At 35.6% G+C, this 117,226-nt stretch overlaps 5 protein-coding genes across 21 annotated transcripts; 2 read left to right on the forward strand and 3 right to left on the reverse strand.

Moving 5' to 3' along the window:
- Nucleotides 1-17,338: 17,338 nt before the first annotated feature.
- LOC122009184 (mitochondrial import inner membrane translocase subunit TIM44-2-like) lies at nucleotides 17,339-27,241 on the reverse strand. Of its 2 annotated transcripts, none has more exons than XM_042565236.1 (14): nucleotides 27,016-27,241; nucleotides 26,755-26,858; nucleotides 25,758-25,832; nucleotides 25,544-25,619; nucleotides 24,704-24,748; nucleotides 23,911-24,345; nucleotides 23,735-23,803; nucleotides 23,568-23,632; nucleotides 21,223-21,291; nucleotides 21,068-21,140; nucleotides 20,795-20,899; nucleotides 18,248-18,319; nucleotides 18,067-18,129; nucleotides 17,339-17,799 (listed from the first exon to the last, which is right to left on the reverse strand). In XM_042565236.1, the coding sequence occupies exons 1-14, from the start codon at nucleotides 27,076-27,078 to the stop codon at nucleotides 17,668-17,670; spliced, it is 1,446 nt and encodes a 481-aa protein (XP_042421170.1). In that variant the 5' UTR covers nucleotides 27,079-27,241; the 3' UTR covers nucleotides 17,339-17,667. The 2 variants fall into 2 exon arrangements, with proteins under 2 accessions (XP_042421170.1, XP_042421171.1); XM_042565237.1 differs by having other exon boundaries at nucleotides 25,758-25,836; nucleotides 27,016-27,031.
- A 1,377-nt stretch (nucleotides 27,242-28,618) lies between these two features.
- On the forward strand, nucleotides 28,619-59,738 carry LOC122009185 (phospholipase ABHD3-like). Of its 3 annotated transcripts, XM_042565240.1 has the most exons (15): nucleotides 28,619-28,778; nucleotides 28,862-28,966; nucleotides 29,057-29,146; nucleotides 29,606-29,667; nucleotides 30,556-30,656; nucleotides 31,859-31,948; nucleotides 50,696-50,818; nucleotides 52,084-52,176; nucleotides 56,442-56,527; nucleotides 56,672-56,720; nucleotides 58,293-58,349; nucleotides 58,418-58,548; nucleotides 58,634-58,717; nucleotides 58,946-59,015; nucleotides 59,124-59,738. In XM_042565240.1, the coding sequence occupies exons 1-15, from the start codon at nucleotides 28,735-28,737 to the stop codon at nucleotides 59,592-59,594; spliced, it is 1,656 nt and encodes a 551-aa protein (XP_042421174.1). In that variant the 5' UTR covers nucleotides 28,619-28,734; the 3' UTR covers nucleotides 59,595-59,738. The 3 variants fall into 3 exon arrangements, with proteins under 3 accessions (XP_042421174.1, XP_042421172.1, XP_042421173.1); XM_042565238.1 differs by having other exon boundaries at nucleotides 28,619-28,966; XM_042565239.1 differs by having other exon boundaries at nucleotides 28,619-28,966; nucleotides 52,084-52,161.
- A 5,110-nt stretch (nucleotides 59,739-64,848) lies between these two features.
- On the reverse strand, nucleotides 64,849-73,512 carry LOC122009186 (F-box/kelch-repeat protein At5g43190-like). Of its 13 annotated transcripts, none has more exons than XM_042565254.1 (4): nucleotides 72,889-73,512; nucleotides 72,418-72,591; nucleotides 65,654-72,295; nucleotides 64,849-65,139 (listed from the first exon to the last, which is right to left on the reverse strand). In XM_042565254.1, the coding sequence occupies exons 1-2, from the start codon at nucleotides 73,493-73,495 to the stop codon at nucleotides 72,428-72,430; spliced, it is 771 nt and encodes a 256-aa protein (XP_042421188.1). In that variant the 5' UTR covers nucleotides 73,496-73,512; the 3' UTR covers nucleotides 64,849-65,139; nucleotides 65,654-72,295; nucleotides 72,418-72,427. The 13 variants fall into 13 exon arrangements, with proteins under 13 accessions (XP_042421188.1, XP_042421185.1, XP_042421186.1 ...); XM_042565251.1 differs by adding an exon at nucleotides 65,242-65,279 and having other exon boundaries at nucleotides 65,654-65,744; nucleotides 72,418-73,512; XM_042565252.1 differs by adding an exon at nucleotides 65,242-65,378 and having other exon boundaries at nucleotides 65,654-65,744; nucleotides 72,418-73,512.
- A 943-nt stretch (nucleotides 73,513-74,455) lies between these two features.
- On the reverse strand, nucleotides 74,456-91,917 carry LOC122009188 (protein PSK SIMULATOR 1-like). Of its 2 annotated transcripts, none has more exons than XM_042565256.1 (13): nucleotides 91,501-91,917; nucleotides 90,910-91,319; nucleotides 89,979-90,304; nucleotides 89,720-89,812; nucleotides 89,544-89,634; nucleotides 88,483-88,576; nucleotides 87,074-87,171; nucleotides 86,582-86,651; nucleotides 78,984-79,087; nucleotides 75,779-75,895; nucleotides 75,574-75,650; nucleotides 75,433-75,477; nucleotides 74,456-75,302 (listed from the first exon to the last, which is right to left on the reverse strand). In XM_042565256.1, exons 2-13 carry the CDS (start codon nucleotides 91,195-91,197, stop codon nucleotides 74,780-74,782), a joined length of 1,926 nt encoding a protein of 641 aa, XP_042421190.1. In that variant the 5' UTR covers nucleotides 91,198-91,319; nucleotides 91,501-91,917; the 3' UTR covers nucleotides 74,456-74,779. The 2 variants fall into 2 exon arrangements, with proteins under 2 accessions (XP_042421190.1, XP_042421189.1); XM_042565255.1 differs by having other exon boundaries at nucleotides 90,910-91,395.
- Nucleotides 91,918-106,584: 14,667 nt separating this feature from the next.
- LOC122009190 (proteinaceous RNase P 1, chloroplastic/mitochondrial-like) lies at nucleotides 106,585-113,310 on the forward strand. The gene is made up of 6 exons (XM_042565257.1): nucleotides 106,585-107,811; nucleotides 108,194-108,283; nucleotides 108,385-108,566; nucleotides 110,765-110,885; nucleotides 112,838-112,906; nucleotides 112,989-113,310. Exons 1-6 carry the CDS (start codon nucleotides 106,657-106,659, stop codon nucleotides 113,139-113,141), a joined length of 1,770 nt encoding a protein of 589 aa, XP_042421191.1. The 5' UTR covers nucleotides 106,585-106,656; the 3' UTR covers nucleotides 113,142-113,310.
- The last annotated feature ends 3,916 nt before the right edge of the window (nucleotides 113,311-117,226 follow it).

Raw genomic sequence — 117,226 nt, forward strand, 5'->3', positions numbered from 1 at the left:
GATGATGGTGCAATCTGAGCGCAGGCAGAATGATAGTATAACACTGCTTTAAGATAAATTTACCCCTCAGACGGTGTTCACAGAACACGACAATCGTCTCCTAAGATACAACGACTATCTTACGATATCAGCACTGCAAATCGAAGACCTTCGAACCGAATAAGCTTTATGAACTCTCCAAATGCAAGTATAGAATGCAATGCTTGCTTTGCTTTAAATTGGAATGAAAAATGAGAATGTGAGGGTTCTATTTATATCAAATGAAAGGGTATAAGAACATCTTGGTTCAATTTGATCTCATCCATTCAACTTGAATTGGATGGTCTAGATTGTATCCCTTCTCAAGAGACACAATATCTCATCATTAGATGCCTTCTTTTTTTAAATCAATGGTTCAGATTGAACCAATGAAAAAGCGTTTAAACCTTTTAAGTTGGATGAACAAGATTTGTCAATCTTAATCCAACGATCTAAATTTAATTTCTCATTCACATTAAATTTCCAACATGTTTCTCCTTAGAGGATTAGTTCTTGTAATAATGAAATCCTCTTATAAGGCAAATTTTTGGTAAGGTAACTTAAAATTGTTAATTTAAACAATTGGTTTGCATGTGTTCAATTATATGCATGTTAGATACATGATGTGCTCCACAGCATTGATTAATATACATGGTAAGTTATAGATAACATTTTATGTTCTATAGTTACAGATATTATTTATATAGAATTGTTAATTTGATAGATTGATTAGTATGGACGTTATACAAATGCTAAGCATTTTCATCAACATAAATAATTTTATATATTTTTAGTATGGGTCAAGCATACGCACTTGCGCACTGTATTTGTGTTGTTCAGTGGATTAATCAAATAACATCTGCCTATGCTTGCCTTTAAAAGCCGGGTCTTTACAAATATATGTTTTATTAATTAAAAAACTGATATAGATGGCAATAATCTCCTAGGCTGAACAATATGATTTTTTTTTGGCACAATTTGCACTCCGCACAGAGTCATCATCGTGAGTCGCATTAAGGTGCATATTTAATTTATTGTCATCTAGGACAAAATGCACCAACTACATTTCCATGCAAGATGACTAACTTATAATTTCCACTTGCAAAAGTGTAATTTTGGCCCATGTTGCGACCCAATAATTTAACAAGTATGAGTAAACCAATATCTTGGATCGATTTGATCTAAATTATCCAAGTAATCCAAGTCCTAAAGCCTATATCAAACCAAGATGAGTGTGCCCCAAGAGACATAACCCATTCAAGTGTTATGAATTGGTCTATATAAGGTGGAGAAAACGGATGATTAAATTCAAGGATTCTAACAACTTTTCAATTCCTCTAAAGCAACTCCAGCCATCAATTTAAACAATCCAGTGGGTGGATTCTAACAACCTTATTTTCAACTCCAGAGGACCATGAGCTCTTTCTCACTAATAAAAATTGCAAATTATCTAAATATATCCTAGAGTTATTTCATCGATTTTCAGTTACACACTATTTTTGGGGGCAAATTAAGCCTTAAGAAAAACCGATGTGCACTTCAGGACCATTGTTTGCAATAAATTGACAAACCACCATTGCAACCCATTACTAACCAAAATTCCATTAATGATTTGGTAGAATGGTCAAAATTTGACCTTCTTATGATTATTCAGTATAAAGTAATCTTGAAGAAGGATTTTAATCATGTAAAAGCACAAGCCCTTCAATTCTCCTTCACCTCCGAATGCTGCAAACAATATTAGCTATTAAATGTTAGTGTGAACTACAAAAGAAAATAGGTCAATGAATCTGAATTCAGCTCATCCAAATGCAACAATCTCAAGGCATGGTCATCCTCCTTGAGGTCTAATCTACCTCACCTATAGGTCTATAACCAGCTCCAATGAATTTGGGAAATAATGAGACTAATCACTTTCCTGTCCCATGCATTAGATTGTCGACTAGCGTTCATTGAATGGATCCATTAAATTATTTTGCTAATATTAGATTGTTCCTCAAAAAGAACACGTTGCAGGATCCGACTATAACGTCTCAGCAAGAACCGCTACATCTCCATAACTCGGATATAGTACTAAATATACAAGAGTTTGTATTACAAGATTCGACTGTAACGTATTAGCAATGATTGCTCACACTATAAGTTAAATAAGAACAAATATGATCGAAAAACTAATAGTCTAAGATTTGGACATGAAACATAGAAATCCTTACTAAATCAATAAAGATAGCAGATACAATGATTAAAAGAAAATTAATATTTTGTGTGTACAAGAAACAAAATAGATAGACGAGAAGACAAAAATGATAGAGAACTCAGGTTTTAAATTATGGTACACAAGAAAGAGTAAAACAAGAAATAGAATAGGTATTGCTATAGATAGTTCATTAAAGAATAAAGTTGTAGAAATATTTAGAAAAGGGGCTAGAATTATAGCCTTTAAGAGAATAGTGACGACAAAACTATAAACATAATTAGCATATATGCATCGCAAGTAGGATTAGATGAAACTATCAAATCAAGATTTTCTGACAACTTAGATGAAGTATTACAAAACATTCCACCAAATGAAATAATTTTAATAGAAAATAGTCTAAATAAGCATGTCGGAGCAAAAATTGAGGAACATGAGAGGGATTATGGTTTGGAACGAGAAATAAAAAAAGCAAAATTATATTAGATTTTGTGATAGCATATGATCTTATATATTAACTAATGCATTTTTTAAGAAAAGAAAAAAACACTTGGTCACTTTCAAAATTAAGAATAATAAATCGCAAATTGTCTTTCTTATGGTTAGAAAGAATAGAAAAATTTGTAAAAATTACAAAATCATCTTTAGAAAAAGCTTAACTATCTAGCATAAGTTAGTAGTTTTAAGTGATGGAAGTTAAAAGATGGGAAACAAAATATATTTAAGGAGAATGTAAAGTACAAACATTAGGTGAAAGATACGATGACTCTAATACGACATGGAATAAGATGGTATCAAAGTTGAAAATAGTAACTAAGAGATACTCGATGAGTAAAAGGACATGCATCACTAAGTAAGAAATCTTAGTGGTGTAATGAAAAAGTACGAGAGAAAGTGAAGAAAAAACGACCAACTTATAAGGAATTATATATTTGTAAGAACGAAGAAAATTTAAAAAATATACAATAGCTAAAAAAGAGATTAACAAAGTAATAAATAAAACAAAGAATAAAACTTTTGAACAATTATATTAAAAATTGGATACAAAAGAAGAGAAAAGAGGCATGTATAGAATAACTAAAGTGAAAGAAAGAAAGACAAAAGATCTTATCCAAATAAAATATATTAAAAATAAATGTAACGGGATACTAGTAAACGATGGAGAATTAAAAAAACAATGGAAGAGGTATTTTCATTAAGTTTTTAATAAAACTTTAGGTAACCAACTTAACTTAGGTAATTTAAGTAGATCAAATGAGTATATAAATTTAAATTTTTATTGTAAAATTCAAACTTTAAAAGTAGAACAAATTTTAAATGGGATGCATAATGAAAAAGTTATTGGACCACATGATATTCCAATAAAACTATGAAAATGACTAAGGAAACAAAGTATTGAATAACTTATAAAATTATTAAACATGATATTGAAAACAAAAAATACTTGATCAATGAAAGTTAAGCACTCTATTTTCCTTATATAAGAATAAGTGAGACATACAAAATTGTGCAAACTATAAAGGTGTTAAAATAATAAGTCATACCATGAAACTTTGGAAAAAAGTAAAAATAAAAAGATTAAGAAAGAAGATCACGATGACTGAAAATCAATTTAGATTCATACTTGGAATGTCAATAATAGAAGTTGTACATATTCTTAGACAACTAATTAAAAAATATCAGAAAGAAAAATAATATTTACACATAATATTCATCGACTTAGAAAAACCATATGATAGAGTCCAAGAGAAATTATATGAAAAATTCTAAAAAAGAGAGATGTTAGCGTAACATATATTGAATTAATTAAAAATATGTACCAGGATATAATGACAAGAGTAAAGACTTCAAACGAAATAACTAAAATATTTCCAATAAAGATAGAGTTGCATCAAGGATCAACTCTAAATCTCTATCTTTTTAAACTAATTATGGACGAACTCACTACGCATATTCAAGATACAATATCATGGTGCATGTTGTTTACAGATAATATTATTTTGGTAAATGAAATATATGAAGAAGTAAATGCTAAACTAAAATTTTGACAGAAAACACTATAAGAGAAAAAATTTTAATTTATTAAAATAAAGACAGAATATATAAAATTTAAATTTAATAATATTAGACGTAATAAAGCATTGTTAAGATAGGAGATGACGAGTTGCTCAAAATTGAGAACTTTAAATATTTAGGATCATTTTGCAAAATGATAGACGGATTGAAAGAGATATCTTATATAGAAAACAAGTAAGATGATTGAAATAAAGAAGAGCATTAAGTGTTTTATGTGACCGTAAAATATATTTAAAATTTAAAGGAAACTTCTACAAAACCACAGTTAGACATGCTATGTTATATAGAGTTGAATGTTGGACTATGACTCAAGCACATGAACAGAAGATGAGAATTATAGGCATGAAGATGTTAAAGTGAACGTGTGAACATACAAGAATGGATAAAATAAGAAATGAAATCATTAAAGAGAAAATTAGAATTGCATCTATTGAAAGAAAACTCTGAGAGATAAGTTTAAGATGGTACAGGCATGTACTTAAACAACCAATAAATGCTCCAGTTAGGCGATGTGAAACTATAACAAACACACATATCAAATAAGGAAGAGGAAGACCAAAAAAGACTTGGTTAGCAACAATAAAACAAGATAAAATTTATTTAAATATGGATGGAGATATAATAGGAGATAGAGCTCAATGACGTAAAAAGATCCATATAGCCGACCTCGCCTAATGGGATAAGGCTTAGTTGTTGTATAGGTCCTGGCATCTTTCAAGGGTTCAAAGCATGCCAACACAAGTGTTAGTTCACCCAAACATATTGCATAACAACAATTCAAATATTAGTTTGCATAAATTTGTAGAACCACTCTTTGTCTCAACATGGTGTCCTAAATGACATAAAACAAGCTAGCAATCCAATGCAACTCAAGTCAAGGTGTATAGTTGAATAGCAAGTGTGCTTAGCATAATGATAGTTTGTACCACATGCACCAAAAGTGTCGCATGTGCCAAGCATTTGTATGTACATATTTGTTAGCTTCTTCCTCTCCATGTCCTTTGGAAAACTATTATACAATTTTTATGTTGAAAAAATCTAACAAGAACTAAATGAATAAACAAGGAAGATATGTGATCCTGTCTCGTTACGATAGAGAGTGGACTGCCGATAATGTGGCGTGAGAGTTGACTTGCTCAAAGAACTCCAAGAATCGACTAGCTGTAGAACTCTAGTGATCTCCTGCGAACAGCCAACAAAGAGGGAAAGAAATCGTAATAAGCAGGCCAAGGAGGAGTCCCTGGAACAGCTACTTCAACGATCAAGTCAGAAAGCAGTGGTGGCGCAAAAATAGAAAGAAATGAAGGTAAGTATGTCAATGTGCGCACGCATACCTGCACCAGCGGAGAAGGACCCCCTTTTATAATGTCCCTCACAACCCCCATATTTAATGAGGCACTATCATCAAACAACGTGTCCCATACCATGCTTATACTACACATTGCAGATATACGGACAATGTATTGCATATGTTGTGTATCTGTACATTGATATGATTTTCTGACTTTCTAATAAACTGGCATGTTATATTAATGGTGAAAATGGGCTCTTGGACTAGAGACCATTTGGGTTGTTAGCTAGAAGATAAGTCTCTCAGAGAGCTCATTCCTTTATGTAGCCTAAATGGGATGTGGTGATATCCCAAAGAGAGTAGAGGTTTTATGGACGGTTTAGTAAGTCAATGTCAACTCTTTTACGACTTGTCCGATCGACTTGATCCGATCAAGAATGAACTGGGAGTAGAGCCTCGAACGAGTTCGATCAGAGCCAGGAGTGAGGACCATAAAGAGCTTGTCCAATCGGGGAGTCGATCGAAAAAGAGCAGAGACCAAAGACCAGAGCCCCGAACAAATCCGATCCAAGCCAAGAGTGAGGCCCATAAAGAGTATGTCCGATCGGGGGGAGTCAACGGGGAAAGAGCGGGAAGCAAAACCCCGAGCAAGTTCGGTCCGAGCCGAAGTGAGGCTTATAGAGAGAGCTTGTCTGATCGGCGAGGAGCCAATCGGGAAAGAACGGGAAGCATAGCACCGTGCGAGTCTAGTCCAAGCCGGGAGTGAGGCCTGTAGAGAGCTTATCCGATCAACAAGGCCGATCAGGAGAGTGGGGCCCTGCTAGGCTAGTTACTCGGCCTTTTGACCCATCTTGGACTTTGACCGACACCTATGCTGGTCTGTTAACCCCCTGGGACCCACTGAAGGGTCCTTTCCTCGTCATATCAATATGGCATCTACCATTGAGGATCATTTCAGTTTGTTTATCACTATTTTCCAAATCAAGACTCTTTTCCACCAAAAGTTTGACTTTGATCAGTTAGAAATTTTGCATTTACTGTCTTAGGAACTAGGTGCTAGCTTGTTGCAGCACTTAAATTTTCAGTATCCATCCTACTGGAAGTGGTACAATTCAACTCTCTTTAGTTTCTTGAAGAGTGAAGATGGTCATATACAAACCAACCATAAAGAAATGAGAAATACTAATTGTGTGGCATGTAATGAATCTGTTATATTTGTTTCAACTATTAACTAATATACATGTGTAGGCTTCTCCACTTTCCCTCTCATATGTAATCTTCAAAATAGGTCTCATTACCTTTTTGCGCGATTATTAATTATTAAATGTAATTACTCTTTTGGTACAGTATCCAAAACAGTTGTCTACTAATGATGGGATAATTGCCTAGGTGCATTAAGTGAGATGACAAAAACTAGAACCAAAAAAGAATTGAATGGGATAAACTAGCTTACTTTTCCAAATAAATTTATAATACCAGAATTACCACCAGATGTTTCCTCGTGTACATCGATTATGAAAAATGGAAGTGATCCATCAGCTTCCAGGGTAAACTCAGACTCCTCGTCTGAGTCAAAAATGGCCTCTGTTTCAGTAACTTCACCTTCAGGCCCAACACCCCCTTCATGACATCCTGCCCTCCAGTCAGCAGTTGCACGTATCATGGAAGCATCATTTTCCACCTTGATTGTAGCATTCAGAGATGACCTTTTTGGATCCTCCATTTTTGCATGCAAATTGGCTTCATTATTTGCCTCATTTAAACTCTCATTACTACCTGATTCGGCTATGCTAGCCAAATCCTTCCCATGTGTTTCCATGTCTACATCTTTCACTTGTCCTTTGTCATCGTTTGCTTGGCACTCCCCTGATTTGACCAACGGTTCCTCATCACTGGGCTTAAATTCAACATTATGATTGTTGATGGCAAGACGTTGTTGCATTTCAGCCTTAATCTGGGCCACCGGCAGTGTCGTAATAGTAGTTGGAGCCACATTATTGACAGCACTCCGCCTCCTTTTCTCTCTATCTGTCTCATCAGGCGCAAATTCAGCTATTACATCGTCCACAATGCTTTCGGAACTCATAGAAGACCCTTTAACACGATCGTTTTTCTTGAATATTGAGGACGTAAACATCGAAGTGAGTCGCTGCTTGCCCATCATAGCGGCAGCCGCCGTAAGCGAGGAAGGAGGAGGCTTCTTTAGCGCAGGATCTTTCTTCGGCGACTTTCTCCTCTTGGGCTGTTCTTCCTCGCCGCACGATGGCTCTTCCTCGTCGCCGGAAGAATAAACGAGGTTGGGATTGGACCAATCCTCCTCCTGGCCGTCATCGGCGTAGCCGAGCCCATCATCATCTACAATAAAGCCACTGGCCTTCTCACGCCGGCTGGCGACGAGAGCGGCGTAGTCATCCTCTTCGACCACGTCGTAGATGGGGGCCTCTATTTTGACCTGTAGGGCGGCGCCAGCATCGGATCTGCGACCCCCGGAGCTACGGAGGGCTTTGAGGCGTTCGAGGGCGGCGGAACGGACGGAAGCATCTGAGCCGCGGCCTCGGGCCCGGAGGCCGGCCACCTTGGGTTCCTCCATCTCTCTTGCTTGCGGTGGTCAAGCGACCGATTTCGAAACCGATCAGTACCCCTTTCGACTATTTGGGCGGGAATTTGCCGGGTACAGTTGATTTTTGGCGCCAAGAGACCGCCAAATCTAGGGTTTACGCTCGCTAATTAGGGATTAAGTACGAACTAAGGAACAGCGAATCAAAGTAAAAGCTAACCACTTAATGCCACGTGGCAAGTATCCATTTTAAAATTTAGCTCTCCCACAATGCTCCACTGAGCATTATTAGAGATCGCTAGTGTCTTTCACTTACAATAAATATATAAAAACCCTATTGTGGAATGTTTTTTTTTTTTTTTGTATTGCTTCGGTCTTTCCTTCTCATACAGATTTCTATCTATCCATTGTAAGATTTCCTTATATAAAAATAAATTATATATGTATTTCACTATTTAATTAGGGAGGGTAATTTTACCTAAATATGAGATAGGATTCGATATTTGATTTGAATGAAGAAAGGTAGGAAGGGACTATCAATACCTTACCTAATATCCGATCTATTAAATAATATATTATAGATGTTTAACTTATTTTTTTAATTACATATATATCAAGAACATTATAACTATAGAAAATATTCGATCATTTAATAGGTATTTAATAAATATGGATTAGATATATATACTCAATGGATATAAAGATAGAAGATATAAAATTAAATCTTATCTGAACCTAATTTATTATCATCCCTATATGTAATTATAAAATTTTAGTTTAATTAAGTTTGTTAGATCACAATTAGAGGATAGACATGGCCTCCTTAGTTGTTAATTATGTCCCTCTTACGTTCAACGGACTTCCTTATGAAAAAAATTAATTTAATTTAATATTATACTTATCTTAGTAAAAACAACTAAGAAAAGTATATTTTTTAACATTGTCGGCCTAAAATATTTATAGAAGCTTCTTTGATCATAGTGTTGTCAATTCTAAGATGTGGGACTAAAGAGAACTATATTTTTTTATATAAAACAATCAGAGAAAATTAATGATGAGAAAATTCATAATAATACGCCGCGATTGAGTCTCGAACTCTAGATCACTGATTGTTTCGTTTGTAGAATTACTAATAAATCTTGGAATTATTTTTAGTGTGAATAGAAAAAAGGATATTAACGTAAATTCATTTTATGTTTCACCAAAGTTTAACAGTTAGTAAAGGGGGGGGGGGGGGGATTTTTAATAACATAGTAAGATGGATTAGATATATATACTTGATGGATATAAAGATAGAAGATATAAAATCTGACCCGAACCTAATTTATTATCATCCCTATATGTAATTATAAAATTTTAGTTTAATTAAGTTTGTTAGATCACAATTAGAGGATAGACATGGCCTCCTTAGTTGTTAATTATGTCCCCCTTACGTTCAGAATCAAGAATTCACCCAGAGAATTAGAGGTGGAATCGGGTAGGGACCCGTCCCATAACCATCTTACCCAATTCCCGTACCGATAAAAAAATGGAAATCAATTTTTCCCTCGATCCCGTACCCGACAAGTGTCGGGACCCGAATGTTCGGGAACCCGTCGGGTAGGGAGATAATATCCCAAATGTTCAAATATTTTTATTATACAGCAGTATTTTGAGACTATCTAACCATATACACAATAGAACAGTGAAAATACTTGTCAAGCATTTGGAGTTCTTGATATGTACGCTGAGAAGTTCGAAAGCATTCCAATGCCAATCTCACTAGATTGTTATCGTTTATGCTATAACACCTATTTATAGGTTCAAAAAAAATAGTAGCATAATGCAGAAAGCTGAAGTAATCATTTTTGCCTTTACCACACATCATATTCAAATCTTACTCATAGGAAGTTTTGAGTATTTGTAAATTGTCAATAGTGAAGTTCTCAATGGTATTTTTATGCTCTAAACGTTCCAAACTGGACTAAATCGAAAACTTTAGATCATAATCCACCTGAAACATAAAAGACTAGATTCAGAAAATAAATTCCAAATCTATGAATGTTCATACACTTTTTCCCCTAAATAATCAGCTTCAAGCTTTGCAAGTATCAACTTTGTATCAACAGCAGGTGATCAACGATTTACCTCTTGTAAACCAATCTGGTGTCCCAGATTTTGGCTGGTGATTAATGCTTCTTTAAGAAACATTCTTGACCAAGAGGCTAATTTATCTAAACCTTGCTCATAGGGATATATTTTGATTTGTGATGCCTTGTACAATTTTAATACAGTGTTCACGTCCTTCAGATGCCCTTGCAATGTATTGCTAAAATAGTGTACATCACCAAGCCGACTTAAGCAATCTACACACAAACTATCATCACTGTCACCAATAAGTGTCATACATTTGATTCGTTATAGACATATAACAATCACCTGAAGATACATCGTATCCATTCAATCGAAGGAGGCGAAAAGCCATGGCACATGTGGCTATATCTGAATGGATTTCTTCCTCTTCAAGTAACCAACTTCTGCATATGTTAAAAGAAAGCTTTGTTTAAACAGAATCACAATCAATTGCGAGAATTAATATTTAGCAGTGCACCTATATGTTTTATCCAAAATGTTTTTTTATCTCATGTCTGAAGTGGTCAGCGATTCCCAACTTTTCAATAATGTCAATCAGATGAAGATGTGTATACACATCAGCACTTCAGCAGGATATAATGTAGGAACTCTATAACTGTGAAGAAGCAACAAGAAGAATTAAATTAATAAATATGTAATATTAGTAAACTCACCTTGCATCTTTCATAAGATATGAGAATTCAATTTCAATCACCTGAACTGTCAAACTTCAAAAGAAGAGAATGCAAGTACTCATGTGCCTTAAATTACAATAGATTACAATGCATCATTGCAACAGCAGTTGTGGTAGGTGAGTTGAACAATGATCCATTTTCCTCTGATATTTCATAGTTTCCTTCCAGTCATGTAAATTCCCTAATCCTTCGGCAACATATGTTAAATAGGTTTCTTAGGAGATCATTGGTCCAATGAAGTCCAAGACAACTTACTATCAAATCCACAGAACTAGAAAATCAAAAATAAACAAATAGATAAACCTCCAAAATAAGAATAACTACAAGCAACAACATAAGTTTTATGACAACACTGCAACCGTCAGAAATAAAAAGATACAATGTTCATAAATGCAACTAAGTAGATGTCTTAAAGATCATCATTCACAAAACACTAGTGCTGATGATATTCATATTGTTCAATATTTGCTGCCTTTATCTGGTAAGCAGGAGCATCCACAATTAAGCAATGACGGTACCTACAAACAACAAATATCATATAAGCATAATCTATATTCTATAGTATATACCAAGATAAACAAGTTAAATATTAACTTACTTGTGACCACTTCTTCACAATCCTTATAAAAGTTGAATTCATCTTCTGTCGGCTCCTTGTATAAGTTAATTTCTTCACCTCTAAGCCAATCACTAGTGCACACTAGTGCCTCCACCATTTTGGGATGCAATGATGCCCTAAATGGATCTACAACCCTCCTCCCAAGGCTAAAAGCATTCTCACTAGCAACAGTAGATGAAGGGATTGAAAAAATATCCTTGGCAATCTTAGACAACACTGGAAATGTCGTTGTATTTCCTTTCCACCATTCCAAAATATCGAAGTTTGAGCTCCATTTCACAAAAGGATCCGAGAAGTACTTGTCCACCTCATTGGTTATTTCTGCTTGTTTTTGAGCTTTTCTTAGTTGAGCCATTTTCAAATGATAGTTTAGTTTAATGGGATCATTCTTATACATTCCCATCAAATCTTTATCTACATCGCCATCATCAATCCCATTAATATGATCCAAAGGTGAATTCCCTTTATATGCATGATACAACTCCATTAGACAATTCTTTAAACTGTCAACAAAGGAATGTATTTTACTAGCATCCAATTTCATATCTCCCAAATGGATCCCAATCATTTGAAGTTTATAACGAGGATCTATAATGTGACCTAGGAAAACAAGCTTGTTCACCTTCTCAAGATTACCCCAATACTTATTGAACTTACTCTCTATTCTCTTAGCAACTTCTTGTAATGAAGGATCAGTAGTGTCAAGTATTGTCTCATCAATGATCATCCTCATTGCAACTATTTCCTCCCAAATCAAGGGTGATATAGTTTTCTTGGTAGCACTAAGTTGTAATGTAGTATCATGAAACCTTTTGAGAAAATTCACAAAGACTTGTGCCTTCTCCCAATCTTTTTCCATAGGAGGTCCCACTCTCTTTTTCTTCTCTGAACCGTCTACCTCTTCAAAGTATTCAACAAATTGAACATTCTCTGCCATCCTACCAAACACTTTTTTAAACTTGTATGCAACAAAAAGCATTGTATAGGTGGAATTCCATCTCGTAGGCACATCCATTGGAACCGTTGACATTTTATCCATCTTCAATAGGATAGCACACTCTCTAAATTGGTCCAACCGTGCCCCAGAAGAGTGAATATATTTCACACAGTTTCTAATGGACTCAACTGACTCATTAAGAAACTTCAACCCATTCTTGACAATTAAATTTATAATATGGCAACAACATCTCAAATGCAAGTATTTACCATCAAATAATAGAGTGCCCATTTCCTTTAGCCTTTTTCCCATGTACTCCACCGCTTTATCATTTGTGCTAGCATTATCAACTGTGATAGTGAAAACTTTATCTATCCCCCAATCGCTCAAGCACGTTTATAAAACTTTGCCAATGTCATCTCCTTAGTGAGAGATAATCTTGGTGAAATTTATTATTCGCTTATGCAACTTCCAATCATTGTCCAAGAAATGAGTTGTGATTACCATGTAATTGATATTCTGAATTGAGGTCCAAGTATCGGTCGTGATACTTACCCTTTGAGCACCAATGACGCTCTTTATCTTAGCCATCTCCAGTGCATATAAATCCCATACAAGAGATGCAATTTTCTTTCTGTTGGGAATCTTGAATTGAGGTTGAGCTTCCTTCATCATCTCTACAAACCCTGCCCCTTCCACTACCCTAAATGGCATCTCATCTTTAACAACAAATGCAACAACCTTATCTTCAAGCTTTTTTTGGCAAAAGATGTGGGGTGTCAAAGCATTATTCATGGACGACTGTGTTAAGATTGGTTGAGAATAACCTGACTTCACCGTATTATGAGGATTCTTTTTGCATTTCTTCACATGTCCATCAATGTCATTATTCCCATGTGTTTTGCTATGGGCAGGAACTTCAGTTTTGCAATAATTGAAATAGCAACAACAACAGTGATCTCATTTTTGTCATTTCTCCTTATAATTTTCTTGGCGTGTGACCATACATCCGCTACTTTTTTCCTTTTGCCTCCAATATCTACTACTTCCTCATGAATGATCGATGCTTTGGATGGAGATACTGTGTGAGGTTGAGTGATGGAAGGAGAGCTACCACTTCCGCTAGATGCATCCATGAATGAACTTATGAACGACTACAATATAACAATAATATGAATATCGTTCAGAATCAGATAGCTGCATAGTTAGAAACATTCAAATATTACTAAAAAGAGAATGCTAGTTGAGTAAGATTTAAGAACAATAGAAATACAATAACATCAAACATAAGTTATTACAGTAATACTCATGCTAGTAACTTGAACACTAGTCATACAATAACAAAAAAAAATTGACCGAGATATTTCCATAAACTACCATAACCATACAAAATTCAACATGATCTAGGACCAAAATCCACAGGCAATCTGATAACTATAAGAAAAAATTACCCCATAATCCATTTATACTTATTGGACATATCACAATGAACAACTAGAAATTACATTCCTATTCACTATATCTTGGATTCATTTTAAAGGAAGAAAGGTTACCAAGAATACATTTTAACCACATCAAACTAAAAACATTAAAATGATCAGACTCCAATATAAAAAGAAACTAGAGAATCCAAAATTTGTCCATTTATGATCTTCATATGGGAAACAAAATGGACAAAAAGACAGATGAAAACTGAAAAGGAACTTAAACGGCGAGTAGTATTTGAACATTTTTCAGACAACAAGGAACTGTGATAACTAGTAAAATTATTCCAAAGATGTCAATGGTTTCAGGAAGACGGGTTCCATCAAAAATTGAATGTCCAATTTGTATCAAAGTATTTTTTTCTTATGTGCCGTTGTTGACTCCATAGCCGCAACAGCTTGGTATAACTCTAGTACTCTACTGATGCATGACGTTTCATAATATCTTCTACAATAACATCCACTTCTATGTCTACCTTCACTTTGGCTTAAACATTTCTAATTCCAGAATTCAGATACATAACCAAAAAGGGGTTCAGATACATAACCTGATAACCATCATGAGTTTTGACAAATACCTTTATAGATTAATGTAGCTCTTTGCTGCCTTGGCTTACTGGCAAATAGAGCACAGACTAAGAGAGGGAGGGTCCGGAGGGAAACGTCAGCCGTGAAGACCCGTTACAGGAACGGAGGAGGCAGCGCGGCTTGCACTGTTGTTAGGGGCGCTGTAGCCGAACACGCGGAGAAATGGAAGAGATAAGAGAGCTCTCGAATGGACAAGCAGAAGCAGCGGATCGATCGAAAAGGAGGTGTGGGTGTGTGGCGGTGTGGGCGTGGGCTAGGGTTCCAGTGGAATAAGTCGGCGAACGGCGAAGGGCGAGACCGCGAGGGTGAGGGGTGAACGATGAAAGACGAAGGGCGAACGACGAAGGGAGAAGGGCGAACGACGAACAGAGAAGGGAGAAGGCCGAAGGCCGAACGACGTGTCGCGTGTGGCGTGAAGTGAACGAGGAGTGAATATGTGAATGAGATTTGAGAATTTGAGACGTGTAAACAATTAACAACCCTAGTTTACTGTTACTACTTTACTTACTTTTTTTTTTGTGTTTTTCAAAATCATATTCATACTTCCGTGTTTAATTTTCTATATTATTTTTTTTAAAAAAATTGAATTAAAAATTATTATTAATATATTCGGGTCGGGTCGGGAATCCCGTCGGGTAGAACTTGTGTACCCGATTCCTTTCCCGAATTTGAGTCGGGTCGGGAAAAATCCCGACCACACGGGTCGGGAAAGATTCGGGTCGGGAACAATTCGGGATGAGAACGGGTTGGGAGTCGGGAAGGGTCGGGAATTTTGTAAAAAATTCCAGCCCTACAGAGAATCCCAGCAACAAAGAGAATCCCAGCAACAATCTACTGCAACGGACTTCTTTATGAAAAAAAATAATTTAATTTAATATTATACTTATCTTAGTAAAAACAACTAAGAAAAGTATATTTTTTAACATTGTCGGCCTAAAATATTTATAGAAGCTTCTTTGATCATAGTGTTGTCAATTCTAAGATGTGGGACTAAAGAGAACTATATTTTTTTATATAAAACAATCAGAGAAAATTAATGATGAGAAAAATTCATAATAATACACCGCAATTGAGTCACTCTAGATCACTGATTGTTTCGCTTGTGGAATTACTAATAAATCTTAGAATTATTTTTTGTGTGAATAGAAAAAAGGATATTAACGTAAATTCATTTTATGTTTCACCAAAGTTAGTTAGTAAAGGGGTTAACGTAAATTCATTTTAGGTTTCACCAAAGTTAGTTAGTAAATGAGAGAGATTTTTAATAAAATAGTAAGATAGTAAGATAGTAAGATGATTAGGAATATTTTATTTTATATTATATCCTATGATTATCCGTAAGTCTCTTTATGTTTTTTTTTCCAACTTCTTTTCAAAGATAGAAATACCTGTTATAATATTTTATCTGCCGTTTGAATGTGTCTTCCTAAGTTTTTCATGATTTATTTTGATGTTTGATAATAAATTGTCATAAAACTATAAAACTGAGTCAATCATTCCAAAAATTAATCAATTCAAAAAATTAAATACCTCCCTAAAAAAATAATAGAAGTGAAAGATCATCTCGTGTAAAAATATAGAACCTCCCTAAGAACATAGAAATGTTATTCAAATTGTAGCGTCCTACTCTCCCTTAAGATTAACTTTTGATCTATAACTTCATTAAACAAATAATTAAAATTATCAAGAGCTACTACTCCACTAACTAGAAATTTATGAATTTATATCAAAGAAGTGATAATCTTACTATTTTTCTTAGATAGTTGACCCTTTGTTAACTAAGTAGCGACTATTTACCATAGTTAATTGTTTTAATGAAGTAGTCAACTATCAACGATATCAATTAATTGCATTTCTATTTCAATTGAATTCTTAAAGTTATAGTTGGATTTTAGAAATTAGCTGTGAAAATCTTTAGAAATATGAAAAAATATACAAAGGAAAAAAAATATTATTACTTTGAAAAACATATTATTTTTTTAAAAAAATCTTAATACTTATAGAAATTGATACAATTATGGCAAAAGACAAATACGCTCGCCCCCAGCGTCCCCGCCAACCCGTCCCAAGACCAACATGGATGAGGTAAATAGAAATTGATACAAGAATAGAAGGGTACTAAAAACTTATCTTTTTTTCAAAGGTAAGTATTACAATGTTTTTCGAAGAGAAAATATGTCATTCATGTTATTTCAAAACTATTTAAAAAATAAATTTAAGAAAGAACATTCAATCATGATAATGTGAATTTAATATACATAAATTGTACATAAGTTTTCTCCATAAAAGATCATTTTTTATGTTTTATATATTAATTATAGGTGCCCTAAAAGATGCATCATAGTAGTGAGACAAAGAACTAAGAAAAATAGGAAATCAACCCATCCACCAATAATGACTTTCTTTACAACTCTCATCTAATTATGTCAACCAGATAGGATTGAGTTATCTATCTTTGGGAACTCAATACAAATTGGGTCAAACTTGGATTACCGAGAACCTTTTGTGCACCCATAGATTGTTCTTAGGATCTTCTATACATTTGAGGGGTGGTCAAACTTCTTACAGAGGTCCACGATTTATATAAGAGGGTTGCAGTAAAGGCATTAAAATTTATAATAAAATTTAGGTAAAAATCAAAAGAACATGTTTTTTCCAAATAGCGCCCTTTATTTGATAGATGCTAAAATGTGAATGTTTGATGAGTATGTCAAATATGCATCGTAACAGTATGTCAAAGAGTCTTTGACATTTAAAAAAAACACGCTCGTTCAAAATTTATCCTTATCCATCATAATGTTCTGAATGAGCTGTTCAACGTGCATGAGTTTCCGCGTTCCACCAACATTATACATCGCCTCAAATGCATTGATGATCAAATTATTTGACGTATACATTATAAAAAGAATAGAATAGCCTTTCCTCGCTGGGTTACATCAGAGGTTGGCCTCGATTGTGAATATTAGAACGAGAAACCACATGATCATCCGCTACAAAACGATCACATCTTCACTTGCTCATGCACTGCCTATGCGCGATAAAGCAGCATCTTCTAAATCATCTTTGGTTCCAACAAAACCAGTATAAAGGTGAATTCTAGATAAGTGCCTGAAAGCCCAGTTGTTGCATTTCTCGGAGCTTCCACTGTGGGAAATATGCTCCTTCGCCTAGCTCCTCGATATCGATCAGCTGCATAGCCCATGCATACAGTACCGTCTGAATTGAATCCTGAAAATCAGAATTATCATAAATAACAAATTTTTCTACAGCCGAACCGAAATACTTGGGACTTTGGCCTTTTTAGTCGAACTATTTAGAATTATTCTGATAAGAATTTTGGCTTAATAAATTTTTGAGAAATTTATCATCAACAGATGAACGGAAGGATTGCCCTTCCGATACAAATTAAGAAAAATAATCCAATTTGTATTGAAAAAAAAAACATTAAACACAATACAATTTTATAATTAATTACAATTGGAACGAGAAAATTACCTTCCCTCCGGCTGTTATCGAGCCCTCTCTATCGCGCACACAGTAGATCTGTTGGGTTTGAAACTACAAAAATTTCAAACAGAAATGTCAATTAGGTATGTAAAACCATTCTGTATGGCTATTAACCTATTCGAACAATGTTTCAACAAAGTAATATTGAATGTTCAGTCGAAGTTCTCACAGCTACTATTATTAGCGGGGAAGAACCCATCATTTTAGTTTCCCGGACATCAACTTCAGAGATATGGAGAATCTGCAACGACAGAGAAAAGGAAAAAAGAAATTAAACCAATGTGTTGCTGAATACATCAATATAATAAATGAATTAAGCAGACTTGAATGCATTAGGAGCCATGAGATCACCAAACAATATGCTAATTGATGATAAGACAAAGTTTGGAAAACTTGTTGAAAGTGTACGCAGGATGTCATAAAGGGAAATTGCAAAGCATTCTTCATTACACGTAACTCCAGGGGAAACCAAATTAACTATGTCTTTAGTATTTATATTTAGGATCCTTGGCCTGTAACACGAGCTGCTTCAAATATATACCGTAGAACCTCAATTTGTTGTAGGAAGACATAATTCTAGGCCCTTCAAGGATTTGATAAGTAAATTGACTTGCTAATAATTGGAGTTGGCAAATGAGGTGTTCAACTGACTACGCTTTGATGGAGCGGCCTCGATATTTATGTACTTTCTTCTCTCATGAAATATTAGATTAGAGACTATGTGCGTGATGTTTGAATAGTCACAATTGAGCTTCATTGGCTCTATGAAAGCATGTCCAAGATAATTCACATACTGCTAATATCATATTCTATACTAACCTTTGGAATAGACCTAGCTGCGATAGTCTACTTCTCACCACAACAACCTGCTTCTTGCTTCTCCATAAAATTAGATTACTTCCTACAAGGATATAATCGTATGTCGTTTGTAGGAGAATTTGCCTATTTGCATCAATATATATCCACAACTTGAAGATGTCCTAGATCTTAGAATAAGAGAGCTTTTACAAAGGAATTCTTGAGGTAACACATAAAATTCTTATAGTTGCTCCTCATACATCGAACTTCTAGAAACTAACAATCACATTAACTGCAAATGGTGTGCTGTCTCATAACTACAAGGTAATTTAATTTCCACGCCAATCTTTTATACTTTCTTCGAGATCAGTTAATGACTCCGCTATCTAAATATGAATCTAACATTAAGATTCATGAGAGTGTCAATGTGTTTGGTCTCTAACATCCCTACTTCAAGCGTATCAAGTGCATACTTCTATCGAAGGATGGAATCATCACTCGTGATGATGATGGCATCCACATAAGCAATAAAAAATATAATTTATCAAAACATAATTTAAAATATGCATCATGGTCATGGAATACTGAAAAAGTCCTACTGAAAAAGACTAGAAATAAAATTTCCAAACCACAGCTGATTCAGTGATTTATTCAACTTCACAAGCTCAATCCCTCCTACACAATTAACCTTAGAGGTTGCTTCACATAAAATAAGATTGCGACAAATTTGATGTGGAGCTAATGAAGGGGTTAGTGAAAGGCCAAGGTAGGTGAATTGAAGTAATCTTAAGCACCAAATAAAATGTATCAAGATAGCTACACTATAAATCTGAGTATATAGCGTAGCTAATAAGTGAGTTTTCAACTGCTCTACAATACCATTAGGATAGCATTTAACAATTGCAATCCACTGTAAGCTTCCCTACAAAGAGAGAAACCATCTTCAAAATACTATTAGAGTGGAGATGATCTATCTTATCAATCATAACCATCGGTTGCAGCTAATTGAGATCCAATAGAGCCTCTAAGATATTTGAGGAATTGGATGTTAAGTTAAAAAGGACGAAAGCAAAGCATTTAGGTGATACTAAAGTATGTGTAAATAGCGAGAAAATGAGTGTGAAACAGAACTGTTTCTAGTACATTTGCAATAGGCAATGGCGGATCCATATTAAAGATAGGATCTAGAACGATAGTTGGCAACTTGAGGGTCAAAGTCTCTAGAACTACTAGAGTATACTGACGCTTAGGTTTAGTGTTTTGCAATGACAATTTTATCAAGAACAAAGATCATGGTAGCAAAAGGCGTTAGAAGTAACAAGGTAGGAATACGAAGCACCACCTACACTAACTCAAATACAGAGAATGAAAAGTTGAATAATGAAGTCAAGTCAAAAAAACAAAAAAGTTGCATCGGTAGAGATAGACACACTGTGATTTTAGAGAAGCAATGTTAGCCTATCTTGAGATAAAAAGGCAAGAAATACAAACTTGATGGCCAATGGGAAAAACTTATCTCATCTAAGAGGATCAAATGGCAAATAAAACTGAATACTCACTTGAGGAAAAGAATATAGAACATTCTATGGAAAGAGAAATGTTAAAACACTTTAGAATTATTATTACAAAGACCCTTGATAGTATGTTTTCCTAATTGAGATGCTTGACATTCAAGAGAGGAAAGACTAGATGGAAAGGGAACCATTTGTTTTAAATGATGGATGCTAGGATGACCAAGATGATTTTGTGTTTAAAAAGGTAATGGAGCTGCAAAATGAGCAAGACACGAGGATGACACGTCTAACTGGTATAGTAATTATACAATACTAACATGCAGCCAGAGCCTGAAATAATAGATGCAGCATGGAGTCAGGCCTTCAGAGCACAGGTGCAAAATAAATTTACGCCACTTCCATACCTTGTTATCAAAAAACATGCCTTGACTTTCATATGCATTTCGTTCTCCTTTACATCGCTCAATGACTTCAGGAGTACAATACTTCTTCAATGTTTCTAGATCAGCCTGTATGTCACAGCACATTATCCACATCATTGTGATTGATGAAAAAATAATTATACAAGAAAAAATTGTTTCAGGTCCCACAAAAAACTAAAGCCAAGAAAGAAATTAAAGATATTTTCTATTTTCCAAAAAAGCAAATCACATTTATCAAGAAGATAAAGAAATTACTTTGAAGTAAGCAGTTAGAACAGGCCTGACCATCTCCTGAACTTCAGCCACAAAATCTGGCAGAGAAAAAGACCTTGCCCACACAAATTCCATAAAGAACTAAGGCGATTAGTCAAACAAAAAGATGCTCTAAAACTATGAAAGTTGTGGCTTACGGGTCTCGCCGTCTAATTTCCTTGAAAGACAAAGCAGTTGCAGTTTCTCCAAAGACAGTTTCATTTAAACTGAAGTAGATAATTAAACCATCAAGCCAAATATGAAATAAAAAAAGGAGAGAACAACTAGAATTAGAAAATAAAATAAGGGAGAGACAGCTAGAATTAAAAGAAAGATTTTGTGCATATAATTTTAGAGATCCTGCCAATGAATGCAAATGAACTTTGGTAACATAATGAAAATCCTGCCAATGATTGTCAATTAACCTTGGTAAGCTACTTAACAATCTGAATCAACAAATCTACCCCTAGGAACCTATATTCATTAGTTTATTGGATGCAGATTTTCATTCAGGATAAAAAATGTTTCAATTGTTCCATCCATTTCCAAAACCTAGGCCAATAATGCATCAATGAAGCTGCGCTTATAATATATACTTAGGATTAATGGACATGCTGACGGTGATAAAGAGCAATATCCATTTTAAAATAGAGTGCCCCAAATTGAAAGAGAAGACTAAAAAAAGCTTAATCCAGCAATTCAAAAGTGCAAAATTTTCAACAGTTGAAACAAATTTCAACATAGTTCTATGGTCCAAAATAATGTCATCCTCCAAAGAAGCATAACTTCAACAATTGTGTGTCCCATAGCACCAATTGAAACAAATGAGAAAAAGAATGCATGGATTTCAAGAAGTACCATATACAACTATATGAATAGAAAAAAGAATGGGGAAAAAAAAGAAATGTAATGATGTCCAGGGCACAATCACTCATGTTAAAAGCTTAAAAGAAGAATATTTAACTAGTTATAATTTGAAAACAAATGGATATCAAGCAAATGAAAAGTCAGATATATTAGTTCAAAAGAATCACTGATTGTAACAATGCTCAAACAACTGGATTTCCATTCAATTTGCATACAAATTACAGATGAACAAGAGAATAATCACCTAAAGCTAGTTAGACCACAAGCACATACGCAAGTCAAACAAACTATCAAAAAAGTCAGCATCAACACAATGTACATTGAAGTTCAAACCACAGTTTAAAATCTTAACACATTCAAAAGTTTCTGACAAAAACCAAAACAATATGGTTTCAGTATTGTACCATTCTATTTTGTTTAGGTGTTAGTAACTCCAATGATGAGGGCAATGAAGAAGAGGAAGGAGGAAGAAGAAGAGGGACTTATTCAATGTTTTAGTCCTTGGAAGTAAATCACTGCAAGCTCGCAGCTCGAAAGCAAGTCCTTTGATGCTTCGGCTCGGGTGGAGAGTCATAGAAAAAGCTCACAGCTTACTATATCTTGCAACGAAGGCAAAAAAACACCCAATGGAGCTTGTGATGGAGGAAGCTCTGGTGAAGCTCGCGATAAAGGGGAAAGGCTCGAGACAAAAACAAAAGGATCACAATGGGTATCAGAAGCTATTCATGAGCACAACGAGATTTTGCGCTCATGTCAATCGACATGGAACAATATTTAAAACTATGGTTCAGAGCATGGTTTATAACCTCATTTTGAGTCAGTCGGCACAATACAAACTTTTTGTTCCCCCAACCAGTCGATATGTGAGAAGCCTCAAAATCTTGAATAGGTGAGCAAACAAGGAAAGAATCTTTCATGAGGACCGGAATTGATTAAACGGCACCTTTGATGCCTTCTGTGACGACTACAATGAAGTGTCTAAGGCTTATATTTCCACCCCAAGATCTGCAAGGTTAGAGTGAGGACTCTTCGGGGCTAGAAAGGTGCAACGTTTGTGCCAGCATCACTAGGTACATTAGATGCTTCTCTCTGCTCTCTAAGACCGCAGAATTGACGTGTGGGATCCACGAGGTCTGTAAACTTTGTATAATGTTTGCACCAGTGACACTATGTTCACTTCAAGTCTTCCTTCTCTTCCCCTAGACCCGCGAGGTTGACGCAAGGCAATGAAGGCCCCGTTTTATTCTCCATAATCGATGCAAGGTACACCCAACTACATGAAACTTCCTTCAAAATTTGATCCAAGAATTCTTGCTTCTCCTCATCATTTTGATGTTTCCTCAACAGTTCCCATTCCACCTCTCTTTCCCCCTTCTCTTCTAGTGTTTGACACAGATTTGGTACCAACACTCAGCACAAGCAGTAAATCTCGAGCTAGCTAGGGACCAAAACCTTAGTTGGGCTTGAGTTTTTAAACCTTTGTTTAAACATAGTTATGGTGTAAAACATTCAGTGGTCAATCCCACCTTGGATTGTGATAAGAAAAAAATCAATAAAAAATAAAATTAAAAAGTGGGAATTACTAGATTCCACCAAAAAAACATATAAAATTTTGAAAGGCAAACGGATAAAGTACTCTTGAATCTTGTGAACGACAGGATTGTCACTTGTCTCCCACCGCTCTCTCATGTCCTCTGCTAACTGCCAGCATAAAATAATCCTTATGAATACTATAACAGTCTTAGCTTTTACTTCCGAACCACAGTTCACTAATAATAGTAATAGATATTCAGAAAGGTTTACCTCTTGTCCCTTTGTTACAACTGGTTGGCTATAGCCACTTAATCGCTTAAAGATAGGATGACTATGCATCTGAAAAGAACAAGTGACTCTTAAAAACAGAATGCAAAAGATTAGGGCTTCTTAGAAACAGATGATTCTGTCAAATGAAAAGGATCACAAGAATGCTCTCTTTTTACCTTCTTCTTGAATGCTTCCCATTTCTCACCTAATATAGATTTCTTGGAAGGAACAACAGTAATGTCCGTTCTCATACTTCTTGGTTCCGATGAAACAGATGCAGATGCATACTGCATGCGTTTTCTGCTGTTTGGATTAGCCGTAAGCTCATCTTTCACCAAATTGTATCCTCTCATAGCTAAGTTGGAGATCTTTGTTTCCTTTATTTTCTGAAAAGCTTGAGAGACTTTAGGAGAAGCTGAAGAAACTCTGTCCTTGAATTTCCCAAAGAGTGACTCTGTTTGCCCCATAGATTCTTTGTTTTCTTTGTCTTTACCCTCAGAGTTTTCTGCTTCTGTCTCTGTTTTATTTTCACCATTCAATCTGGAAGTGCTTGTTGAACTGGAAGAAGATTTAGAAGGTTCTTCCTTATTAAGCCCAAAGGTTTCTTCAACCTGAACAGGATACGCTTGGACAAGTAAAAAAAATAGAAGAAAGATGAATATTGTATAAGAAGATTTCATGTGTTACTTTTACAATATTATATAACTGTTCTTCTCTTTTTGATAGGTTTTGAAGAGCTGTTATTTACTGGGTAACATTCTACTGATTTGGAAGATCCAAATTATTATGTTGTCACATTTTCTTCCTGTTAGAACAGATATTTACAATTACCGTGTTTGTAACTTCATCAAACCATGATGACTCATATTTAAGTCTGAATGTAGTTTCTTTTACACTACAAAGTACAGATCTCTTCTGTTTCTAATGTTAGAATAACTAGCACCATAAAGATAAACAGTTTTTGATTACCTCTTCTTTAGCAGAAGATAGTTGCTCTTTCACATTTTCAGAAACCTGATAAGCAAATGAATGCAGAAAGGAATGACAAACAATAACATACTTAAGAAAACAATAACCAAGAACAGAAGATATGCCTAATCATTGAACTTGTGGGAACAACCACATGAGAAATGAGAAATATATGTGGATCCTAATCAAATCATAACCAACACAACAACAATCCATGTTTTCCTCACTATTTGGGATTAGTTGTATGGATCTTATTTCTCTATCAAACCTGATGAAAGGCTATATTACTTAATAAAAATCATGATGAGAGAAGATAAGGAGGACAATTAAACTGTGCTAATAGAAGCTTGGATTATAATTTAGAATACATAGAAATATACTAAAACATTAGTGTAACAATGCAAATAGATGATCAATGAATCATCACAAAAATTAACATCTAAAATCTCAGGATAGATTCTCCAAAAACAGTGGTTAATGATCTTTCAAGATGGACAAGGAAAGACATGTCATATTACAAATTATGATTTGAGGGCTAGAATCCACCATTATTCTACAAGAGATACTTTAACTTCATGGACTGCACAAATAGTTTGTCAAAGTTATGAGGATGAACCATTTACATAATTTTGCTAAAGTAATGGGAATGAACCATTCATATGAACGTTGCACATAAATATATGTGTACAAGTAGGAAGTCATTTCCTTCATAATGATGGGAAAAATTTCAACTACCAAAACTAACCAAAATTTATATATGAATATGCAAAAATGAAGTGGCAATAAGATAACAGTCATCATCTATAGTTGAGGAATAAGAACTGGAACCATGGAACCAACCTTCTTGGATACTGTTTCTGCTTCTTCCCAGATATCATCGACTTTCCTATATAATTTTTCTGTGGTTTTCTGTGTTCTGCAGTCAATAGTCTAGTCAGATCCATATAAACAGCCAAACCGTTTTCTGGTAAAAGGAATGCCTTAACCAAGTAGTCCGTGACCACAGTAAGCAAATTAACAAAAAAACATTAAAGATCTTTTGCTGAAAGATTACCTTGCTTTGAGATCTTCCTTCATCACCCCAATTTTCTCACTTAATTCGCTCATAGATTGTTGAAATTCCGTATTACTGTCTTCAATAAAAAGAAATATACAATTCAAAATACAGCACATAGTAGGTGTTATAGCTTTTATCTAGCAAGCTTTAGCATCAAAAGATATAAGTGGGTTTTCATCTATATTTCAACAGAAAAATGCATGAAGATTCCTCATATTTATTCTACCATTGAAGAGCAGAAGAAACCTGTAAAAAACATACTCTAAGAGGAAATGGAAAAAGATAAAGGTTAAAACTGAAATACTAACACATTAGTAAAAGAAGCAAATCCAAAGAAACAGAACACCTTCCGCAGTGTAAGTAAATGTGGCTTTGAGATTTGAGAGTTCAATTGTAATAGGTTTTCCTTGTTGCCATTTCTCCAAGAAAACTTTTGGTTGTATGAGCAACCCACTACTTATTCTTGCTCTAATATTTAATGATTTCTTCTTCCCATTTTTCAACCAAAACTTGCACAACATTTCTTTTACAAAAGATTATATTTCACTTAAATCAGACACCTCCTTGCCATTTACTGCCATTGCTACTCTCTAATTGCTAACCTAATAAACATTCCTTACAAAAAAGCTAGTATTTGATATTTTGGTTACAGGTTACGAGAAAAGGAACATTCACAAATAGAAATTGGAATGAGTATAGCAATCAATTAATATGATAAAACGTCTGTATCATGTTGATTTTTTTTAAAAAAAAACATAGTTGGCATTGACATATTGTTTTAAAAGGAAATTCTCCTTGAAGACTAACTATTGAAATCACAAAGATTTATGCTAAATCAGCAATAGTCCAACACAGCTAAATTATATACATTTTTCTCCATTGGTTAAAATCAGGTACCATTTTTTCTGCAAGGGACTCAGTAGTCGCACCATGTGAGGCCAGTACCATAAGTTGAACAATAGCAAATCAAAAGAGAAAAAAAAAATCATGTTACCCTTTAGCTTCCCCTTTCAACTGCTTGGAGAACTCATTGAATACACCAAACTGCCGATAATTTGAGTGCCTTGGCTTAATCACTTGAAAATGAATATTCAATGCCTAACCAAGATAGAACATTCAAATTCATGACTTACAAAAACAAATGAACCCTGTCATCAACTTTGTAAAGAGCAAAGAATGCGGAGAAACTGCTTTGTGGAAGTCGTGTTAGCGCTAGCGCATGCTATCGTCGCCAATAACGAAAGACGGAGCGTACCTGTCTCGATGCCAAGAGTATGGGCCGTTTCCTCAAGGCTCTCGGTAACCAGGCGGACGCCATTTAGAAATCGGAAACTGAGACGGGATACAGCGAATTCGAGAGCAGGGATTTGAGGGGGGCGGCGGCGGCGGGAGGCTAATTGGATTCGCGAATCGACTTGGACTCAGAGCAGAAGAGCTGAGACGCCAAGATTAATTTTAGGGTTTAGGCAGGGAACGCGCCCTGTGCGGTAAAACATATCAGAATTTCTTTTTATTATTATTTTTCGATTTTGAATTAAAAAAATTAATATTCCCTTACATAAATCTTAATACATGAATATATCCCCTAAATATACTATAATACTCCATAAATATTAAAATTTATTTTATTTTAAATATTTTTTACTAAATATTATAATTCAATTGAGAAGTTAACCCTAGAGATAAAATGAAATCTTATATAAATATTTTAATTATTTTTTAATTCAAAATAAAAATAAAAGTCATGCACTGTACGTGTGACGCAGGATATCAAAATTCATATAATTTGTAAGTTATATAAATTCGCCCAGTTAGAGCACTGTGCATGTCGCGCAACCTAAAAGCCCAAATTATATGAATTTTGATATCCCGCGCAACACACACAGTTGGTGTTTTTTATTTTTTTTAAGACCGTCAAATGTTAGATTGTAAATGAAAATTATTCATGTTTTTAATAAAAAAATAAAGACAACGAAAAAAAAAGCAATACTAATAAAAAGGTTTATCATGCTTTGAACTGTCCTACTCTACTTGCCACTCATTAGATAAATCACCATGAAAATTCTCCTATATTAAAGTTATTTCTTTGATACAATATAAGAGATGAAACCTACAAAAGCAAAAAAAAAAAAAAAAAAAATATATATATATCTCACACAAGAAGAAGTTAAGAAAATCATCAAAAGCCCTTAGGACATTGCTTGTTGATTGTGATTGTGCCCTGGACATAACTAAATTAGTATTTAAGTAATAGACTTGTATTAATGGACAAGAGTTCGAATTATAAGTGCGACAAATAATCTTCTCATTTAAGTGGTCATTCAGTACCTGATTTATTTTCCTTATCTCATCGTGGGATCGACGATGAAGAACATTTGATGTGAGCATTATTATTTTTTTTTACATCAATTGTTGATTGTGATAGTTGTTTTTTGAGTTCCCTTTCCCTTGAATCCAAGGGTAAATAAGCCTCGATAAATGTTTTTGTTTGAATCTAGTTGACTCAGTTTTCCTCCAATTGATTGAAATCTAGATATAAAACCTTATTTACCAATGACTATCATTCTAGCATCTTAAATATTTGCTTAGTGGACAATTTTAACTATTTCAAACTTATTCAACGACATTAATTGGATTTATTTATTTTTTAAGTCTGACGATCTAGCCTTCAGTTGTTTGTATTCAATTTCAACCATATATTCTAATAGCTAGCTTTCTAATCAATTAAACATATCTTACGAGTCTACCCACTCGTTGATTGGCTAGAGACACGTGGCTTATCGGCAGGGCCGCTTGGCAGATTCTCGATGTGTAAGTTAAAACAATTTCAGGTATTTCGAAAACCCCACAAACTTGCCGGCGGCTATACCCCATCGTTTATGAAAACGGGACGTCGTCGCCGTAGCCGTCGCTCTCGGGAATCCTCCTCGCTCCGCCATGTCGCCGGAATCCATGGCGTCCGACTGCCGCACCGATGAGGTCTCCGCCTCAGAGCTCGTTTTCCGCGCCGCCTCCATGGTGCCGGCTGCCCATTACCTTCTTGCCTGCCTCATCGTCCTCCTCGTCTTCGTCTATAACTTATTGGAGTTCCACTTCTTCAGGGATCTTCTCCGTGGATTCAGGGGAGATCCAGTAGTTCTGACCTTCAATCCGAATTCGTATATCTACGAAGGAATCGTCGCCAAATGCCGAATGCTTCGAGGGAGGTGAATCATGCTCAACCCTGATTCCCTTTGGTTTATTTCAGTGTCGATTTTGGTTGCAGGGTCAGGTGATGACTAGTGTCTTTTGTTCAGGTATGTTCCCACTCCGTGGCTTCCGAGTCCCCATCTTCAGACGGCATTCTTGCATTTTTATGGAAGGCCTCCTAACGTTTCCTACAGAAGGTTCTTAGAACTCACTTCATTGCTTTTTTGCCTTGATTTTTCCATGGAATCATATAGTGACCTGGATTTTGTAAACAATCATACTGAGTCGTCTTTGTTCAACCCCATTCAGTAAAATTTTATGGGTTGGCCTCTACTAGTCAAAGACTATCCGTTTCTAAAGATCTCTTTATAGGGGGTCTGAAGATGCTCTCTTTGTTGTTCCTAGATGGGTACTGTTCTTATGTCCTGCAAAATTAGATCCACATTTTTTTTCTGCCAAAAGAATTTCAACAAGGAACAATATAGCTTCATACTCCTACTTTGTCTATGAATGTTTTCTCTTTTCATTCTCTCTCAGATGCTTCTATAATATAATGTTCTGTAATTGAGATAGATCGTGTTTTTTTTTTTTTTTATGTTCATCTATTGATTTTTTAAGTATCAAAAGCTTTGATGAATACTAGGTTTATGTTTCAGGCAATTATTCTGCACACATGATGGTGGAACCATTGCTTTGGATTGGTTGCTTGCATCTGATGGTAAGATTAATATTTTCAGTGTGTTTGAATGCCAGATTGCTATTCTAGGGTTATTGATGCGTGTCACACTGATACAAAACTTCAAACATGACAATTAATCTTCCAAAGCCCTTGTTAAATAAATTTATTTTTGCTAACTTTTTCAGCATTTTGCTAATGAACCAAGGGTTGACATATGTGTGTCTCAACTGTAGAGTGGCAGAAACTGATTCCATCCTCTTCAGCATTTCATGAGTACTACTAAAAGTTCAAATTATTTACAACATAATTTATGGTGTGAAAAATTTTCCTTAATACTTCACTTGAGTTCTAGTTGTAGATGCTAATTGTTAGCTTTGGTAGTTACATTTCTGAAGTAAATTCCCTTTTGTTGATTTATGCTTCTAAAGATTATTGATCAGATCATTCTGAACAAGTTCTGTCTTGCATTATGTGTTTTATATAAATCTGTAGCTAAACAGGTTATACATAAATTCTTTGTAAACTATTTTATTATTAACTTTTTATCAAATCTTGCACAAGTTTGCGGGTTGCCATCCATCACATATTCTTCCTTTAGGAATTTCAGTTGTAACTTGTAGTGATATAAGATTCTAAGCAAAAAGGCCCTAAAGGAGTAAGGAAAGATAGATAGTTGCCTCTGTGGATAAAGTAATAACAATACTTGCAAAATAGAATCTCTTTTTTCTATGATCCATGCAAACTGTTGAAGTATTAGCAGAGTTTTCTTCACTTTGTCAGCATCTCCTATTGAGTATTCTCGAAAACACATTTTCTATAAGGTAGGAAAAAATTAATTTCTATTCTAGTTTCATTTGTAATCCATTGCAAATGACAATTTCTTTCATGTCAAGTTTGATATGACTAAAGTTCATTTGTGTTTTGCAGTTGCAGGAGATTCCTATTACAAGGACAAGTCCATAACACAAGATGATACTACTCCTATCGTAGTTGTAATCCCTGGACTAACAAGTGATTCTGATTCTCCTGTATGTTTCCTTCTACAAGACTGATAGTTGCTACTTCTTGAAAGATATTCATAGATATATTTAATATAAGTAACTATGAGATTAGAATCCTAATCTACTGTAGTAAAGTTACAATAAGTGAATGATGAGGGAAAAGAATCACCAAATTTGTTCTGTCATTAAAAAGACATTTTCAGCGTTTAGTGCCTTGGAATCTGTGAGGTTTCTTGATAATCTTGATGAATTGAAAGGGAGCTCAAAAAATTAGGAATCTTTTACCTAAATATTGAATTTTTTTCTGCCAAACCACAGAGTTGGAGAAGCCTTTTTTATGTTGGTAGAATTTCTGTTTAACTGAAGGCACACCAAAGATCATTTGTTTATCACCAATGTTATCAATTTATAGGGTATATATAATAATTTTGTGAAGGAAGCTTTGAGAATGCTTGTGCGCCATGAATTATTATTTTTCTCTTATTCATAATTAAGAAGAAGTTTTGTATGTGATCCAAAATATGAAATCCTTTTCGACAATTAATTGTTATTGGTTTTCTTTTGGACAAACCAGATATTTTTGAGAAGGATTATGTATTTTTGGGAGCTAAATGAGACTAATATCAGTGACTTAGCTTTAAGATTTTTTTTTCGGCACATTATTAATAGGAGTATTGTTTCTCAAGTCCCGTTGGGTCATATCATGATGATCAAGAAGCAGACAAGGGATTATCCATGGAATGTAGCCTAACACAAGACACCTACCAGTAAGCTGAACCTTACATATTCTTCTTAGGAATCGAAGACCTGCTTTGGGTTGTGAATTGGAACCTTGATTGAAGTGAAGGCTTAGTTATGTGAGATTGATAACACCCTGTTAGCTCACTTATGACACCAGGAAGCAAATGAAGCCTTTCGTTCCTAGATGATGCTACCATTTTATCACATGACTTAAGTTCATCAAGTTATTGTTCGAAGTGCAGTTTCTCCTAGTTTTATTTTTCTACACACCCATCTTTTTTATTCATGAATTCAGGCCAGATGTTGAAGACCACAAACACTTTGTTGCTCCTTCTATTTTGTTGTTATATCTAGTTGGACCCGACTAATTCTGTGCCCTTGTGGAGTTTTCACTTTAAAAAACATTTCAAGTTGAGATCTAGTATTTGCCAAGCAGTACCTCAAGCATTTCAAATTATTGACATCTTAGCATCAACACAAATCTGCAGTACCTCAAGCATTTGACATATAGTTTGGCAAAGCAAGGGCAGAACATTGTGGTGAGCAACCATCGTGGATTGGCTGGCATTTCCATTACAGTAAGATTGACTTTAATTTTTATTTGCTTGTTTGACTTAGTAGGTAATTTTCCCTGTGAATTCATGTGGCAAGTGTGATAACTAGTATGTATTCTTTATCCCTCACTCTACTTTTTTTTCTTCATTCACTATGCTTTCACTACAATCCTTTATGGATCACTAGTATATATGAACCTTGCTAAACAAATATAATTGTTGTTCTTATTTTAGTTATTCTATCTAAACTCTATTTTAGTATGAGACAATATAAGCTACGTGGAATACATTGTAAATTCATCAGTTACTTTTTTGTTTCCCTCATTAAAGAAGTGCATGTGTCAATCATAGATTTGATAATGCAAATTGGAAATTCAATTTTAAAATTTTAAACTTTGTAAAATTTTATTTTGGTAATTTTATTTAGGAAAATAAGTTAATAAAGGTAGAATTTAATTTTGTTACTCCCTTATCCATAAAATAGGAGATTATTCCAATTTTGATCCATTTTTTTAGGTACAGAATTCCTTTTTCATATCTTTAAAAGACACCCCAACCTCTCTATATTAATCATTTTCTTTATAATAATTGTTGAATTTTGAAAGATTGAGTTTGGTATTACATCATTGATTGTATTAGGAACTCTTCGTTGGCTTGTGTCATTCTTATTTTACGGCTGTTTTAGACTCCTAAAGAAGTTGACTCCTAAACCATCTCTTAGTGTAACATATATCTTTCCTCTTCCCATGCTACTTTTGTAGCCTCCACTAGTATGTTGCCCTTCTTTGAAGTTCCTCATTGACAAATCGAGTTGAGGATCTCTCATTCTCTAGCCTATCAATCCCACTTGAATTCTTCAGACAAGCCTACTAAGATACGTTTGTCCTCCCCTCAAGTTTACAAACTAGAAACTCTTGCTAAAGTCCTCTATTAGATTTGAGAGTTGCACACCCATGCTTCTCAACAAGGTTTGATAAACCATTCTCGATACCTTTACACTAGGGGAGAAGGCTACGATCCCCCAGGGAGGATAAGGTCACGTGATGCTGTCACAAATCAAAGGGTTTTATCCTTATACAATCAATAAGCACCTCACTCGTAATAATATCCACTGTTGCATTATAACTACAAAATAACCATCAATTGAAGACAACTATAATAACAATAAATGCTAGAAATTTTATTAACTTAAAAATATCTTGACATAATGTTATAACTCATTCTGACAATTGGACCATGCTCACATTAACAATACAACAAAGGAAAATGCATAAAGAAAATAAAAAAAGACATAAATAAACCCATATCTAATGAGGTCCTCAGGTCTATTTGAGCACGATCAATATCTAACAAAAATTAAATCTCGAAAGGTCGCCTCTAATCTATAAATCCAGAGGTTAAAGGAAAAATGATGCATGAGCTACAAGTGCAAAGTAGGGGTAAGAGGGGATGTGCATGATATAATATCTCATATAAATAAAATATTTAGCAACTTAAAATGTATTTTATATCCTTTTAACATCAAATAATCATAAGAGTGCTTGTTATTTCTCTTTAATTCTTCCTAAGCAATTTCATCATTATCGTTATAAGTTGCTTTCCATCTTATTTTGTATGAAAATTAATATATATCATATAGAGAATGGATGACTCTCAATTCACATAGTAACGGATGCATCATATATAATATATAAGGGTAAATGATCCACAATCTACCGAATAAGGAATGTGTCATATATTTATAGATATAGAAGGGGAGCTTGGGCGTAGCCGTAAAGTTGTTGCTGTGTGACTTGGAAGTTACAGGTTCTAGTCTCAGAAACAACTTTTTACAAAGTAGGATAAGACTGCGTACAATAGACCCTTCCCGGGACCCCACATTGGCAGGAGCTTCGTGCACCAGTTGCCCTTTTAGAGGGTAAACAACCCATAATCCATACAGCAAAGGATGCATTGTATATAGAGGTTAATAATATGAAATTCACCTAGCACAAATTGTGTTATCACTAATAACAAAGGTATACAATAATTAAGCAATAAAAAACTATAAGCATTATAAAAGGACAAACAAATAAAAGACAAGTATAAGGCAAGAGTGTAGAGTATTTGTGAGATAAAATTCCCCATGCTTATCACCCACATATATCCATCAATGTGTACAACAAGAAACAAGTACAATGAAATATTTATTTATTTTATTTTAATTACCCCTAATAGATTTATCTGTACACTTATTTCATCATGCAAGAACTTCCTTTAATTTCTCCCCTTCTAAAATAATATATTCTGTATATCTTGTAATTTTACTTAATCAATTTAATCGTGTTCAAGGAAAATATCAAATGGAATTGAGCAAAAATAAGAAAAACCAACTTAAACAAGACTTAGGTAGTTAGGTTGCACTAGCTGACCCATGCAACTCTAAGCTCCTTTGGCATTAAAAAGAAACTCAAAAGCAAGGGCCTTAAACAAAACTTTTTCATCTATGCACATAGGGCTAAACTCTTCCTCAAGAAGCATTGATTACCTTTTGATGCAACAATATAAAGACTAAATTTTAATTCAATTATAGATTAGAAGTAGCATACCAAAAGTGACAAATATAGCATACCCGAAAGGCTTTTAATCTTGTTGTGGCTAAAGGAGAACAAGAACTATAACTATAAACAACTGGGATCTAAACACTAATTGAACAAAATGAGACACATGTTGAAATTGATTCAAGAGAGTAATAGAAAGGAAACAAAATAATTTGAGACTAGTCTCTTGCCATGAAGATTCACTCCAAACTATTTCCCCATAAAGCTTGGTAGGAGATTCATAGATGATGACACAAGTTGTTCCAATTGAATGAATAAGTTTCAAGTTCGAGTTTCAAAGGACCAAGATGAAAGTGAGACAAATAAAAGGATCTCATTATCAACAAAGCAAGGTGAGGAGGGGGCTTTCTATACCCTTGCTCTTTGGTGATTGGAATATACATGACACCAAGTAGAGTCGTTGGACACTAAAGGAAACAACCCCACTTCATGTCTTGTTGCTTGTGCTAAAGAAACAAAGGAGGGGGTTTCATTGTCTGTGCTGAAGGAAAAAGCAAAGAAGAGGGATCAACAACAATGACAACATGGTGGTCGTGGTGTCGTAGGTGAGGCAATGATTATAAGGCTATGTGTGAGTAGAGGGGAAGATGACGCCGAGCAGAATATGTATATTATTTTGGGGCATGAAGGCGCAAAGGAATTAACAAGAAAACAAGAGAGAGTAACACAAAAAAAAGGAGTAGCCGAAATTAGGCTTAAACCTATTATGAAATCAAGAGCGCAAAGAAAAAGAGATCTAGCCATAACGTGGCTTAAGCGAAACCAATTGATTCAATATCAAAATAACTTGTCCTAAACATCATCTAAGCATAGGTTTATATAGTTTTCAAAATCATCAAAAAAATTTAAATTGAAAATTAACCAACGAGACTTAGTCCCCTAAGATTAAGGAACTTAAACCGAAAAAATCTATTTAAAGGGACGACTAGGGTTAAGGACAATGCTAGCTATAATCAAGGTTCTAAAATTGGCTAAGTGCTAATCGGGCGGTAGATCAGCGCCTAGCCCTTGATTTATGTGGATTGTGGACAATGTCATATGTAAATCTGAATGTTGTCTTAAACAATTTCATAGCAATAGAGATCGAACTATGTATGCTGAAATAAATGCATACTTTCCCAAAAAATGAAAAACTAGAAAAGAAAACTAACAATTTTGTGCAAAAAAATATAATAAACTCAGTAAATACGAGCAAAAGAAACAGTTGAACAGTAAAACATGTAGTAAGTCATCATAATCATGTAGTAAACAATAGAACATTTATCCAACTCGAATTTTAAAACCTTGTTATAAGCTAAAACAACTTTAGTGGTGGAAAACATTAGAAAATAGTAGCAAGAGTTCAATTCAAGATTACATCATTGTGAACCACTAAGCAAAATATAATTGTTGAATAACATAAGTCATGCCTTAACAAAATGAGTTCAAAATTACACAACTAATAATATCTTATAGACTTAGATTTATTCTACTTCTTCTTCTCTATAATTTCAATAACTTGTTCTTCATCGAACAAACTTAATATCATTATTGTGATCCTCCTCTTTTTCTTCGGATGTAAAATTATCTTCATGAAGTTCTCTCACACTAGAACTTCTTCGGGATTGTAGATTTTCATCTTCTCCACTTGCTTCATCAACATTTGCCAAGTGAGCTCGGAACCTAGTTCAATTTCATCATCTTCCCCACCATCCACAATCCAACCTTGTGCATTTGAAGCATCTTTTGCAAGAAGGACATCGACATTCCTTTTTTTTTTCTCTTTTTTTTATTTGTTCAACAATCTAGCATTAAATTGGACAAATACTAGATTTTCAACCTGTTGACATCCAAACTATTTCTTTTCTTTGTATGAATCTAAAAAAAAAGAGAAAGTAAATATTATAGTTAGTACATGAATATAAACTTTAAAAATTATAGCTACTTTAAGTAAAGACTGAAAGTTTAAAACTTACTCCTTTAAATGTACTCTAATTTCTTTTACACCCAGATGAACTTATAGTTAATGAAAGTATCCTTAATGCCACCCTTAGCAAGTTGGGTGTATGAGCACCGCATGTACTCCACCAGACACATGGATCAAATGTATCATCATTTTTTTCACATGCTTTTGGTGCCAATGCTTTTCTAAATAACCTAGTCTTATCTCTATATTTTGCAAATTCCTTATTAATAATTGCATCTTGTAGATCTAACTCATTGGCATGCAAAATTTCCATGCATTCAAAAATCCTCGTTGCAACCTCCTCATAAAGAGCAATAGAACTATCTTTATAGTAAAAATAGGGATTCAACAAAAAGGCAGTGGTATGCAATGATGTATCAAGTCTGTCCTTCATTTTTGACTCAATAATGACTATGATAGGCTGATAATTTGAGTCCACGTTGTTCAGGGCCAACTTGATATCATTTTTAGCTTGAAGAAGCTCCCCATATAGAAATCCCATCGATGACTTTCTATCTCCATCTACCAATCAAAGAACTCTTACCAAAGGAGCAAATATTTTCAAACAAAGTGTCACACTAGTCCAAAAACCCATGCTTATCACTGTAGAGTAAGCCAATTTTCCTTTATTTGTTTTTGACCATTTACATTTCTCCCACGGATCACTTGTAAACATGACCTTAAACTAGCTTTTTCTTAATCAAACTTTGTAATGTGAGGAAATTTGATGTAAACTTGGTAACTCCTGGTCGGACTATGTCTCTTTTCTTCGTGAAACTTGTCATCAATGACAAAGTCTTATGGTGAGCAATAGATGAAAATGGTAAAAGACTTGGCTTGCTTAATAACCTTTTTATATTGTGGAAGCTTGCCAATACTTTCAAGCATGAGATTAATGGTGTGAGTTGCACATGAACTTCAAAAGATCCTAGGTCGCTTTTCCCTCATCAATTTAGCTGCAGCCATATTATTGGTGGCATAGTCTGTTATAATCTGAACAATATTCTGAGCTCCAACTTGTTCAACACACTTGTCAACATATTCAAAAAAAAAAGTTCTGCTGTTTGTGCCTCGTCTGAAGACTCCTTAGACTCTAAAAATGTAGTACCCAGCTTGCAATTAACACACATATTTAAGATGCTTCTTCTTTTTCTATCACTCCATGCATTTGTCATGATCGAGCACCCATTCTTTGCCCATTCTTCTTCATGTTTGTTTAGCAGTTGCTTTGTTCTTTCAACTTCGGCTTTCAAGCTCCTTAAGTTGATATTGAGTTGGAGGCTTAAATCCTGGTCCAAATTGACTCATTGCCTCCATTAGTTGTTTTAAGCTATCATTATCAACAACATTAAATGGGATTCCATTTTCATAAACCCATCTCACAACATATTGTTGAACTTGTTGAGTTCTCTCTTTGAAAAAAGCCTCATTTATATTTTTTTAGCGAAGCACTTTACTCCCACTAGAGCCTGCATTTTTGGGAGTAATTGCTGATGCATATCTATCCATGGGGCCAAGTAGAAAAGGTTTTTTAATTCCATCTATCCCTTTAATTTCAAGACCTTCTTCATCAAGAGAAATAGTCACCTCTGCTCTGCAATTTTGTTCTTCCATTATTTTGTTTTTCTTTCTGTTCCTTCCTTCTAAAATAACCTTTTTGCACTTATTTTTATGTTCTTGAGATTCTTTTCGACAACTAGATACATTTCCAGGTATATTTACTATGTGCTCCTTGATCCTACACTCCCCCCGACATCGTTTTTTTCACACAACTTGCATTTAATTTTGTCGAGGTTCTTAGGATCAATCAATATCCTAAACTCCTATCCAATATCATTTGACTTTCTCCTAATTCAAGTTGAGTGACAGATGCCGTGAAAGATGGATTGCTTACTATTATGATAACCTGAGAAAATTATATATAACATAACAAAATTTAATTATACAAAGCAAAATATAGCATTAACAAGTCTGAGAATATTTTTTTATATATCTTAATCTAATTAATAAAATTGAATATATATATATAAATCTGATTTATATAAATTAATAATATTTATTGGATTTTTTAAATTTTAATATAATTTTAAATATGATTAATATAAATTAATAATATATAAAATTTATAAATCTGATTTATATAAAATTATAAATTAATAATATTTATTGGAATTTTTAAATTTTAAATATAATTTTTATATTTTTAAATCTGATTTATATAAATTAATAATATTTATTAGAATTTTCTAAATTTTAAATATAATTTTTAAATCTGTTATATAAATTAATAATATTTATTAAAAATAAATTTTAAATATATTATTTATATATTTAAATCTGATTATATAAATTAATTATGTTTATTAGAATTTTAAATATAATCTTTATATATTTAAATTTGTTTTATATAAATTAATAATATTTATTAAAAAAGTAAATTTTAAATATATTTAATTGAGATAATTTAATTAGACTTTATGAAATCCTATTATTAAAATTATATCCCAGTTGGGAGTTATTTTATTTCATTAAATCCTAAAACAAATTATGCATAGTATTGAAAAAGCACGCGATGACTGTCGCCACCACCGCCTCGCGGGAGGCCTCCGACGCCACCGGACGCTTCCAACGCGTCTGGTGAAGTCTGACATTGTTTCTAGCGACGTCAGAAGTGTCACGGAAAGCTTCCGGCGCCATTGGAAGCATCCCGAGATGCCGCCGGCCATGTCCTGCGACGCTTCTGGTGGCTGTGGACGCGTCCCGCGACGCGTCCGACATCGCCGGAGACGTGCTGCGACGATGACTCATCAGGAAAAAAAAATAACAGAAACAAAGAAAAAAGTAAAAACTTACCGGAAGTAACTACCGCGGCGATGAGAGAAGACGAAGAGCCTCTTCACGCAAACGCAAAAGAGCAAATTAGGATTTTCGATTTACAAACATATTAAAACTTAAAAGCCTAAAATATCTGTGCCGCAACGCAGAGGCCCGTCGAGGGCCGCCTAGGCGGCTAGGCCGCCTAGGTTACCCACCTGTTAGGTTTTCGGCGCGGCCTGCCGCCGCACAACGCCTAAGCGGCCGCCTAGGGTTCGAACACTGGCTATAATTAAGGAAAAAATTAACAGAACTTAATAACAAAACCAAAAAGATGCGGATCCAAATCTCCCTCAGCCCATGCCGTGTTTGCCCACATGACCAAGCCATGTTGGGTTCGATTAGGTCTCGTTGTCATGCCTTGTCTTGTTTGGATCCCCTCCCGCATCAGTCGCTCGGAGTTGAAGAGAATTTGTCCTCGAGTTTAGGGTGGGTGTATCCGGCGCACAACACAAGGACTTGGGTGTTTCATAACTGATTCAAAAAAATGATACAATCCATTTATCTTGCCAAGGGAGGATAGCAGTCCCATGAATACGCTGAGAAGGCCGTGCTTTAAGAACGTCCATCGATAACATAATGAAGTGAGCCCTTTTCTGAACCAAGGACTGACTTTCGATTATGCAACAAGCCATAAGAAACTCCATTGTCACCGTAACCTGATCAAAAATATTCTGCACAGTTATATCACCGTTGAAAATAAATTCGTTTTCAAGTTGACTCCAAACAATGATGAAAAATCGAACTGCACAAAACACACTCTTTTCAACAGAAACCATAAAAGTGTTGGGGGGGGGCTCATTACTATACCGTGAGTATGATAAAGATCTATAGAGAAATTTCTGAATTCGAAATACCAGCTCTTGGATTCTGTAATAATCTCTGAATAACTCAGCATGCTTATTAGTGACTTCAACTTTGTTTCAATACCTAGATTAATACTCAAGTATAGAAAGGAATCTTGTTCAGAGGGATTGAAGCTTAAGAGAGATGTTCTCAAACAACTTAGAGCTTCCATTCCAATCTGATCATTCATTCGTTTACTCAAACCCAATCTGCCAAAAACGTTACTACCTTGGTTGCATCCTCAGCAGTTTCAGCAGTAGTTTTTAGAGTAATTAATAGAGTTCCTAGCCCTCTTGACTCTGAACTTCTATGGGATCTTGTGGCTATCACCGAACCTGTGGTAAGTGCTGAGAATACCGAACAAAATCCTTTTAAAGCGGGATCAACCTGCTGCATAGTCTTAACAGTAATTTGGATAGCAAATTGAAGAAGATGGCATGAAGCATTACTTGCTGAATACAAAGTTGTATCACTTTGTACATGTGTGTGTTCATCATCCCTATGCAATATATTTCTTTTAAAGAACAACGACAATGTTGGTAACAACAATCGTAAAGGTTTTAGTTGGCCAAAACCAGCAAACCCATGGCAATTTTCCAGCTGCAGTGTAAGCACAAAATTTTGTTGAGCTTCCCTTCCTTGAAGCAAACTGTTTGAAGTCGATCTACCAAAGGGACTAACTTCCTTGCTCTGGAACCTGAATCCCTTAGGATATAACCCAATAAGCTTCTGATGTGGATGTGCATGCCGAACATATGTTTGAATAAACGTTCCTGATATTTGTGGGAAAACCCAAGAACAATACACTGTCCACTCTGGATTTGCAATATTCTTCGTACTAGGTGGTGTAACTTGTGGACCAGTGCTAATGTCAAGCTTCTTTGATGCATCATTAGCTGTCAATAGAGTATAGAGAGGTCTTCTTTACCATGGCATAGTAGGGAACATGGTGTTGGAGCAATCCCAATGATCCGTGCGACCATGTGTTTTGATGTTTGGGCAAAGGGTTTAAGTTAGGTTCACCCTCGTATTTGATATGTATATATGAGTGTGTAGGTTTGCAGGATACACATATGACTCAGCTTGATGGTTTCGGGTCCGGTGAAGGATGAAACATCCGAAGGACCGTGGACAAGACAGCAAGGACAAGGGTTAAGGGAAGCTACTTCGAGGCATATGCAAAGGATGACATTGGAGACGAGCCATGGGCTTGAATGCATTTATAGGACGAGAGCCAAAGGAAGTAGACTTAAAGGCAAGAGATCAAAGCTGTGAAGAAGAGTCAAGTGAGTCGTGAGCGTCTGAGTGTGAGAGAAATGTACTCGGGAAGGGAAATCCTATATTTAGGGTTTTACCAGTCGATTGTTACTGGACCAGTCGACTGGGGTAGAGCACAGAGAGTTTTTGGGCCCAAACGGCAGGGATCAGTCGACTGGTGTAAGGACCACTAGTAAAGACCCGTTAGAGAAACGTTGGCCGGACACTAGTCGACTGGTGCAAAGACCAGTCGATTGATAACGGTAAAAATAGCAAGACTGTTTCTTCCAAGCTCTATATAAGGGAGCTTGGGATGGCTAGCCAAAGTTGACGAAATTAGATGTGGTTAACTCTAATTAGTAGTCACTAAGTACTCAAGGTTTTCTTTGTGTCCAAGAGGTCTTGGTTGGAGTTGTGGTGAGGTTTCTCCACCCACAAGGAGACTTGAGATAGCCGGAGTTTGCCGGGGGCTAATTCACCGAAGGATTGAGGGATCGTCCACCTTATGGACAGCCATGGAGTAGGAGCCCTAATCTCCGAACCACGTTAAAGGAAACGTGTTAGCGGTTTGCATTTCTTTCTTAGTCTTTAGTTTTCATATTTGTATTCGTATTCGTATTTGTTTGTTTTTCGCTGTGCACTAACGAATACGTAGGAAGCGATCAACTTGGGGTCAATGTCTATTCAATCCCCTTCTAGCCGGCCATACGATCCCCAACACATGGCTGTGCCTAGGGACACAATCAGACTGTGTTTGATTCTGCTTGTCTGCTATGTGCTCTTCTGCTAACACCAGTAGTTTTCCTTCTTCCGTAAAGGATGAATAAAGATGAAGAACAAGTACTTGATCATTTGGTGACTCCATGGTTATCTTTTAGAAGGAATGCAGGTCATTCAATGACTTCTTATAACTATAGATGATGATGGTATCTGCTGAAGACATGTTAATGCTAGTAAGCAATCATGGCTGTTAGTTAAGAACAAAGTTCTCCCACATGTCCTATCTTTGAAATTCCTGGCTCACACACTCATAAGACTTATCACCAATTATTGAATATGAATATATAATTCTCTGGATTGACGTGTGTTCATAGCTTGCAGCAAGATCAAATTGTCCTAATAATTTAGTGTCACTAGAAGTTCTATTTAAAGGGTCCCGCTTGCTGCTATCATAAGAAGAAGAATCTATACTAGATTTAATCTAAAAAATAAGATCATCGGAATGGTTTTTAATGTGTTTCACGGATCCATCTCCTCCAAGATAGAACCACAAAATGGAGAGGCCATATAACCGTAAAAAGGAGAGGTCGAAGCTAGGCATAAATGAAAGTCTAAAGGTCTTGTTGTCCTTTAGGTATGAGAGGGGTCTAACCATCTTGGAATTAATACAATATGCGGGCTAAGGAGGCAAATCGACCTCAAAACAAGGTCAATTTATTGCTGGGTATCTTCCATAGGTGGTAATCTAGGAGAAAGATCTTCTGGAATAAATTCAGCACAGTCTGAAAATAATTGTTGCACATTGTCAACTCCTTCATCATTGTATATCAGATCACAAATCTCTTCGGTCTTCCTCAAATGGTTTACAATCAGTTGCTTGATATAATTTTATAAGAAGTTCAGAATTACCTTGCTGGACAAAACATGAATCCGGAACGAATAAAGGATCATCTTCAAGCACTTCGTCCGCTCCATAATCATCATATACTAGTTCAATATTTTCCTTAGTTTTGTATAGATCATGCTGAGCAAACTCTTCCATATAATCAACGATCAATCTAGCATCTCGCCTCAACGTGTGAAGTCGTTGAGACAAAGGTTGTGGGAAACCAAACGGAAGGAATTGTCTCTCCATCTTCTTTTTCATTTTGTTCCAATCGGTGATCTTGATTTTGCCTCATCTTTTACGTGATTGCCTCAATTGTTCCCACTACGTCGATGCTCGACCCTTGAGTTTGGTGGAGACCAATTTTATTTTCATATGATCGGTCACTTCTTCATGGTAAAAAATTTGCTTCACTTCGTTGATCCAATCAACAAACTCTGTTGCTTGTTTTGTACCAAAAAACTCAGGTAGGTTAACTTGAAATCCGAGGTCTCCATGATGTTCCCGGATTTTGGCATAATTGAGATAGGAGTCTTTGAAAGAAGAAGAAAAAATCTTATGACAATGAACGTTGCAATCTTGGTGTTGGGCTTCCTCAATCGGAACCTGCCTGTTACAATCACCACAATGTTCTCGTGCCGTTAAACGTTGGGTTAACTCCGAGATTTGTAGATCTTCAAGTATCTCATCTTGGGTGCTACAATCACGGTGCGAGACTTCCTCATTTAAAACCTGCCTGTTGCGACCACGAACATATCCACGACAACCCTTCATTAGCTCTTGAGCTCTGATACCAACTGACGCCGAGCAGAATATGTATATTATTTCAGGGCGTGAAGTCGCAGAGGGATTAACAAGAAAACAAGAGAGAGTAATATAAAAATAAAGGAGTAGCTGAAATTAGGCTTAAACCTATTATGAAATCAAGAGCGCAAAGAAAAAGAGATGTAACCTTAACATGTCTTAAGCGAAACCAATTGATTCAATATCAAAATAACTTGTCCTAAACATCATCTAAGCATAGGTTTATATAGCTCTCAAAACCCTTAAAAATATCTAAATGGAAAATTAACCAACAAGGCTTAGTATTAAGGACAAATTAACCAACAAAAAATCTAAACGGAAAATTAACCAACGAGACTTAGTCCCCTAAGATTAAGGGACTTAACAGAAAAAGTCTGTTTAAAGGGTCGGCTAGGGTTAAGGACAAGGCTAGCTATAATTAAGGAAAGAATTAACTGAACTTAATAAACATAGATAACCAATTAAGTAAACCCAAAAAGATGCGAATCCAAATCTCCCTCAGCCCATGCCGTGTTTGCCCACACGACCAAGCCATATTGGGTTCGATTAGGCCTCATTGTCATGCCTTGTCTTGTTTGGATCCCCTCTTGCATTAGAAGAAAAGCAACAATGATGGTAGCATTGTGTGCAACAATGTCATATTGATGATAACATGAGAATTGTTGTGTGTGAATGACAAGGTGAGGGCGATGATGATGGTGGAGGTGTTGTGTGCCAATAAGGAGAGGGAGAGGGCAATGATCATGATGGAGGTACTAAGAGCAAATGAGGAGAGGGGGAGGGCGGTGATGATGGTAGATGTTGGTTGTTGTTTGTGCAGAAGAAAGGACAAAATTATATGGGTGGGGAGAAGGGTAGATTAGAGTATAATTGGTGTTTTTTAATATCAGACCATCATTTTTTAAAAATCATAGGTAGGTCCTTATTTAAAAAAAAAACAATGTGAATACTCTTAATAGATGTTATAGCAAATCCTCCTCTAGTGGCCTCCCAATACATGGGATTTCATTCTAGCAACCATCATGTTCCTTATTGTTGAAGATGTCACCCTACCATAATTTATTGCAACCCGCACTTAGACTACAATTGACCAACTCCGTGGCACCTATACGAGAAGTTAAACCATCCTTCTCACTATTATGTACTTCAAACCCCCTCATTTTATTTCAAGAGGGCGAGTTGTCGTGCCTCAATTAAGAACTATCCTAATTAAAGCCACTTGCCATGACATGTGAATGTGATGGGATGAAACAAAACATAAATTGCATATGTGGGGTAGGGCGGGTATGAAATTGAATTTTTTATACTCCTCCCCTTTTTCCCCACATGAAGTTTAGTTCACAATATAGTTTATTGGTAATTATGTGTATTTTTTATCGCCTATCTCAAACTTAACCCACATAAGAGGTTGATGGGAAAGAAAAATTCAACCCATAAATTGCCTCGCTTCCCATACGGGGTGGGGATAAGAAGTTAAACCCCCCCCCTCATGATCTCATCCCATGGCCATCCCTATATTTGTTTGGCTATCATTTAGCGCCAATGATAATCCCCTTAAGTCACTCCTTTAGAATCTTGTTCTTCTTGCAATCTAGCAACTCATTCTAACTAACCTTGTCACCTTATACTCGTAAGAAGTCCATGCTTGAAGGAAGAAGACCCAATACCAATAATAAGAAGGTTCATCACTTGGTAATGTGTTTATGACTTGACCCACCTTGATCTTCATTGTAGAGCCCCATGAGAATCTTGCAGTAACCTTTTTTGTGTTTACTTTAGCTAGAATATGCTCGACCATGGTTCAAAACCGACGGTTTGAAGACTCTTAACCTAAACCGTCCTAGACGGTTACGGTTCACGGTTCGCCACATTTCACCACGACTTAAGATTATTATTATTTTTAAAAAATATTTAAAAATTATAAATTTATTAAAAAAAATAAAAAAGAGCTTGCACTTATTTAAATTGCTTATATGTATCCCCTTAGTGTATAAGGGAATCAAAGTCCATATAGTTCGCTTACCTTTTTACCTTAGGAAGTGGCGTTATTATTCAGTTTCATTTCCCGTTCTCGTAGTGTTTGTTCCTTCGATATCAAAGTCTTCTACTTCGTCATCTGAAAATTGCATTCCTTGTGTTCTTTTTTCAGCTCTCGCCTAATCATCAAATAATGCATGCGATTCCAAACAGTCAGGAGATAAAGTAGATCGTCGTTCATCTAATATATTACCTTTGGAACTAAACGTCTGTTCTACTATAACGGTTGACAAGCTAAAATTTCTTTTATGATGATGGAGAGGATGGGAAAATTTTGAGCCTTTTGTGACCATCACGGTAGAATATCGAAATCTAATTTGCTATCTGCTTTACTAAAATCAATAGAAGTCATAAAATAATTCTCAAGTTGTTGTCTAGAACTTGAAGATCCTTGTGGATGTTTTGCTCATTGTTTGAATAAAAGTTGTGCTTTTGTAAGTTTTTAAAGTATTTGTGAGTACAAAAAAAATAAAAATACAACTTTTATTAAAAGAACGGATGAAATGTTCACGAGGATCCTCAAGTCTAGACTAGAACTTGAGAATTATTTTACGACTTCTTTTGATTTTGGTGAAACAGATAACAAGTCAGATTTCGATATTTTATTGTGGTGGTCATAGAAGGCTTAAAGTTTTCCCATCCTCTCCATCATCGCAAAGAAATTTTAGCTTGTCTAGTGTCAACCGTCGCAAAATAGACGTTTAATTCTAGAGGTAATATATTGGATGAACGACGATCTACTTAGTACTCTTTGGAAGCATAAACATTACTTGATGATTGCATGAGAGTAAAAAAAAATGAATACAAGGAATGCAATTTTCAGATGACAAAGTAGAAGACTTTGATACTGATGAACACTATGGGAATGAGAAATGGAAGCGAGTAATAATGTCACGTCCTAAGGTAAAAAGATAAGCAAATTACGTGAGTTTTGATTCCCCAATGTCTCGAGGGAATACGTAGGCAGCTTAAAGAAGTGCATGCTCTTTTTTATATATTTTTAATATAAATTTATAATTTTTAAATATTTTTTTAAATAATAATAATCTTGAACCGTGAACCGAATCGTAATCGTCTTGGATGGTTAAGATTAAGAGTCAACCTTCCGGGAACCGCCGAACCGGCGGTTCCGAACCATGGTCGGGTTTATTTTAATTCCTTCAATGCAATTTCTATTGCTTTTCCTTTTGCTGATATAATAGATGGTTCAAGTTTTGATTCCTTAATTGCAATTTGTTTTACTTCTCTTGAAAAGATAGATGATTTTTCAAATACTTTTTCATCCTAGGCATCCTTTTCAGGCTTAGGATTAGAAAACTCAACTTCTACTTGTTCTTCAGATATATTAATTGCTTCACCTTGTCCTTCTTAAGCTTACCCTTATTTTTATTTTTTATTATCCTCAATCTTCAGTACCATCCTCATTCCTGAATCGCTTGCATTCTGAAACCTAGTTGGTTCCTTACATTTTTTATGGCCACCACTTTTTCTTTTCTCCTCATCACCACACTTCATTTTCTCAACTGATCGTCCACACATCTATTGCCATCTCTACCTTTTACCGTTTTATTCCACTATCATCAATATTTCCTATTCCTATTCATCCTCAAATCCTAACCCCTCACCATTTTGGGTTTCCTACTTCTAGACTTCATCGTTTTTTCCCTCTATTTTACTCTGTTTTCTAAAGACAAAATAGAATATTTCTCATGTTCCTTTTACTGGCCTTTGTAGCTATATTTCTTTCTCTAGTCTTCAACATTGGCGGTTAATCTTTGTTGCTTGGTCTTCATTGGCAATGTTTTTCTATTTCCTTTTACCATCCTTATAGCTTGAATTTTCTCTATCGCTCGGCCTTCATTGACTTCCTTTTATAAGCTTGTTTAGCTGGATCCCTTTACCAACCTTTATAGTTAGATTTCTCCTTGTTTCTCAACTTTCATTACTGGTTTTTCCTATCTCACAAGTTTTTGTTGCATGTTTTGGCATAAAAATGATAGAATTAGAAGTTGAAAGGTCGAGATCTCTTATTAGTAACCTTGATAAGGTTTTAGGTACTCGGTGCACTCCGGACAAGGTTTTGTGGAAGATGATTGGGCACACTAAAGAACAACATAGGCTCTGTTATCTTAAAATGATGATTCATTTCCCAACTCAGAAAGGGTGCTAGTGTTATCATCCTCCATTAAGTTCTATATGTTAATGAATGTTGCTTTCAATGAACAAGTATCTTACTTCACTACACCTTATCTTCAGGGGGAGGGGCATTGGAAGATAAGAATGGAGATTTCTTGCTCTACTTGGAAATACTTCCAATGCTTAAATCTATGTCAAATATAAACCTTTGTTTGAACCTTGTGCATGAAAATCTCAACTTTGTTATCAAGAATTTGGGACTCGACAAGGCATACTCGAGGAAGAAGATGACTATAACTAACTAATGCAAGTTCAAGAATCCAACCCAAATCTCGAGGGTGAGTTTAATGTCAAGAATGCATTTCTGCATGGAGAACTAAAGGAAAAAATTTATATGGAGGTCCCATCATGATATGGAAAATTATTTGGATGCTCATACTGTATGTAGATTGAAAAAAAGTTTTATATGTACTTAAGCAATCGACATGAGCATGGTTTGACATTGTGAGAGTTATGATTGCCATGGGTTATAGACAAAGGAGTTTGAAATCTAATATTAGGAAAGTTGAAATAGTTTCTTCGGATTGAGGTGGCTTACTCTAAACAAACATTTTTATTTCCTAATAGAAATATGCTATAGATCTCCTTGAAGAAACAGGCAAGTCGACATGCAAGTCAACATAAGATATGCAATTAATGTGATTAGTCGATTCATGCATAACCTAAAAGAAGTTCATCTATAAGTAGCTCACCGAATATTACAGTATCTTAAAGGAACAACACTACTAGGAAGGAGGATTCCGTTTTAAAAAAATGGAGGTTTGGTGCAAGAGGCATATATGAATGTTGATTATGTTGGGTTAATAGTTGATAGGAGGTCAACCACCAGATGTGCACCTTTCTTGGTGGTAATCTTGTGACATGGAGGAACAAGAAACAATATATGGTAGCGCGATCTAGTGCAGAGGTTGAATTCCAAGCAATGACTCAAGGCATGTGTGAACTATTTTGGTTAAAGATTATCTTAGAGGACTTGAAGCTCAAGTGTGATGACCCATGAGACTTTTTTGTCATAATAACTCTGCGATTAACATAGTTACAATTGAGTAAAACATGATCGAACAAAGCACACTAGAAAAAGTCTGTTATTTCATAAGAATAAGCCGTGTTATTAATCTATAAAAGGGGTTAGGATCCTATCTATTGAAAAAGTTTTGATTAATATAATTTCAAATCTAGTCACTTATCAATTATCTAAATAGTAGTTCAATTTTTAAATTAGAGAGCTTGCTAATTTACTAGGAAACATTTGAGCCTTTGTCTTTGAATGCTGATTTTGTCGTAGGTCACACTCCTTTAGTTTTGGTCCTAGTATTCTCATATTTTGCATTATCATTTCCACACCCTATGACTACTTTGGGTTCTTGCCCGTTATCAGTTGTAACATTTTTTTTATTCATTGGAAAAGTAATTGAAAAGGAGGAAGATGTGAATGAAACTATGTTTGGCTTTCAAGAACCAAAAGGAGAAAAAAGATATACCTGTACCTCACTCATCGGAAGGGAAAACCAAAATAATAAATAGACCGTGTTAAATAAAGTTGGTGAAACAATTGTTCGGTATCTTAGAAATGATGACCCAAGAAAGATGCTGACAACTTTAAGTTTAGTTCTTCTTGGCTGGGATAATAATGTAAATTGAGAATTTTAATTCCTTTTGATTTTTGAAACTTTATATTTCAAGATCCTTTAGGAAAATAAGTTAATTAAAGTATTTTTTGATTTGATAATTATCCTATCAAAAGATTAGGAAATTATTTCAATTTTGGTCGAGTCCTTTTAGTTATATGATTTTTTTTGCTAGAATATTTTAATTTGTTTCAACTTTGTTTGATTGGAGACTTTAAAAGTGACCCTAGTTATGAGGGTTCAATTTTAGTGCTACATATGCCTTCTTCCTTGTCTTCACTAGGAAACTATTGTAAGATCTCCATAAATATAACAAATACTAATCAGTTTACAAAAATATGCCTTCTCCACCACTTGACTTGGTACATTTTAAATGCGTCACTTTTTTTCCTACTTGATGTTTCAACATCTTTCCATATGTGATGATCTTTCAGTGGCTACATTTTATTGAATCAGGTGCTAACCTTAACATCATTAGCAGCTTTTCACAGACTGTAGTAAAAGGGATTTTTAGTCACGTAAACAACCTCTTCATAATGGAGTGGGGGATGCACATTGTCAAAGTTTAGATCACTGGCTTCACCCTTTTCTACAAATTTATTTTAGAAATGTCAGGGGCATATTCCTATATCTAAGTTGGTCACTATCTCCTGAACTGAAATCATATACATGGCAATCTACATCTTGCATGGTATTTATCCTTTGTATCTTATATTGGATGCTCATGTGTTTATTAGGCATGTTGCTATTGTTGCTGATCTATACGCATTTAGTTTCCGTCTTGTCTTTTTTAAGTGCCTTTTCCACATTAGAATATTTCATTTTGTCCATCTGTCAGATGATCATTTTGAAGTGCTTGCTCAGAGTCCAAGCTCTGAGAGCCTAATGCCAGCATAGATACTTGAAATTGCTCAGCAAACTTGATAGAGATCCATTTTAGGTGATTATGATAGAAGCATTTTTCTTGATATTTGACAGTCTGATTGCTTTTACAATGCTGGATGGACTGAAGACATCCGAGAAGTTGTCAATTATCTTCATCAAAAATATCCGAAAGCTAATCTTTTTGCTGTTGGGACAAGTGTTGGTGCTAACATTCTGGTCAGCATACAACTCATTGTTTATTGTTGGAGATTCTGTCGTGATGTCTGCAAAATGACATTTGATTTGATTCAAGTACATATATTATGCGTGATTATCTTCTTTTGACTGTTGCTTCATAATGCATGAATAAGCTTGTATTCTAGAGGATAAATGTTGCCATCTTGGACTTTACTATGTTCTAGATTCAAAGGCTTACAGATCATTTAATGTGCAAAACACATTATTAGCATGCAAAACCATTTTATTACTTTTGAGTTTTGAGTACACTTCTCCTAAATCTTCTATAACATCTAATATTGGAGTCTAGTTTAGACTCTCGTGGCCAAGGTTACTTTCATATGGTTGTCTAAAATTTAAATATCACTTGAGATCAAATGAAAAATTTTATGATTAAAACCTTTTGAGGTCGATTTTCTTAATACTCCCCTTCATGTATGTATGTATCTATCTGCAGGTGTACAATTGATTGACCCAAACCCAATAACATGAATTGATAAGATAATGTATCATTTTAACACAGTTAGGATTTGAACCTTAAATCTACACCATGTTAAAGTTGCTTCACTAACACATTTCTGAAAAGTTCAATCTGGACTAATTTATATATTAATATTCTTGATAAAACCAAAGATATTCAAGAATACCAATTTTAATCATAAGCTTATAACTATTTTTATTTACATATTGAGCAAGTTATTATTGTTATTATTATTATTATAGTTCTTATGGAAACATATTGAGCAAGTTGATTGATCTAATTTCATGGTTCTAATTTGATATATATGCTATGTAAGCATAGGACAGTCTAATTTGGTATATGTAGGTAAGCATAGGGCAGTTCTATTTTTTTTGTTTTTTTTTTCCGACTAGGAGCACCAATAGTCTCCAGTAGAATGCATCATAGTCAGCTATGATTCAGTGGGCCCAATGGGCAACTTTGAATTTTTGAATTGCTATTCTGGAGCATGAATCAAAGCATAAATTATTATACATCTGAATATCATCTTTTTATACAATATTTTGGACCCATCATATTCTGTTACACTGACAATTCATCTCAGATTGTGATGCACTTACATTTTAGTCAACTAGATAGATGCTCTACCACAGTTCCACTAGATGTTATTCTGTGTTCTATTGGAAAATATATCCCTTTTTCAATTCCCTCAGTTATCAATTTCTTCAAGCAATCACTTCAACTTGTTTTTTTTTTCATGCAATGTGTTTTCTTATTTTACAATTTTCCTATGTTACATGTTTAGGTGAAGTATCTTGGAGAAGATGAAGGGAGCACACCTATTGTTGGTGCTGTATCTATTTGTTCTCCATGGGATTTAGTGGTCAGTTTAACATTGGTAAAAAAAATTATTATTTCTTAGGAATATTATTCTATATGTTTCTCAGGTTTGTGTTTCGAATAGCTTAATTGACTGCTATAGGTTTGGCCAATTTAAATTGCAATATATCCTTTTAAACTCATGAGATAATTGTTTTTTTCTAAGACTTTCTTCTCGTTTTTTTCTTTCTATTTTTGTTTCTTCTTGGAGATAGTCAAAATTAGTCTCTTTTTTTGTACCTTCTGTATTTTTTGTTTACAAGTTCTGGCTTCCAAGCTTGTGGATTTGTGTTGAAATTCAACTTTTTGATACATAAGCATAGTTATTGAGGTTTAACAGATGGATGCAAATTGCATTGATGTCACGATATCTTGCAGGAATATTACAGTTTTAGTAGTACTTTTTTTTGGGGGAAGGTAAATGTTTTATAAATGTCTCAAGAGAGTACCACTAAGAGCCTACAATCAAGAGCATACAATCATGATCACTAGAAATCCACAAGTCGATACACATGTATCTATAGTTTGTGGAACATCCTATCAACATTGGAAACAAGATCCTCAAAACGATATATATTACGAGCTTCCCACAATACATAAATCATGCTTGAAACAGCAAGGTGCCTTGCTTTCATGATGCGGCTTCCGCTTTTGTAGTGCTAGCTGAAAATCTGGAATAACTCTTCAATTGTTCGGATCTCATATATGATGTCTATCAATCTCTTTACCTTGTCCCATAGAGCCCAAGTGATAGGGCATTCAAAGAAGATGTACGCATTTGATTCATCTTGCAGCCGACATAGAACACAAATCTTATTCGGCTCATATGTCCGTAGCTTCCCATGTGCAAGCAGCCACACAAAAAACTGATGCTTTGGCATGAGTTTTGACCTCCAAACCGCCGATGTCCAAGCTGCCACAGGCCCCCTCGGCTTGAAAAACTCATAAGCATTGGTAGTCCCACTTTTTTTCCCAGCAAACCACTCCAGCAGTGCCATATTTGTTGTCCTTTGCTCGTGGAGCCTCTGAACTATTTGATCTCTAATGTCCACCAACCGCTTGATCAAAGGACCTTCCATGACAAAGGTTAACTCCCTTGATGTAATGTCGATGAACCCAACTTACCCATAGCGAATCCGTCTTGGATTGAATATTCCATAGAATCTTATTTAGTAGAGCATTATTCCAAAGTACTTTTTGAATAGATGAAACATTGTCTTCTTGTTAAAATTATCATTGCATGCATGTGTGTGTTTAAAATACCCAATGTGGGACTGAACTGGCAATACAATAACTCCAAAAAGTTATTTCACAAAAAAAAAAAAAAAATAACAAAGACATTTGACAATGATAAAGCCAAAGAAACAATACTAGAGCAAATTGAGTCTTCAAGATGTGATGCTTTGAATTGAAGGCTATATTGAAGTTAATGATATTTTATGAGGACTGGATCCTTTTTCTCTACTTCCTCTCGGGTTTAATTAGATTTTGAAAGAGATTGCAAAGTGAATTAAATAAATTAGGGCTCCAATTTCTACTCTTGAGATTATAAGTTAATATTTGAAGAAATTCAGTAAAATTTAATATTACTCCAACAGATGAGCATGTTAAAAAGATCCCAGTAAAATTTGGCAACTACTTGATAGAAAGAGGATACTAAAAGAGAAGAAAGATAACCGATACTTTGAAAGCAGCAACCTATGAAGAAATTGATATAAAATGAAACTATAAGTGAGATTAGGATTCCAATCATCTACCTTGAGGTGTATAAATGTTAGAAGGTGACTAAGTTGCCAACTATTTTATCCAGGAGAGGAGAGGTCGGAAACTACGAACAATAACTATTTTTGTCAAAATTGCAAACAACTAAGATAAGGGTTTGCAAATATAAGTGAGTCAAATACTAATCATTTACTCAAGAGTGAAATGTCAGAGGAAATTGAGTTGTTAATCATATTTTACTTTGAGAGAAAATGATATTAAAACCAACAATACTAACTACCCAATGTTCAATCATGCACACGAAACAAGGAAAAAATAAATGGATGATGAGTAAAGAGTTAGAGTTAGTGGTCCTAGCATGCGATAAAAAGGAATTACAAAACTGAAAAATTGTGAATAATAAATTCTTTAAATTTTCATTTTTTTTGTTCTCCCTAAATCTTGTAGGATCAGTGGCGCAACTAGAAGGTGTGAATAGTCAAAAATCTTAAAATAAAAACAATGAACTACTCTTATATAAAATACAAGGCTTACATAAAGTTAGAGATATACAATGGAAATATAACATAAATAAAAATTTGTTAATGTGGTTTGGATCTTGGTTTTATTTCACGCTTGTTAGGTGAGTCACTTCTCAAAATCCCACTAAAATTGTTCTCCTTCAAAATGTGGAGAAACCTCATACAAAAACTTTTCTATGAAAAAACACTTGTAAGAAAGCAACAACTTTGCATAAGTTTGAATATAAACAAGCTGGTCGAGCTCAACCTTTAACATGATTATACCAACAATCTTTCTCCCCATTTAATGGATTTTATACTACTTTTTCTTTTAATGAATTTAATGATTGTTTCATCCTTTTCTTATTATGCCTTCCTTTTTTATTTATTGTCACCGACTTCTTTTCCTCATATGTCATTTTGTTACTTATTTTTCTTTTTAAAAGAACTTGTTGGGTTTGGATTGACTGTCCCATGCATGCTTCATCTTGTATGATGTAGATGAGGAAATAAAAACTGTTGGTGCATGAGATGTAGACAACCATGCTTTTGTTGCATACAACAGCGAGACAAAATGAGGAGATGGAGCACAAAGGACAAGGAAAGGATACACAACTAAAGAAACATTCGGGGATCTTCTTTTAAGGGAATAGGTTGCTGATCTTTTTACCTTTGACATTGAAAGATGAGAGTGGAGGGGATGCGGTCGAAGGAGCTGAGCAAAAATACCATGAGTGTGGACACTGCTCTTATAATCGAGCGAGGACATGGTTCTGGCAAGGAGCTATTATTGTGCGACGTCAGGTCTTGCAGCAAGTGTAACCCAGTGAATATCCTGGTTCGGCTCTTGCACAGTAGTAGTGGATTTTGGGTTTCTAATAGAGACAGGAGCAAGTACATTGCATACAAGGATGACTAACTGGACCTTTTAGCTTGGTTGAGGAAAGGGAGACATAGGAAGGAATTCGGATTTTGTTGACGATGGAGGTAGAGAAGGCTACCCCTTCATTTCAAACTCATAGTCTCCTCCTAAAGGGGATTGAGGAAGGGAGAAACCCTTACCTAACAGTCTAACACACAATCTCTCTGATACTAAAGTTGAGATAGATGAAATATTGTATATGTATTTGTTAAAAGAAAACTATTGCATCATATGTATAGAACTTGACATAATAAGCTATGATTAAAGTATCCAAAGCGAAACTAAACTCACAACACATTTGACTCCAATGACTTGATAACTAGAACAATGCATATAACAATTTGAAGGCCCTATAAATAACTTCGGCCGCCAATCATCCTTTCAATTGTATTTATCTTTTGGATGATTTAATTTTTAATTTGCTTGGAAGTTTCTAAAGCAAATGCCCTTTCTTTGTTTCCAACCCTGAAAAAAGTTTCTTGTGTCTACCAAAAGGTGATTTCTCTCCTAATTTTGCAAGGTTTTAATTATGTTTGTTGGTAAGAAAATAACTATTTTGTTTTTTCTATTTATGTACAGACTTGATGGAGAAAATTTTTCTAGACAAAATTTATACTTCTGTGTCATTTGATTTTGCAATTATTCTGTTTGTATATGTTTATTTTGTAGTAATAAGAAAATTAAAGACACTTTCACGAGTATCATTCTTCCAACTTGTAAGAGGTGGGATGGATTCCCTGGGCAACGAATATCACCCACGGCACATTACACAATTTGAAAAACTTGTGATGCTGGGTCATCCGCTAGAATCCATTTGCATTTTCCGATTTATGCTAATGATTGGTGGAAAACTTCCATGGGATGAGTCGGTTACCTCCATGATTAGTTGGATCATAAGGGTTGGATACCTCAATTATCAAAAAAAAAAAAAAATCTTCCAAATTGTTTCTTGCTGAACCTTCTTTTGATACAAAGGATTAATATGGTTTGACTAATAGGCACATTTCTCTTCCCTTAATAAATACATTCCATGTACCATATTTTTTTGTTGATAATCATGTAACCCAACTTGAACCTTTTTGTAGTACTAACTTTAGGTTTCATCTTGTTGATATATATGGTATTTTGTGAATTTTGTAGGTTTGTGACAGATTTCTTAATAGAAAGCCAATTCAACAATTTTATAACAGAGCCCTAACAATTGGTCTCAAGGATTATGCCAAATTGTATGTTCTGAAATCCTTGTAGTAAATGAATTTAGTCAATATGCAGATCCATTGACATTTAACCTAAGTGCTTAGTGTTTTATCAACTTTTTATTACATTAAATTAATTATCAATACATATTTCATTCTTCCAATATGATGCAGACATGAGCATGTCTTAACTAGGCTGGCAAACTGGGAAGGCATCAGACAGGTACACACTGATTATGTTAAACCATCTTAATAGAAAGTTAACCTTTGTGAATTAGTGAGTATTGGATTTACAAACCAATTCTCCAGCATCATTCTTCCTGAACATAAATTTAATGACTGCATACTTGGCTGTTAAGTAAATAGACAACAAAAGAAAAGAAATAACACAGATGTTAGCTAGGAGAATAAGATATTTCCAGGAAACTTCTTATGTGTTTTCTTAATCAAACCATACTACAACCTTATGTCCTAACTACCTATTCTAATTGACTATGTGGATCTCTGTTGGTAAGACAACCTGGCCTATAGTGGACATATCAACATCAATGCTTATAAGGTTTCACATTTTTCTCACATGGTCTGGCCTCACAATCATCAATCCTTTTTCATTAAGCCTACGAACAACATTGCCCGTTCCTACACAAGCAAAGTATCAATACAGATATAAGCAAACATGTGTCAAACTTCAAGTGTGTTTGGTATTGAATTCACAGACAAACAACAATAAAATCAATCATCTTGTAACTTCTTCTGCAAAGAAAAAGAAGAAAGAATCTTAGGTGCTGTATCCTATTGATGAATACAGAATTTTGTTTAGCGACTCAACATCAGTGGAATTACGTTGTGAAATTGGTAAGACTACGAGAATATGAAGCAATATACTAGCCTGCATCCCTCTATTTTAATGAAAAAATTAATGAGAATTCTTATGGACAAGAAACTAGCTATTTGTTCCAGTGGATTTTAATTGGTTAGGTAAAATTTGGATTAGTATGTACATGGGTGATAGAAGTGTGACACTGTGCACTATGGTTTTGCTGGACAATTTAGCTGGTGGGTTGGTGAACTTATAGCAACAAATGATAAGTATGTGGTCACTCTCCTTAAAGCTTAATTCGCTCCAACAATTGTTTAAGATTTGATGAATTTCCTCTCGGGCATGACTAGATCATTTGCTTTTCTATGATTTGTGCCAACAAAGAAGAACCCATAATTCACTCAACTTGGCGGTGAAGAAAGGGTATTTGTGTGTAATTTTGTGAGTGAAGAAAGAGTATTTGTATCATTGTATTTTCCATCCACTGCTTTCTGCCTGATTTGGTTGTGACCGATTTTGGATTCAAAATCATCCGCTGATTGATTAAGTTTTCCTTTCTGCTTAAAATTTTAATGAAATAAACAATGAAAAATTTTCTTAGTTTTCCTTTCCGCTCTCCCAAATAAACAGATCATAAGTGACTTTGCTTTGCATTGAACTCAATGGCAATGGAATGATGAATTTCACTGTAGCTGACCCCAGATAGTTAGAATGAACATATCTTGATGATGATTTTGACTTAGGATGAGCAGCTTCTTAGCCTGCATATTTAGGAGACAAATTTAAACTATCAATGGATAAATAAAAGACACTATAATCTTCATTCACATGGGAAATTTTAACATTTTTTTTTTAATATTTGGCTAATTTATGTATTTTATCAGTTTGCTATTTTTTTCCTAATATATTGTACTAATATTCTGTATTCTTTGTTATACTACCTAAATTTGCATTCTATACTCTTGCTCTTACTAGTCATGCTTGGTCCGGGAATTTGACAATCATGCCACTCGGGTTGTTGGGAAGTTTGAGGTAGTTTCTTCTCACTGTATTACTTGGATTGTGTTCCATTAGTTACTGAGATGCATTTATGTTCTCAGACTGTGGATACATTCTATCGCTGCTGTAGCAGTGTAAACTTTATTGGAAAGGTTGCCGTACCACTTTTATGCATCAGCGCATTGGACGATCCACTATGCACAAGGGAAGCAATTCCCTGGGATGAATGCAGGTATAAGCGCAAACAATTGACTCCAGTGAGATTGAGAGTATGTTTCTCCTGAATTCTTCTGCTCATGGCTTAGCCCGTTGTGTAGGGCAAATGTGAACGTTGTTTTGGCTACTACTGCTCATGGTGGACACCTTGCATATTTTAGAGGACTAACAGCACAAAGTTTGTGGTACTGCTCTGTTTTCCTTTTCTTTCTTTCTTTTTTCATCTTTGGTTTTAAGGTATGTGTATGGAACTTCATTTTGTTTAAATTTTGGATGGGTAATGACTATTGCCGCTAAAAGAAATATTTTCCTGATTAGAGTATTGATAAATTGTATGAACAGATGGCTCTTGAGCTAGCACATATGTAGATTTTCATAAGACTTGCGTCAACGACATGGTGTTTAAATTGCAGGTGGGTTGAAGCTGTTCGTGAGTTCCTTAACGTTGTTCAATCTAGTCCATACATGCATCAAAAGAAAAAGGTGCAGTGACATGCTCTTCTATACTACTCAATAATGAATTCGTGACCTTATTTATCATGATTAATACATGCTTCAATGTTCTGACATCAAACTTACTGCATAGTGCAGGCACCAACACAGGGATTACATTTGTATCATGAGCCATCAATTGACAAAGGCCCATTCATAAACATCAAGGAAGATGGAAATGTAGCTACAAGTAAGAAATATGAGGCACAGAACGATCATAAAGAGGAGTTACTTGATAGTCAAATAAATCAAAACACGAAATCTGAGGATATCGAGATTGTGAATATAGATCAGCGCAAAAATGTGGATGCTGAAGATGTTCAGCAAGTTGTTGTTTCGTCAGGACAAGAACTCGAGAACAAGAACGATGATAAAGTTATTCACGAAGTGGCTGCTTCTCTGAACAACTCTGTGAATAAACTCCTGCTAAAGCAGCAGATGTCGATATGGTTGCTGGTGTACATATCCGTAGTCAGGACATGGCCAATACTTGGTTCTGCGCTCTGCATTGTCTTTCGGAAACAGGTTCGGAGAATTTTATCACCACCATGGATTGGAAATAAAGGTTGAATCATCTGATTATTGTTTGTTGGGGGCAAAGTAATATTAAACATTTGGAATGCATCTTTTAATAAACTGCTGGGAAAACTTGTAAAACCATCTATGTGCGATATAATACACAATTATCGTTAATAGAAATTTCGTTTTTTATCCCGAACTTATATTATTGTTTTGCCCTCCCACTTTTATAAATGTCGTCGAAATATACTGAGTAGTTCCAATGTTTATCCCTACTGTTTTTTTAGAAGTAGTGTCCACATACCCCTCTATCATTCACTAATGGTAACTAAGAGTAGATTCACTACACTAAAAATGGTTTCTTGAGGAGGGGGAATGGCAAAGGTTAAACTACAAATGTTAGTTAAGTGACCAAGAAAATTAGATAAGTCATAATTATTATTTTTTGGTAATCTAGCTATCCAACTTTTATGAATAAATCGAGAAGAGTAGATGAGTTTTGACGGGCGACCCAATGTCATAAGTAATTCGAACTTTCCAAGTATAATATGCCTTAGATGAAATTTGAAACCTCATTGTTTAGGAAGCCCATCCCATCATTTATCATTACACCATAACCTTGCTTACAATAAGATAAAACTCTTCTTTGGGTCTTCTAAAGGTGGGATGAGCTTGCTTACCATTTAGGAAGCTCATCCCATCATTTATCATTCCTAAACCTCATTGTTTAGGAAGCTCATCCCATCATTTAATATACTTTTACAACCTTGCTTACAATAAGATAAAAAATAAAAGAAGGTAAAAAAGTAAAACAACAAAGAAATAATACAAGATTAAAACTCTTCTTTTGACTATGCTTTCTTCCATTTCACTCTGTCAATTGTTTATTGTTGCTGCCGAAAGTCCCTTTGTTTCCCTTCTTATAACTTTCTTATTCTGAATACTTACTTATTGTTTTGTGATCAATTAGTCAACTCTTTACTTACCCAATTGTCTATTTTTGTGATTACTCAAATCTTTGTCTGCCAATGGATTTGTAAGTCAACTACCTGATTTCTTAATGGACATTTGAATCCACTCATTTAATATAGCTCATAGATCATCTGACAACTCCTACCAATATCTATTAGGTCAACAATTTTCTTTCAACTTTTCTACTATGTCAGCAGTGGGCTACATTGTTACACTAATTAAATGAGTTTGCCCTAATTGATTGTCTAATCGACTAATTCATGAAAAAACAATATTTTGTTTACTGACAAACTAACCTAAGTTGACTGCATAGTCGATTCAACTATCAAACCTTGAGTCAACTAGATTGCTCACTATGACCAACTCTAAGCCTAAGTCCTTACCTTAGTCAAGCCTATCCAAAAGTTCAAAATATAGGTCACTTGTAGACTCTCAAATCACTTAAACTCCTCTGCCCAGAGGTCACACCTCCGGAATTTACTTGTCTTATGCTCAAACATCAAAAATATGTGCTTAAGAGCATATTACACTAATAATCCTTGGGCGATAGATACAACAGCGCATTGATAGATTAGATTTCAAATTCCATCCTTGGTGTGACCATCTCAGATTGGTGCATTTGAGGTATGCAGATGACTTATTATTGTTCAGTTGGAGGATTGGGTATTAGTAGGACATTATCTTTTTAATTACATATATTTGGGGCGACTCTAGGGCTTCAAGTTTGATACTGTCCGAGCGTTGAGCAGACGGACGCGGGAGACGTGGCACGCTCCGCTGTCTCCGACTGATGATGTGGTTCTCCGACGATCCTGCAAAGAAGCCGAGCCGGGAGGGATTCCCGGCGACGACCCTCCGATACTCAAGTCAGGCAACGAACGAGGCAGAGTAACGAGGCTATAGTAAATAGTTGCGCATACCTTCGTCGACGTCTGGGGTCTTTATATAGGACCCTGGGGAAGCGCGGGCACGTTTCCCAATGCGTGCACGCTTCCCCAAACATACCTTAACAATCCTGTGTCAGAAAAGTGCCTCTAGCGCCATTACGCAATCGTCCGAGCATATCCCGGATGTGACGGTGGAAGCTTCCACCTTACGATTCTGTGTACGGCTCAGCAGCCAACTCTGCTGTTTGTCGGCGGCAGGTGCCTCGAGGATGATGCTGTCTTGTCTCCTTTGTCCTCTTGCGGGTCCTGTCTGTTCCAGGGCTGAGCGTATAGGCCGCTCGGTAAGCATATTACTCCTGCATTGGTCATATGCTCGGCTGAGACTGCTCCTGCCCGTGTTGCCTTGCGCGTCAGCCGAACGATGAGCCCTCTTGACCCTTGAAACATCTTCATCTTGAGCATCGGAAACCCGACCCCTAGTCAGGTTGTCCTCCATTCAGCTCGGAGAATTCCCGGCCGATCGGGCTGCAGGGCCCTGTCGGTAGGCCTGCTATGTCCGGTCGGCCGATCTCCGGACTGACCGTGTTGCCCCCTCACCTCCACGTGCCATTGACCCCCCGCTGACGAGGATCCCCCGTCCTTACCACCGGATCAAGGTTAATAACCGGAAGTTGAACATTTATCTAGTTGGAGTAGATGACTCAATGTGGCTGCGACTTCTTTCTCTTACAGTCTTCCAGGAGGGAATTATTCCCTTTCAATATTTGGGGATACCACTTGCTATTGAGCGTATACAGATTTCAGATTACAACTCACTCCTTGATTCCTTAGCAGACAAATTAACTGCTAACCAAAGAAGACACTTTCTTATGAGGGAAAGGCACAACTCATCACTTCAGTGCTTCAACTTTTGGCTCTCTATATTACCTATTCTCCTTGGAATTATTGACCGCATTTACATCATCTGCAATTCTTTTATGTGGACATCCAAATATTCTCTGGCGTCTTGGGTGGATATATATAGGCCCAAAGAAGAAGGAGAACTGAGATTTCGTGATTTGAAGTTTGGAACCTTGCCTTATTGGCAAAGGTACTATGGCGAATACAGGCAAAGGAGGATGTTCTTTATATCAAGTGGGTGCATCATACCTACTTGAGGCGGGTAGACATATAGACTTGGGAGGTGGTGTACTTGGATTCCCCGCTAATCTAGTAGCTGTTGCAGATCTGTGACCTTATCCTTACGACTATTGGGTCGTTGACAGGGGCTATGCATAGGCCGACAGATTGGTTTGAGCAGGATAGAGGTGTGGCTAGGGCTTATGACTTCTTTAGATACCCCAGTCCTAAGAAGTTCTGAGTGTGGACAGTGTAGAAGCCCTACATTCAGTCTAGCCATGCAGTTACGCTTTAGATACTAGCTTAGAAGTAACTTTCCACTAGAGATAGACCAAACTATTTGGAGAATCAGTGTTGTACCTTTTGTAGGCGAGAGATGGAGACGTAGGAGTACTTGTTCTTTGGGTGTCCTCTTGTAGTGGTCTTATGGTAGAGGATCCAAGAGTGACTACATATGAGATAAGGGATGTCTACCTACTGGTGAATGCTACATGTCTTCAAGCATTTCTTCATAGGAGGTCGTTTCTGTAGGGGATCGGTAGTCGGCTTGAAGGGGGGTTGGATAGACGGCATCCCCAAATACTCGCTTCTTACTATGATGTTAGCTTGCGCAGCGAAATACAAACAAAATAAATATGAAAGCTAAACACTAAAAGAAATGCAAAGACTAATAAAGACAAGCAAACCAATTAACATGTCGATGTAACGTGGTTCGGATATATCTTGCTCCTACTCCGCGGCTATCCGTAAGGTGGGCGATCCCTATCCGTCGGTGGATTAGCCCCCGGCAAACTCCGGCTATCTCAAGTCGCTCCTTATGGGTGGAGAAACCTCACCACAACACCAACCAAGACTCTTGAGACTAGTAGACTACTAATTAGGGTTTACCACCACTAATTTCGTCAGGGATAACCAAGCTTCCAAGCCTTGGTTATATAGGCCGCGAGTTGAAAACTCCGCCTACCAGTCGACTGCTAAAACTAGCAGTCAACTGCCCTCTGTGGAAATTCAACCGTTATATCCCAACGGCTCAATAACAGTCGACTGCTCCACACAAACCGAGCAAACAAAAACATTATGTTCGCTGCCATTCGACTGCACCAGTCGATTACACCAGTCGACTGCTGAAAACAGCAGCTGACTACTACAGTAACTGCTACAGTGAACCCTAAACTTAAGATTTTACCCCGAGTACAATCTCTCAGCACTCGAACCCCCACCCTTATGACTCACTTGACGCTATTTTGCAGCCTTGGCCTCTTGCATTCAAGCCTATTTCCTTTGGCTCTCGTCCCTCGAATGCATCCAAGCCCGCGACTCGTCCCCAATGTCATCCTTCGCGTATGCCTCGAAGTCACTTCCCTTGGCCCTTGTCCTTGCTACCTTGCCCACGGTCTCTCGAATGCATACAAGCCCGCGGCTCGTCCCCAATGTCATCCTTCACCGGACCCGAATCATTAACTTGAGTCACATGTGTATCCTGCAGTCCTGCACAACTCAAATATACATATCAAATACAAGGGTGAATCTAACTTAAACCCTTTGCCCAACACCAAAATACATGGTCGCACGGACCATTGGGATTACTCCAACAGTTTCTTGACTAAAGCCAGACCCCTTGCGATGTCGACTTTGATATACTTTGTATGGAGTACTAGGAATAATTGTATTTTTGATGATGGACAATTAGAGAGTGAGAAAATTTTTTAAAAAAACACAAATTCATGTTTATTGAGAGTATTTTTTTGATTTGATGTTACATCATTAGACGCTACTAATTATCGGATTTTGTACTCTATACTTACTTTCGTATATACATTTTACTTATAAAAAAAAACTTAATTATATAAAAAGCATTTGGGTTCTTGTAGGCTTAAATGAAAATGCATATGGATTTAACACTACCTCAGTCGCTTCTCCTTGGCCTTTGGTTTCTTCTCGCTCTCTATCTTCTCCGACAAAGCCAGAAGAAAAACTCTACCTCCCACTTAGTTTTCTTCTAAACTCTCCACACCATCTTGAAAAAATTTGTTATTCAAATGGCTAATATTAAAAGAAAAATTGTCAACCATGAGTCTTAACATTCAACTGTAACATAAAACAAGACCTTTTCAGTATTAGCTCAAATTATCTGAGTAGATCTGTTGAGATTTACACCTTTAGATTATTAACAGTCGTAGCATATCTAAAAGGCATCTCTCAAGTCTTCTACGTGATTTTTTTTTTGAGTGGAGATCCAAATAATGAGAATTTGTGTTGTTAATTATCAATCCATATGATATAACTATAACTGTTTTACTATAAATGGTCATAGACAAGGATACGAGTAGCTGCAAAAAGAAAAAGAGCATAATTTATATCGACAATAACTTTTGTTTATTTTTGTCAGAATACTTAACAAAATATGCTTCCATATCCCAACACCAAGCAATCGCTTCATATACAAGGTGGGACATAAAACTGAAAGGGGCTTTCGATATCTTTAAGCCAAATATCAGATGATTGAGAATCTCAGTTTTGAGTTCTTCATGGAAACAAAACAAAATAGCACTGGATGACCTCGAGCACCTTCATACCTCCATGAAGGAATACACAAACAGCAACATCAGGTTAGGGTTCTGCAATCAAGAGTGAGGTGGTCAGAAAAACCAACAAAACCAATGACTTCTACACCAAGACATCAAAATCCATTACACAAGTAATACACGATAAGCAATTACCTAAATTTTATCGACCATAATCGAGTCACATGTGCATTCTGAGAAAATGCCCAAGAAGCACACACATAAGAATCATGTTGAGCATGGTATGCAATTTCAAAGATGAGGAGTATTATCAAGGATCAGCTTATGATTTCCTAGAACATTAAACAATGAGTTCATGTAAATAGAATAATGGAACATGAATTTGTTGCTACCGGGGAGACTGAACTTCCTAGGTTAGTCAACGAATTGGAGCAATGGTGTATATTACGAACCAATCACAATAAAAACGAATTTTCTCATGCAACTCCTAGTCAAGTATAAAAATAATCTATTCCCACCAGGTACCTGCTCTTATTGTTGACTATAATACATATTCTGATTACAGAAAATTGATATACTTAAAACAATAAGCTATGAAATACTCAACTGTGCCCCTGAATTATAATGGCGACTGAGGCAGCATAATGTTGCAGCAAAATGTGAACAGGCTCCAAAAAACCTAAGTCTTGTTAGTGCAGCTGACAAATATTCAGGGAGAGTATGCCATAGAGTCAATTTCCAAGAGACAAAAAGGAAATCTTCGTCAAATTAAAAATCCTGCAATATTGAACCACAACATTCCAGCTGAATCTCTGAGAACCTGTGAAGCCCATACAAGACCAGTGTAGAGGAAGAATACTTGCCCATAATTCATTCCATTTTATAAGTGTGTGAATTTGTTGAACATAGTACAATAGCAATTGAATCCGTCAGTCTCCTCTCCTCCAGTCTCTAGACTCCTTTTTTTCCACTCTGTATAAATCATATAAGTATTGCAAAGTGGATTGTATCGAACTAGATCATGGTTCATCTACCATCAATTATCTAACCCTCCTTCCATGTAATAAACACTATTAGTATTTGCATGTCCAATTAGATGTTTTTGAAGTGACAAATCTGGAGTTAAACGTCATCATTAACAAGTACTGGAATTTGTACTTGATCTTTGAGGTAGATTAGGTTTGCTGTTACACTTGGCTAAGAACTAGATATGACTTAGTTCGCATTGATAAATGTGTATGTTGACTAGTTGGTTATGCTGGATGGAGTGCTGTAAGTGTGTTCAGATGTGAAAGAATTTAAATCAATAAAAGAGAATAAAAGTCCACATAAGGGGAGCCTTGGCGCAACGGTAAAATTGTTGCCATGTGACCAAAAGGTCACGGGTTCGAATCCTGGAAACAACCTCTTGCAACAAGCAGGGTAAGGCTGCGTACAATGGATCCTTTCCCGGGACCCCGCATGGCGGGAGCTTTCATGCACCGGGCTGCCATAAAAGTTCTTTTGCTACCCTGCTCTACTCTTCTAATCCCTAATCTGTCCTCTTCATCATTCTGTACTCTCTTCTCCCATATAGTTTCTCTTCATCCTTTCTACTGTGCTCTCTGCTTCATCATTATATATTCTCCATCTTTCCTTACCCTACTTCTGTGTCACATTTCTTTTTTCTATTTCTGTTTTGTTTTCCTCTTCTGACCCCTTGTCTTTTTTTTTTCAGTTTTTCTTCTCATCACCACGGAAGATGATCTCTATTGCCCATTAAACTAAAATATAAATGTTTCATCTCCAATTTACAAATCCAAAATTAAATATATGATTTCATGGAATCAGCGCTGATCAACACGGGCAAAATTTATGATTTCGCTAGCCAACTTGCACTTACGAGCGTGGTGGCCTTGTAGAGGTCTCCACAAGATCATGAGGCCGCCACACCTCATGGTGGACTTGTGGAGGCCTCCACGAGGTCATGAGGCCATTATGACCTCGCAGACGCTTTTGCGACCTTGCGATGGCCTCACCTAGCCGTAATGTGGATCGACAACTCTAGTTTTTTGTAATTTATTTTTATTTATTTTCCTTCCTTTTTTTCTAATTTACATTTTTTTATTTTTTTATAGTTAATTCCTTTCCCTTCTATTTTCCTTGTTAATTTGTTTCCCTATTTTAAAGAGAGACTAAGTACTTCTTTGGAGATATAGAAGATGAATTGTTTAAAGATGAATAGAAGAAATTTATGCAATGCTAATGCACAAGGCAATGGAATAAGTATTCTTGTTAATCAGCATCAAAATCATAACCCTCTAAACTTATAACTTCAATGTGTCAATTCAATCGCTACTTCTAGCTTTCTCACTAAGTCATTAGTCAATATGAATTCTGACATTAATTGACTGAGTTCAATTTGTCAGTTACCTAATCAACTAGGCTTCAAATAGATAAATTATGTTTGTGAGTCACAAAGCCTGAATCAACTCCTTAGTCGAATGGAAACACCCTCCAATCAACAAGACACTCACTACAATCATTCCAATGATCAAATTTTTACCTAAGTTGAGAACCTCTCTCCAGGTTACAACTCACACAATTCACTCATGAGTTTGCTTACCTTCTACAACTTGCTAGATTTCTCATCCCTAGAATGCACCAAGCCCTCCATGTGTCATCCTTCACACTTCACCTCCTTCCGGCTACTGTCAACATTGAGCCTAGATGCTCCTTATCCTATAGTCCATCAGATATCCCATTAACGGATCTCAAGCTACCAAGCCAACCAACTTAGTGTGTCAATTTAAGCACCATGAGATACTCCAACACCACCTTCTCGTCCTACAATTCCTTGAATGACTCATGCAGCCTTCTCTTAACTTCATCAAACCTACAATCCCTTGAGCATGTTGTCATGGCCGCACTAAGTCATCATCCACACTCTTAACTCATCAAATCACAAGCACCACGAGCTCCATATCCTTCTTGCCAAGTTCCTGCACAACTTAACGCATATATCCACCTTAAACCTTGCCAAAACACTAAAACTCATGATCACGCTTGATCACTTAGGATATGATTACACCAACAATCATCCTTTTTGAGTTTGACAGTCTATTTTAGAAAAATAAATAAATGAAATGGGACCTAAAATTTAGCTTTCCTTATACCTAAGTTCGTCCTAGAGTTAGGAATTTTTCAAAGAGCACATGAGGTTTCCAAATACCTTTTCTTCTCCCAAAGGTGAGAATTCCAACTTCCTTTTACTCCCTTTTTGACATATATATAAAAAAAATGCATCAACAATGACTAAACATATAATTTAATCATTAATTGTATTCCAAACCCCCACATAGATTTAAATGAATACCCCAAGTTATCATGAATGTCCTATTTCTAAGCATTCCGCACAATAACTCCAATCGACTATCTACAAGTCACTAGTCAACCTTAATTTATATGAATGTGCTATTTTTGAGCATTTTGCAAAACTCCATTTGTCTATCTACGAGTCACCAGTCGACTCTCATTGTCACAGACGATTTTGCTGCTAAATTGTACAAACGTATTCACAGATCTCTAATAATTTCAAAATTTTACAAAGAGGTTCATTACAACTATATAGTGTTTTAAAGTTTGATGCATTTCTCAAAATTAGTTAAAAGTTTAATTTCCTCCTAGTTTTGTTTTGACACCTTATAATTTTATGTGTCAAAAAAATACTGAATTGCACTCATGCATTAGTTTATTTGACATCAAATACAATTGGTATCAATTTCATGCAAATTAAATATTAACTCCAATGTTTCTCTGTATGAAACTATTCTAATGCACTAATCTAGGATTTAGCTTTCCACTCATTCCCAAACCCATTGATATACCCTACCTTTTGAATGCTAAAGGTACATTTTTGGGGATTCAAAACCTATTACTCCTAATTGGCTTCACAAGTCATTCAATAGAGATGACCTCTCTAAGCATCTTTGTAGATTAAAATGCCTTACCAGCATTTTTAGACTTAAATGGTTCCCTTGTACCATAATCATAAGCTACTCTAGTATATGATAGTATGTTGACCTTATATGATTGTTTGTACTCTAAACCAGATTTAACATACTTTAGCCTTTGTTTCCCTAGAAATCATGTTCAAACCCTTGGATTCATTGGTAAATCTCTAGAATTATCATGCTTCCCTAGCATGCCTTAGCATATTTCTTTCCTCTTGATTTGAGCTTCCAATTTTCTTCAACTCTCTTGGACCTTTTCTTCTTCATCAGCCCCTTATTTGGACACTTAGTATAGTATTGGCCTCTTTCATTGGATGTGAAGCAAATGATAGTATCTTTCTTCTTTGCTTCTTTCTTCCTACAATTTAGATTAGTAAAATTATGAAATTCACTAAGTTTAGGAGATTTTACCTTCTCTACCTCCTTAGCATGTGGACATTTATTTTTATAATGTTCCTTCTCATTGCATCCAAAAAAGTGATGTGCTCTTTAGTCTTGATTTGGATGGAAGAGATTGAAGATTTACCTTCCAATTTTTATCCTCTATTAACTAAATTGGATTCATTCTCATCCCTTGACGAGGTGAATCTCTACTTATCCAACGATGAAGTCGTGTCTTCATTGATTTCCTCAATAAATGGACTTTAAATCTCTTCTTTAACTTCATCTTGTGAAATTTTAGAATTTTCTTACATCACTTCAGCTTCCTCTTCAAATTTTCTCATTGTCTTTGAGTTTTCTCTTCTTGTGTGGTTCTCATGAGCAAACAACTTTTTGGCAAAGTTCCTTGGCATCCTTATATTAGCCCAATCTTGCTCAAAACATAATTAGGTAAACTGAAATAATAGATTCTATAGCCTTAGTGTTACCTTCAAAAACACCAATTTGTTATAATGTTCATTTGCTCTCCTTGATATTTCTTCCCCTTTCTTGTCTTTTGGGACTTCAAACCTCTCTTCCTCTCTCCCCCTCCCCACTCCATGTCAAGGAACATTCCAAAAACAATTTTGAACCAAGTTTCCATCCTTTTTTTTCAGAAAACCATTTTCTTTTGCCATGTTGGAACTTCGTAGACCATCCTCTCCGTTTCTTGGCTTTCAACAACAATTCCACTTGTTAATATCTAACAATCTCCTCCTTAACTTGTAGCTCTCTTTGTAAACCATGCTCCTTAGTCCTTGAATAGCGCTCTTGTTCTAATTAATACCACTTGTTAGAACCAATGAGGTAATTGGTTGAATGACTAAAGAGGGAGAATATCAATTAACCTACGAATAAAATCTTTTACTCTTGCTAATGTCTTAGCAAATTGCTAAGACATAGATTATATGCAGCGGAAAAATATAAACAAAAACAAATCAATACACACTAATCGCTAACACAGTGGTGTAACATGATCTAGAGCCCTTATTTCTACTCCACGGTTAGGAGGTGGAGAAACCTTTTACACCAATCTTCTTATAGGATTTACATAAAGTAAGACTAAAAAGATCTAGGCCATGAGTATAGGAGAGAAAGACTCGAGATATTATACAATTAATGACATCCAAAAACTTCGCTCAGTCTGTCTTTTATAGCCTCCAACATCTTCAACTTTTACTTTATCTTCACTTTTTGTTTTGTCATCGATTAGTCGACTAGACCCACCTTCAGTCATTGACTGTTTTTCTTATGGCGATAGTCTTTCAATCAGCCAACAGCCAATCAACAAACTTCTAGCATCAGTCAGTTGATCTCCTATAGACCCTAGATCATCTGAGAATTACAACTTCAATGTGTCAGATCAGCAACTACTTCTCACTTGCTTGTTGAGTCAGTAGTTGACTAAACTCAATCACTTGACTACCCAATTGTCTAGGCTCCGTCTATTTGTGAGCCACCAAGCCTGAGTGAGTTGACTCATTTACCAATCAACTAGATTCTAGGAACACCTCTAGTCGACTAGTCTCACTTACGATCATTCTAATCGCCTAAGTTGAGAACTACCTTCTCCCAAGGTTACAAGTTTCTCAACCCTCACAACTCACTCATAAGCTTATCTTTCGCAACTTGACTTTGTCACCAAGGTCATCTCCGGTAGGTTAATCGTCCCTTATATAACACCAAGCCCTCAACTCGCTCCACACATTATCCTTCATGCTTCACCTACATAGTTCGTCTTTTTTTTTAGCAAATATCAACACACTGTCACAATGTTTCTCATCCTAAGGTCCCTCAGTTACCCCATAATATCCTTCTCAAATCTCCATCAGGTCTCGAGACACCGAACCAACCAACTTAATCACATGAAGTCAAGTTCTATGAGCTACTCCAACATCATCTCAATACTTCTCGTTTGCAAACCCTCACATGCCGCATGCTACATTCTCCAAACTCTATCGAACCTCCAAGCCATTGAGTGTGTTGCTTTAGTCATGCCAAATCATCACCCACACTTGACCTCGTCGAGTCATATGCTCCGTGAGCTCTATGTGCCAAATTCATGCATAATGCATATATCAAATACATATGCAAGTCTATCTTAAATCCTTTGCTCAACTATCAAATTTTGAACGATTGAGCCCAATCACTTAGTGCACAATTGCAACAATAAAGCGTTCTAGTAAAAGTGAAGATTTATAAAGATAAAATGGATGTTTGTTCAAATCTAAGTGGTAGGTACAGTATCTTGATCAAGTTGCATGAGACATAAGGACGGTTGTTTTTTATGTACCATTATGAGCGATCATCAATTAACAAACCTAAAGGCGAATAGCTCATGCCCTAAAAACAAGGAGTTAACTCTACTGATCAATCAGGTCATTAAAGCACTATGGCTAACAACATGCCATGTAAAGAATGCAAATATAGCAAAGACTCCTAAATGGTTGGGCTCTTGTTTATGGATCAATTAGATATAGAAGAATTCAAGCATGTGAAAATAGATAATTTAGAAGCTACATAGATCTTAAATCAGTAAAATTAACTTTGATGGTGAAAATACATATGGAGTGTATGAGAAATTGGTGTATATGAGCACAGAGATACACTTTCTATGTTTGTTTAAATTTTTGTTCACCAAAAAAAAAACTTACAAATTGAAAGTGGCTTCTTAGTGGAATAGTTAAGAAAATGTCCCTAGACATGAAAAGATAACTGCAAGTCTATCCTACATTGTTCAATTCACCTTCCCTATACTTTATAAGGCATGATATCTCTCTTGCAACATCAATCTAGAGTCCAGCAACCAAAACTGTCTAACATAGATATATTATATTCTGCAAAGAAACAAGAAAGGATTAACCTATTCATATTGATCAAGAAACAAATAGGCTTTAGCCCACAAGGTTCAGATCGACATATTAACATGGAGCAAGTACATCATTCTACTTTTGCTTACCTTCATATACTTATTTCAATAATTGCACTGAAGGAACCAAAGCATGCCCAATCCAAGATTTCCTGCTCTTAGGCTGTTCACAGTCAGGTGCCCGTGACCAAATCTTTGAGGACATGTCAAACATTATAATGCTGAACTCTCTGGTATTGCAGAACAAAACAATCCCCAATTGATCTATTGTATCAAAATTAAAAAGACCGTTACCACAAAATTGCAGAAAGATTTCATCAGGCATAAAACAAAACATCCCCCATTGCTTTTCCACTAAATCATACTCCCAAATTTCAATTCTTGTGATTGTCAATTCTTCTCCATCCAAACCACCAACTAAGAATAACCTCTCCTCGAAAACCAACAAATGAAAGCACAATAGAGAAAGTGGAAGCTCCTCATCTACCACGCTCCACATTCTTGTTTTCAGATCGAATGCAAGTAGATGATCGGGATCTCTTCCAAGAACAAACAGCATACCATTCAACAAGATCGCATTGCCTAACATCGCATAGTGATGCGGAAACTGCCCTGAAGACTCCCATCGGCGAGAAGCAGAATTATAGACCTGGCAATAGGAGGGTCGAAGAATCCCACCATCGATAACGTTCTTGCTGGAAGACACAATCTTAAAATCCGTGGAGGCCTCGTCTTCAACCAGTGAGAGGATATAGGAATGAAACGACATCGGGGCGATGGGGGTGACTGTCCTACAGAGGAGATCGGAGACGAATTGCCCACCTTCAAATTTCTCGGCGACGACCAGACAGCCGCTGGAGGTGTGGATGTGGCACAGCGAAATTGGGAGGGGGAGGTGGATCCAGGAGGCGCGGATGGGCAGGAAGGCAATGGCGCTGGGGCGGCGAGCGCCGATGCCGTCGATGAAGAGAAGAAAGATGAGGTCGTCGAGGTGGCGGGAGCGGCGGAGGGAGTAGGCGGAGAGGAAGGAGGGGGAACGGATGGTGTGGAGGAAGGAACGGGAGAGGGACTTGCAGACGAGTAGGGTGGAGATGGGGAGGAGGAGGAGGATGGATTCTTGCAGGTTGAGAGGAAGCCTCTCCCAGTCGGAGTCAGAGGAGGACGCCATGGCAGACCTCGTTTGTGTTTTTAGAGCTTGCGCTCCTTTTATTTCTCTAATTTTTAGGGTTAGATTGAATAATAATAATAATAATAATAATAATAATTGAGACAAGAATGTTCTTCCTGCCTTCGATGTTTCTAGTAATGTTTAATAAATGTAGTCAAACGAGTTATTCGAAGCTCGATTTGATAAAAAATTCGTTCGAATTTATTCGTTTATCTTATCAAGCCGAACTCGAGCTTGATTTCGAGCTCGACAATTTTATCGAGTCGAGCTCGAACTTAAGGATATTCGGCTTGTGAGCTCGCGAACATATTCGTTTGTAGGCTCATGAGCCAAAAAAACGAACCTTAAAACGAGCTCTAAAATGAGCAAAAAAAAAAGTTCTAATACGAACCTTAAAACGAGTTCTAAAATAAGCCCGAAACGATCCCGAGCTCGTTTAATGAATTATGCTCGTTAAGTATGATAATCAATCTAATAATGAGTCGAGCTCGAACCGTTCGTGAACTTGATAACTCCAAAACGAGCCAAGCTCGAACCTTGTAATAAAAATTCAATTCGAGCTCGAGCCGAGCTTGAACCAGAATATAACTTAAACGAACTGAACTCGAACCTAATACTGTTCAACTCGATTCAACTCATCTACATCTCTAATTTGAACCATCGTTGCAGAATCCATTTTTACCTCTGACCATCGTACTATGTCCGGTGAGGCATCCTGCCTTCGATTTTTTAGTTACACATGGCTGAAAAATGATTGTGTTAGTCAACTATCATCCTGTCTATTCAACTAAACATTCAAAACTTGGCATACATGAACACATTTACTCAAAAGAAAATCCAAAAGTATTAACGTTAAAACACATCATATAAACATGTGCGTTTTTTTGGGTCCTTTTTAAAGTAGATGAGGAGCAGGAGACCATCTCTTGAGAACTCCCTTCAGTAAGGCAATCAGAGATGTGCAGAAGTCACTGCTCAAATTTATAACTCAGTTTATAAGAAATACTCATCGACAGGCCTTTGTACATATAGAAAGTTCCACACCAGTTGAAACCTTTCCCCCTTTACACTTATGATTGAACCCACAGGCTGTAAAATGATACAAGTTAACCACACCCTCGCTGTATTTGTGCGCACACATAGTGAAGTTTTGTCTGCAAAAATTGTCTGCGGCACATTGGCATTGTCTTGATGACTGACGTCTTGTTACTCCGGATGTTCGAGAACTTAAGACTTTGATAGAGATAAACTCCCTGCAAACTCCAGAAACAGTTTGTCAATGCTTCATTGCTTTCTTATATCATCTACTCTATCAATCACATCCATAGCTTTTACTCTGTCAATGTCAAAGTCGATGACAGGAAGCAATGATGGCCTTCTTGTCGTGAAAAAGTCATTCTTGCTGCAGCTCGTTGGCGAATGGCTGTTGCTCTTGCTCAACCTCTTGTTCTTACCCAATTTAGACTTTGATGTGTTAAACTCCTGACTTCTGCTAATTCCAGGGGTTAGCTTTCTGGAGTTCATGTACAGCAACATTTCTCGTTCTTCTTGGCAGAGCGTGGAACTTGGCAAGCTGTGTGTTGTTGAGGCCAATGACGAACTCAATCCATTTTGTGTGGGTGAACGGACAGGAGATTTGATGGGCGACTTGATCCCTCCACTCCCTGATTTGGTATGGCAAACAAGGTGATGAAGCCACAAAACTAAATCAAGAATGTATGCGTCAGTCTTGCCCTTATCTGCATGATGCAGTGTCTCGATTCTGAGCAAGTCTACTTGACCACCTGGTTTTTGATTAACTTCAGAACTGAATGGAATATATGCAATCAAAATTAGGTATACCTACGACATGGATGGCATCATGCTAGGTAAAAGGTTATGAATGATCATTCAATGAGCTACCAGAAATTGATCTAAGTATCATATTGGTCTCTTACCTAGTGTTCGCCCACTCCCCGACCCATCCAAAACCATGATGAGCCCTGGTTAAGTTGAAGCCAAATTGAAATGGATATGAGAATTCATGACTTGGTAAGTAAAACCTTCACAGGATGGTATTAAATGGCAAGCTGAATTACTTGGTTGTGTTGTTGGCAAAGGGGACAAGCCATCGCAATGTTTTTTCCATCTCTGATTTGATTTGAGGAACCGTAAGCTGCAAAAGTTGGAAAAAAAAAACAGTAGCGCCAAAGAATCTGTTATTGTATTTAGCATCAATGATGAGCCATCAAACTAGAAGTAAAGTCTTTAATGATGGCGAGTCAGATTTAAACAATAACATACCTCTTCCTTTGTTTGAGATAATCGCAACCTAGTACGGAATGCAGATTTTATATTTGGAGGCAATCCTTGGTACAACGAATCTCTTGAATTCTGGGGCACAGAGCCTGAACGAGAGACCTATTGGTACTTGATGGTTAGAGGATAAGTTCAAAATAAAGAACTATCTTATACAATCATACATTTTCATTTCATCAAGGAAATTTCTCTTCTTTGAGTAGGTTACTTAAGCAAATAATAAATAGCATTCTTTGCTGCCAAAGCTATTTTGTATGTGAAGCCCATCTCAAGCTACATAAATGGTACTTTGTCAATCATTATATCAATAATTAAATTGGTCAGTCATTGAATCTAATGATTAGGACGATTTATTTAATGACTGTTGTCACCAAATCTAATAATTAGCAGGGATTATCTAATGAACCAAGAAGTAAAATTAAATTTAGTGCCATCTTGTGCAATTCAATTTTTTCAAAGAGAAACTCCGCATCCCTAAGAAAGTACAGAATCTATTAATAGCTCAAATCATCTCTAATTGACTGCAATGTGAAGCCCAACTAATAAAACCACCACCACAAGCAACCTAATCGGACTGAAAACCTTATCATTCATAGGACTAGAACTGCTCTCATATCAATTATATAAATTATAACAACCCACCCAGATGAAAGAGTTGACTACTAACATGGTAAACCCAACTATTATCCAAAATGTTTATGGCCAAACCAATTTTCTTCAATTTTATCAACTGTGGCTTACAAATTCTCTCACTATCCCAGGATTTCGCATGGAGAACTAAACTGGGAAGCCACAGTAGTGTAATATGATGAGCACCCTGATCATAATCTATAATAATTTAAAAAATAGGTTTATATATTACCTTTGGCAAAATACAAGTTACTATCTATATCATTTTATTTAGGTTTGCAGTGACATGGACAAACAGTACGTTTAACTGTTATTTGCTTCTGACAATAGAAAATATCATTAACTCCACTTTGTTACACCACGAGTTTCATTGATGTCAACAGAGTTGAAAAGCGGAAGATGATAACATTCCTAGGTAAATAGAGAAGACAACTTCCACATAGCAAGACTTATGAAACACTGCATTTAAATTTTTCGTTTTTGGTTATTCCCTTTTGTGATAACACTCAAACCCTGAATTTAAATTTTCAGGGCGTTCCTCCTATTTTCACTAAAAAAGATGCCAAGGGACCAATGCATGCCAAATACGGTGGTGGCATGCCATATAGTCAGCAATTCATATGGCAAACCAGTACTTGTAACTGCTGGAAATATTTGCCTTCAACATATGTATCCTAAAATATGAAGATAATATTAGTGTCAGCCCTAAGAGTCAATTATGAGATGATTGATATGGACTATTGTATCATATTTTTAATAAAAGGCAACATTTTTATGTATATTATATTTACATTATATCTGTGCAAATATTGGGTAAATATAATAATATCCTGATAGGTTATATTCTATAACATATCAATTAGTTGAATTGCCTGTAAGAAACTATAGATATATAGAACATTACTTTCAATTATTCCTAGTCAAATATTAATATACAAAGGTAATATTAATATATTGAGACTAGTATGTAAGTTAATTGATAACTTAATCTCATAAATCATGGATATAAGATATCAAGTTAACACATGAGTATATATATTAGACAATATGTATTGAATTGATTCGCCATGAGAATGTTTCTTGAATTGTTATATGAGTGTCATAAACATTCTCATAGTAACTCAATAAAAACAGTTATTTGACTTGAAGTCATTACGGTTCCCTACATAAGGAGTTGTGTATTTTAGTATCGACAAATGTCACTTGTAACAAGGTTGATTATAAAGATGTTCACTAGCAATGAGCTATGGGAGGGATGTGAGTGATGTAGATGAAATTTGTCTCTTCCATATAACGGAAGTGATGTCTAGAGCCCCTTAATTAAGTAGGACTACTAAAATGCATGACTATGCTCAAATAAGTCAGTATAAGATATTGAGCTTATTTGGTTAAGTCTACTTGGAGATCAAGAAACACATACATTGATGAGAGGATGACAAGTCATAAATCAATCTAGATATCATGGACAAAAAGACTAAGTTATACAATAAAATAGTCATAGACATGTTAGGTCGAATTTACGACATTCTTGTCACTTGGATAGTCATGATGCATTGCTAGATGTCATTCATTGCTTGTGTCTTTAAAATGTAATTTTAGAGTCAATACCAATGTTACGAGAATCTATTAGGTCACATACACAGCACATCAATTTTGGAGTTTATTTTATTTTAGTATGACTAGAAGAAAGTGGGCCTAAGTTTTAAGTCTGAAATTAATTTCAAATCTAAAACTTGTTAGATAAATGGTGGTCCTTCATTTGAGAGGAGGATTGTTGGGAATATAATCAAAGTCCCACCCACATTTAAAAAAATCATGGGTTGATCTAATTGGATTTTATTGGATTACTGGATTAATCTAATTAGAACTTAAACTTATTAGATTAATGATTAATCTAATATTTGTTTGGGTTTTTTAAATAAGCCCAAACCAAATGAAGCCCACATTATTAAATAATGAATGAAGCTCGCATTATTAGATAATGTCTTAGATAAGACTTGACCACATTATTAGATAGAGTCTTATTAGATAAGACTTGGCGACATTTTATCTGATAAGATAACCCTAGCGGTTAGGGTTTGATCTCAACTTATATATATAGATAGTACCTAGCACTACGTGCACAATATCGGAAGACTCCAATTGTGCTCATGTGACGGGCAACGGCTGTGCTTATGTGGATACTCTAGAGGTGCGTACGTACTGATCGTGCTGAGACTAACCAGACTCTCGAGATATGCAGAGGTTTTGTGCATCATGAGATATCTTTCTGCACCAACGATGTAATTAGAATTTGCCTTGATCTCTTACAATTGCTTTTTCTGCTGAGTTTTATTGTTTAATTATTGCACAAACCCAACAGATAACTGCATCAAGAGAACCAAATCTAGCTATGATAAATTAAATGTAGATAGAATCAAAACTGAATATTTGGAAGGTCTCAAAATTAGAATTATTTTACAAAAGAATCTTAGAGAGTAAAAGGGCAGACAATTAAAGCCACAAACCAGTAAAAAGAATGAATGTGAGAGAAACGAAACAAATTAAGGTGACAACTCACAAGGGTGTCTATCTGAGTGACAATATTTGCATAATGCAGAGCAAGGCCAGAGGGTCCTAATCTTCTATTTATCTTTGTACTCTGCTCTGTTAGTTTAGAAGTATCTGCAGTTTGGTGAATAGCAATTTTAATTAGCAAAGAAAAAAACTACTGTGAGCAAATAGCAATTGATTCATGAATGGATGGTTCAGCTTAATAAATTTTTATGCCTTTTGTTTCAAGTAGGAAAGAACTAAGAAGTATATGTTGATTGACCAAGTAACAAGCTGGAAAGCATTGTTCAATGAAGTTAATCCTATAGTACTAGAAAACAATTGAGAAAATTGGTTGATGTTTGGTATGATGTTGATAAAAACATAAAGGATCAATGAAAGTTTGCCATATTAGCAGATCCACGTTCTAACTTACATTGAGAAAAAACTAATCCAAAACATTTTTAATTGGTTAAGAATAGATGTAGCATAGAATATCACGAGACAACTACATAGACAACATGATGTATTCGTGAGGAGCTTAAGAATAAACATTCAACTGAAAAAAAAAGGCAGCCTGGTGCACGAAGCTCCCGCTATGTGGGGTTCCGGAGAAGGATCCATTGTACACAGCCTTACCCTGCTTTTTACAAGAGGTTGTTTCCAGGATTCGAATCTGTGACCTTTTGGCCACACAGCAACAACTTTACCGTTGCGCCAAAGCTCCCCTTCAAACATTCAACTGAAAATAGCTAAGAATAAATAAGTTCATCAATGATATTCATTGTAGAGTACAAAATGTAACCCAATGCACTTCACTCCATGCATCCAATTGACAAGAAAAAGTCCCCACGGGATGTCCAGTTGGCTAGAGGGTGACAAACTTGCTACAATAGGGCAAGGGATCAATTCCCGGCGAGCGCATGCCCTCGGGGAAAAAACCACACCCACCCCCTAGCCAACTTGGCGGTTAGCTATAAGGTGACCTCGTGATTTACCTCTCTTTACATAACTTAGGGACGGACTGTGAGGGATGCCTGGGATGAGTGTAATCACTTTTGCTACAATTGACAAGAAAGAAAGTGATTGTATATATGGCGGCTCAGTCTTCAACATCTTCATAATTGAGTACCATATATAGTAGTGTTGCTCAAGAAAATCAAAATTGAGCGAGTCTCACTTGCACCAATACCCACACCATAGTTTTAAATCTCATAAAGTATCACCCATTAAAACATACCATTTAGTAAATTATCAAGGCTAATACTTGATCGGCATAGGAAACTCACCTCTATTGATTGTGTCGAAAAATATCATGTCCTGCTAACATTTGGCAAGCCTTGGCACACTTCAACACACATCAAGATGAATTAAAGTAATATTTTTGAGACGAGTGCAATATGGATAGCCATATAGCTAGAAGGGGTGAATAGTGATTATTCTTGCACATACAAACTTATACTACTATTTATAATAACTTGTAACGTCACACAAATAGTTAGTACAATAGAAATAAACACATAAGTGATTTGCATACCACAATCGCTAACAAGACAACATAACATGATTCGGAACTATCGTTCCTGCTTCACGGCCTATGACTCATTAGTAAGTCACTCCCTAAAGTCCACTATCATTCTTTTTCGTAGAAAACCTTTGAAGGCGGAGAACTTACAATGAAGATTGGAGGAAGGCTAAGAAAAATACAAAAGAATTGTAAGCTGAGAAAGGCTCGATATTATTTATACAATTATTATTTTTTTCAACCAACAAACGCCCCCTTGGTCCTCCTTTATAGCCTTCAAACACTTCAAGCTTTTTGTTATTTTGCTAATTTTGATCAATCAACTAAATCCACCATCAGCCTCCTGATTGCTTCAGCCTGCAATTTTCCAAGAGTTACTTAAATCGATTGGAATCCTGCATCACATGATTGCTCCACTATAACTCTTAGATCATCCGACAATTGCAATGCTGTTTGATCAAATCAAATCAATAACTCCTCCTGACTTTCTTATTGCAGCATTAGTCAAGAGGGAAATTCATCATCAATCAAGTTACCCAATCATAGATTAGTCGATTGTACAATCAACTTATCCACAAAGGAAAATATTTTATTCATTAGCCAATCAGCCCTTAATTAACTCAACTCACTAGCTCACTTTCTTAAAGCAGCATTAGTCAAGAGTGAAATTCATCATCGATCAAGTTACCCAATCATAGATTAGTTGATTGTACAATCAACTTATCCACAAAGGAAAATATTTTATTCATTAGCCAATCAGCCCGAGTCAACTCCTTAATTAACTCAACTCACTAATTGACTTGAATTACCTCAAGTCAACCGATGTCGTGATTACAATCATCTTAATGATCGAGTGTTCACGTAAGTTGAGATCTATCTTCCTCCAAGTATACATGTCTGGCAACTCTCACAGCTCACATTCCAGAGCTTACCTTTGGCAGCTTGACTTAAGGTCATCTCCCGCTAGTTTACTCATTCATTGGATGGGTCAAGCCCACGACTTGCATGTCATCCTTCATGCTTCACCTACAATTCACCTTCTTCTAGCTACTATCAACATTGTGCCTCAATGCTCCTCCTCCTCCAATAGTGCCTCAGACGTAACTATACTTCTTTGATCTCTAGTGAACCTCGAACCATTGAGCCAACCAACTCGGTCATATCAAGTCACACTCCACGAGTTACTCTAACACCACCACAATGCTTATCGTCCTATAATCCCTCATATGCTTCATCCTATCTTTCTTCAATCTCCAACAATCCTCCAATTCATTAAGCATGTTGCCTTGGCTGCACCAAGTCATTATTAACACTCAACCTTGTCGTGTCATGAGCTTCGCAACCTCTATGTGGGTCCTACCAAATTCCTTACACAACTTACAACACACATCAAATACAAACGCAAATTTTAACTTAGCTCAAGGTCAAACCCGACCATTTAGGACATGATTCCACCAACAATGTTTACAATTTCTTTAGATTGTTTCTCTAAAATTTTACTTCGATTGATTATGTAATTCCTATTGTATTATTTTTATGAGCAAACAAGTTAAGTGGAAGAAAATAATTATATGAATTCATCTTGACATGCAATAAAGCAAAAGGTGAGTAAAATAATTATTCATGTAGGATAGCTATGCTCGATCAGAGGAGAGGTGAATAGCGTGTTCATCTTTTTTGTTGTTTGATCGATCATCTTGTCTAAAGTTGTTTATTTACGCAACAGAAAAATGAGCAGTTCGGTGCACGAAGCTACCGAGGATGGGTTCATTGTACACATCCTTATCTTGCTTTACAAAAGACTGTTTCCGAACTCAAATTGTGACCTCTGGATCACACAGCAGAAAAATGGAAAACAAAAAATAAACACAAAAATATACAAGCGCAATATGACAAGTTGACAACCACAATGCGGTTCAGAACCCCCGATTCTTACTCCACGATCTATGACCCTTCGGTGAGTCAGTCCCAGAATACCCTTATCTTTCTCCTTTTTGGATTCCTTCTCGAAACCTCTTACAATAGTCCTCTTCTTACAACAATACACAAATACAAAAATAGATACAAGCAATAACAATACAATATAATACAATAAATGAAAAGATTACAAAGAGAAGTTAATTGCTTGATCGCATGGGTTACTTTGGACTACTTACTAAAGGCCCTGGAATACACTAGTAAATGCCTTAGAACCTCCATGAACAAATCTCCAAAATTCTTGATCGAAACCTCCACGAAATCCCCTTTATAGGGTTTCTATTCGTGACCTTAACATGCTGGTCAGTCGACTGTTTGTTATCCTCCGATGGACATCTTGTTGACCAATCAACTAATAGCCTCCTTTCAGTCAACTAATGCATTGTATCAAAGCTCCTATTCGAATTTTTTCTCTTCAACAACTTCCTGGTTTAGCATTAGTTGACTGCACTAGTTGATTGCTTATACACTAGTTGACTATCATAGTTGACTGCAAAACTTTTGTTTGATTTCATTTAGGCTTGAATCAGTTGCCTAGTCAACTACCAATGCCTCAGTTGACTGCCCAATTGACTGCAAAACCTTATAGACATTTTCATCCCATCCTGCCATTTTTGTGTTAATAATTGTTCTCTATTGATTGTTATTGTTTTGAGTCGATTGATATTATTTATAGTTGATTCTGTGCTGAAAATACAGTCAACTGTCAGTCTACGTTTGACCTACACAAAACTTTTTTCGGCCTGAGTTCAATTTGACTCAACCATCAATTGACTGTAGCAGTCAACTGATAATTGGTATTCCAATTTAAACCACTCTAAGGTTGAAATTTCCTCATGCTAAAGGACCACATGTCTTTAGGACTTCCTCGTATGTCTAGTAAAGGTCGAGATCACTAATTAGGACTTTATCCTTACCTAGTATCTAGTTGACCTCAACCAGACCTCTTTTGCCAAAAGACTTCTCATCTCTAAGCCTTCATCCATCACCCAGTATTCAGCCGTCATCGATCTATCAAGACTTTTCATTACCCATCCTTAAGTCACCCTTGACATGCTGGAACTTCCATTAGCTAGAATCCACTCTTATAGAACTTCCAACCTTACCTAGCATTCAGTCACCCTCCATAAACTATTTGGACTTCCATCATTGTCAAACATAAGGTCACCCTAGGCTTGCTTAGACTTCCCATCTACTACTTGTCCGGACTTCCCATAACTGATTCTCTATGACCTATCAAGATTTCTATCACGTGACTAACATATAATCCTCCGCAACTCTATTAGGACTTCCATAGCCACAACTGTTGAACTTCAACTACCAAGTATTCTAGTCAACCTTGACTCACATGAACTTTTCCACTATCAAGTTTCCGGTCAACGTTGATCCACTTGACATATGACATCAAACATGGAAACTTAATCCGAACCTACCCAAGCTTGACCAAGGATCAATTGCACCAACAATTCACTCAATTACTATCTGATATATCTCACGAAATAAAAGAAAATCCAATTGAAAGACGATTAAACTAAATTGTCATGATATAATACAAACAACAACATCAACCTAATCTTATCTCACTAGGTGGATCAGTTATATGGATTCTCCTACGCCATTGGAATCTATCCCCTACTATATCATCGTTGATATTTAACCAATTTTATCATATTTTATTATTGTTAACCAAGCCTTCTTTGTTGTTTTTGTTGTTAACTCCATCCTCTCTATCAAACTAAGAGTTGATAGCATCAACCCAAATGAAGAGAGAGACAAGAATAAGCATGATACATGAAGATACGAAAGAGTTTGCTCTAACAAGACATAATTTCTAAGCTTCTATTGGTTTGACCTCATTGTCATTCTATATATTGATGTGACAAGATACGACTTTCTCAACTAGTGTTAGTTGTTGAGTGCATAATGGCTAGCATCATCTTGGGGTCTTCACTATAATAATTTTTTTCAACTTTTGTATTTTTATCATATAACATAAGACCTATCATTTATACCTTCAACCTTGTTTATAATCACTTTGTTGAATTAGAATATCGTATGTAAATTGTAAATGCAAAGATTCAGACAACTTTGGTTGTAATCCAAATGCGGGTTACAACATATGAGGGTTAACAAAAGAAAAGACAAAATCCAATTTGGCTTGATACAAACTCTTATACTGATCAATCTCCAAGCCAGAGAAATATTGCAAGTTGAAAATAAATTTTTAAAAATAACTAAAAAATATACAGCAAATCCCCAGCAAAACATGAAACCAATAATATGTGTGTACAGACATGAAATATAGTCCTTGGGTTTATGCTACTTCTTAATTCTTCTCCACTATAAATGCTAAATTATAGGAAATGGAACTGACGTCCCAGTGCTTATACTGGAAAGTACCTTTATAAGCTAACATGCCACCAAGCATTTGAACAATGTAACATACCAAAAACAATTCGTCAAAACAAGCTGACAACTTCTGAATAAAGAAAGGTCTCTCGTACCAGCACATTCAAGGTAGTATAGCACTGTTATACTACCAAGTTATCAACCAAACAGAATCCTGACACTCGTAAATTAATCATTTCACATTTCATGAGAATGCCCGAGGCAATTTACAATATCTTTAGCAAATTAAAATTCTCTATTAAAGGAAACAAACAAGGTGTAAAAAAATGCAACTCAACTCAATTTGGCTTGATCCAAACTCTTATACTGATCAATCTCCAAGCCAGAGAAATATTGCAAGTTGAAAATAAATTTTTAAAAATAACTAAAAAAATATACAGCAAATCCCCAGCAAAATATGAAACCAATAATATGTGTGTACAGACATGAAATATAGTCCTTGGGTTTATGCTACTTCTTAATTCTTCGCCACTATAAATGCTAAATTATAGGAAATGGAACTGACTTCCCAATGCTTATACTGGAAAGTACCTTTATAAGCTAATATGCCACCAAGCATTTGAACAATGTAACATACCAAAAACAATTCGTCAAAACAAGTCAACAACTTCTGAATAAAAAAAGGTTTCTCATACTAGCACATTCAAGGTAGTATGGCACTGATATACTACCAAGTTATCAACCAAACAGAATCCTGACACTTGTAAATTAATCATTTCACATTTCATGAGATAATGCCTGAGGCAATTTACAATATCTTTAGCAAATTAAAATTCTCTATTAAAGAAAACAAACAAGGTGCAAAAAAATGCAACTCAATTCAATTCAAGAAAGCAGATATAACATGTCAGTAGACAGCATTTTAATATGGTTGGGTTTGGCAATGCATTTGCATTTCAAAAGTGCAATTCATAAATGCACTTGTGCTAAAGCACATTGTATAAAAGGAACTGTGTTTGAATAAATAAAACAAAATCACTTTCATCTATAATGTTTGGTAAAAATTTACTATGGATGTGTTTTTCATTTAAATTTGAACTATGATAATGTGATAAAAATTAAACGAAAATAAAATAACTATGTTTACATCTCTAAATTTATTATTATTTGTATGGCATAAAATGCAATATGTTGTAACTATTTTCAAAAACAAATTTCTTACTGAATAATTACATTTATTTTATTTGGAAACTATTAATACATGATTTTATATTGACTTAAATAATTAATATTTGAATTTGTTGGCTATGTAATATTATTTACTTTATATTTTAGAATGATTCTGTTACAATAGTTTGAATTACTTAATTAGTAGTAAGATAACAATGATTATGTAATAATTTAAAAATTTGTTGTAAATTTATTATTTTAATATGTTTAAATGATTAGGGTAATAATAAACAATTTTAGTTTGTATTTTTATATTATAATATTAATTCAAATATTAAATATTGATTTACAAATATTTTATAAAATCATTTATACCATAAAATTAGATATTAACATTTTATAGCATTTATACGTACTTCGGAAAAACATTCCCTAATCCAGTCTATGCCCTATCACAAAAACTGCAGAAACATAATAAATAACAAATATGAAAAGATTGAACTTTTGTTAAGACCCACATGTAATCATGTATAAATCAATCACATGAATGTTAAGCTAGTCAAGGGAAAAACAAACTAAACCGAGACAGGTTTATATTCAAGTACCAGAATTTCCGAATGCATCACTAATCTTCAGTTGTATGAAATGGACAATATCTACAAGCTTCACCAGTACCTACAATATAGCAAGGACAATTTTTTCCTTCAAAACACAACTTCCAATGCTGACAAATACCATTAACTTTTAAACTTTTATTATCATCAATAGTGATGCAAAAAACGTGATAACGCTCATGCCAAGCACCCCTCATCGTCGGCCCCACGGTGAGATAAAGGGAGATAAATCAAGTGTTGAGTGGCCCCCTAAGTGGGAAGGTTATTTGCCACAGTCGTGACTCAAACCCTTGCCCATTGATGCAAGTCTACCACTTGGGTACTAACTCAGCTACGCCTTGGGGGTTATTATCATCAAATATTGAACTCCCAAAAGGTTGCCAAACAATTCAAAAATTTGTAAAATCTATGCAAAACAACATGGTAGGGTGAGTAGCAATGCATTATCATATTATGATATCTTATAGCAACATATCCTCTTACATCTTCCAAATTCTTAGACCACATTGATCTTTTCTTCAAGGATTTTACATGCTTTCTTTGGCTCTTCAGCTCTTGCTTTAGAATTTGAAGATTCTCCCCTACATATCGATTAATACATTCAGGATGATGGTTGTAAAAAAAACATTGCATATAAAAAGTTAAGGGCTTTCATCATAACAACAGAAGATTTGATAAGAAAAATATGCTTAATCCAATCAGGTATCAAGATTCTAGCAAAAAGAATGTTGGCTAATATCAGAAGAATGTTAGTTCACTTAATGCCAAGCATAAAGGTGCCTACAAAATGAATGGCTCTACCTCCACATACAATTGTGGATGGCAGTCGACATCTTTTGCTAAGCACAATAGTTCAGATTATTGACTTGAGTAAAATCTCAATTTTCGATGACAGAGAATATTGACCAGGTAAATAGCCTTTCTGCATCCTGTGCACATATTTGACAAAAAAACTCACTATTTTAAACCCAACGATTCAAGTGAAGCATGTTTCAGCAGAGTAATACAAGTTGCAATAATAACTGATTTGGTGACCAAGACCACTTAAAGAGTGATTAATTATGGAATCGCAGGACTTCCGAAGGAGCGGCAGTGTTGAGACAGCTTAAATTGACTGACAGCAGAGATTGTAGAAGCAAAAATGTGATGTCAGAGAAGAGGTGTAGGGTGGCAAAAGAAAAAAAAATGAATTACTGTAAAAAAAAAACTAAACCCTCAAAGAGAAAAGTAATATCATAATATGTAAGTGGAAACCTTTGCCTGTTGATTGTTCTCATTGTGCTATTGATAGGTCAAAAACATCTATACTAATTGGATAAGTTTGAAAACAAAAACTAGCAATCAACTCCAATTAAAAATTCAACATGCTAATGAGCTTCTTTACAATCATACAGCTAATTTAAGCTAACATCAAAGAGAACTGACACTTGGGAAGCTAGGAGATTTTCTAATAGTGATATAGTATGCAATATAGAAAGTGAAAATCTGGTTCTCCGTGTATACAAACTAACAAGCACTTTATAATTCAAAATTATTAAATAACCAGAAAGTAGATTTGCATAACCAAAGAGGAATATTTGCAGTAATTTGGTACACGAGTATAAAAGGATATACCACCCTCTGCATAGCTCAATGCAAGAGCATCTTCATAGTGCTTTTGATCAATATAAGTACCTTTATTTGATCTAGCACTGTTATACCAGTGAAACTAATCCTGATCTGGGACTTACTGGGAGACTAATCCAAGACTCCACAAAATGGGTATGTTTGCTCAAAATACTAGATCAATCAGTAATTTCTCATTAAAACAAAATAGAAAATACCTCTCTGAGAACAGTTTATGAAAAGTGAGAAGAAAAAATAAATGCCAATAACCTCGAAGAGAAGCTTACCTCTTTGAACTCCACTTGCACTATTGTCCTCTTGCTGCTTCCTTTTGTAATCTTGCTCAAATCTATCCAAAGTATGCAACTCATGATATAATTCCTATAGAAACGACATGAAAATAGTAAGAAACTTTTGAGAATCAAAAGAATAGCATTACCAAAGTAATGATAAAATTGCATAAAATGGCTAAATGATGGACGGCATAGGGCTTGCCTTGACCACTCAAATATGGAATATAAAAGTCTTATATGAGACATCAAACTTATGCAGCAACAACCAGAATAACTTATCAGCCCAATCAAAAAAAAAAGGTCACTATAATGACTACGAACGAGTTAGCAATTACTAGTAAATATTGAATCTCTTTATACAACACATTTAACCTATGTAACACTACTTTAAAAACCAACAACTTAGGTATCAGCATACTGATATAGACTATTAAAACTAACCTCCCAACTTCTGAAATGAAATAGTTCAGATCTTTCCTAGAAAAGGAACACTGAACTTAAGGAATGAATCAATTTAACTTCAAATGCTTCTAATAAAATGCCACATTCAGGAATGAAATTCTTTGCTATGAAACTTTCAACTGTAGAAATAATGGTGATTCTTTAGCTTTTGTCTACCATAGTCGATGACTTTCCTATTTGTTCAAGAGAGAGGGAGATAAGTTAATTCAAACAAGCTAGGAAAACATCCATACTTCAGATGTTTATTCAATGTTTATATATTTGATTATAAGAATAAAAGAACATCTTATCACTCATGAAACTTTCCAAAATTACAACTCTTTTAATATGTCGTAAAAGAAATCATGCCAATATATAGTGTGTTTAAGCACTAATCGAGAGTTTCAATGAATTCTATTGACTAACTAACTAAAAGTAATCATGAGAACATGTGCAAAATACTAAGAAACAGAAAAGTCTACCTGCATACTAGGGAAACAGACACAAACAGCAAAGATATCACACAAGAATTCAAGATACAATCATGACTCAATATATATGTGAATATGAAGTGACGTAGACTACAAAGTGATTAATGAATACAGTATACCCACAGCTGTATGTTGAGCTAATGTCAAAAGTTGTTCAATAGCTGATTCTGCTACTTCTTTCAGCTGATTTTGAGATGTGTGTTCTGATGCCAGTCTGATATCAACATGCAATATAAATTAATAGTACAGGCAGTGGTACTGATCATGCTAACTCTGTGGGATAAAAATAGGGATTTTACCTGACAAAATAGCGCTCCAGATTGTGCCATTGAGGATCTTTACACCGATTTCCAAAGCGCACAACCTCATTAGAGAAGACATTAAGATCTTCCCTGTTGGAAGTGGAGGAAAAACTCAATAAACGGAAGAACTTAATATTTGATTTTCTAAGGCATATCTGTCAAAACCAACTTTATTATGAAATTTCTGAGGATATATTTAATCGTATGTAATACTTATCTATGGTATGAATGAACGAAGAATGGTATCCTAAAGTACCTTTTGTCAGAAATAGCAATGCTTAGCAATTCATCCATATCTCTAGATATCAGATGTTGTACACCTTCTGAGGGAAGTACAACTTCCTTCAAATGCTTTATATTCTCCTTTGAAAGTGATTGCATAAGATTGGATCCTTTAACTATTGTGTTGGCAACTTCAAAAGATAAAATGGATATTTTGTTTCCATTTGTTGACATTCCTGCCACAAAACTACTACTGAGATGCAAACTTGTGACACTACTACCAAGTGTATCCAATACTTCCACAGCTTTGCCAAGCCCCATACTACCTGCCTTTCCTAAAACAGAGCTCACTTCTGAAGCCTGCAATACAGTTATGGAATTGATATCCCTTGCTTACAAGGATGTACATAATCAAGAATTACAAGGGAAGAATACAGTATAAGCACATTGAAAGAGCATTCTTTATTTTTATCGTTAGAAGATGTTTTATCATCAATCAAGGTTACACTTACACCTAACTATCTGCAGTGCAACGGATAATATAACCAAGGTTTGAAATCTCAAGCCGTGTTGGTGTTTCGGTATTTGATTGGAACAATATTGTTTTGATGCTAGTAGTAAATTGAAGGTGGAAGGAAGAAAGAGATGAAGAGAAAGACAACCAACTGCATAGTTAAGTTCAATATATGCTTTCCATATGTAATGTTATGATTTTGACATTATCTTGTATGAAGACAAACTGTAAAAAAAATAACATTATCTCAATTTTAGAATGTTGGGTGTTGAAAGTTGACATGAAATGATACTTGTTGGCATGATTAACACTTCGACATGAGAGACATTGTCTCAATGTCAAGTAGTGTCGAGTTTCGATAATCTATCGGAACGATACATTTCTTTGCCTAGTATGGTACGATACTTCAAACCATGGATAAAATAAAATAAATGCAACAAGAACATCTTGCCTTGTTTGTCCCTGATTTCCCAAAGGCGCAGGGCTTAGAATTGGTTAGCCTAGAAGTTTGTGAGGCAGACGTGGAGAATTGTGGTTCAGTCGCATCTGCAGAAGTGACTGAAGAGTTTCCAGTTAAAGGTTGTTCCCGCAGCCGTTTCTCCATTGCTTCTTCCATGGCATTCCCTTGTGTCTTCTTGTTGGGCTGATTCGTTGTTGGCTGATTCCTGCATCCATTGGGATCTAGTGTATCACTAGGCGATTTATCCACAGACGATGTCTTTGAGCAAATTCCACCCATTTGACTGAACGCTTTCTCAATTCCAATTTTTCGCCCTTTTTCACAAACCAGAAACCAGAAGTCTCGGCAAAAAAATCGCTACAAGAAGCTGTCCTTCAAACCCAAGGATTCTATGGAGCATTCTAAACATGATGTTAAGAGTTAATCAGACATCGACTGCGGCCGCAGCTCTAACAGATGAACACAAACATGAAGTACCTAAACACACAAGAGAATGATCTAGTTCAGAACTCGAGGTCAAACCCTCCAAATAATCAGAAACTATAGGCAGAAAACCAGCAAACTAGGGAAGTAGCAAAATACCTTGTCGAAAGGATCAAAAACCGCCAAAAAAGGAGGAAGACAGTAAGGAGAACGGAACAGCAAACGATCGATGCAAGGCTTCCCCGAACGACGAAGAATCTACATACTCCCCGAACGTAACACTAATGGCAAATCTCAGACTCGGTCAGACACGAACGCCCATCAATCGCGGATTTCAGGCACATCAGTAGAAAATGCATATCATATACAATGGCGAACACAGAGGAGAAAACGACCGCAGCTGTCTCCCAGAACCGATCAAACAACGTCGAACGAAGAGGGTAAACTATGGCGATTCAACGAGTGATTGATTGATAGTTCATCCCCCGGTCAAGATCGCATCTTTTCGCTTCCCACGCAATCGGGAGGCCGATAATAATCCCATGAACCAAACCACAAGCTGGTCAAACTCAAACACCCTAAGTCGTCTCTCCTTTTTTATTAATTCAGGTCGTTGGACTTCGTCAAACTAATGCTAAAGTCGACTATGGTGGTGGTAGCAGGCTGGTGCATACCTAAGTGAAGTTTTCAATTCTCCATTAGAATATATTTATTATGATGGAATTATTATAGTAAAAGTTATTTTGTTCATTTCAAATCATGTAAAGTGAAAAGAGGTAAATTATAGGATCGTCGAATGACTAAAAAATTTAAAAAAAAATCTCTAAATTATGTTCCTATCGAGAATTAATCCTTTATTTTATTATAGTAATATTATCATCTTCTAATCAATTAGATATCTCCATGCGAATTATTACAATTGAATTATTGATGATGTGAATTATCATGAAGTCACGATATTTTTTGAGTTTATTTAGTGGGTAGAATATTAGATCGAATTATTATTCTCGAGATTAGTCAGTTTGTAGAAATTAAATATTCGGTTAAAAAAATTGATGATCTTCCCTTTTCAATTTATTAAATTTTCACATTTTTTTAGAATATTATATAATATTGTTCACAATTTAAAATTTAAGATTTAAACTTTACAATTTATCTATAATTGTAGAGTAGTTACTTAGTAGCATTTGTAACTATTTTAAAGTAATTTGATAAAGTTGAATTAATTTTAACCAAATTAATAAAAAGTATTATATAATAATATTTAAAATTTAAGACTTAAAGGTCATCGATTTAGAATTTAAGATTTAACTATATGATGATACAATAGTTATTTAGTAGTTTTTATAACTACTTAGTAACTTCTATAACTGTCTTAAATTTATTTGATAAAGTTTAAATAATTTTGATTAAATTGGTAAAAAAAATTGATATAAGAATATTTTATATATAATAATTTTGATTAAAAAAATTAATCAAAATTTCATGTTGTAACAACTAATCATAACTACTACAATATCATTGAAATTGCTCCCGGGGATATGGTGTCCTAATAGGACATCCAAATTATTATTCAGATATTCACAGATCGATTTCCAACTATAGTGTATTTGTAGAAATTTTTTCTCCAAATAAGACGTGCAATCAATAGATGTTGGACTTCTAAGTTACCCCCCGTGTTTTTCCTTATTTATCCTGATGACTAATGAATAAATTATGTAAAATCAGATTGATCATCTCAAGACGTATCAATAAAGTTAACTAGATTTATCAATTTTTTTTTAACAATATCACTAGAATTAAGTGTTTTTGAAAAGTATGACATCTTTTGTTTTTTTTTTTTTTTAACGCCCATCTGATTTGATAAATTTAAAATGTCTAAGTAATCTTGGCCTAATATAATTTTTATATACTCAAAAGTTTATTGCGCGAGTACATGGTACCATGATTAGATCCTCTAGCATCAGATTGGATATCTAAAGTTTGATGCTAAGATGCAGCATATAGAAAAAGATAAACCTCTCCATGTGCTTTTTCAATTTACTCTTATAATTAATAAAAAAAAACTTTTGATTAATCGAATTATAAACTTGAATACTTGGTGCTAAAAAAAATCATTCTTTTATATTTGTCTCATTTGAAATTTAAATACTGATTCATTTGTTATTCCTCTAAGTACTATGTAAGATATTCCTTATATTTTTTTGTTGCGCCTCTAAGTACTCGCTTGCACCTGTAAAGTTTGTTTATTTATTAAGGTCCGCCTCTATTCTCCTGGTGTTTGACTCGGCCTTCAATTGGGATTCCATCATTCAAACGATCCAAACCGTCTTCAGTCAGTCGACTGTAATCATTGTTTGACCCAAACCGTGTGGCCGAAGGGTCGAGATGGTTGTGCCTGGTCCAAACCGCGTGGCCCGCCCAAACGATCCAGGAATTTTATTTGACCAACTAAATTTCAAAACCGAAGAAGATAATTTGACATTAATCAAGCAACAGAGAATAAGCAACGGCAAGCAAGCAACCATGTTGGAGAATAGCACGCGTAAAGAGTTCGCCGGGAGTTATCCATCTAAATCATTATGGAGCCCTCAAAAAAAAAAAAATAAAACCGAGAAACAGAAAGAAAAGGAATTAAAGTAAGAGAGGGAGTAAAAGTAGATGAGATCAAAATTGTATGAGAGGATCTCTCCCCCCTACTTAACAGTTAGCAGGTGTACCATGTGGAAACAAGCTCAAGAGATGCATTTAATAGAGGAGCCGGTCCGAATGATCTATTCAGACGGTAGACTATGGGGGTTGAAGCCGACGCCGTTGTGGCTATTTTAATTTTTTGTTTGCCTTGGCCCCCGGGCAATCCAGGTAGTTTTTAACATAGCTCCAGCCTTTGGATGCACCTCGTTAAATTTTAATTATGAAACACAAAAATAATTTTAATCAATTGCTATTATAGCAATCAATTATAATCATTATAACAATCTAATACGGATTATAGGGAGTAGATTAAAAAAAAATGATGTAACGGATAAAATTAAGATGACGTGGGAATGAAAGTCAAAATATGGGAACAATCTTCATCTTATTTTGTAGATCATCCAAATCTTGGGTCATACCCGAATAACTCCGACGCAAGACGCTAGGGTAGAGTCAATCAGCCATAAAACCAGTCAGACATAGGACTCTAGTATTTTACTCTAGAAAACAAGAAATAATATACTTGGTCAGTCAAATAGCTGGCCAGGGTCAAAGGGGCTTGGTCGGAGGAAGAGATGACCGAGCTCTAAACACATATAAGCCTTCTAAAAATCCCTCTTAATATATGATCAATCGAATAAAGACAGATCAAACACAAGGCTCTTAGTGTACACCCGATTGAACAAAGGCTGGGTGAGCTTAAGAACACTTGGCCTCTTAAAACTCTTTATATATGATGTTGGTTGTTTTGAGAGCATGAAAAACTAAAACGAATCAATTGAATAATGCGGTAACTACTCACATGGATCTCCCGAAGAGCCGCAACCAAAGACGCCGGTCGATGAAGTCGCCGATGAACCGCCGGAGACATCGCTGCTGCTGTCGCCGAGAAGATCACCACACGGAACCTTCTCGGACTCTTCCACAAACCAAATCCCGTCCCTAGACGTTCTCTCTTTGCTCACTGATCACCTTACGCCTCTACTCGCTGATTACCTTCGCATTAACCTCTTCTTCACCTCTGATTGCCTTGGACGCCTCTTATAAGAAGGCTGAGGAAGACGAAGGGGAAAGGACGCCCCTTCGTCTCCTTGGCGTTTCCAGCAAACTGCCGTTTGCGGCAGCGAAAGGGACGAACCCTTTCGTCTGCCAAGTGTAACGCCCAACATCTCCCACTCGTCTAAGTCAATCCATATGGTCACATAGACCATGTCAGTCACATAGACTACAAGGTGATCAAGTCACGAAGACCAGAGCAAAATTAGTCACAAAGACCAAATAAGTCACGAAGACTTTATGAGGAGCAAGTCACGAAGACCAGAGCAAAATTTAGTCACAAAGACCAAATAAGTCACATAGACTTTATGAGAATCAAGTCACGAAGACCAGATCAGAACATTCATTCCATACATTAGGGAAAATGGTTCGTGCGACAGCAAGCACAGTGAGCATTCAATTGCTAAGAAGATTGTCACACCTTACTTAGCTGCTTCATAGAACAAATAAGAGACATAAATGTCCATAGAACGAATCATAGACATAAATGACTTGCCTTTACCCCAGATTAAATTATTTACATCATTATGAACATCTCTAATCCCTCATATTGACCATATGTCAAGAGCATGTTCAACACCTCCAATCAAACAAATTATTCACAATTACATTTTATGTACTGAACTAAAAATGTAACCAGTACCAGTGAATAAATGTCGCAGATGTAAATCAATCTTAATCTTCCTTTTTAGCTAGAATCCATTCATTCTAATCAGTTGCTTTCCTAGTTATGCTCCATAGACCGAATCATCCATAGCTAATAGTCACTTAGGGTAAAATCGAGAAACATGCTAAAGTAGCAGACACTGATCAGAACTTCAAGTAGACAGCTAAATAGTCACTTAGGGTAAAATCGAGATTAACTTATAATCTCAAGGGTCTCACATAGTAGAGAAGCAGAGATCCATTCTCCTACAACCTTTCTTGTCGCCATAGCACATGTGGTATGAATCACATGCTACGATGTTATTTTCTTTACCAAAAAGAGCGCATGTTTTTCCCAATTTTAACATAGTACAGATTTCGATCTAGACATTCCCAATGTCTAATCCTGAATTCAACATATGAATTCTAATATGGCTTCAAGCAGATTCAGTAAATGGTGGGTGCATTTACTCCAATCATTACACAAATGATATCATCTTGACACAAATATCAAGACGACCTTAACTTATGGGTATGTCTCTATTCACAGCTACAAAAACTGTCTCATAAGCAACGGTCTTACCTCTATTCGTACTTAACAAATAGAGATGATTGTCCATGTGAGTGGACCAATCCCAATCTACCAACATGCTTATCGAGACTTTTATTCGAATGTAACCAAGACATATACACTGAATAGATCATGGAATTTTTCATTTATCAAAATGTCTTTACAATTGTTACATTCTTCGAAGTCCCAAAGACTTCATATGCCTATGAAATGACTCTTTAGTCAATGACTTAGTAAAAGGATCAACAAGCATATTCCGTGTAGGGATGTACTCAAGAATCACTTTTTTCTTGTCAACAATATCCCTTACATAATTATACTTAATTTCTATATGCTTGCCTTTGCTGTGATATTTGGGATCCTTGGAAAAAGTTATTGCAGCTTGATTGTCACAGTACACTGTAACAGGACTCCCACTGTCCTCAGCAATTCTCAGATGCTTAGGAACCTTCTTAGCCAGACAGCCTCTTACACAGCCGCTGCACAAGCCACATACTTAGCTTCCATTGTCGACAAGGCTACACAAGTCTGCTTCTTGCTGTTCCATGAGATGACGCCATCATTCAGCAAGAAGACATAGCCAGATGTGAATTTTCTGTCATCAAGGTCCCCTGCCCAATCTGCATCTGAGTAGCCACTTAGGCTCATATCTGATCCTTGGAAACAGAGGCAATAATCAGTTGTTCCTTTAAGATATCTGAATATCCTCTTCACCGTTTTCCAGTGTCTCGATCCTGGGTTTGACTGGAAACGACTAACTAAGCTAACAGCATAGCTTCTATCGGGACGAGTACACAACATAGTGTACATCAAACTACCAATAGCACTGGCATATGTTTTTTTCTTCATTTCATCTATTTCCTCTGGAGTCTTGGGATACATACTTTTGCTCAAGACAGTACCTTTCGCAATAGGCGTCTGTTCAATGTTGCAATCTGACATATTGAAGTGTTGCAGCATCTTAGTGATATAAGCTTCTTGAGACAAACCCAAAAGCCTCTTTGATCGGTCTCTAACGATCTTCACTCCTAAGATGTACTCTGCTTCTCCCATATCTATTATGTCAAATTGTGATGAAAGCCAACTTTTGACTTCTATCACACACTTTATGTCACTTCCAGCTATTAGCATATCATCAACATATAATGATGAAATGACAATCTTTCCTTTTTCCTTTCTTAGGTAAACACAATGATCCTCATTGATCATTTAGAAATCATAAGATAATATTACTTCATTAAATCTTATGTTCCATTGTCTTGACGCTTGCTTTAGCCTATATATAGACTTCCGAAGTCTACATACTCTTTTCTCTTGGCCTTCAGCAACATAACCTTCTGGTTGTACCATATAAATTTCTTCATCAAGATTACCATTAAGGAAAGCCGTTTTTACATCCATCTGATGTAATTCCATGTCATAGTGTGCTACTATAGCTAGGATGACACGTATTGACACAAACTTCACAACTGGGGAGAATGTCTCTTCAAAGTCAATACCCTCCATTTGGGTATATCCTTTTGCAACTAATCGAGCTTTGTATCGATTAATCGATCCATCTGCTTTCCTCTTTACTTTGAGAATCCACTTATTCCCAATAGCCCTTCGGCCCGGAGGAAGATCGACTAAATCCCAAACTTTATTCTTTCTCATTGACTCCATTTCTTCATCCATTGCAACTTTCCATTCTTTTCTAACTGAGCTGCTCAAAGCTTCCTCAACTGTTCAAGATTCCTCATCGTCAACTGGGAGAACCATTAATGCCTCATTCTCAATATCAAACCTTCTCCGAGGAATAATATGACGACTACTTCTTTAAAGGTTAGACTGTTGAGAAACTGACTCATTCAGTGGTAAATTACTCCCACTCGGTTGACTAGATTCAGGCATTTCCTGATTTGTTGATAAAGGAACATTATCCTCCTCCTCTATCTCATATAGAGGAATTGTCTTATCAACTTCACCTCGTGTTGGGAACTCAGTTTCTAGAAAAGTAGCATCTCTTGACTCTATCTCAGAGATGGTTCCATCTTGTCGCTCACCAATAAAAACATAACCCTTAGAGGTCTCAGAGTACCTTATAAAGATACACTTCTTACCTCTGGGTCATAGTTTTCCATATTCGTGAGTCTTATCATGAACGTAGGCAGCTGACCCCCAAGGTCTCAGATTACTCAAATCCAATTTTCTGCCTGTCCAACGTTCATGTGGGGTAGATGGAACTGACTTTGAAGACACTTTGTTAAGTATATAGGTCGCAACTAATAATGCATCTCCCCAATAGGAGATTGGCAAATTAGCCTGCGCCATCATAGACCTAACCATTTCAAGAAGAGTCCTATGTCTTCTTTCAGCAACCCCATTTTGCTGTGGAGTTCCAGGGATAGTAAGCTGCCTAATAATCCCTTTCTCATTACACATTGTCTTGAACTGATCAGACAAATATTATCCTCCACGGTCAGTGCGCAAGGTTTTAACCTTACGTTCCAATTGATTCTCAACTTCGTTCAAGTAACGAATAAAGCAATCCAATGCTTCAGATTTGTGAGAAATCAAATACACATGACCAAAACGTGTGAAGTCATCGATAAATGTAATGAAATAAGAACTCCCATTTCTAGCCTTCACATTCATTGGACCACAAATATCCGAATGAATTAATTGCAATGGTGAATCAGCCCTAATAGCCTTACCAAATGGTTTCCTAGTCGTATTTCCAGCAAGACAATGCTCACATATAGACAAGTTAATCTTAGCATGAGTGCCTAATAGACCCTCCTTAGCTAATCTATTCATTCGTTCTTGTCCTATATGTCCCAATCTAGCATGTCAAATTTCATCATTAACATCAGCATTACTAGTAAGAGCAATATTTGAAAAACAACTATTATTATTTGGTTCTACATCAAGAACCATAAAACTATTTGTTACATAACCATATCCAATTAACACAGAGTTAATTCGAAGTTTCACACAACAGCTATAAAAATTTACATTGTAACCTAGAATCTCAGGAGCGTACAGGACATCATGTAGAAACAAAGTGCCTCCACCACGTAGGTTGAGCTTGCAAGTGTCAATTCCTTTGACTTCTATTCTTGCATTGTTTTCTACATATATCCATTTGCTGCCAGCTGGTACCCGACGGTACTCCACATATGTAGCTCGATCACGAGATACGTGGTTCGTTGCTCCTGAATCTACAATCCACAAAGGATACGAATCAACTAACAACACTGTACTTGCAACATATTGCTCGTGTAAAAAAGATAAAAATGGATTTACCTTTTTATGCTCAGTACAATCCCGAGCAAAATGACCCTTCTTGCCACAGTTGAAGCAGGTCAACTTGCTCCTAGGTTTTTATCCATTTTTCTTTCCTTTCTTCTTGATTTGGTTTTTCGCAGCAACAACATTAACCTCCTTTCCTTTCCCCTTTCCTTTCTTGAACCACTTGTTCTTATTCTTGGAACCAGAACCTTCAGCTATAAAAGCTTGACACGAAATCCTTGCGGATTCAATCCTCTCCGCCTCAAGTTCCACATGGCGTGAGACATCAGCGAAAGTCTTAATACTCTCATTATGGGTCAGGTTCTATTTCATCGTTTCCCAAGAATCAGGAAGGAACGGATAACTGCCTGAACCTGTTGTTCATCGGTCAACGTATAACCAGCAGTCTTAAGCTCTCGAATCATATTACCCATCTCCCTGAGATGTTGGGCCATGGTAACATTCGAGCGCTTCTTACAACTATCAAACTTGATAGTTAGCTGACGGAGCTTACTCAGACTAACTCCACTGTACTTCTCTCTAAGGGCTACCCAGACTGCATGAGCCAATGGTAATGGCTCATATTCAAATACTAGGTCATCTACCATTGAACTAATCAATATGCCCTTAGCAATGGAGTCCTTCCTTTTCCATGCCTTATAGGCATCAAGGTCACGTCTGTGTTGTGCTGAAGAACCATCAACCGGTTCCTCCATAATTTGGTTTACAGCCTCCAGAACTTCTTGTTCCTCAAGGACATATTGTATCTTGAGGTGCCAGATTTTGTAGTTATCCCCATATAATTTCTCACCCTTATTGAGTTCAGCTATGATATTTTTAGTTGCCATGATCTACATAAATAAATAAATTAATTATTATTTCAGTGTAATTCATATATGTGCAACTATTTATTGACTCAGTGTAAATTAGAGTTAGTTTACAAAATCAAGTGATAACATTGTTTCCACTCATCATTTGTATGTTCTAATCTAATCAACACTGATCAATTATATTACACATATCCCAACTAATGAACAAATCATTTTATATGAACGAATCATATTTATATGAACTAATCATATCATGAAATGAACTAATCATTTCCAAGTTAGTTAACATATAACATAACTTTTATTATATAATTCTGTTCGTACAAAACAACAGAAATTATTACATGACTCAAAAACTAGATGAGCTAACACTGCTCGTACATAACGACAGCAAACAGAACACTAATAAACTAGATAGGCCAGCACTGCTCCCACTAGGACAAACACTAGTATAGCAGCCAACACTATCCCTATTAACCTGGACTCATTTGGGATAATCTCAGATGGGGCAGCTTCAGGATTCTCCATTAAATCTATTTCTGGATCTTCCTCGAGCATCTCCTGGTCCTCTTCAGACTCTTCAGGCTCTTCTTCACCCATATGGTGAAGTAGTTCCTCACACAGTATTGAATATGTGACACACCCTTGATGACGCCCCCATACATAGTCTGCTATTATCCTGGGATACTCTGGCAATGAATGCATCAATGCCCAGATCCTATAACTGTCCAGGACTGGAAACTCTTCTTGCTCAAGTTTCCAAAATAGTCTATCCAGCCGTCTAACATGTCCGTCAACTCCATAAGCAGACTTATACTCTATCTCCTGAATCTCCTCTCGGAGCTGGTTTCGCCGCACTTCACGACGAGTCAATGTGGTAATCGTCCGTGCCATCTGAAAAATTGAATTTAAATAAGTCAGTACAAAACCGACTAACCAATACAAAACTAGTTTAATTCAATTTATACAGGCATACCATCATTATAAATCAAGAAAAATAAATCTTCTCGATTTTCAGTAGTTTAAGTCGACTGACCCATTAGACCGGTCAATCAGGAGTCTGGATGTTAAACTTAATCTATTGTTCTCATTAGAACTAATCTAATTGGACCTATGTTCTGTTCTCATTTAAGCCCATTTGAGTCAATCACAGACTTATTAATCAAACTCAGGTTTGTTTGACTCGTCCAATTGCCCATTGGATTAAGTCTGATTCATTAGAACAAATCCAATGTTTCTGATCAAATTTTGACACAACGGAACTAATCCAGTCATATTTGATCAGCCCAACTTCTGTAATTAAGAATATTCAATTAATTCAATAATAAACCGGGTTGGTTAAACCAACAAATAATTTAAACCAGCTTTAGGTATCATTGAATCAAATTGGTCTACCTAAATCAATCAATAATTTAAACCAGACCTGAGTTTGATTGATCTAGTTGGTAGGGTTCTATTTTCGTAAATTGAATAATAAATTAATTAAATATTTATTTATTAATTAATAATACATTTACTTATGTATTTAATTAATTAATAAATATATTTAATTAATTTTTCAACTACTGTTCATATTCGTGAAGAAAAAAATTAAAAACATGCATGCACTTTACCCTACACGTTTTTGTTTTTTTTCTTTTATTTTATTTTCTCCACAGTGCTTCGAAGCACTGTTCATCCTATTCTTGAATCGATTCATGAATCGATTCAAGTGCATGTATTTTACTGTGCTTCGTCAAAAAAAAACACTTTTTCTTTTATTTCTCAATCAATTCGTAAATCGATTCATTCACTGTGCCGTGAATTGAATCGATTCAATTCCTTTTCAATCAATTCAATTATTTGAATCGATTGCACAACCGATTAAAACAACAAAATATGCACTGTTCGTGTTTTTTTTAATTCCTCTTCAATCGATTCATGAATCGATCAAGCAATCTGTGCGATTTTTGAATCGATTATTTAATCGATTCAATTGCACTGTTTATCTTCTTCTTCGCAACAGAAGAATAAAAAACGCGAGCTTTTTCGCGTCGATTTCCATACTTTCAAAACTATACATGCTCTGATACCACTGTCGGTTGTTTTGAGAGCATGAAAAACTAAAACGAATCAATTGAATAATGCGGTAACTACTCACATGGATCTCCCGAAGAACCGCAACCAAAGACGCCGGTCGATGAAGTCGCCGATGAACCGCCGGAGACGTCGCTGCTGCTGTCGCCGAGAAGATCACCACACGGAACCTTCTCGGACTCTTCCACAAATCAAATCCTGTCCCTAGACGTTCTCTCTTTGCTCACTGATCACCTCACGCCTCTACTCGCTGATTACCTTCGCATCAACCTCTTCTTCTCCTCTGATTGCCTTGGACGCCTCTTATAAGAAGGCTGAGGAAGACGAAGGGGAAAGGACGCCCCTTCGTCTCCTTGGCGTTTCCAGCAAACTGTCGTTTGCGACAGCGAAAGGGACGAACCCTTTCGTCTGCCAAGTGTAACGCCCAACATATGATCGGTCGGATAAAGGTAGATCGAACATAAGGTTCTCACTGTACGCCCAATCGGGCAAAGGCCGGACGAGCTTAAGGGCACTTAGCCTCTTAAAGCTCTTTATATACAATTGGCCGGATAAAAGTAGATCGAACATAAGGCTCTCAGTGTATGCCCGGTCAGGCAAAGGCCGGGCGGACTTAAGGACACTTAGCCTCTTAAAGCTCTTTATATACGATCGATTGGATAAAGGCAGATCGAACATAAGGCTTTCAATATACGCCCGATTGAGAAAAGGTCAGGCGGGCTAAAAGACACTTAGCATCTTAGAGCTCTTTATATAAGATCGGCTGGATAAAAGCAGATCGAACATAAGACTCTCAGTGTACGCTCGACCAGGTAAAGGCTGGACGAGGTTAATGATACTTAGCATCTTAAAACTCTTTATATACGGTCGACCAGATAAAGGCAGATCAAATATAAGACTTTCAGTGTATGTCCAATTAGACAAAGGCCGGACGGACTTAAAGACACTTAGCCTCTTAGAGCTCTTTATATAAGATCGGTCGGATAAAGGTAGATAGAACATAATGCTCTCAGTGTACGCCCAACCAGGCAAAGGTCGGGCGAGCTTAATGACACTTAGCCTCATAGACCTCTTTAAATACAATTGGCTGGATAAAGGCATACCTAACATATGACTCTCTGTGTATGCCCGGGCGGGCAAGGCTAGCCAAGTTTAAATTACTTGATGATATATTACTCCTAAAAGGAAGTTCTAACATACATAATTTATCATATGACTTTTCAAAAGGATTTTTGGCATACTGTGTGCACTATATCAATCTTTGAATAGACCTATACAGTATTTAATATATGACAAAGCAGATTAATACAATGGCACAGCCATGCGGCAACCAGCCTTATGGACCAGCCGAAATATAATCAGCCGACAACATCTTACTATTTTATTAAAAATCTCCCCCCTTACTAACTAACTTTGGTGAAGCCTAAAATGCATTTATGTTAATGTCCTTTTTTCTATTTACACTAAAAATAATTCTAAGGTTTATTAGTAATTCCACAAGCAAAACAATCAGTGATCAAGAGTTCGAGACTCAGCTACAGCGTATTATTATGAATTTTTTCTCATTATTAATTGTCTCTGGTTGTTTTATATAAAAAAAATATAGTTCTTTTTAGTCTCATATCTTAGAATTGACAACACTATGATCAAAGAAGCTTCTATAAATATTTTAGGCCGACGATGTTAAAAAATATACTTTTCTTAATTTTTTTTACTAAGACAAGTATAATATTAAATTAAAATAATTTTTTACATAGGGAAACCCGTTACAGTAGTTTGTTGCTAGGATTCTCTAGCATCACTATTGTATGGGTAACACTAGAAAATCCAAACAATTCAGATTTTCAAAAACCCAAATAATTTATATATTATTATATTACACACGCAACGCGTGTGCACGATCACACTAGTTTTAATGATTTATCAAAACTTGCCGGGAAATATTCTTTTGGAGCATTCTTCGAAGGGTTATTATGTTCCTCATAAGCCAGCTAATCATAACAACATATGTCTTCAACCGCCTCAGTAGTGACGTGAAATATAATTGACAAAATAGGTACATCAGTGGGCAGATAAAAAATTCCTCTGACAGTTATTACATAATGTCCAAGCTGTGCTTTTTTCCATCACCTAACAAACTCTGACATATAGGGGACCACCTCGTGATCACTGAGGTTATGTGAAGTGATATAAAAAGGGGATCCTCTCCGTTGGCAAGGTACACAAACATCTACATATGAGTCTCAAAGAGTCTTCCTCCGGTCAACAAATCATCTATCAAAGCCAGCGCGTAATCTCTTTAGCCTTCAGACAAGAACATAATCGATTAAAATTGTTTTTGTGTTTAATGATTTAAAAATATATTTTGTATTGAAAAATCATATTCTCAATATAATGGATCAAATTGATGTTTGAAAGTATGAATATAATTAAAAGAACTAGACGAATACATAGAGCATAGTTTCATGTCATTTCAAGTTCTTTAGGTTCATTCATACTCTTAGACATCAATTTGACTTATTATGTTGAGAACAATAATTTTTTCAATACGAAATAGATTTTTTAATTTATTGCTAGGGACTTTACTACCCTGATGAATAGTTTGTCGAATCAATTGCTATATTGTAGCAATCGATTGAGAACAGTAACAGGGGTAAAATTGTATTGAGTATGTGATTTGATAATTTTAAAATTATGATACCTGATTTAGGTATTTCGAAAACTTACCTACGGTTCAGTAATTTGATGTAAAAGAAAACATTAGAAGGAGATGAACGAGAGAATAAACTAAACTATATAGTTGCACAACATAACCAAAAATGGGAAAAGACAATTTAGCCATAATTATTTGGTGAAAATATTTTAAAATTTACTATTGTTGGGTGAAAATATGTTGAATACGTGAGTAGAAGATGAGAGTTATAGAGATAAGATGTTAAAGTGGATGTGTAAATATAGGGTTTGCACTTATTAAAAACTCTAGAAGACCAAATTTACTATGGTATAAACATATTTTAGACAACCAATATTAAACACTATAGTTAAAGGGTGTGACATTATAAGAAATGTGCACCTCACATGAGGAAGAGAAATTTTTTTTAAAAAACTTGGTTAATAATAATAAAGTAAAATAAAATTTATTGAAGTATAAATAATAATACAATAAGAATACAATCTAATAACATAAAAGGATCCCTATAAATAATCTAACCTAGTGAGATGATGCTTAGTAGTTGTTGTTGCCTTGTTGTTCAACTTCAATGCCCTTGTTAAAATCAATGTTGGTTCACCATACCATAATCAAAGTTGGAATCTGCTCATTGATAAAATACACTAAGTTCATTGAAAATAACTTTCTTGTAAAGGGTAGGTTGGTGAACAAAACTTCCATCGATGCAAGATTTTAAGAAAGAGACTATTGCACATAATTTTACTCTATTTTTACAACAAACTGTTTTTGAAGCTCAAACATATAATCTTAAGATCACATAATAATAACTCTACTTTTGTGCTAAGACCGTCCTTCAAATATATCCTAGAACAATTTCATGCCTTGTGATATCTCTTTCTCGTATTCCCTCAAACCTAATATACACCTCATCTCAAGTTGTTGTCGATTGATTGGACCTTGACTTTTGATTCCTAGGGGAATATTTTTTAGGGTTAGGGATCATTGATTTCAGTTTGGCGAGTTCATTTTTAGCCACGAGGATGTGCCGTCATCAAAACTCAACTTTGGCCATAGCCTCTTTAAATTAGCGTTTCAAGAAAATAAGAGACTTTATTCTCGTAAATTGCAATTATCTATACAAAACATTCTACTGTTTGTACTTTTTAATTATAAAAAATTTATAGCACCATGCGAAATCATTGTATTTTTTTTTTGTCATATCGATTATTTCTAGACTTAAAAAAAAAAACAAGAAAAGAGTTTGAAACAGTCGGGACGAAAGTTAGACATTTGAATTATAAAAAATAAGAAAAGAGTTTTGGGGCATATGGCTTGGGGCCGTACAATCCGGCCCACTCAGACCCTATCGGTGATGAACCACGAGACGGCTAGGGCTTTCCCTTCGGGCTGATATTTCAGTCTTCCCCGTCAGAAATAAAACGGTTTAGCTCGCCCACTGCACTGCAACTGCAAGTGGAATCGAGTTGGGTGGTCCGAAATCCATGCCTTTGCCTCTGGCCGTCTCTGCCTCTCCTCGCTCGATCTTCCTCTCTAGATTTAAAATCTTCCCCTCAGTCTCACCCCGCTTCCATGCCCTCCACCGCTTCCCCTCGCCTCTCCTCCGCCCTCGCCCCTCTCTCACAACTTTCCTCCTCAAACCCCCTTCGTCCCTAACCCTCGCTACCCGTATGCCTTTCTCCGCCGCCGCCGCCGCCGCCGCCGCCACCCCCGCCGCAGCTACGCCCAACCCTGACATCGCCCCCGCCATCACCATGTCCAAGAAGAAAGCCCGCCGCGACTCCCCTGAGTTCATCCTCCGCCGCGGCCTCGACATGTGCTCCAAGAACGGGGACCTCCCCGAGGCACTCCGCCTCTACGACGCCGCACGCGCCGCCGCCACTCCACTCTCCCTCCACCTCTTCAACGTCCTCCTCTATCTCTGCTCCTCCCCCTCTGCCGGTCCCCTCGGCCTCGACCGCGGCTTTGAAATCTACCGCCAGATGGGCCTTGACGGCGTCGAACCCAACGAAGCGACCTTTACTAGTTTGGCCCGCCTCGCCGCCGCCAAAGAGGACCCCGACCTTGCCTTCGACCTCGTCAAGCAGATGGCTGCCGCTGGTATCCCGCCCAAGTTGCGTTCTTTTGGTCCGGCGTTGTTTGGGTTCTGCAAGAAAGGCGAGGTCGAGAAGGCTCACGAGGTGGAGGCTTACATGACCGAGACTAACGTTGAGCCCGAGGAGACAGAGCTCGCTGCGCTCCTTCACGCCAATGTTCAAAAGGATAGGGGAGACGATGTGTATCGTCTGCTCCACCGGTTACGGACTATTGTTAGACGGGTGTCCGAGTCTACTGCAGATATGATCGAGAGTTGGTTTAATACGGAAGCTGCAGAAGAAGTTGGGGTGGAGAAATGGGATATCAAAATAGTGAAGAAAGGGATAGTGGAGGGAGGAGGCGGTTGGCATGGGCAGGGTTGGTTAGGGAAGGGACGTTGGAACGTGGGCAGGACTCAGATGGACGAGACTGGCGTGTGCAGGAGGTGCGGGGAGAAACTTGTGTGCATAGATATAGACCCTGCAGAGACAGAAGATTTTGCAAACTCACTGGCAAAGCTAGCTTCTGAGAGAGAGGCTAGGGCTGACTTCACAGGATTCAAGGTTTGTGTGTTTACACCAAGATAAATTCGACTAATCTAGCCAATAATAGTATTAATGTGTGTCATTTGTATGTTTCGGTTGTTCATTCTCATGATATTCAAATGGACAGTCAGAACACTTGATTATTAAATGACTATTGAATAGAAACTGTTGAATGTGGAAGTTGCTTAAAAATCTTGCATATCATGTGATAATATCTAAAGCCTATTCATGTTGTTGATGTTACCGGCAATGACTGCCCTTTATCAATGCATCTTGTTCTCTTACTTAGAGTTTATATATACCCCTTAACTTTTGGTAAAATAATTCTTTTTTTTCTTTAACTTTATACTAATTGAAATTATAGATAGAAGACTAAATTATAGATGCCAACTCAAATCAGGATTGGCTTGATCATCATGGACCATTCGATGCTGTTTTAGATGCTGCAAACATTGGCCTTAACAACCAAAAAATATTCAATTTTTTTCAGGTAAAAAGTCTTCGCAATTTTATTGATTCTCTAATCATGTTGTAATATGCATAGCCATGACTAGTTTAGTGCATGCCATAATCAATTAATCACTGTGGCAGCTGAATTCGGTTGTCAATGGTATGCGTCAATTGAGTCCTTCAAAGAAATTGCCTCTGATTATTCTTCACAGTCACCGCTTGAGATCTGGCCCTGCTGGTAAACCACATAATCAGAGACTGTTGGACAGTTGGCGCAGGGCTGGGGTATTATATGCAACCCCACCTGGATCAAATGATGATTGGTAATTTTCTTTCATATTTGGACACGTGATCTTATTTTATATTTTTGCTCCTTTCCTTGCACATCAATTCAGTGTTGCTTGCACTGAATATGAAAACATGTTGCATTTGTTTACATTGAGAAATCTATTTCAATGTTCTATAATCAAACACTTTGATACTTTTAGTTGCAAATGGGTCTGACTAGTGGATATATAGTTCATTGGAAACATAGTGACGAATCACTTCAATCTCAACAATGGAAGATGTAGACTTTCTAGACAAGAATCTTTATAGAGGCTTCTAATATGACTTGTTTGCAAGATTGGAATTCATACTTTAGCATGCATCTCATTAATGCTTAGAGAATTTCCAAGTAATCATGCCTGCCAGACTTTTTTTATAGAGTTAATTTTCTTCAAATTATTGTGATGCACATATGATATCTAATAGTTAAAAGGGATAGCAAAGGTAGATTATGGGTAGGCTGTGTACCTTATTACTTAAATTGATGCAGCTGAAATATGATTAGACATATGCAGAGTGATGGAAAATTGGAAGGGGATATGCTTAATATTGGCTAATACCAAACTGTTATTGAATACACGTTTATGACACTAGTTATGAAAATTTTATTGACCAACCTAGGTAGCATTACAATTCGAGTTGCAATGTTCTCGGACAACTATCAATTGTATACTATTTTTTATCTCACATAACAATTGTATGCTTGAAGGGGAGCCTTGGCGCGGCGGTAAAGTTGTTGCCGTGTGACCTAGAGGTCATGAGTTCGAGTTTCGGAAACAGTTTCTTGCCAGTTAAGGCTGAGTACAATAGGCTCTTCCCCGGGGACCCATATTGGTGGGAGCTTTGAGCATGCTGCCCTTTCTATAACAATTGTATGCTTGAATGACCTACCTATATTATATTGTATTAAGCTGTTTCAATATAACATCCCATGTCTGTGGAAACTGTATTAGTGTATTGGATAGTTCAGCTGGAGTTGTATTAATGTGTTGGATATGCATAGGTTCATATTTTAATGCACATACTTTTGAAGTATTTAATTCCTCTAACTTAAATAAAACTGATGGGTAGAAATATATTGGAGCAGTTATTAACCATTTTGCCGTCAAGAACCTTTTCACTTGTTGACTGTGTCAAGTTTATAGCTTACTAATCAAAGAGTTTTATTAGCAATTTAGGAGAGCTAGGTTAGAAGTCTGTGGAGTAAACTATGGTGGAGAATTTTGCTGGTTATATCATTTTGTACCTGAAATATCCATAGGCTGGTTCTTAGATGTTAAGTTATATAGGAGCTGATCCTCTGTTAAAGTTGAAATTCATAGTTTTCAGCTGAATTGCCATCATAGGAGACTTCATATGGAGACATTTCCCAAAATTAATGTTTTGCTATGAATGCTATTTGATGCCTATGCCAAGGTATGTGCAATAAAATGATATACTCCTTTTCCTTTTTCATTGTGCTAGATTTGATTGTAATATGATCTTCTCTGCTGTATGTATCTTGGCTATGAATATATGATTCTCCCCAAAGTTATCTCCAATCTAGTTCCAGTTTCACACCTAAAGCAGACAAGCAAATACCTCATTGGAGGAATTGATTGGGTAGCAATCTGGAGCAGACTAATGGACACACAGTGACATATTATGTACTCCATGGCTTGTTTTTGCTAGATTTTTTTTACATGGTTTCTTCCTGGACCTCACTATAATTGGGCTGTATTGTTTATGTCTTGTTCGCCTCCTGCACCAATTGAACCATTCTCCTTTGCTTCTTCTCTTTGGCCACTCTAATCTTTGTACGTATTCTTTTTAATAAATTGCTAGGTGCTTTGCCTTCCTTTTTTCCAGAAGAAAGATGGTAGTCATGCAAAAACCATTAAAGTAATGCTGATTTCTTCCAAAACCTTTTGCTTTTGTTTTCTTTGCTTGATCCTGGGGCTTTGACTTCAGCTAAAGGAACACAGAATTATTAGGTGGCATGATTTTGAGATAAAACAATAATTCCTGCTTCTGAACTGCTTATTTTTCAGGCATTTCTATATATGTCTGATACATCATAATTCAATCAATATCTGCCAATGGCATCTTTAAGTTCTAAGATTGCATTAATATTTCTATTTCTTTCTATACATACCTCTTAATTAATCAATGGATTGTCATACACTGCTGAGTTTTGCTTCCATGCTGTTTACAGGTATTGGCTATATGCAGCTGTTAGATGTCGATCCCTGCTTGTCACAAATGATGAAATGAGAGACCACTTATTTGAACTACTTGGAACTAGCTTCTTTCCGAGATGGAAAGAGAAGCATCAGGTATTTAAAAATGTTTTGGATGATTGCTTTCTTTTTCAACAACAAAAAAAAAACAGCAGGAAATTTACCCTTTACTGTAGAATTGATGCAACATGAACAAATCGTGTTGCCCAAAAATCTGCTTTTGATGAATGAGGAGGGAAACTAATGTTATTTAGGTGAAGATAATTCAGTAGAAGAGATCTTGACCCTTTTATAGACCAGGAATATGAATATGTCTGAAAATTCCGCTAGCCAACTGTAAATCTAAACAACTTTCTTAAAATTAAATTAACAAAATTTATAAAGCCTCGAAAAACTTAACTACATTATTCTTCCTCCACAAGAAAAACTGAACTCTGACGAGTAGGATAGCAATATGTTTCAATAAGTCTTGGAACGTCTCATGTAAATGCTTAGCAGATGATCATGAGGTGCCTGTGGAAGATGGTTTTGGTGCCTCTTATTGCATCTCAACAAATAAGTTAGGTGTTGTGTTATAGTTCCTCTTTTGTGATCCATGTTTATTTTATATTTGATATTCCTTTTTTGTGAACTAAGTATCTTTTAGTGTTTTCATGGGAGCTAGCCCTATTTGTATATCAATGACCCTCTCAATAATATAAGTTGGTTTTGAGAGAGAGTTGATCCCAAAGTCATTAGAGTACTATCTATGAGCAAACCAATAAACAAAATAGGCTTGAATGTCTCTCGGTAAGACATCAAATCCATGACCTTCTCAATAATATAAGTTGGTTTTGAGAGAAAGAATTGATCCTGAAGTTGTTAGAGTACTATCTATGAGCAAACCAATAAACAAAATAGGCTTGAATTTCTCTTGGTAAGACATTAAATCCTCTATATTAAAAATTGAAATAATGTTTAATTCATGTGGTAATCAATAATATGTCTTATGACCTAATTTTCTCTCAATATTGAAAGATCAATGGATCGAGCATGAAGTTTTTTGTGGGAGTTTTTGGGAAATTACTTAGGGTAGATGCAGATAAGGACAATCTGTTACAATGTATTCCCTTTTCTATGATGTGCATCTATATGAATTTTATAAAGTTCATTGTGCAATGCAAAATCAACTGTATATGATTTATCACATGATGGTGGAAATGCACTAATCTTTTCCTCTACAGTTGATAGTAACTCTTTAATGTTTTGTTCTTATTCTTGGTTTTTCTTAATAACTTGGTTAAGTCGGCAATTGTATGGATTAATTTGTACCTCTTATTTTTTGAGTTATGCGAAGCTCCCCATGGTTAGTGCTAGCTTCTCCCTTATTAATGCAAAAACTCCATTGTGAATCACCAAGAAATGCTTGAGCATAATCTACGTGAAGATCTTTTGTTAATCTGTTAAGAAGTTTAGTTCATGCTTGTTCAACTTAGACAAGTTTTATCTGTGTGGTTGATATCTCAGGGGATTTTTTTCTTATTTTTACTCGAGTTTAGCTAAACTGAACCTTGCTTGAGTCGTGCTTAGATGAGATCTGCGAACATTTCTAGGTGAATGATGTTTCTGGTGTGTCATTTACTCAATAAACCTACCTAGAACAAATCGTTTACCAAGTAATCACATTGAGATGAAACAAAAAAATTAATGCTCTTTTGGCAACTTATGTTTTATTTAAAATATTGAAGACAAAATGGGATTAAAATTGCATATCACACCTTGCAAACTATTTACATTTTGCGAATAAAATAATGCCTCAAACACTAATCAGTACAATATTAGTTGGTGTAGCTATGCATGTTCTCTCTGTGTGTGAAGACTTTGCGTGAAAACGTACTGTAGATATTATTTATTTTCTTGAGCTCACAGGGGGCTGTTCACCCTGCCAATTACTCCATGCCAGAGTTGTAACTATTTTGGAGCATTTGGATCTTATACCTTCACTTTTCCAATTTAGCAATGATATCTTTGGGGCAATTCATTAGACACTTGTTTACCCATGCCGACAGGTTCGCTTGACCTTCTCACCCAATGGTCTCGCTTTTCACATGCCACCTCCATATTCAGTAGTAATACAGGTGAACACCTTAGTTGATTTTAGTTATGACACTGTCATTCTCATCACTATCTTCATCTTGGAACTCATCGAGTCGGTTTCAGGAGTCTGAAGGTGGGCGATGGCACATACCAACAGTTTCAGGTGATGAAGTTGAAACCTCTAGGCAGTGGATCTGCTCAACCAGATATGCTATGGCAGCCTCTTCACCTCCTCCGCAAAAAGAAACAAATAATTTATCTAAATTAAACTATTAAGACGTAAGCTTTTGTATATTCATTTTAAAACATTTCAACTTTATTTGATCATTCTTGTATTATTAGGCTTAGAGATACTGAGTATCTCTAAGCCAGAGAGTTCTCTTGTAAAGGACAAACATACTTGAGATACTTGAGTATTTCAATCATTAATTTTATCTTGACCGTCCGTTGCGAGTGCTCCCAATATACTTTAAGTAATTGGTGGAAAAATTTCATGGGCCGGATCGCTCACCCAGGTAGTCAGTGAGATTAATTAGATTTATTATTTTTCTATTCATAGTAACCTTTTAACTATTAGTGGCCATTCATAACATAAATGATGATTGTGGAGGGACCACACAAGGATCATGGAGGGACTGTGCAAAGATCATGAACCACGTTGCTGTAGTGAGAGGTATAGAGCTTGGAGAATTGAACTGGGATTGGAGAGTTCTAGGAGCTAAGCTTAGAACAGAGAACTTAGGGTATTCAGTTTGGATAGGGAGCTAAGCTTAGAACAGAGAACTTAGGGTATTCAGTTTGGATAGGGAGCTAAGCTTAGAACAGAGAACTTAGGGTATTCAGTTTGGATAGGGATCTTCTGGTTTAGGATTCTGACCAATTTTGGACAGGGCCTTATTCATTGGTAGAGTGGATTGTAGGTTGGATCTAGCTCACCCTATTAATGAGCTTGCAGGGTCTTCCTTAATTCAGAAGATTCTTTAGTCTCATTGAGTTTGGAGTAGCGAGCTCGGGAATTGATCTTATCCTTTACATGACTGATGGTACTAACCCAGGTCCGGCTGAAGGCATAGGCCAATAAAGTCTATGCCTAGGGCCTCCACATAATTGGGGCCATTAATATTATATTTTTAAAAAATATATTTAATAATTAAAATTTAATTTTAATAAGAACATGCGTTTCATTTCAAAAAACGTTGATTCGACGCTTCGATTTCCGTGCAGGCGTGCACTGCTGCTGTTCGATTTTTTATTTGGGCACAAAAGCTGCCGTTTCGTTTTTGACGTTTTTTATTTTCCATGCATGTACTGTATACGTTACTGTGCAACCAGTGATGAAGGTCGTTTTCCATTATCTATGTACAGTACCATACTGTATAAGCACCTATTCTAGCCACCTATTTCAACGAAAAAAAACTTTAATTAATTATATAAAATAATTCCCCTAAAATTTTATATAAAATCACTATAGTCTATAGAATTGGATTTACTCATATTTTCATCTTCTAAGTTTCATTCATCCTGCTCAACTGCTCATATTTTCATCCTTTAAATTTCATCCGTTGTAATTTATATTTTTTGTTCCTCATCATCTCGACGGTGATTCTTTCAATCTCAGAATACTGAATACGACAAAACGGCCTTCACATTCCTTAATCGTCAGGTAATATTTTTTTTAATTTTTTCTTCATTCTTGAAATGTTCTTGACGACGATGATTCTTTCAATCTCAGAATACTGAATACGACAAAAAGCCCTTCGCATTCCTTAATCGTCAGGTAATATTTTTTAATTTTTTCTTCATTCTTGAAATGTTCTTTATTTATTATTCTGTATAAATAATAAATTATTGATGAAATGGACCCAAATATGAAATATGATTGGAAAAATAGATTATTAGCAGTTGTATGAAATTTTTTTTCTCATTTTTCCTCTCAAAGAAATTACTACCATCACAAACTTGATTTATGCACTTATCTCATTTATTATTTATTTGTTAAGTATAGTTTATTATAAAATATAAACTGCTTAAATTAACCGATTCAAATCAAATTTAATATTAAATATTTTTTATTATATTTTTGCAGGTAATAGTCAGTAATCAGTTTGAAATATCATCAAATTAAAACTACACTGCATAAATCAGGTTTTATTGTTCATTTAATTCTAAGTAATTTTATTTTGATAAAATAATAGAGACTTATATTTTGATTATTTTTTTTCCTAATATTATTTTAATATAAATATGTCTATGAAAAAATATGAGTCTGGATATATGAAACGTATGAAAAAAAGAAAAATAGAAGAATTAATTCAATCTCAAAAAGGGGCACTCGATAGATTTATTATTAATAATCAAAATCAAAACTCAAAAAATAATATAATTAAAAATTTAAATGAAAAACTAATTGAATTTTCACCAGAAGATAATACTATAGGACAAAAAGAAATATATCAAGAACTTTCTAATAATCACAAAACAAATTCATCAAATATTAATATTAATGAAGAAAATAATTATAATTTAGAAGAAGAAAAAGACAACTTAATAAATCATGAAAATATTTTTTTTAATAATATTGATGAAACTATTATTCAAAATATATATGATCCAGCACAATGGAAAAATATAAGTACAAATTTAATAGATTTATTAGTTGAAAAGAGTCCAATTAGAAAAATCAATATTTCTTTTCCAAATGATGAAAATTCTAGACATTTTTCTACGATTCATTACATTCGAAAATTACCAAATGGAGAAAAACATGATAGAAAATGGTTAATATATTCAAAAGAATTAGATAAAGTATTTTGTTTTTGTTGTAAATTATTTAGTCAAAAATCAATTACAATTCAATTAGCAAACGAAGGGTGTCATGATTGGAAAAATCTTAGTGTCAAGCTTAAAAGTCATGAAACAAGCAGTGAACGTATTATAAATATGACTATTTGGTTTGATATTGAAATGAGATTGCTTAAAAATAAAACCATTGATCAAAATTTACAAGAAAAAATAAATAAGGAAAAAGAACATTGGAAGAATGTATTAATAAGAATTATTGCTATAGTTAAAAATCTTGCAAAAAATAATTTGGCATTCCGTGGCACAAATGAGAAAATTTATCAAGATAACAATGGAAATTTTTTAGGTTTAATTGAAATGATAGCAGAATTTGATCCTATAATACAAGAACACCTTAAACGTATTCAAAATGGTAAAATTCATAATCATTATCTTGGTCATAATACACAAAATGAGTTAATAAATATATTAGGAAAAGAAGTAAATAATATTATAATTAAAAAAATAAAAGAAGCAAAGTACTTTTCAGTTATACTTGATTGTACTCCTGATGTAAGTTATCAAGAACAAATGTCTCTTATATTAAGATGTGTAGATATTTCAACAAGTCCAATCAAAATAGAAGAATATTTTATAGAATTTTTAAAAGTAGATGATACATCAGGAAAAGATCTTTTTGATACACTTATTAATATACTAAAAAAAATTGAACTGGATGTGAATGACATAAGAGGACAAGGATATGATAATGGAGCTAATATGAAAGGTAAACAACAAGGTGTGCAAAAGAGATTGTTAGATATAAATTCTAGGGCTTTTTATACACCATGTGGTTGTCATAGTCTTAATTTAGTACTATGTGATATGACTAATTCTTGTCCTAGTGCTATAACATTTTTTTGTGTGGTACAACGTATTTACTCATTATTTTCTTCTTTTACAAAAAGATGAAAAATTTTACAAGACCATGTTTCTAATTTAACTCTTAAACCATTATCACAAACACGTTGGGAAAGTCATCTTGAAAGCGTTAAAGCAATAAGATATCAAGCTCCACAGATAAAAGAAGCTTTATATAAACTTGCAGAAATTAGTGATGATCCTAAAACAAAAAGTGAAGCAAATTCTTTAGCAACATATGAGTTTGAAAATTTTGAATTTTTATTAGGTATGATTATTTGGTATGATATATTATTTGCAGTTAACACTGTTAGTAAATTTTTACAATATAAAGATATGAATATTGCTATTGTATTAGATCAGTTAAAAGGTCTTGTTTATTTTTTTTAATGATTATAGAGAAAATGGATTTATATCTGCTGTGATTTCTGCTAAAGAGATTGCAAATGAAATGAATATAGAACCAAAATTTCGTGAAAAACGTGTAATTAGAAGAAATAAACGATTTGATGAGAATAAAATTAATGAAGTGAAGCTTTCACCTGAAGAATCTTTTAAAATTAATTATTTTAATTATATTATTGACCATGCCATTTCTTCACTTCAAAGTAGATTTGAACAATTTAAAATATATGAAGATAATTTTAATTTTTTATATG

Source organism: Zingiber officinale, chromosome 8A (assembly GCF_018446385.1).
Source record: "Zingiber officinale cultivar Zhangliang chromosome 8A, Zo_v1.1, whole genome shotgun sequence".
Taxonomy (NCBI): domain Eukaryota; kingdom Viridiplantae; phylum Streptophyta; class Magnoliopsida; order Zingiberales; family Zingiberaceae; genus Zingiber; species Zingiber officinale.

Bases quoted from the DNA above. Each gene is read 5' to 3' on its own strand.
- LOC122009184 (XM_042565236.1), bottom strand. From the start codon at position 27,078: ATGGCGTCCGCCTGGTTACCGAGAGCCTTGAGGAAACGGCCCATACTC. The intron at 24,749-25,543 runs GTTGGTTCCATG...TTTGCTTATCAG, and splicing joins CAGAAACAGTATCCAAGAAG to GTTTCTGAAAATGTGAAAGA. The intron at 23,633-23,734 runs GTAAACCTTTCT...TTATGCTGGCAG, and splicing joins TTGTAACAAAGGGACAAGAG to TTAGCAGAGGACATGAGAGA.
- LOC122009185 (XM_042565238.1), top strand. From the start codon at position 28,698: ATGTCGCCGGAATCCATGGCGTCCGACTGCCGCACCGATGAGGTCTCC. The intron at 56,721-58,292 runs GTACACACTGAT...TGCTCTTACTAG, and splicing joins ACTGGGAAGGCATCAGACAG to TCATGCTTGGTCCGGGAATT. The intron at 58,350-58,417 runs GTAGTTTCTTCT...TTATGTTCTCAG, and splicing joins GGGTTGTTGGGAAGTTTGAG to ACTGTGGATACATTCTATCG.
- LOC122009186 (XM_042565248.1), bottom strand. From the start codon at position 73,495: ATGGCGTCCTCCTCTGACTCCGACTGGGAGAGGCTTCCTCTCAACCTG.
- LOC122009188 (XM_042565256.1), bottom strand. From the start codon at position 91,197: ATGGGTGGAATTTGCTCAAAGACATCGTCTGTGGATAAATCGCCTAGT. The intron at 79,088-86,581 runs GTACTTGAATAT...ACCAAACTGCAG, and splicing joins TGATGCATTCGGAAATTCTG to ATACTTCTAAACTAACAGAG. The intron at 75,478-75,573 runs GTAATTCAGCTT...CAACTTAACCAG, and splicing joins TTTGCCAACAACACAACCAA to GGCTCATCATGGTTTTGGAT.
- LOC122009190 (XM_042565257.1), top strand. From the start codon at position 106,657: ATGCCTTTGCCTCTGGCCGTCTCTGCCTCTCCTCGCTCGATCTTCCTC. The intron at 110,886-112,837 runs GTATTTAAAAAT...CCATGCCGACAG, and splicing joins GATGGAAAGAGAAGCATCAG to GTTCGCTTGACCTTCTCACC. The intron at 112,907-112,988 runs GTGAACACCTTA...AGTCGGTTTCAG, and splicing joins CATATTCAGTAGTAATACAG to GAGTCTGAAGGTGGGCGATG.